Genomic DNA, 144,179 nt, shown 5'->3' on the forward strand with positions numbered 1-144,179 from the left:
GCAGTCAAAAACTCGCAATTTTTTTTTTTTAAATCTCAAGTTTTTTGGGGCAAAACAAAACCGCAGCAAAAAGTAAATTAAAAATATAAACAAATAATTTTTTATGAAGAAATACAAATAAAACACACACATTTTTTAACGATAAATAGCTGATTAAAACATGAATATCAGGTTTAAAACACGATATTTATGTTTCTACGAAAAACTCAGGATATTTTGAAAATATCGCTAAAAATAAAAGGTTAAAACGTTTATGTAATTTCTCGCGATATTTTAGAGATATTTTCATAAATCTCGTTATATTCGTCAGAGCCTGCACAAGTAAGCTGGGTAGGGACTGACGGGATGTGAACTCGATCCGGATTTTTCAAGTTCCGGTTCGTTGATCCGAGTCTCAATAGTTTCAGTTATTTTCCACTCATTGAAACGCCACCAACAAACGGAAGCCAGGCCGGGAACGAGCGTCTCGAAACCATAAAATGGTTCATTCTCGACCCGTCCGTACGTCTCCTCTGCCCTCCGATCGCCTTTCCTGCAATTCGATCTGAATCTTGATGAAATTTTTCGTTCTTCGTTGATCCTTTCTGTTGGTGAGTTCCTGATTTCCTGTGGGTTGTGTTTTGCACATCTCTAGGGTTAGGGTTTGGGAGAAATGGATCCGTCGGAGCTCAGGGACTTAGCCGACGACGAGACGCCGATGATGAAGACGATCAAGGCGGCGACCTCCGGCCTCGTAGCCGGGACCGTCTGGGGCACCGTCGTCGCTAGCTGGTACGACGTGCCCCGGGTGGAGCGGAGCGTCGCCCTCCCCGGCCTGATCCGGACGGCGAAGCTCATGGGGAACTATGGGCTCACGTTCGCTGCGGTCAGCGGGGTCTACATTGGGTTGGAACAGATGGTCCAGAGTTACAGGATGAAGAAGGATTTCATCAACGGCGCGGTCGGGGGCTTCGTCGCCGGCGCCTCCATCTTCGGTTTTAAAGGTTAGGGTTCTTCTCCTTGTCGAACAAGTAAGAAGATTGGAGTCGGATTTTGGTATTGTCGTCTCTTTACACCGAATTTATTGGATAGTGATTTTTTGCGATTTCTGGATCCCTGGTTCTTTTGGAAGCTATGGTCCTTCGTTCGTTGATGCGAAATTGATTGAACAAGGTACAATCTTTTAATTCACAAATGGAAGGGGGAAAAAGTTGGTAAAAGAGTAGGAAGTGATTGCCTTTTTCTTCAATTTTAGTGGACTTTTGGAATTATAGAAATTGTAATTCGGGGAAATAGGTTCCCTAATTTCCGTTGCACACTCCCCCTTCATTACGCACGCATCTTTTTGATGATATCCCAAAATCTATGGTGTAGTGAAATGCGAGATTTTGCATTTTGGTGTTTGTCTTGATTGAGATATTGATGAGGCAATGGCTTGGAGACTCCCTAACCTTTTTGTTTTGGCCGAGTTTGGTTTAGGAATACTATAACAATCAAATTGCTGAGATGAAACTAATCCCCATTTTGATGGTTTGGTTTTTGGTAGTACCACTGTAAAACCTAAAGCTTGGGATACCATCGGGAAACAGACGTTAAAATTTTCTGGATTATACTATGCATACTGGTCCTCCATATCCAACAAGCCGCCGCTCAGGAATCTAAACAAATATACAATTATGTTATATCCTAATCTAGCATAGAAAGATGTTTGGGAACATGGTGACCATTGCAGTCATGGTCAAGATATAAAAGTATTTGGTCCTTTAACTGGAGCAAACTGCTCACTAGCTTCTAGTTCACAATGTATTTTATGTAGCACTGCCTTATGTATATGCTACAATTTATCTGCAAATACACAAAAGATTCTCCAGTGGCATCTGGGCTGAAGGTGATCACGCCTCCTGTGTGGCTACTTTGACCTTGAGCTAAATTAGGATATTTTTGTGGTTTGCGTTTTGATATGCTGCCTGAAGACTGGACCATGAAATCTATCCTTCCTTGGCGACCATGAAATCTATCCTTCCTTGGCGACTTAACATCTGTTCCTAACATCTGTTCTACTTGTGAGTGATAAATAGATAATCATTGAAAATACAGTATCAACTGTATATGGATACATTCATGTTGCCTTTGCCTAGTTTGTCCAAACCCTTGTGTCATAACAGCATGTGTCCATTACTTGTGTTCTACTTGTGTTCTGGCCCTATTGATGCCTTTTTAAGAATTAGATTGCTAAATGTAGTAACATCATAACTTGTATTTAAGAATTAGATGCTAAATGTAGTAGCAGCATGACTTGTGAGCTACATCAAGTGGATACTTGAATGCTTCATACATACTCTGAAGTATATCCAATAATAATTCTTAACAGAGAACTGCACAAAGACAGTCTTATCCTGTATCCTTGCATAGTTCCAAAAAAACTGCGTTTAAAACTTTGAAATAGGGGACAGAGGATGAGGATTTGCATCTTTTAAATGGTGGCTGAAAATGTCCTGTCTCCTTTTTCACATCATCCAACTATGGAATATTAAAGGAGCTTGTGAGTCATAAAATTCTATGTCGTGGAGGTAGATATAGTCCTAGGATTTTATTTTACCGAAAGATGTAAAACATCATATTGAAATCTACAAGAAAAGACAAATAAAACAAATTTCTCAAGCTATTGACTTCTTAACAATATCAAGCTGCAGTACAACGTGCAATAAAATCAAAGATATTTGTTAATTACCCTCTGAATCTGTCACATTAGTTTGTGCATGTTCCCTTATGTTGCCTTCCTTTCACTCACTCTTGGGCCTTCTGTTAGGTACTTTCAAGCCCGTCTCTGCCATGTTCAATCTGCAAATTCTGCTCAAGCAGATATTTTTCAAAGTAGAATGGTCATGATCTTACTCTGTATTAATATACACTTTACCCACTTGGTGGCGTTTTAGTCAAACTTAGAGTTGAAGCTTGGAAGATGAGGTGATCTCTTTTCAGGTAGGGATCCATATACAATCACATGCAGGATTTGAAACTGCTCATCATCTAGTATATCCATGCTGCATGCTTGATTCAGTGAATTGTAGTGAGTGTTTTACATTCTATATATAATCACAGAGGTTCTTATCTTTGACTGTGGTCTCAATCATGGCTGATTGCTTTTGCCTTGGGGTCACTGAATGTAATATGATTAGGAAGAAAGGTTTGGATTTGTAGATTTTGTACTAAAGAGGTTCTTATCGATAAATGTTAGTACATGCTGGTCTGTTGGTGCTAGACTACAAGTTAATAGAAAGGCAATGACTGGTCCAAGCTGGCTAATGATTCATATGGGCACAGCCAGTTCTGGTCAAGATGGAAAATTTTCCACGTGTTTCATTTTTAAGGAAATTATTTATTCTAAACTTTTTTTATTCAGATTTCCTCTAATGCACTCTTTTGCATTATATTGTTAGAAAATGGATGTCATTTACATCGTTTGAACTTGCACACGTGGCATGCACCTTCACAACGATATATATATATATATATATATATATATATATATATATATATATATATATATATATATATATATATATATATATATATATATATATATTAGAGCGTAGGTGCTTGCGATAAGTGCTTGATGGGTTTTTCTGCTCTTCCAGTGTTTTTTTTGCAGTTCCGACCCCATAAATTTGTTGGGCATGGTCGATTTACGAGGAATCCACACCTGGATCATGTGTTTTTGATGAAAAAAATGATATTTGGAGCCTCAAAAATTTACAAAGATTTTGGACCATTGATTTTTTGAACCTTATAAAAACCCACCCATGTGTCGGAATTGAACACTTCAAGAGCTGATCCCTATAAAATCAAGTACATAGATCACATCTGTACGGTCAGAATTTAAAAATAAAACAAAAAAATCTGAAAAACTCATCAAGCACGTATCGCAAGGACAATGCCATCTCGTTGGTGTTGTAGTGTTGTACGTGTATGGACATTGACAAAATGAAGACATTCCTTGAGCCATGTTTGTACAATTTTGTATATCACTTATTTAGTGAGTGCTTATCATCTTCTGTAGATTTTAACTTGTATAATCTTGCAGGTAGGAGCATTTCAACAGCGATCTCAGCTGGAGCTGCTTTGGCCTTTACATCCGCTGTCATCGACATAGGCGGTCAAACAACAAGAGTTGACAATGGGAAAGAATACCTTCCCTATACCACTGAAAAGAGGCCTTCTGCCACCCAACAATAAGATGTCTCCAGTGGGCATTAAGTATTAAGCTTTTGTGAAAGCATACGAGGCTTGGTAGAGCTACTGGATACAAATCTTTTGTTTTACTCTTCAATTTACTTTTCATGCATGTTCAGCTTCTATCTTCTTGATGATTATGTGGGCATCGACATTTTCAGTTTTGATGAAATGGAGATTTGCCTTGTGTTTATGATTTTCACAGTGCTAATTTAGTTAATATAGCATTATCAGGTATTCACTCTGTGTTTGGACATGAAATTTTATAAGTATAGCAAAAATGATGTGTTTCCTGAAATGCTTCACAATTTTCACTATTTTTTCCATTTTCAAAATCACAAATATCTTGTTTTTTGAAGTCCTTTTTACCCTTCGCACATGTGCACTTTCTAAATATATGTGAATTTTCTCTCAAATATGTGATTGTTTTTGGCAGAACAAACTATGTTCTTGGATCCGTATCTTTTCAATTTGACATCAAAAACTTGTATTTTTACTTTCATGGAAAAGTTGAGATACAGGCTTCTAACTTGTTTTGAATTAGAACTGTACCCTCTAGGGTTTTCATTTTTGAGTTTCAAAATCAGAATACAAGCATGCCTATGCAAACTGGAACAACTGAACAGTATATCTTTCAGATGACGTTTTAACCTAAAAAATGAAAGATTCTAGAAAAAAATACAGAAAAAAAAAACCATGTTTTAAAGTTTTGAATAATCCCCAAAATGCCTTTTTTCAAAAACAGCCCCGCACGACACTCGATTTGAGTATTTTCTTATATCTTACCCAATATTCAAGATTTTTTGCAAAACTTTCTGCTTTTATTAATAGAAATTAATAGTAACTTTTTGTTTTTAAAATTCTCCATTTTTCATATTTTTTGAAAACAAGATCTTTTGAAAAAAAACCACAAAATGTGGTAAACACATTGATTTGATTTGGTTTTGGAACCAAATCAAACAAAATTTTGTGGCCAAGTTCATTTTTTTTTAAATTATGGTGAATTTTTCCAAAATTTTATCTATAATAAATTTGGGGTTTTTTTAATAAATCAGAATCTGAAAACCACGCAATTTTTGTAGCAAAATTTCACGTGATATTATCGCGTGATATATGAATTGCTGATATATTGAATATATCACGATATGAGAATATGTTTGGAATTTCGGTGCTGAGATGGGTGTTTATGCATTTGGCGGTCCCGAGGTTTATGCATTTGGTGGTTCCAAGGTAAAATCTTGGTCAAACTACCTTGTGGTCCTGTTTGGAATCCCGCCGCTGGGATGGGCGTTTATGCATTTGGGATGGGAAGTGAGGCCCTTTCTCCTTTGTATTTATACTAAATCATGGATTTGGCAGCTGCCACTTCTTCAAATGTAAACACCCATCCCAGCTACAGATTCCAAACAGGCCCTTAGTTTGGTCAGGAAGCTCAGTGAAATTACCCTCTGTTCTTCTCACCGTTCTCAGACAAAATGAGCCTCTATTCCACTTTAAAAGCTCATGTATGGACAAACCTTGGGCACTTAGTCAACGAGGCAATTTCTTGGAAAATGTTAAGAAAATCTTGGTACTAAAAAATACAGATTTGGGATCAGGTTAGAGGCAGCTCTGACCGTATACCGTCACAGCTGCCTTGGTTGCTGTTCATCCATGTGATGAACGGCATCCAAAACACCATTAGCTTGCTTTGTCTTTAACCGTTCATTCTTTTCACTGTTGATGTCACTCGTCCAAAACATAAATGGCTCCCAAAAAATCTGCGAGACACATCTAAACAGCAAGCTATGTATTCATGGTGCTCTGGTTACGGTTCATCCATGTGATGAATGGCATCCAAGGGCTGCTATGTTAGTATACGGTCAGAGCTGCCTCTGACCAAATCCTTTATCAAAAATATATATACAACAATAACACGAGTTTGAGAAAATTCATACTTCAATAGTTTTTAGCAAAAATGTAAAGAAAAAGGCAATTCAAATTTAAAATATTAAAAAATAAAGATACATGACACTAAAAAGTATAATAATAGCATCAAAATATCATCATATATTTATTTTTCTAAAATTTTGAATGTATTACGATATCTTACTCTTTATATCGGATTCTAGAATATAGCAATAATGCGGCATATAGTCCAACTATCGAAACTATTTCTGACAATTGACAATAACCTCTTGTCTCTTTGATTCATGCAATTGTTACTTGGAGGTTTTTATTATATATTTACATGGAGAAACCAACCCCAGGATCAGAGACCCAATTGCGGTGGCTCTCTGCCGCTCTCTTGGCAGCATGAAACTCTGTGAGCTTATCCCTTACCCCCGGAGAGTTGCCACTCTTCGGCTTGCGCAAGGGGTGATGCCCATGAGACTTGAACCTAAACCACCTGAGCGGCCTAAGTCCCATCCCACTAGGACAAACCCCTTGGGGTCAGCTTACTTGAAAGTTGAAACTGACTTTTGTTTTGTTTTTTGGACCCATCACATGAACCCCATTAAAAAAATATTGATGCGATTGTCCCAAAATCTTTCTCATAATTGCTTGAATTCTTCCAAAGTGGCGATATGCAAACGCCAACAATAATGGCATGTTTAAAAAATATATATCTATAATCACCTGCTTAGGAAGGGAACCCCTCCACTGTACATAGAAATGAAGATGGGTAAGGCCGATTACCCTGGTACAGGTAAGGTCGACAATTCCGAAAAGAATGGCTTGGAGGATTTGGCATTAACCAAGAAGGTCAACCATACAGCTAAATAGATGACCCACATAAACAAAGTAGATCATGCAGGTAAAGGTAATCTGGCTGGGAAGATAAGAGATCAGAATGGTAAGGATGACTTGGCGAAAGTTTGCAAAACCACCCATGGCAAGCAAAAGGTGATGTGGCAGCTAAGGTAAGCATGAATCAAGGTAATATGGCAGCTGTGGCATCTAAGGTAAGCAAGAATCAAGGCAATTCAAATTCTATGATAAGAATCACTCAAAAGAAGGCAAGTGATGAGGATGCCCAGCTTATGGAAAGGAAGAGGAATTGGAAATAAAAGAAGAAGAATCAAGAAAGAAGAGTCGACTTCACTCTTTCAAATTTTTTGCAAAAAAATCTCTTTTTCTTTTTTCCTTTTCATTCTTTTGTAAAGGTGTGGCTTGATCCACTCTCTTTCCCCTCCCCTCTCGCAATGTCTATCTAATATATCTCTTATATATTTCCTCCTTTTTTGAATAAAGAACATAGAAGAGTTCTTTATTTTGCAAGATGTAGGTTCATTCATTGAACCGAACCATGTATATTCTTGTTTTGTCTCTCTTCTTATTTTCTCTTGCATAGATTCTCTTTATGGTATCGAAGCATCACTGGTGATACGCCTGATCCGCTGCCTTTGCCTCGTTTTGAAAGTGTTTCATCATAACATCAATGGACTCTACAAATCGGAGCTATCAGAATGGCGCAGGTAATCCTATGTTATCTTATCCTTACCCTATGACCATGAATGTATCCAACTTCGTCTTCATAAAACTCAAACATTCAAACTTTTTATTATGGAAGACGCAAATGTTGGCCTTGATAAAGAACCAGGATATGCAGGGCATTCTCACCATGCCAGAGATATATCGACACATTGACAACACTGATGCTATGCAAAATCGTGTCATGAATCCCGCTCATGTAGCCTAAAAAAATCAGATAGGCTCTTAAAGTCCTGGTTAATTGGAACTCTATCTGAGAGTGTCCTTAGCCTAGTTGTTGGATTAGAGACGTCTAAAAAAAATTGGATGTCTCTTGTTGAGGCTTTTTCCCAAGATTCACAATAAAGAGAGTTTTATCTCATGTAAGAGTTCACCACAATCAATAGAGGATCAGATAACTTGACTTAATATGTAAGAAAATTTAAGGGAGTGTGTGATGATCTTGCCACTATTAGAAAGCCTGTAGAGGACAAGTCAAAACCTTTTGGCTTATTCAAGGATTAGGCCAAGGTTATGAATCGTTCGTAAAGTCTATGTTAAAACCTCTTGTTCCATCCTATAAAGACATTGTGCCTTTACTTCAAAGTTTTGAGGCAAGAAACAATCTCAACAATACTGACCAACCCCAGGTTGCTTACTTTGGTGGGTGTGAACAATTCAAAAAAGGATGAAATGGTAATCAATGCTTCAACACAAGAGGGCGTGAATTCTATCAAGGAGGAAACTCAAACAAAAGAGAGCAAAATCTCAATCAAGCCCAAAATTCAGGACAAACCCAAAATAGGAAAGACAATTCCAGTCATACCCAAAACAAAGAAAAAATGAGGTTGTCGTGTGTTAGATCTGCAAATCGCAATCACTCGGCCCTTAATTATTATAATCATTTTAATCACTCGTTTCAAGCCAAAGATATCTCTCATGCCCTGGTTGTCATGTCAGTTGCTGACTCACATGATTCAAAATGGTTTCTTGACATAGGAGCCTCTTCTCACATGATTGGAGATCCAGGTAAATTATCTAACTTGAAACCCTATTTTGGTAAAGATTCTGTCATGATTGGTAACAAAGACAGACTTCTCATTTCTTATATTGGTGAAGCCAAAGTTGAGACGAAGCCTATTTCCATTCATTTAAAAAATGCCTTATATGTTTTAGAAATGAAAAAAGACTTGTCATTTGTTAGTTAACTTCTGATTTTTTTTTATATTTTTTAGTTCTCATGTTTGGGTTGTGTGATAAACACCAGAACAACAAGCAAAACCATAATCACAGGAAGTAGAAGGAGAGATTTATATGCCCTGGATCAAGGACCGGTTGCTTTCTCCTCAAATCGATTTAGACAAGCCGATGCAAATAAGTGGCATGCTCGACTGGGGCATCCGCAATAAAAAATCATTGATTTTCTGCATAAGAACAATTTGATTAATGTTGTTAGTGAACATAATGACTTGATTTGTGCTAGCTCCTAGATAGAGAAGGCATGTAGATTGCCTTTCATTTCATTTAGTGAGATTTCAAATGAACCATTTCATAAGATCCATTCTTATTTATGGGGACCCGTCCCAACTTTGTCGTAAGATAATTTTAAGTTTTATGTTATTTTCATAGATGATCATACACACTTTACATGGTTTTATCCTTTAAAAAGAAAATCTGATTTCTTTGAAGCTTTTAAACATTTTTATAACTTTATTAAATGTCAATTTAATCAACAAATAAGTTTTCCAAAGCGATGGAGGGGAAGAATACTCTAGTGAAAAATTTCTAGAGTTTTTGAATGATTGTGGAATAAAATACCAAGTGTCATATCCCTACACCCCATAACAAAATGGGGTCTTCGAAAGACTAGAAACATTACTGAGCTTGGTTTAACGATGATGTTTCATGCTAATGTTCTTAAGAGATTTTGGGTAAATGTCTTTTCAACTACAGTATTCTTAATCAATAGATTACCCTCATCATCTTTGGACATGTGGTATAAGTTTTATGAAATAGATTTTTAAAAGATGTTTTTGATAAAAACAATTTTGTGAAAGTCAGACACTAAATACTAAAAACTGGCTCACACTAGGGTGAGATCCGGGTCGAACTCAGGGACTGGGAGAAAACTTTTATTCCACATAAATTTACTTTTTATTGCCTTGAAAAATAAAAATAATTAATTAACTAATCAATTGAGAGTACGACTCTCTACGGAGGGCTTAAACAAATAATAAATAGTTATAGGCCTTTTACAAGTTTAAATAAAAAAAATAAATAATCCTAATCTAAAAGAAAAGAAAAATAGGGTCTTCAGTGCTTGAGCTTCTAGTTCATCCTTCTTCTATACTTAAGCTGGTTTTCTTTCTTCTGAGGGCTCCCTAAGGGGTTCAAAGGGGTCGTTTGGGGACCTCAGAGAGATCTTTAGGAGCTCGTTTGGGGCTCACTGCACGATCAACCGCTTTCCTACAAAACAAAATCACAAAACACAGAGAAACTAAACAAAAATCTAATCTTAGTTTAGGCAAAAATCACAAAAACAAGAATATAACTACCATATAACAACTAATTATATGTAATAACTACTTCACTAAAACACAAAATAGCAAAACAAACTAACTAACAATCAAGAAACTAATCAACTACTGATCAATTATGAAACTAACAATCAAACTAACTACTTAACAACTAAAAATCAATTTAACTAAATGAAAAATAAACTAAATAAATTAATCCACTAATTAGCAAGAGAGAAAATAACTAATGTAACAAACTAAGAACACATTAACTAAAAGACAAAAAGACTAAATGAATCTAACAAGAACTATATGTGGTCTGAATTTCTAGAATTAATAAATAAAACTGTAAAGTAAAAATTAACCTAAGTTATTCAATACCCAAATGAAATAAGCAAAAATCGGCTATCTATTCATTTAACTAAAAATGCATGATAAATAAAAAATAAATCTAAAGTGGTTAACGTGAATTGACTCTGATCTAAACTAACTAAAATTAATTAAGAATTACTCTAGGCAAAACATGATTAACAAAATATTCTACACTAAAAAAATGATAATTAAGAAAGAACAAAAACTGGCTAAAAAATAAAAAAAACTAATTAAATTAATAATTATGATTAACACCATTTTCTAAATTAAATAAAAGAAATACATGCTGGAATTAAAATAATATGAATAACTGATAAAGAACAACAAATCACACGCTCTCTTAAAATCGATTGAATAGAAAAATCTAATTATTCTAATTTACTTTAACTATCGATTATCTAGATTGACAATAATTTAAGTAAAAACTAATTAACCTAATTAAATTTACTAAACTAATATAAGAACGTGATCTAACTGAATATAAATTCACCTAATGAATGTAAATACATGCATAAAAAAAACAAAATCTAACAATCTAGTATTGAAAAGAATTGAAACTAAGACAAGAAACCCTAATAGGCTAACATGATTAAATCTAAACTAAATTTTAATTACACTAATTTATATCTAATGAAAGTAACTAATCCATTCTGATAAAAACAGCAGTTGACATAAATTTAAAATTATGAATTAACTACATAAAAAATATTACTATCTAACTCAACATGCAAATTGAGAAAATGACTATACTAAACTATTTTATATATTTTTTATTTTTATATTTTTAGATATTAAAAATAAAACTAATTTAATCTATATGATCTAAATATGCAATTATCAAATAAACTATATGTCTGCAGGAACTAAAGCTACAAAAGTACGGAGAGGTGTGGGAGAAGAAATGTACCTTTCGATCCATTTTCGATGGTAGGGTTGAAGAAAAGAACATGATCTTACCTTTGAGCTGCACGTGCCTCCGTCGAGAGGAGGTAAGAAGAACTGGCCCCAGAAAAGGTTAAAAGCAGGACGAAAATGAGAGAGAAAGGAAGAGAACGAGGGAGAATTGATTGGGAACGAGAAGGAGAGGGAATAGAAGAGAGAGAAGAGGCCTATGTTTTCTTAAGAAGGAAAAACATATTTCATGGCTGAAAACATATTATTTATACTAAAAAAATTAGGTTATACATTTTTTCAAAAAACTCTAATTAATTTTCAAAAAAATTAAAATATTATTTCTGGAAAAAAATATGTTTCACAAAAAGGACTCTTCTAAACTAAATAAAATACTAATTAAACACTTCTAAACTAATTAGACTAAGAATTAAAAAGTTCTAAACAAAACTAAACACTGAAAAACGCAGGGAAGAACTTGAAATATGCAATTTTTCTTTATTTTTAATTTAAAGCAGATTCTCAAAAACACTGATAAGAATGAGTTTTTAATATATTTTTTTGATAAATGATGCATAGAATAGTATGAATAAAATGCAAAACACATGCATGATCAAATTCATCTATGCTTATCATTTGCTAGTCCTCAAGCAAACTGACCCTAAATAACAAAAACCAAAAGACAAACTAAACAAAACAAAAACCTAACTCACTTTCGTAGGAATTACGGTTGCATTTAGCATATGTAACAAGCTCTTTAAACCCCTGGGTTACCCCAATAGACGAGTAAAGTTTTGTGAGGGTTTGTAGTAATGCTACCCACAAACATTTGTGTCATGTATACATAAAGATTTAACTTCAAAAAGTATTAGGTAGTTAAAGAGTTTATTTTCATAAATATTTCATGTTATTATATTATCAAAATATAATTAGAGTCTTTTAAAGGCCACCACAGAATAAAAGTCTTTTCTTTTACTTTTTTAAATATCATAATCATTTATGCTTTATTCTCATAAAATCAAATATATACAAGTCATTATTTATTAATCCTCACTCATATATTTTCTACACAGATTTTCTCAATAATTATTCATAAATAGTCAACATAATCTTTATGCTCTTGACTTTTCTTTCTTTTTATTTTTTTCAAATTTTCTATATTTTTTTCTTCTTTTTGTTGAGCACTATATCAAATTTCCAGTTTTCATGACCCGTGTAACGAGCTTGGGTCAGTGACTCTCAAGCGAGACGACCTTAGGGCATCAGATACAAAGTATCCCTCAGACTTAATTGCTCGAGTTACTAGACCTTTCATTTTCATAGTTTTATGTATACATTGCTTCTTGTCATGTACAATGTCAACATCTATTAGTCTCTTTATAAATTTCATATAATGAGCTTTCGGGCCACTGGCTCCCAAACCAGATGTCTTTAGGGCATCAGGTGTAAACACCCCTTAGGCTCTACTTGCTCAAACCAAATAGGTCACAGATATCAACTTAAACAAAAAAGTGATTTCCTTCGTTATCCTTTTCAACATGGAAATCAAACACTTCAACTTGTGTTTGAGCCCAGCTATTAGGGAATATGAAGACATCGCACTACTAAACGTATGCTCTTTTTCACTTTTTGAGCTCTTATTTTTAATGTTATTCATTTGCTTAGTTTTTTCAAAAATAAATTGTGCATATTCATACTTGTTATTCAAAATAAATTCTAACATGCATCTATCATCATTTCTTTGAAATTCACATAAATAACCATGTTTTTTTAGATTAGTGCCTGAAAAAAAATTGGAGCTTAAAAATTCTCTAAAAACATTAGATTATATAAAGCATTCATATAAGGTCAAACTCATTCCTTAAAAACCTAATTTTTATGAGTTTTCATCAGTTTAAATACATAGACAGAAAAAGATTTGGGTGTGCAAACTACACCCTCCCCCATGCTTCAATGACACTGTCATCAGTGGCACTCCTCCATGCTTGCATGAAACTATATGAATCCATACGAGAAACAAAAGAAATAGGAGGAAGGTAGTAGAAGTCACCTGATCCATATTGTAGAATCTTACCTGTTGTTGCCCTGTACTAGCTCTGCAAATATTCTACCTGTCTCAATGGTTAAAACTCATAAAAATGCATAAAATGCAATGCATACATGATCTAACATTCATGCTCATGAATAAGAAAATAAACAGACATATCTTAAGAAAAACTATGAAAGAACAAAAAATTTAATCCTAAAAATATAACATACAAACACTGTGCACTGCCTCACACATCATTGAGGTCAATGACCTCGATGTCTTGACTAACCACAACATTAGAAATATAGGGCTTCAACCGTTGCCTGTTTGCTGGTCCAAAATATCAATAGCATCAAGAGGAAAAACTTTTTGGACTATAAACGAGCCATCCCATCTAGACTTTAGATTTCTTGAAAATATCTAGAGTCGCGAATTATAAAGCCAAACCTTCTGATCGAGCTCAAATTGTTTCCTCAAAAATATGCTTGTCATGAAAATGCTTAGTTTGAGCCTTATAGATATTGGCACTAGATCTCATAAGCCTTATTTTGAAACTCCTCCAGCTCACTCATCTGCAGCTTTCACTCTGCTCCAGCTTGGGCCATATCAAAAATTAAACTTTTTAATTGCCCAATATGCCCTATATTCCAATTTAATAAGGAGATGACATGGATTCCCGAAAACCAATCGCTAAGGAGACATGCCAATCAGGATCTTGAAAGCAGTCTGATATGCCCATAATGCATCGTCAAGGTGCTCAGACCAATCCTTTTGGTCTGGCCGAACTATCTTTTTAAGAATCTGTTTGATCTCCTTGTTTGAGACCTTGACCTGGACACTTGTCTGCGGATGGTATGGTGTAGCAATCCAATGATGTACAAAATACTTCCTGAGTAAGGAAGCAATATGTATATTCTTGAAGTGTGTACCACCATCACTAATCATAGCTCTCGGAACACCAAACCTACTAAAGATGTTGTGCTTGATAAATCTAAGCACCACTTTATAATCATTGGTTCGTTTAGCCACGGCCTCAACCCATTTAGACGCATAATCAGCTGTCACTAAGATATAGACATAACCGAACAAAGATGAGAAGGAACCCATAAAGTTGATGCCCCAAACATCAAAAATCTTTACGACAAGAATAAGGAGAAGGGGCATCATATCACGCTTTGAAATACTCCCTGTCTGCTAACAACGCAAGCATCTCCCACAAAAATTTTGATCATCTCTATGCAGTGTTGGCCACCAAAATCTAGACTGGAGGACCTTCGTAGCGGTCTTTCGACTAGAAAAGTGGCCTCCACAGGCCAAGGAATGACAGAACTCTAGAATGGACTCGTACTCCTCCTCGGAAACGTATCTTTGAATCATCTGATCAGGACATAATCAAAACAAATCTGGATCTTCCCAAAAATAATGTTTCACCTACACCATAAAACGATCTCTCTCATTCTTGTGCGAATGCGTAGGGAACTCTTGAGTCACTAAATAGTTGATGATGTCCACAAACCAGGGCAGATGTTTGACATGAAGAAGTTGCTCATCAATCTGTTCATAATTAGTCTTGATCAGTGGATGCCTCCACCGTCACTCTGGACAGATGGTCTACTATAAGATATAAGATTCTCACATCCACTCTTATCTTGAATCTCGAATTAAATTCTTGTAGCAAGAAGATCCAATGGATGAGTCACGGCTTGGCATTCTTTTTACCCATCAAATACTGTAAAGTAGCATGATTTGAGTAAACGATAACCTTGAAGCCCAACAAGTACAAACAAAACTTCTCTAAAGCAAATACTACAGCTAGTTGTTCATTCTCAGTGGTCGTATAATTCATCTGAGTATCAGAGAGGGTCCTACTAGCGTAGTAGATGATATGAGACTTTCGTTTGATCTTCTGTCTAAGAATGGCTCTGATAGCATAATCAGAAGTGTCACATAATTTTGAAAGGTACTGACCAATCAAGAGAACGAAAAATAGGAGCGGTGGTCATGGCCTCCTTCAAAGATAAGAATGCCTTCAGACAGGTATCATAAAAATGAAACGGTTGTTCCTTTGACAAGAGCTTACATAGCAGTTTGGAGATTTTGTTAAAATCTTTAATGAACCATCTATAAAAACTTGCATGCCCTAAGAATAAATGTGCATGCCGCACACAGGTCAGTGGAGATAATCTGGCAATGGACTCCACTTTGGACTTATCGACCTTAATCCATTTCTCAGACACGATATATCCAAGAACAATCTCCTATCAAACCATGAAATGACTTTTTTCTCAACAGAGCACAAGATTCATCTTCATGCATCGTTTTAGCACTTTCGCTAATTTTTTAAGACAATTGTCAAATAAAGAGCCATACATTGAAAAGTCATCCATAAAAATCTTCAGGACGTCATCTACCATATGGGACAAAATGACCACCATTCACCTCTAAAATGTTGTCGGGGCATTGCAGATCCCAAACAACATTCTCCTAAATGCAAAGGTGCCATAGGGACAAGTGAAGGTAGTCTTCTCCTGGTCCTCCAGGTGAACAACCACCTGATTGTATCCTGAATAGCCATCCAAAAAACAAAAATAGTGTTGACTTGCGAGTCTCTCTAAAATCTGGTTGATGAATGACAATGGAAAGTAATCTTTTCATGTTGCATTATTCAACTTTCTATAATCAATGCACACTCGCCACCCTGTGGTAGTTCGCATAGGAATGCTCTCTTCTTTCTCATTCAATGCAATGGTGAGCCCAGACTTCTTGGGGATAACCTGGGTGGGGCTCACCCACTGACTATCGAAGATGGGATAAATGATCCTTGTGTCCAACCATTTGACTACTTGTAATAAAAAAAATAAAAAATTTAGCTTGGATTCGGGTCGGATCCGAACCCGGACCCAAATAAGGCACCGCCTCTGTTCCACTTTTAAAAGACAAGGCCGAAGGGGAGGGGAGGCTCTCGAAACCCCCTTCCACCCTGACTCTCTCATCTCTTCTGACTCCCATCACTCTCTGTGTTGCCGAGCACCGCCATCGATCGCCGACAACCACCTTCAGTCCGGTGGCCTCAGCTGACAACCTTGTTTCCCTGGCAGCCACTGGCGACCATCGGCGGCAGCCTCGTCGGCTCTCCCCCTCGTCGGCTCTCCCCCTCGTTCACCTGCTCGGTCTCCTCTTGTCCTCCGCAGTGGTCGACGGCCACAGTCACAGACGACTGAAGCCGCCGACCACCACCATCTCCTTCGCTCTCTCTGTTGCGAAGGCGCCGGTGACCCACCACCACTGCCTTTCGCTCCGGTGACTCTCCAGATATGCTCCTCTTCTTTCGTCTTTCTTCTTCTTCGTTTCCCCTTCTCCCCTTCTCCCCTTCTCCTTTTCCTTTCTTTTTGTCGGCAGTGGGCTCCGCCCCCTGTCACTTGTTGTGTCGGCAGAGGGCTCCGCTCCCCCTGTCCCTCTTGTTTTGCTGGCAGAGAGCGGAGCTCCCTGTGTCAGCCCACCTTTTCGACAGGGGCTTCCGCCCCCTTGCCTTTTGTAGATTTCTCGGCAGGGGCAGAGCCCCTGCCTCTTCGTGGTTCTTCCGGCAGGAGAGGGGCACAACCACTCCCTGCTTCCGGTTACGGCAGGGGAGGGGTCGAGCCCCTCCTCCCTGCCTCCTGTTACGGCAGAGGAGGGGCTCGCCCCCGCTCCTCTCTGTTCCCTCTGTCACGGCAGGGGAGGGGGTGAGCCCTCCTTCCTGCCTCCTGTTATGGCAGAGGAGGGGCTCGCCCCCCTCCTCTCTGTTCCCTCTATCACGGCAGGGGAAGGGTCGAGCCCTCCTCCCTGCCTCATGTTACGGCAGAGGAGGGGCTCGCCCCCCTCCTCTCTGTTCCCTCTGTTCAGCATGGGAGGGACATGACCCCTCCATGCTTCTGTTACGTTAGGGGAGGGGTCGAGCCCCTCCTCTCTGCTCCCTGCGTCTCATGACGGCAGGGGAGGGTCGAGCCCTCCCTGCTGCCTCCTTTGGTCAGGGGAGGGGTCGAGCCCCCTCCCCGCACCATCGTCTTCTTCTTCTCTCCTCCTTTTCAGTCGGCAGGCTGGCAGGGGCGACGCCTCCTGCCGCTTGTGTCCGACTGGTTGGCAGGGGGTGATGACCCTCTGTCGCCTGTTGTTGATCGACCCCCTATCGCCTATATATATATATATATATATATATATATATATATATATATATATATATATATATATATATATATATATATATATATATATATATATATATATATTTATACGAGTACACATTTAACTCAAGGATGCGATTTCGCGATCCTTGTCCTTTATTTTGCCGTTGCGCATCACATAAAGGTTTTGCATTGCACTCCTGCTTACAGTCTTTACTTTGCCATCGCGCATCGCGCAAAGGTTCTGCGTTGCACTCTTGCTTACAATCTTGACTTTGTTGTCGCGCTTTGCGCCAGGCTCTTGCTTTTGCATATGTGTTGTTACTGCCTTGCTATTGTAGATGACGCTCAGGTTCTCGCTCACTGCATACGCGTTTGAGGCATCCTTGTGGAGGATGCAAGAGACATCTATCACTCCCTCTTGCGACAAGAGTTCAGTCGGGAGCTGGCGATACACCTTCGTCTAAGGAGAGGGATACCTCGCAAGGATCTTGGCTCTTTGTGTGCGCAGTCCTGCAGAGTCGACTTGAGATTTTAGGGAGCTGTGCAAAAGCATCAAAGACTGCCCCAAATGGAAGCATTTGGAAGGATGTGATTGGTTGGTTCTGCTCGCCTTTTTGGCATATCTCGGGTGATCCCGAATTGGGGGTTCGAGCGAACTTCTTAGAGGGTGTTCTGTTGAGAAACCTGTATCCCGTCTATCGAGGCCGGTATCGAGTGATGCGAGACATGTAGATACCCCAGTAGCGGATGAGATTCGAGATAATCACATGCATAATGTTGGCAGAAGGTACTGCTGTTTCAAAAGATAAAGTAAAGTTGATAAACTTTATATCTTTGTGAAACACTCTTGTTGAGGATTCTATTGAGGAGCTATACCCCCTTCATCCTAGAGTACTTGTAGTCGTGCACGACACATCTAGTACTGCGATGATCGGATGAGACGGTCGTGCGACCTCGAATAGTGCTAAATGTATAATACTGTAATCACATAAATGGCCTCACATTCACCTTCACAGGGAAGATGCTCGAGTGGTTTAAAGACCACAACATATGATGGGTCGTTAGTTAAGCAACCCCTAACGCACCCATTCGCTTCTGGTTGTTCTGTCAAGGGAGAGGATAAAGCGGTACAAAACTCCAATGGACAGGTTGTTAACAACCACCCCACGGGCAATAATCCGACCTCCCCAGTCATTGGAGTTAAGGGGAAAGGGCTACATTAGTTAGCTCAACACTTCTGCAGAAGTTGGATGCATCCGTGACACTGCCTCCTTTGGAGAATTCTCTCTCGGCAAAAGCCGGCCCCTTAGGAGCGGACTCAACTTGCTATTCGGGTTATTGAAAATACATAGAATAACAGACGCCCGAACTAGTCTCAGTTGTTTCTACATTTTGCCTGCGCATACTCGCAAGTCAGTAATATCAAAACATAAAGTCTATTCACACTGGTCAATTGTTTGCTTGCTCGGTAGTTCAGTATGCTACTCGTTGAGCTGTGCACGCCTGTTAAGGCGTTACTCTAGTTGGTTAAACTGCTTACGCAGTTCTTTGCGGAGTAATAAGGAGCTTCTCATACTAGTTAAATGCTTATAATAATAGCATTATGCCAGTTGCTACATATTAGCATATGACTTGCTTTACCCCTTGGTCGAACTGTTTGGTGCTTATTGTAGCATAGCACTTGTTGGCTTGCATCTCTTATGATTGATGTGATTGCATACAACTCGTAATCTACGAACTGGTGGCAACTAGGATTGATGTGACCGCTTGTCTTATAAGTTGCTTACATATTGTGATATAATTGTTGTCGTATGATTGCTTATGAATGACTTGTGATGCAATGGTTTATGCCTTACGATTAATTTAATTACTTCTTGATGGACTGAGTCATTTTATGGTAATTGTATGTTTTACGAGTGCTTATCTTATTCAGTTGTTTTGTTTGGCTGTCAGATAGAGTTAGTTACTCTTCGCCTATAGAATTAACTGGATTGCCACATCTGCGTGTTCTCATGTGTCATTTACGCATGCTTTGAGGTCCTATTTGAGGATTGCAATATTTCTTGTGGCAATAATACAATGTGTAGGATTATATGCTTTTGTGTGGAGTGATACAATGCATATTGCTGAGATACATGCTTGTGCCCATATTGTGGCTACTGACCCCGAGGCGGTCAATGGTTCAGAGCAGTCGATTAATGATGCATGTATCACTGAGTGGGGTGTCTGTCAAGGACTATAGGCCAGTACAATACCGTAAACCAAATAAAGCAAAACCACTTAGTTAGTTGAAAAACCAGCGGTTTCAAGCTCAACTGCCTCAAGTGGTCCCATGCGCACAAGCTCCCATATACTGAATCTGGTCAATTGAAGTGGTGCATAGAAGCCCATACATTGAATCTGCCCAGCTGAGGTGGCACAACTGTTATGCGCATCTGGACAGGCCATTAGACCCTGCTGACAAACCACGCTGAAGTGGCAATGCACTAAAGTGTCTCATGCGTTGGCCGCATGCCCTATACATACAAATCCATGCTGGCAACCAAAGCCTTCAGTTGTGCCCTATGTGGCTGCACTGACTGATACAACTGAATACTTGTATGTTGCTATAGCAACCAAGTGGTCTCACATGGCAGGTGTGGCAGCTAAGATAAACATGAATCAAGGCAATTTAAATTCTATGATAAGAATCACTCAAAAGAAGTCAAGTGTTGAGGATTCCCTTATGGAAAGGAAGAGAAAAAAAAGAAGAATCAAGAAAGAAGGGTCGACTTGCACTCTTTTTAATTTTTTGTATTTTTTTTGTATTTCTTTTTCCTTTTAATTCTTTTGTAATTGTGTGTTTTGATCCATTCTCTTTCTTCTTTCCTCTCTCAACGTCTATCTAATATTCTTGTTTTGTCTCTCTTCTCATTCTCTCCTGCATAGGGGCAATCTTCTTGCAGTTGGCCCGTCTCACCAATTGGTCACTGGTCAGGCAACGTTAGTGAGGGCTGTCAACTGACCCATCAGAGTATTTAAGCCCTCCCAAATAACAAATTGTCAGGTTTAGGTTTTGTCAGGTCACCAAAATAAAATCTTAGACCCGGATCAGTATAATTTCAGAATGTTTACTTTTGCTAAAAACACATATAAAACACTAGAGTCGAGTCGGGTATCCAGCAAAAATAATGGGTCAGGTCAGATATCCTATAAAAATCATAACCCAAACCTAGCCCACATATACAGGAGGTCGGCGCTTTCATGTCGGTGCCTGAAAATTAGGATTCACGTTGGGTCGAATACAGGATACAAACCCAACCCAACCCATTAACAGTCGTAGTTTAGAATATTTTTCATTATCCAATGGATTCGAGCAGTCCACGTGGGGGCATAGGATTGGTGAGTTTAATTACCAAAACTATTTTGATTCGAGCGTCCTTCACAGAGGGAAGAGCTCTCACTCCCTCTGCATGGCGACTCTGAACACACTATAAGCACCAAAGAGACAAGAAGAAGCATAGGAGGATGGCATCCCTTGGCTTCTGTACCACCTTGAGTTCATCTAGGTAATGACTGAAACACTGCCAACCATCTCTCTCTCTCTCTAATGGGCTTGTCTTTTTTCTGTTGTTTTTTCGATTTTTGCCCGCTTCTGTTGTGATGAAGTTCTATCTTGCATCAGAGTTTTCTTTTACCTTGGTTACTGAAAATGGGCTTGTCGTTTTTTTTTTGGTATTTCGATTTTCACCCGCTTCTTCTGTGAAGTTGTATCTTGCTTCTCCAACCAGAATATAGCTTTTTTCAGAATTCGTGTAATCAGTTAGTTTTCACCGTAATTTTTTCCTTTCCTATTGTTGGTTTGTGTTTTTTGGTGTGCTTTCATGAAAATTGGGCTTTTGGGGTTGAAGAAAATTGAATGGATTGATTTGTGGTGTGGAGGTCATGATGGTGGTGGTTATGCTGATGAAGGAAATTATGTTTCAATTTCATGTTGGGATTTAGGCTAATTTAGGTTGTCTGATTAAAGCCCTTTCATAAGGTACTGCGGCCAAACAGATAGTACAGGCTAGATAGCCATGTGTAGAGACTCAGATTAGTAGCATCGCTTGGTGACTATTCCAAAACTAGGGCCGTTCCTAAAAAATGGGGAAAAGGCTGAGGTTGGCTTCTGCATTGGGCTGGTTTTTCTTGTGCTATGAGTTAACACTGTGAAGGCAGCAGAATTGCAAGAACTTCATCTCATTCAATCAACTGGAATTCTTGGAAGAAACAATATCTTGAAAGGATGGTCGGATAGGTAAGGTTCTTCGCGTAGAAGTCTTCTCGGCCATTCCACTTTTGTAATGTTGACTTGGATTAACTGTACACCTAATTTTAAATGCATTATGGCATTGAAAATCTTTTTCTTTTGAAGTATACATGAGTTGTTCACAATCAGAGAAGTGTTTTTATAGCCATAGCTTGCCTTATCTTTCTCATGCATGTGAAATATTAGTTTATAATCCTTTTGGCCTGTCTTATTCAATCTCTTTTCATCACATTCATGGTCCTCCCTTTTGCAATTGTTAGACAATATCTTGGTTCTTCACATATATGGCACTTAAAAGGTTGAGAGGGTGCATATGAGTTTCTTTGTCTTTTTTCCTCTAACCTAATTTACTCCCAGAATCTCTTTTTTGGTAACAGATAATCAAGACGAATCAACTATCCTGTAGTAGGTTGGGCTGGTCCAGAACTAGAATCCCTTTTATTATTTGTCTTCTTGATCATGCATGTTCTCTTCATAAGGCATATGAGAATGATTTGTCTTCCTTAAGTGTACCATACTCGGAGGGTATTTCATGTATTATTCTGGGTTTAAGAAAGTTTAAGAATGGAAAACATAATGGCAGGACCACTTGTGACCAAGAATGAATTAGGATCAATAAATTGAGAAGTAACATGTTTTATGTCTTTGCGGCAAAGAAGGAGGCGGTTATCAATAGAAGACTTCTGTAGTCAAATATCTGGCTACATGCCAATAAGCATTTTAATTATTATAGTTTATGAAACTATTCCTTTCTGTTGTGCAATCCTAATTCCCTTTGTAACAAAGAACCTGTTTGATAAAAGAATAAAAGATAAGGAGAAATCTTGATAAAAATAATATCTCAGGAGCCTTTGTGTTGTTAGCTTTTAGAAAATCAAATTCTTATGATTTTGTCACTTCTTAGTATAGAATCTTTGTCAACAGAAATATCTTATGGGGGAATGCAGGGTATCTCGGGTACCATTCAAGTTTAACTATGCTGAAAGAGCCGCTCAGAAGCCATCTATCAGACGATGCATGGTAATTAGAGCTGAGGTCAATTTTGTGAATAGTGAAGAGGCAAGAAAACTCGTTACAGAAGAAGGTTATACTGTTGTGGATGTACGTGATAAAACTCAATATGACCGGGCCCGCATAAAATCATGTTATCATGTGCCTCTCTTTATTGAGAACACAGACAATGATTTTGGTACAGCACTTCCATGTCTCATTCTTGTTTCATTTGATCACAGTCTCATTCTTGTTTCATTTGATCATACATCCATATCTGCTACGGATGCATTAATTATCCCCAATAATTTTTAGCATGATTCCTTTTAGGCATTTGTTTGGGAGAGCATCTTCCATATATTAAAATGCACATGTATCGTAGTTATGTGTAGAGTATTTGACATTTCTTAACAACATCAGTAATATGTCTATACATACTTCTTGAATGTTTTACATGACAACAAATGCATTTGGAACTCATTTCACTTGGTTCTGAAAAGGAAACATAGAAACAACCATTCTTTGGTCCTGCAGTGTTTCTGGACTTCTCAATTTCATTCTTTTCTCGTTTAATCATCACATTGTTTTTATCACCTATGCATTTGCATTTACTGTTCTCAATAATCATGATCACAATTATCTTCAGGTACTTTTCGTGTGTGAATCTTACATAGATTAGGGAGGAAGTTACAAGATTATATTGCAAAAGGATCGACATTTTTTACCAACACATGTTGAGTGCCTATGCATGTTTTCTGAAATATTTTTCACAATTGCAAATGCATTATTAACTCATTTTTAGTTAGGTTGTTAAAACAGAAGCATGCTCTCTCTCATCTTCCACTTTTTTTTTTTCAAAAAACATGGTTTCTCTTTTTTGCTCGATTATTAACTCTTAGTCCTTGTTTCCATTTTCTATGCCCAGTATCTTTCTATTCTTGTTTGTTACTTGTTCTAACTTCCAATTCTTGTGCTGTTACAATTCACAACACAACTTGTTCTCTATTTTCATCCACATCTTTAACTATGTTTTCATGTATGTAAATTTTGCAGGCACCATTGTCAAGAGAACTGTTCACAACAATTTCTCAGGATTATTTTTTGGTTTGCCATTCACTAAACCCAATCCTGACTTTGTTGAATCTGTGAAGAAGAATTTCACACCTGACAGCAAATTGTTGATAGTCTGTCAGGAAGGATTGAGGTTAGTAATGGTTCTGCCAGCTCCTGAATTTTTCCCATTTGTTCATGATAATAACGGATTGCATTTCACCTGTCAGTTTTCTTTCTCCTCTTCAGAAGTAACAAAGACTAATAGATTATAAATTCAAATTTATAAAATATAAAGAAGCATGGGTATTTAATGTTTTCATTTGTTTGAAGATCAAACCTAAATAAATCTAGGATGCTGAACTTCCCTCAAGTATTGCTTACATGGTCATATTAGAAAAAAACTGGCCTAGTCAGGTTTCATCCATTATGAGATTTCATATTCATGTTATAACTATGTGCATATTTCATGTAATTAATTAATGATATTGATTAATCTCTTTCAAATTTAAACACCTTATAGAGCACCATAGAATGTGGGAATGCCCCTTAGCCTTTTGTATAGCCTTGTATCGTGAATATTTTTGTTACATGTGAAAAAATGTTCTTTGCACCTGCTTAAGTGGCAGCATAAATTAAATAATATAATCTACAGTTCACAAACATTAAATCCCCAGGAGTTGGAACACAGTTATAAGATGAATATGTCAAACCTCACAATAGATGAAATTTTCAAGTGAGATTTGGGTGAGATATGAGAAAATCCCCAAATCGAGTGTCGTGCAGGGTTGTTTCTGAGAAAAGGGCATTTTGGGGATTATTCAAAACTTTAAAACATGGGGCTTTAAAAAGTTTTAAAGTGTAAAATAGGAAATAAAAGTAGAAACATGTTTTATGCATTTTAAAAGCTAACTTATTTGCTCATTTATCAATATATCTTGTCTATTTTAAGGTTTTTATTTTAGTTTTCTTTCATTTTCTATTTTCAGTATTTTTACTTATTTTTTAGGACTTTTATTTAAATTTTTTATATATTGCCGAGATATTCCCGAGATTTATCAACTTTTGAAAATCTCTCTGAGAAATACCCTCGCCGAGAAATTACCTTTAACGATACAGGTGACTATGATATATATATATATATATATATATATATATATATATATATATATATATATATATATATATATACTACCCATATTTTAACACCCCCCCTCAAACTCACAGAATGACAACTGAGAATTTGCCAAGAAGAAAATAGAATCTGGGAGATGGTTGTTAAAATATGTATATATATATACATATACATATACTTATATATATATACATCCGTATATATATAAGTATATATATACATATATGTATATATATACATATTCTTTTTTATTGAAATACCCGATAGGGGTATTCTTGTAAATCAGCCAATGTATTTTTCTTTTTCTTTTTTCCTTTTTCTCCTTTTTTCTTTTTTACTTTTTTACTTTTTTCTTTTTATTTTATTTCTTTTGGATGACCACAAGGGGCCCCACTCTTGTAGTCGTTGGGGCCCCAACGGTCAGATTTCTGACCGTTGGAGCTCCCAACGACTACAAGGGAGCTCCCTTGTAGTCCCCTCTTTAGTGCCCCCCTCCTCTATAAATAGAAGAGGTGTTCTCCTCTTTATGTATGGGTTTTTACACCCTTCTCTTCCTTCAATAATATCCAACTTATGACTTTAAGTCATTTTCATATTTGAGAGTTTTGTGTGTGCACATTTGGTGTTCGTGTTCTTGGCTCTAGTGGTCACTCTTAAAGAGTGACATTTGCTCTATTGGTGCTTCCGCCTCTTTTCATTACATGGTATCAAAGCTCGGTTGGTGATTGGGCTTTTCTTTGGAACGTGTGACTCTCTTTTTTTGAAGAAAGGAAGGACTTGTTGGTGCCGATGGAACGTGACTCTAAAGTGGAGCTTTATTTTAAGCTAAATGGGTCCAACTATCTCATGTGGGCTTCCGCTATGGAAAATCATCTTAGAGGTAAGAAACTTTGGGGCTTTGTTATGGGAACTACTCCCGAACCCTCTCTTGTTCTCACCAAGATCGAAAATGAAGTTGAAAAAGCTTTAGATGGCGATGAGCGCATCAAAGCTATTAATGATCATCAATCCAAAATTGAGGATTGGGAAAGTAACCATGCCAAAATTTTGGCATGGTTTATGAACAATGTTGACCTTAAAAATTGTGCTAATATAGCCAAATTTAGAAGGGCCAATGAGGCTTGGTTTTTCCTTAAGGGTATGTATACCCAAAAGGATCTTGCTCGACAATTTTTTTGTCAAGAAAAAATCCGTTCCACCAAACAAATGGACATGAGTGTCCGGGACTATTTTAGCTCTTTAACTCCTCTTTGGGATGAACTTGCTCTTCTTGAGCCTAAGTGGGTGGCTCCGGAAGATATTGAATTAAGGAGGGAACAAATTGAAAAAGAATATTTTTTTCAATTTCTTCATGGTCTTCGCCCGGAGTTTGAACAAGTAAGGGCATCTCTTCTCCATAGAAGCAAAGCTTTACCTATTGAAGATGCCCTCGTCGAGATATGTCAAGAAGAAACTCGACTTGGCTTAAGCATTAAGAGTGATGAAGTTTTGGCCGTTTCTAGGCCCGGATCGAATGTTAAAGCATATAGACCTCCCCATTTTACCAAAAATAATAATGGGCCTAGAAGGGGAATAATATGCCATTATTGTAATGAACCGGGACACATTAGACCGGTTTGTCCAAAATTCAAAGGAAAGGTAGCCGCGGTTGGGGAAAATTCGCCAAAGAAGGAAGAAAGTACCAAAGAAGGAGATATCAAAGAAACTCTAAATCACATCTCCGAAGTTCTCCAACATCTTCTCAAGACTTCTCCTTCAACATCCGGGGCCGCCATTGCCTACTCTTCATCTCCTCCAGGTATGTGGATACTAGACTCCGGTGCTTCTTTTCATATGACATCTCATAAAAATTCTCTTTCAAATGTTTTTTCCGAACCTATATCTTCTTGTGTTTCAACGGCCGATGGTACATCATTAAAAATTGAAAGTATTGGTTCACTTAATTTTTAAAAACTTTTTTGTTCCTAAAGTAAGAATCGTTCCTAAAATAAATTTAAATCTTTTTTCCGTATCTCAAATCACCGATCATGGATGCCAAGTCTCTTTCTCACCTAAAGATTGCACCGTGCAGGATCTCCAGTCAGGGAAGCTGATTGGGCAAGGCCATAGAAGGGGTGACCTCTACTTTATGGATTTTTTGACTCTTCCATCTAAGTCATCTTGCAATCTTGTAAAAGACAAAAGTATTGGAATATGGCATGAAAGACTTGGCCATCCAAATTTTGTAAAAATGTCTCTTTTTCCGTTTTTGAACAATACTTGTAAAGACAATCACATGACTTGTAAAGATTGCATTTTTGGGAAATCTAAAGCTACTCCATTTCCTCTAAGAAGTTACTTTACCACTCGGCCATTTGAACTTATTCATTCCGATGTGTGGGGACCTTCTCCTATTTTGTCTAAAAGAGGTTTTTCATATTACGTGGTCTTTATTGATGACTTTACTCGATTTACATGGATCTACTTCCTAAGTCGCAAATCCGAAGTTTTCTCCTTCTTTAAAAAATTTCATGCAATGGTCAAAAATCAATTTTTGGGAAATCTATCTATTCTTAGGTCCAATTCGGGAGGCGAATATATGTCCAATGATTTTCAAAACTATTTAAAAGAAAATGGAATTTGTCACCAACGTTCTTGTCCCAACACTCCGCAACAAAATGGTCTTGCGGAAAGAAAGCATAGACACATAATAGAAACTACAAGAACGTTATTAATTTCAAGAAATATTCCAAAATCCTTTTGGGCCGAAGCGGTTCTAACCTCTACATATCTTATCAATAAAACTCCTTCGTCCTCTTTGAAAAATCTTTCTCCATTTGAAAAACTCTACAATATGTCTCCCGATTATAAAAGACTAAGAATTTTTGGATGTAAATGTTTTGTTCTAACTCACAATAATGATAAACTTTCCCCTAGGGCTATTGAATGTATCTTTTTGGGATATGGCGAAAAACAAAAAGGATATTGATGTTTTGACATACTTAAAAACAAGCTTTATATCTCTAAAGATGTCACATTCCTTGAAGAGGAAAATGGTTTTTCGCACCAACCAAATGAAAATATTGATTATTCCTTTTTATTTGACTTGTTGCCTCAAGAAAACATCATAGATGATCATATTGATCCTAGTGAATCCCTTAGTGAAGATCTTGTTGAACATCCAAGTGATGATCAAAACTTAGAAGAAAATGTTTCAAGACAAATTCAAGTCTACTCTAGAAGGAATGAAAGGAATACTCCTTGTGCCCTTGAAAAATTTTCCCAAAATGAGTCCATTGAAGAGACCTCTCAAAGGAGATCAAATCGGATTTCCAAAATACCAAATAGATTTGTTTCTTATGATTCATTTTCTCCTAACTTTCGAGCATGCCTACTTGCTCTTCACTCCTTTCATGAACCATCTCATTATAATGATGCTAAGCAATATGCTCATTGGAATGAAGCTATGCAACTTGAACTTAATGCTCTTAAAAAGGCACAAACTTGGGAAATCATTGATCCTCCCAATGACAAGAAACCCATTGGATGTAGATGGGTTTTTAAAGTAAAAACTAAGAGTGATGGTTCATTGGAAAGATATAAGGCTAGGTTGGTAGCCAAGGGATATGCCCAAGAGTATGGGGTAGATTATGATGAAACTTTTGCCCCAGTTGCTCGAATGACTAGTGTTCGAGCTCTTATTGCTATAGCCTCAGTTAAAAAATGACCAATCTTTCAACTTGATGTCAAAAATGCCTTTTTGAATGGTAATTTAAATGAAGAAGTGTATATGGAACCGCCTTCAGGTATGGATTTAAATGGAAAAATTTTGAAATTAAAAAAGGCTTTATATGGTCTTAAGCAAGCACCTAAAGCTTGGTATGATAGGTTTAGTAACGTATTAATAAATTTAGGTTTTTCTTCTTGTTATACTGACACTGCTCTTTTTGTTAAAAGGACAGGTGACTCCATTATTATGCTTCTGTTGTATGTTGATGATATGATCATTACTGGGAATGATAAAAAGGGAGTAAATGATGTAAAGTCCATGTTAAAAGAAACTTTTGATATGTCTGACCTTGGTTATTTGAGATATTTTTTAGGGATTGAAGTGGCTTATTCCCCGCGAGGATACATCTTATCTCAGATGAAATTAGCTGCAGAAATTTGTGCCAAATCAGGAGTATCTGATGAAAAGAAAGTTGAGACTCCCGAAGTCATTAATGCCAAACTGAGACTTGAAGATGGTGTTCTTCTTGAGGATCCAACCCCCTACCGTCAATTAATCGGATCTCTCACCTGTCTATCCATCACACGTCCAGACATAGCTCATGCGGTTCATGCAGCAAGCCAGTTTCAGCATGCACCTACTTCGGTTCATATGGCAGCCGTATTGAGAATTGTGCGATATATCAAAAATACTATATCCAAGGGACTCTTCTTATCCTCTTCCTCATCTCTTGACTTAACTGCTTTTACTGATGCTGACTGGGGAGGAAATCCCAATGATCGTATCTCAATAACGGGTCTTTGTATTTTTTTAGGTGAATCTCTTATTTCGTGGAGATGCAAGAAGCAGCAGAAGGTTTCACTGTCATCTACTGAAGCTGAATATCGGGCCATGGCAATGACAACTATGGAAATCGTATGGCTCAGAAGTCTCCTTGCTGACATGGACGTCCCCATTTCCACTCCCACCAAGCTCTGCTGTGACAACAAAAGTGCGATATACATTGCTAGCAATCACACCTTTCATGAGCGGACCAAGCATATCGAAATGGATTGCCATTATGTTCGAGACGAATACCTCAGAGGGACTATCTCATTACCATATGTTACTTCAGAGTATCAACTAGCTGACTTCTTCACCAAGGCGCTCCCAACTCCGCGATTCATGTTTCTCCTTAGCAAACTTTCGGTCTTCTCCCCGTAAAGTTTGAGGGGGCGTGTTAAAATATGTATATATATATACATATACTTATATATATATATACATCCGTATATATATAAGTATATATATACATATATGTATATATATACATATTCTTTTTTATTGAAATACCCGATAGGGGTATTCTTGTAAATCAGCCAATGTATTTTTCTTTTTCTTTTTTTCTTTTTTACTTTTTTACTTTTTTCTTTTTATTTTATTTCTTTTGGATGACCACAAGGGGCCCCACTCTTGTAGTCGTTGGGGCCCCTGACCGCCGTTGGAGCTCCCAACGACTACAAGGGAGCTCCCTTGTAGTCCCCTCTTTAGTGCCCCCCTCCTCTATAAATAGAAGAGGTGTTCTCCTCTTTATGTATGGGTTTTTACACCTTTCTCTTCCTTTCTTCAATAATATCCAACTTATGACTTTAAGTCATTTTCATATTTGAGAGTTTTGTGTGTGCACATTTGGTGTTCGTGTTCTTGGCTCTAGTGGTCACTCTTAAAGAGTGACATTTGCTCTATTGGTGCTTCCGCCTCTTTTCATTACAATGGTAGCTTCTTAGTGAAGTCTGATAGTTGATACTCAGATGGCACGCATGGTAAAATGATGATCTTCTTTAGAAATTTTTCACGAACATAATGGCAAACCATTTTGATATGCTTTGTTCGCTCATGAAATGTATGATTTCTTATGATATAGACGTCGTTCTTGTTATCATAGCATAACTTTGAGGGTGCAGATATGAAAACCTTCAAATGTTCGAGTAACTGTCGCAACCACACCAATTCAGAAGTCATAGTGACCATGACACAATATTCGGCTTCTGTGGAGGATAGAAACACCTTCTGTTGCTTCTTGCACCTCCAAGATATCAAGGAATCACTTACAAAAACACAAAAACCAGTGGTTGAGCGACGATCATTTACATCCTCTCCCTAATGAGAGTCAGTATATGCAATAACATCTAATAGAGACGAGGATATCAAAAACAAACCATGATTAAGAGTATTTTTAACATATCTAACTATTTTCATTGTAGCACTCATATGTACTATAGTGGGAGAATGTTCGAATTAACTAACAGTATTAATAATATGAGCAATATCAGGACGAGTAATGGAAAGGTAAGATAAGGTGTTAATCATTTGGTGATATAGAGTTGCATCTTTCAGAGGTTCTCCATCATCTGTCCTCATTTTCACAATGATGACCTCTGGCGTATCCACTCTCTTTTCATCTGTAAGGCCTGACCTTTCAACTATCTCGGCTGCATACTTAGTCTAAGACAAAAATACCCTCGAGGTGAGTAAGCAACTTCTATACCAAGAAAATATCGAAGAAAACCAAGATCTGTCATATCAAAGTTCCTTTTGAGAATAACCTCGTGGTGAGTAAGCAACTTCTATCCCAAGAAAATATCGAAGAAAATCAAGATATGTTATTCAAATTTCTTTTGAGAACATCTTTGATATGACTAACTCCCTGTTTATTACCTCCTGTGATAATCATATCGTCCACATAGAGTAAGATAATTATACCTGCATAAAAGGACTTAACAAACATGGCACTATCGGTATAACAAGATCTAAATCCTAGTTGAACCATCACATCACTAAAATGATCATACCAATCTTTAGGAGTTTGTTTTAAATCATACAAAGCCTTTCGTAATCGAAGAACTTTTTCATGTGCTAAACCTAACCTGAGCGGAGGTTCTATATAGACTTATTCATTAAGGGTTCCATTTAAAAAGACATTTTTAACATTCATTTGAAAGATAGGTTATTTTTTAATAGGTGTTATGGTGATAAGAGCTTGAATTGTGGTCATCCTAGCTACTAGGGAAAAGGTTTCCTTATAATCTATTTCATATTCTTGATTATACTCTTTACCAACCAGCCTAGCTTTGTACCTTTATAGTGTTCCATCATTTTTGTTTTTAACTTTATAGACTTATCTAAATCCTATGGTTTTCTTACCTATGGGTAATGATTGAATCTCCTAAGTTTTGGCTTTTTCTAAGGTTTCTAGTTTATTATTCGTAGCCTCAATCCATTCATGGTGATTTTTTGCCTCATTATAATAAGAGAGCTCGACATAAAAATGTATGGCCATAAGACAAACTCTATAGTAGGGTTCAAAAGACTCACAGGGTACAAACCTACTAGGTGCTTGAGATGTCCTTGTAGATCTTTTAAGACTAGATTTATCTATGTCTTGACTTTGGGTATACCTTTCTAATGCACATCGTGGTTGGCCTTGTGTACGACGAAAATATGTTTGAAGTTCATTATGAGGTTCAACAATAGGCGTATCACCTTCATGAGCACCATGATTGTTACCATTGACACTCTCATGCATATCATGAATATCACTATTTCCATTCACATCAACATCATTGTTTTCATCAATATTATCATTATTATGCCCATTCATTAGATCAAACAAAAATGAGTACTCACATGGTTTCTTAGACTCATTTTTTTCAAAACCATTTTATTTTTCAAGAAAAGTTACATTTCTTGAAACATAAAGTTTGTCCTCAATATCATAATATTGAAATCCTTTTTTATTTTTGACATAGTCTGGAAAAATACAATGAATGACCTTAGCAAAAAATTTATCATTTTTGTTAGAAAGAACAAAACATTTGCAATCAAATATCCTTAATCTTGAATAATCGGGAGGAATTTTAAATAGTTTTTCTGTAGGAAAAGTGTTTTCAAGAATAGTGGAAGGCATTATATTGATTAAGTAAACCGCCGTAAGGGGGTTCGGCCCAAAACTGTTTTGAAACATTTTTGGATATTAGAAGAGTCTTAGTGGTTTCAATAACGTGCCGATGCTTTTTTTTGGCCAACCCATTTTGTTGTAGGACGTAAGGGCAAGATTTTTTATGAGTAAATTCATTGTTGATAAAAAAAGCTTTTAAAATCTTTTGATGAAAATTCTCCTCCAGAATCGGATCTAAATATTTTAATAGATATTTTGAATTGATTTTTAACATAACTATGAGATTTCTGAAAACATTCAAATACTTCATAATTGAATCTAAGAAAGTAGATTCATTTATGCCTACTATAATCATCCACAAATATTAAATAATAAGAAACTCTTCCTTTGGATATAACCGGTGTCGGTCCCCATACATCCGAATGTATTAACTCAAAAGGTTATTTAGATACAAACTATGTCACAGGGATTCGACTAACTAGGTGCCGCACCCGCGTCGATGCGACGCGGGTGCACATGCGGGTGCGGGTGCGGCACCTGATGCGGTCAACCCGACCCTGGGTGCGGTCAACGCACCCAGGGTCATTTATGTAAAAAAAATGAAAATGAGAGGGAGGCTCGCCTGAAGAAGAGGAAGAGAGGCGAGAGGGAGCTCACCTCAAAGGGGGCCATAGGGCGGAAGGACCGGTGTCGGGTGGCTCGCCGGACATGGGGTTTGCCGGCGTCAGGTGGCCGAAAAATGAACAAGAGAGAGGGAGCCTGCGGCGGGAGGAGAAGGCGAGAGAGGAGAGAGAGTGAGCAGAGTGGGGAGGGGAAAGCAGATCAGGTCACGCTGAACATGAGCGTTTTTGCTCTTGGCCATCCGATTTGCATTTTAAAGGGCTAAAAAGTCAACAAACCACGTGGCATTCATCCAAAATGCAAACAGACAGCCACGATGTGTGCATGAGCAAAAACGCTCATGTTCAGCGTGACCTGATCTGCTTCCGCGTGGGGGAGGGTTTCTCTTTGCGTGCTTTAAATAAGCATGGGTTTGGGTCCGGGTCGGATCCGGATCCAATTTTTTTTTGTTGCCGCACCCCCGCACCCATGTTTTTTTTGTTGAAGATAACTAAGGTTTTGCACAGTTCAAAAGAGAGAGAGAGAGTAAAGGAGAGAGAGAGAGAGAGAGTAAGAAAGAATCATTATTTTCTCATTAGGTCTAATCTCACTTAAATAGAGAGATTAGAAACACACATATACAAAAATACCCTTTGCTATAATGAAGAAATACGATATACCCAACCTATTTAAATAAATACAAGACTACCCTGTACCGTGACTGTTTCTCAACACTCCCCCTCAAGCTGGAGCATATATATCAATGATGTTCAGCTTGTCACGACACTTTGAAAAACTTGAACTAGCTAGGGGTTTTGTGAAAACATCAACAATTTGGTCTTCTGAAGATACGTGTGTTAAAATATATATATATATATATATATATATATATATATATATATATATACATATACTTATATATATATACATCCGTATATATATAAGTATATGTATACATATATGTATATATATACATATTATATTTTATTGAAATACCCGATAGGGGTATTCTTGTAATTCAGTCAATGTATCTTTTTATTTTTCTTTTTTAACTTTTTCCTTTTTACTTTTTCCTTTTTTTGTTTTTTATTTTTCTTTCTTTAGGATGACCACAAGGGGCCCCACTCTTGTAGTCATTGGGGCCCCAACGGTCAGATTTCTGACCGTTGGAGCTCCCAACGACTACAAGGGAGCCCCCTTGTAGTCTCTTCTTTAGAGCCTCCCTCCTCTATAAATAGAGGAGGTGTTCTCCTTCTTATGTATGGGTTTTTTACCCCTCTCTCTTCCTTTCTTCAATAATATCCAACTTATGACTTTAAGTCATTTCCATATTTAGAGTTTTTGTGTGTGCACATTTGGTGTTTGTGTTCTTGGCTCTAGTGGTCACTCTTAAAGAGTGACATTTGCTCTATTAGTGCTTCCGTCTCTTTTCATTACATGGTATCAGAGAGCTCGGTTGGTGATTGGGCTTTTCTTTGGAACGTGTGACTCATTTCTTTGAAGAAAGGAAGGACTTGTTGGTGCCGATGGAACGAGACTCTAAAGTGGAGCTTTCTTTTAAGCTAAATGGGTCTAACTATCTCATGTGGGCCTCCACTATGGAAAATCATCTTAGAGGTAAGAAACTTTGGGGTTTTGTTATGGGAACTACTCCCGAACCCCCTCTTGTTCTCACCAAGATTGAAAATGAAGTTGAAAAAACTTTAGATGGCGATGAGCGCATCAAAGCTATTAATGATCATCAATCCAAAATTGAGGATTGGGAAAGTAACCATGCCAAAATCTTGGCATGGTTTATGAACAATGTTGACCTTAAAAATTGTGCTAATATAGCCAAATTTAGAAGGGCCAATGAGGCTTGGTTTTTCCTTAAGGGTATGTATACCCAAAAGGATCTTGCTCGACAATTTTTTTGTCAAGAAAAAATCCGTTCCACCAAACAAATGGACATGAGTGTCCGAGACTATTTTAGCTCTTTAACTCCCCTTTGGGATAAACTTGCTCTTCTTGAGCCTAAGTGGGTGGCTCCGGAAGATATTGAATTAAAGAGGGAACAAATTGAAAAAGAACATTTCTTTCAATTTCTTCATGGTCTTCGCCCGGAGTTTGAACAAGTAAGGGCATCTCTTCTCCATAGAAGCAAAGCCTTACCTATTGAAGATGCCCTCGCCGAGATATGTCAAGAAGAAACTCGACTTGGCTTAAGCATCAAGAGTGATGAAGTTTTGGCCGTTACTAGGCCCGGATCAAATGTTAAAGTGTATAAACCTCCCCATTTTAACAAAAATAATAATGGGCCTAGAAGGGGAATAATATGCCATTATTGTAATGAACCGGGTCACATTAGACCGGCTTGTCCAAAACTCAAAGGAAATGTTGCCGCGGTTGGGGAAACTTCTCCGAAGAAGGAAGAAAGTACCAAAGAAGGAGATATCAAAGAAACTCTAAATCACATCTCCGAAGTTCGCCAACATCTTCTCAAGACTTCTCCTTCAACATCCGGGGCCGCCATTGCCTACTCTTTATCTCCTCCAGGTATGTGGATACTAGACTCCGGTGCTTCTTTTCATATGACATCTCATAAAAATTCTCTTTCAAATATTTTTTCCGAACCTATATCTTCTTGTGTTTCAACGGCCGATGGTACATCACTAAAAATTGAAAGTATTGGATCACTTGATTTTAAAAACTTTTTTGTTCCTAAAGTAAGAATCGTTCCTAAAATAAATTTAAACCTTTTTTCCGTATCTCAAATCACCGATCATGGATGCCAAGTCTCTTTCTCACCTAAGGATTGCACCGTGCAGGATCTCCAGTCAGGGAAGCTGATTGGGCAAGGCCATAGAAGGGGTGACCTCTACTTTATGGATTTTTTGACTCTTCCTTCTAAGCCATCGTGCAATCTTGTAAAAGACAAAAGTATTGGAATATGGCATGAGAGACTTGGCCATCCAAATTTTGTAAAAATGTCTCTTTTTCCGTTTTTGAACAATACTTGTAAAGGCAATCACATGACTTGTAAAGATTGCATTTTTGGGAAATCTAAAGCTATTTCATTTCCACAAAGAAGTTACTTTACCACTCGGCCATTTGAACTTATTCATTCCGATGTGTGGGGACCTTCCCCTATTTTGTCTAAAGGAGGTTTTTCGTATTACGTGGTATTTATTGATGATTTTACTCGATTCACGTGGATTTACTTCCTAAGTCGCAAATCCGAAGTCTTCTCTTTCTTTAAAGAATTTCATGCAATAGTCAAAAAGCAATTTTTGGGAAATCTATCTATTCTTAGATCCGATTCGGGAGGCGAATATATGTCCAATGATTTTCAAAACTATTTGAAAGAAAATGGAATTTTCCACCAACGTTCTTGTCCCAACACTCCGCAACAAAATGGTCTTGCGGAAAGAAAGCATAGGCACATAATAGAGACTACAAGAACGTTATTAATCTCAAGAAACATTCCATAATCCTTTTGGGCCGAAGCGGTTCTAACCTCTACATATCTTATCAATAGAACTCCTTCGTCCTCTTTGAAAAATCTTTCTCCATTTGAAAAACTTTACAATATGTCTCCCGATTATAAAAGAGTAAGAATTTTTGGATGTAAATGTTTTGTTTTAACTCACAAGAATGATAAACTTTCCCCTAGGGCTATTGAATGTATTTTTTGGGGATATGGCGAAAAACAAAAAGGGTATCAATGTTTTGACATACTTAAAAACAATCTTTATATCTCTAAAGATGTCACATTTCTTGAAGAGGAAAGTGGTTTTTCGCACCAACCAAATGAAAATATTGACTATTCATTCTTATTTGACTTATTGCCTAAAGAAAACATCATAGATGATCATATTGATTCTAATGAATCCCTTAGTGAAGATCTTGTTGAACATCCAAGCGATGATCAAAACTTAGAAGAAAATGTTTCAAGACAAATTCAAGTCTACTGTAGAAGGAATGAAAGGAATCCTCCTTGTGCCTTTGAAAAATTTTCCCAAAATGAGTCCATCGAAGAGACTTCTCAAAGAAGATCAAATCGGATTTCCAAAATACCAAATAGATTTGTTTCTTATGATTCTTTTTCGCCTAATTTTCGAGCATGCCTACTTGCTCTTCACTCTTTTCATGAACCATCTCATTACAATGATGCTAAGCAATATGCTCATTGGAATGAAGCTATGCAACTTGAACTTAATGCTCTTAAAAAAGCACAAACTTGGGAAATCATTGATCCTCCCAATGGCAAGAAACCCATTGGATGTAGATGGGTTTTTAAAGTAAAAACTAAAAGTGATGGTTCATTGGAAAGATATAAGGCTAGGTTGGTAGCCAAGGGATATGCCCAAGAGTATGGGGTAGATTATGATGAAACTTTTGCCCCCGTTGCTCGAATGACTAGTGTTCGAGCTCTTATTGCTATAGCCGCAGTTAAAAAATGGCCAATCTTTCAACTTGATGTCAAAAATGCCTTTTTGAATGGTAATTTAAATGAAGAAGTGTATATGGAACCGCCTTCAGGTATGGATTTAAATGAAAAAATTTTGAAATTAAAAAAGGCTTTATATGGTCTTAAGCAAGCACCTAAAGCTTGGTATGATAGGTTTAGTAACGTATTAATAAATTTAGGTTTTTCTTGTTATACTGACACTGATCTTTTTGTTAAAAGGACAGGTGACTCCATTATTATGCTTCTGTTGTATGTTGATGATATGATCATTACTGGGAATGATAAAAAGGGAGTAAATGATGTAAAGTCCATGTTAAAAGAAACTTTTGATATGTCTGACCTTGGTTATTTGAGATATTTTTTAGGGATTGAAGTGGCTTATTCCCCGCGAGGATACATCTTATCTCAGATGAAATTAGCTGCAGAAATTTGTGCCAAATCAGGAGTATCTGATGAAAAGAAAGTTGAGACTCCCGAAGTCATTAATGCCAAACTGAGACTTGAAGATGGTGTTCTTCTTGAGGATCCAACCCCCTACCGTCAATTAATCGGATCTCTCACCTGTCTATCCATCACCCGTCCAGACATAGCTCATGCGGTTCATGCAGTAAGCCAGTTTCAGCATGCACCTACTTCGGTTCATATTGCAGCCGTATTGAGAATTGTCAGATATATCAAAAATACTATATCCAAGGGACTCTTCTTATCCTCTTCCTCCTCTCTTGACTTAACTGCTTTTACTGATGCTGACTGGGGAGGAAATCCCAATGATCGTATCTCAATAACGGGTCTTTGTATTTTTTTAGATGAATCTCTCATTTCGTGGAGATGCAAGAAGCAGCAGAAGGTTTCACTGTCATCCACTGAAGCTGAATATCGGGCCATGGCAATGACAACTATGGAAATCGTATGGCTCAGAAGTCTCCTTGCTGACATGGGTGTCCCCATTTCCACTCCCACCAAGCTCTGCTGTGACATCAAAAGTGCGATATACATTGCTAGTAATCACACCTTTCATGAGCGGACCTAGCATATTGAAATGAACTGCCATTATGTTCGAGACGAATACCTCAGAGGGACTATCTCATTACCATAGGTTACTTCAGAGCATCAACTAGCTGACTTCTTCACCAAGGCGCTCCCTACTCCACGATTCATGTTTCTCCTTAGCAAACTTTCGGTCTTCTCCCCGTAAAGTTTGAGGGGGCGTGTTAAAATATATATATATATACATATACTTATATATATATATACATCCGTATATATATAAGTATATGTATACATATATGTATATATATACATATTATATTTTATTGAAATACCCGATAAGGGGTATTCTTGTAATTCAGTCAATGTATCTTTTTATTTTTCTTTTTTATCTTTTTCCTTTTTCCTTTTTCCTTTTTTTGTTTTTTATTTTTCTTTCTTTAGGATGACCACAAGGGACCCCACTCTTGTAGTCGTTGGGGCCCCAACGGTCAGATTTCTGACCGTTGGAGCTCCCAACGACTACAAGGGAGCCCCCTTGTAGTCTCTTCTTTAGAGCCTCCCTCCTCTATAAATAGAGGAGGTGTTCTTCTTATGTATGGGTTTTTTACCCCTCTCTCTTCCTTTCTTCAATAATATCCTATGTCACACGGACTCGGCTCCAAGGTCGCCGCACCCGCGTCGACACGCACCGACACGGGTGCGGCTCGGACTCGGTCAACCCGACCCTGGGTGCGGTCAACGCACCCAGGGTCATTTTGGTCCATTTTTTGGATTTTTTTTTTTTTGGATTTTTTTTTTAAATTTTCTGGGCTACAGCTGTAAGGAAAAAACCCATCACAACTAAAAAACCTGTACACTTTCAAGTTTTAAGTACAAAATGGGCACAACTCAAGTTTTTGTGGTTTTTTCCTGTATGAAGAAAGTGAATTATTACAGTGTATGAAGAAAGTGCCCAAAAGTGAATTATTCCTGTATGAAGAAAGTGTACAGAATGCCTTCACAACTCATCACCTGTCCCCTAATGGGCACAACTTTGACCGAGTCTTATATATATATATATATATTTTATTTTTTTTTAATATATATATAGCCGAGTCCCCATGTCCAAAATTTTTGAAATTGCGCCGCACCCGTGTCGCACCCGCACCTGCACCCGCACCCGCACCCGCACCCATGTGACATAGATAATATCCAACTTATGACTTTAAGTCATTTCCATATTTGAGAGTTTTTGTGTGTGCACATTTGGTGTTTGTGTTCTTGGCTCTAGTGGTCACTCTTAAAGAGTGACATTTGCTCTATTGGTGCTTCCGCCTCTTTTCATTACAACGTGCTTGGTACAAATGTTCCTAGTTTGTACCAAGTCACGTACATAGTGGCAATCCACTTTAATGTGCTTTGTCCTCTCATAAAACACTGGGTTATTAGCAATATAAGTAGTAGCTCTATTATCACATATCATCTCCATAGGTAATGAGACTTTTACATGAAGATCAGTCAACACAGATTTAACCCACATCATCTCTGCAGCGGTCTGAGCCATAGCCCGATACTCTGGCTCAACACTCTACCTAGCAACAACAGTTTGTTTCTTACTTCTCCAAGTAACCAGATTTCCTCTAACAAACACACAGAATCCTGTTGTTGACTTTTTATCAACAACCGACCCTGCATAATTCGCATCTGAGTAGGCAATAACATCTAGAGAGGGATTTTATCTAAACCATAGTCCTTTTTCAGGGGATAACTTTAGATATTCGAGGATCATCATTGCAGCCTCCTAGTGAGCCTTTGTAGATTTGTCCATAAACTGACTAATCTTGCTCACGGCTAAAGATATATCAGGTCTAGTTTCAGTCACGTATAATAGCTTGCCAACTAAGGAACGATAACTACTATTGTCCACATACTCTGATTTTTCATCAAACAGGTGAGCCTTAGGATCCATAGGAATCCTTGCAGGTTTGGTACCTAACATCCCTGTCTCCTTTAGCAAGTCCAAGACATATTTTCGTTGGGACAAAACCAAGCCTTCTTTACTCCTTGCAACCTCTATGCCCAAGAAATATCTAAGTGGTCCCAGATCCTTAGTTACAAAGTGTTTCTGCAGGTGGGACTTGGTTTCAGAGATGTCTTTTTCACTGCTATCTGTGATTATAATATCATCAACATATACTACCATAACCACAATCTCTGTACAAGTCTTTTTAATAAAAAAAGAGTGGTATGAGGCAGATTGAACAAACCCAAATGCTGACATGACCTCAACCAGCTTGGAGAACCACGCACGAGGACTCTGCTTGAGACCATAGATTGCCTTGTTCAACTTGCAAACCTTTTGACACTCCCCCTGAACTTCGAACCCCAAGGGTTGTTGCATGTAAACTGTCTCCTCCAAGTCTCCATATAGAAAGACATTTTTCACATCGAGTTGACAGAGAGACCAACCATGGTGCACGGCGACTGACAAGACAAGACGAATAGTCCCAAGACGAGCAACAGGAGAAAATGTTTCAAAGAAGTCCACCCCATAAGTCTGAGTATAGCCTTTTGCAACCAGACAGGCTTTAAACCTTTCAATCGGTCTATTTGAGTGATACTTAATAGTATAGACCCATTTACAACCGATAATATCAGCCTCAAGTGGAGGATCAACTAAGTCCCATGTTCTCCGAGAAAGCAATGCATCCATTTCATCATGCATGGCCTTCTCCCATTTGGGATCCAGAAGAGCTTGATGATGATTTAGAGGAATTGATATAGCAGATAGTGCTAATACAAAATTCTTCATATTTCCACTGAGTCTGGCCTCTGAAACAAACTGAGAAATAGGATGAAGTGTATATTGCCTGTCCTTTTCGAAGAGCAATAGATAAATCATCAACAATAGGCTCGTTAGTAGGGTCAGGAACACTTACCTCTGGAGGAGCCGATGGCAAAGGCACAGAGTTGAGTGGAGCTCGATGTGTGTACCCCACAGGAGAATTTTTGTAACATGACGAAACTGGGCTTGGAACGAGAGGCTCAAGACTAACAGACTCCAATGGAAATGGAGGGACGGGAAGAGGAAAGGAATCACCTTGGTTAGCATGTAATCTTGGAGAAGTACTAGAAAAATATGGGATAGACTAAAAAAATGAAACTTCCGCACTGACATACTCTCTTTGGGAAATGGGATCATAACAACGATATCCTTTTTGGTGTTTGGGATACCCAACGAAAACACATTTTATAGATTGGGGTGACAGTTTATCTCGGGTGGGACCAAGTTTATGAACAAAGCACACATAGCCAAACACCTTTGGAGAGATAGGAAACAGTGGAGCTTCAGGATTAAGAATTTGAATGGGAATGTGATCTCCCATAGAGGTTGAAGGCATACGATTTATTAGGTATCCTGCAGTTAGAACCGCATCTCCCCAGTAAGACGCGGGCATATTAGACTAAATCATGAGGCAACGGGCGACATTTAAAATGTGTCTATGCCTGCACTCCGCTACTCCATTTTGTTGAGAGGTATGAGGACATGAAGTTTGAGGTTGGATTCCAAATTTTTTGTAAAATTGTAATAATTCAGAGGATTTGAATTCAAGAGCATTGTCAGTGCGAACAACTTTAACGCAAGAATTAAACTGAGTTTTTATTTCAATAATCAAAGATTTAAGAATAATAGGGGCTTCAGCCCTATCTTTTAACAAGAATGCACAAGACAATTTGAAAAAATCATCTACAACGACTAAATAATAACGACACTTAGAACGACTAGGAGTTCTACTTGGACCCCAAACATCAACATGAAGAAGATCAAACAAATTTTGACTTGAAGGACTCTGACTAGACGAAAATGAACTCCTATGATGCTTCCCAAGCTGACATGCTTTACACAGCAGAGTAGAGGACGACGAGATATGAGGAATGACTCTACGCAATTTAAGCAACGGAAGATGACCAAGACGATGATGCCAAAGCAACAGACTAGAGGATGACTCAACTGCCGAATGAACAGAGCCAACAGGTTGGTGTAGATAATAGACTCCACCTTCCTCATAGCCTCCACCAATCGTCTTCCCCGACAGCAAGTCCTGAAAAGTGCAACAAGTAGGATCAAATATTACTCTACAATTCAATTCTTTTGCAACACGACTAACAAATAGCAAATTTTGAGGGAATGAAGGGGTACGAAGAACATTTGATAACTGTAGAGTAGGGAAAATAGAGATATTTCCCTGGCCAACAATGGGAGAAGAGCTCTCATCGGCAAGAACTACCTTTTTATGGTTAGCAACACTATTCAAAAACGAAAAATCACATTCATTTCCACACAAATGTCTAAATGCCCCTGAATCAATAATCCATCGACTACCTTGGGAAGATAATCCATCACCTGCAGAACATGCAACATCAGTCACGAAGGAATGATGTGCCATCAAATCATCATTCTCAGCACGAGTAAGAGTCATTGAATCACTAGGAGGAACAACGGGAGACTCGGGTTTGGCGACTTGAGCCGTAGGAACAACTTTAGCTAAAGATGCAGGAGGTCTTCCATGGTTGTCAAAGCATCTGTCTTTTAAATGCCCAAATCTCCCGCAGTAGGTACACTGGAGCTTGCCTCGTCCTCCTATACCTCAACCACGTCCTCGAGTATTAGGAATGAAACCTCAGCCTCGACCATAGGAAACAGACAGAGCAGAATTTTGTGATTCCGATTGGGATGAAGGAAGGGACATGGCAAGCCTACTTAGTCGATTATATGCCTCAGCAAGAGTGGGAACATCCGAGCCTGTCAACATCTGAACTTTAGCAACTGAAAATTCAGCTGACAAGCCAGTAAGGAACCGTGCAACCATGGTGTGCTTCTGATGTAGTTTTTGTTTGTCACAGCATAGTGGTCTATGTGCGTTTAGTCTCTCAAAGGCTGCCTTCACAGAGGCATAATACTGGGCTAAATTTTGCTCTCCTTGTTGCAATTTATAGATCTCTTGCTCTACTTGAAGAATCCGACTAACATTAGTCGTTGTAGATGCTGTCAACGATAACCATCTAGTCTGTGTTTCTGCTGGAGAAGGAACGTCAGATCAGATCATGTACATGCTGGCTTCAGATCTACGTTTCTGTTGCACACACGAGACCCTACGAGGAAGACGACAGATTAAATCAGATGCTACGCACGCTGGAACCGATCCCCAGGTGGGTCGATACAGTCAGATGCTCAGAACTGCGTCCGACTTTGATACCATGTTGAAGATAACTAGGGTTTTGCGCAGTTCAGAAAAGAGAGAGAGAGTAAAGGAGAGAGAGAGAAAGTAAGAAAGAATCGTTATTTTCTCATTAGGTCTAATGTCACTTAAATAGAGAGATTAGAAACACTCATGTACAAAAATACCCTTTGCTACAATGAAGAAATATGATATACCCAACCTATTTAAATAAATATAAGAGTACCCTGTACTGTGACTGTTTCTCAACATTTTTAAAGTGCCGCATCCCCGCACCCGGACCTGCACCTGCACCCATGTGACATAGGATACAAATTGGCTATTTTCAAAAGGTAGAGATTTCATTTTTCCAAGTATGCAATCTTTACAAGTCAAATCCTTTTCATTACAATTTTCAAGAAAATGGAATAAATACATTTTTGACATACTTGGATGTCTTAATCTCTTATGCCAATGTTCAGATCATGTACCAAACAATCATTAGATGAAAATGCAACCTCACATCCATGGTCGATAATTTAAGAAACTGGCAAGTTGTTTAGGTTAAGTTTGGGTACTACTATAATGTTTGAAACATAAAAAAATTTATTATTTTTAGAATTTTTTTCTAAAGTACCCAAGCTTTTAATTTTTAAAGATGTTTTATTGGTGGTTGAAACATAAGAACCGTTTGAGTTAATTAAACATTTGAATAGTATGGACTCATTTGGAGTCATATGGAAAGAGGCACCGGATTCAAGAATCCAAGAGTTCTTACTGGAGTTTGTGCATGTTGATACAGCTGCACCGGAGAGAGAGCAAGATTGACCTTTGATTAGTGGTTGAAGGATTTCTATGAGTGGAGCAAATGATACGTTTTTTGAGCCTTCATCTACACCACTCTTTTCGCTTAATGATCCCATAGAAGTCACTTTCTTTTCATTTCTCCTTTTTAGGCAAAATAGCTTGATGCGGCCTGATTCTTTGCAAAATGACATTATCTTACCACTTCTCTTGTATTCATAGTCACTTGAATTTCTTTCATAGTCATTTGAGCTCTTCCCATAATCACTTGAGCTCTTTCCATAGTCATTTTGGGCTCTTCCAAAGTGAGGAGGCCTATATGCTTTTGTATGATTTTTTGGTCTTGATATAGTAAGCACCGATTCCTCTTCTTTAGTAGGGGAGGTTTTTTTCAATCTATTATCTTCCATAATTAGTTCTTCTAAAGTTTCTACTATGGAAGGAACACCGCTATGAAGAATGGTCGATTTTGTTCCTTCAAATTCGGGCTTGAACCCATTTATGAAATGATAAAAATTTTCAAGTTGATTTGCTTTTCTCGGAGTTCTATGTTAAGTGGATAATGTCACTTAGGCTCCAAGAAAGTTAATTCATCTCAAAGGAGAGAGAGAACATTGTAATATTCTCTTATGCTCATCTCAAATAATGTCATCGTTATTTCTTTTTTTTAGAGATTACATATATGAGCTATATCTCTTAAAGAATATATATCTTGGAGATATTTTCAAGCATCACTAGCAAATTCAAACTTTGCTAAGCTAGAACATTTCTTTATTTAAACACTATTAATGAGTCATCCCATAATTTTTGAATGACCCATCTTCCACTCCTTCCATCTCTTTTCATAGTCGTCAATGACTTTATTCATCTCATCTCCTTAAAGTGCAATTTCTTTGCCATTTTCATTCTTGGTGAGTACAAGATTTGGTTCCTTCTTGGATCCATCCACCAAGCCCCATAGACCCTTTTCTCAAATCTTGTGTTTCATTGTGGATGCCCACGTCACATAGTTTGTGTCATTGAGTCTCATGGGTATGGTGACAATCACTTCTCGTTCATCCTCCATAGGTACAAGAAGAGAATGAGAGAGAAAAATAGAGAGATAGAGAGGAAGAAAGAAGAAAATGAAAGCAAAATTCTTTTGGGCACTACGAGTCCACGATCATACGATCCACGGCCTCACGTCCACACAAGCACGCTTTGCCACAATAAAAATATAAATGTCTCTGATACCATGTAATGAAAGCAAGAGCTATCCACACACCTCAAATAAGCGGCCGATACAAATCCCACAAAGAGGGCAAAAGCACAATAGCAACTTAGGGGATTAGAAGAACACACAACAATGTAAAAAATAATATTTATTCACTTCAAAATGCATTGCATTACAAGGGGCTCGAGGCCCATATTTATACACAAAGGGGGGTGTGAGATACTCCAAAAAGTAGTTGTTGGGGGCGCCTAATGGCTAGAAATCTAGTCGTTGGGAGCTCCCAACAACTATAATGTTGTTGTATTATCAAGGACAAAAATGCTCTTGACAATACAACAATGTACAACAAAGTGAAAAAATAAAAATAAAAAATAAAAAGGGTGACACCTAATATAATGGTCAAAAGACCAAAATACCCTTGGACTATGATATGTATATACAACTATATTATATATATATAATAAGAAGGGTGTGGCACCTAATATAATGGTCAAAAGACCAAAATACCCCTAGATTGTGATATGTATATACAACTATATATATATATATAACTATCACTCATATTTTAATAGTTGCTTACCCTTTCCTACTCCAGGTTCACCCAACCAGATCTGCCCCAGCCAGGACTCACCCAACTGGGACTATGCAGAGGGAGTTTCCCTTTCTCCCAGGACTCCTAGAGAAATCTACCTAGCCTGGAGTCCTACACAGGCTGGGACTCTAGTGGGATGCCCCCATAGAATCCTCTCTAGGGTGAGAACTGTGTATTTTTACCCTTTTGCCCTCTTGTAAATCTATAAATAGATGTACCTAGCTTAAGTTGATTTTTAATAAAGTATTTTGACCCATGAGGTATTTTTCATTCACCCTATTTCAGAATTCCTATTCCTTAGAGGGAAAGCCCTTTCTCCCTCTACTCTTCTATATTTTCTCTAAGCAGCAACACACCCAGAGGGATCGATATTCTCCCTTTGCTCTGTTGCTAACCCTATCTGACGTAGCGCCTAGCCATATCGAGAACGGATTTCTCTCTTTCTTGGCTTTTCCCTGTGCTAGAGCCTTCCCGAGGCTGAATTTATACAACTCGTTCATCCATAAGGTCGGGTTTATAACAGTGGTATCAAAGCATCTTCCTCGGGACCTATGCAACATTCTCAGTTTTCGTGTAGTGATCCTTAGAATCACGCAATCCCTCCATTCGCTTTGTATGTTGCAGCAAGGGTCCACGCCCTTTACGGTTTTCGTACATGTTCGATTCGATGCCCGTATTTATTTTCTTAATCATATTTTGTTCAGTTGTGTTGAATTCTTTACCATGTGTGGTGTTTAGATTAGTCCCAACGTTGATCTACATCGAATCTTAAGGATTTGATTTGGTTCACATCCTCCATGATATTTTCTTTGTCTTCTAGAGCTGGAGGACAATCCCGACAGCTTAGTAGTCGTGTGGCTGAATTTTTTCCAGCCCACACCAAGTTTGGATTCGTATTTTGGTGCAGCCTAAACACTTTTGGGAGAGTCTCACTAACTAGGTGCTCAATATTTGTCCTGGGACGTGACTGCCTTGTGTGCAGGAGACCCACACCTACCCAACTGTGTGTGTGCGACGCTACTGCTAACATTTACCAATTTTTACCTCATTAGTTATGTGTCTCTCCAGCGAGGGCCCAAGCCCTTCTTGAATTTGATTCCGATCTGATACTTTCCGGTGTTTGATCCATCACAGTGAGCAATGATCTAGTCGTCATCTGCAACTTTGAGATCAGATTCTATGTTTCTGACTCTTCCAAATCAAACTTGGAATTGTACAAATCCGACCTTTGATGACCTTTATTCGACTTCCGGAAGTCAAGCCAAATTTTTTCCCGTTCTTAGGAAGGATCGATACATGCCTGCATCTAAGTCCGGTTTTCAAAAATTTGTTTCAATGGATTAACAACCCTAAAAATCCTCAAAAAATCACCCTAGTTAACCTTATCAGTCCTAAACCAAACCCAAATTACAGTTCGGAAAAATCAGATCTCGATCTGTAGATATCGTCATTTTACCGAAACCTGTCAGATCTAATATTTTTTCTTGATGACCTAACGTTTTTTAACTTCAAAAAATTCCTTAGGCCTGATCCTAGATATATAAATCCTGAAATTTTTACCCTAGGAACGTACATATGATGCCCAATTTATAGATCCCAAAAATTCATCTGGATCACTGAGATCTGGTCCGTTCTTTGGAACCTGTCAAAACCTAGAAAACTGACTAAACCTGTAACGTCCTAACCTAACCTAGAAATAAATTAATCTCGACCTTAGAAAATCCTGAAAAAATCTAAAAAATTTTATTTTTACATACATGATACTCCAAACCAAATGACCAAACCCAGAGCCCCCCTTAAACCCTAGCCTACCCCTGGGCACCACTCGAACTTCGGACCAACAACATTTTGTCCTGCAAGTAGGCAACACTTGGCTTGGCAAGTGCAGTCAAGATGAATTCATCACGGTGCAAGATAGTTGATGCCTTGCGAGATTTGGTGAAGTGTCTGCACGAACCTGCTAAGCGAAGGAAAATAATGGATCAGGACTGGATCATTTATTTTACAGATCTTTCGTCGTTCTTCATGGGACCATGTGAAGATTGTCAGGAAATTATTTTAGTTCTTTATGATGTGAATCTTGTATCATTTTTGGAAGAAGGCATGGCTGAAGCACAACCCCTCAATGGTCACTGTTGGTGCACCGAAACACAGTAAGAGCTTGACTTAGTTGTAGGCAAAATGAGTGTTGATTTGACCTTGCCGATTGTTGCCTCTACTGAGCAATGAGATCTTTATCAAGACCCAAATCTAAGCAAACTCATGTCTTTAATCCAAGTCTCCTATATTGGGCCCTCTTAAACCCACCGTGAACCCTCATATCCTGATCCCTAAAAACCTTAAAATGGATCTAAACCTGATCTTGTTAAATCCAATCGCAAAACCTCCTCATGTCCAATTTTCTAACCAAATTCAAACCCTTCCCAAAACCATATTATCCAACCAAAATGTGCTCCATACCTTCAACTTATTTGGACCCTATGTCACAGGGATTCACCCAATAGGGTGTCGAACCCGCATCGATGCGACGTGAGTGCAGGTGCAGGTGCGAGTGTGGCACCTGGTGTAGTCAAAATGACCCTGGGTGCAATCAACCGCACCCAAGGTCATATCTTTCCAAAATGGACTCGGTCAACTCCATTTTGGAAAAAAAAAACAAAAAACCTATGAAAGGGGTAATTGAAAAAAATAAGGGGGGGGAGGGGGAGGGGGAGGGATTTACCTCGATCCCCCCACACATTAAAATATAGAGGGCGGGAGTTACCTCAAGCCCCCCCCTTCCTCCCCCTTTCCATCCCCATTAAAAAAAATAAGGGGTAGAGGTACCTCGAGCCCCCCATATATATATATATATATACCCTCTCTCACCCAAGTTTTTTTAAAGTACTGCATTGCCACACCCGCACCTATGCGACATAGACTTGACCAAATCAAGTTCCTTCAAAATGGGTCTATAATTTGTCTCAACCAGCCACTCTATATCCGTTTGACTCATTCCACTTTGGAGGCCTCTCTCATGTCTTTGGTTTGATAGGAAAGAATGTTCCTGGCTTCAGTACGTATGTTGGGGTAGATCTTTCTTGGTTCCTTTAATTTATAAAGTAGCCTCGATATTCGGTTTCATATTGTGGACCCATAACCCACAAGGTGAAACATGATTGGAAAAAGAGGAGGACCAACTAACAACTAAGTGCCTATTGCCTAGAGTTCTTGCCTTGAAGGCAATATATGTTTGAGATGGGTGGTTTGTTACAGACCCTTTCCTGCTCCAGAACCGACTAACCATATCCGCCCCAGCTAGGACCCACCCAACTGAGACTGCGGAGAGGGAGTTTCCCTTTTCTACAACTCTTAGAGAAACATGTCCAGCCTGGGTTGGCTCTGGTGGGACGCCCCTCCTAGAGTCCTCTTTAGGGTGGGAATCGTATGTATTTTTATCCTTTTGCCCTCTTATAAATTTATAGATAGATGTACCTAGCTTAAGTTAATTTTAAATGAAGTATTTTGGCCCATGAGGTATTCTCCATTCACCCTATTTCAAAATTCATGTTCATGAAAGGGAAAGCCCTTTCTCCCTATACTCTTCCATATTTTCTCTTAGCAGCAACTCACCCACTGCTCGCTAACCCTATATGATGCAGAGCCTAGCTAGTTCGAGAATGGATTTCTCTCTTTTTTGACTTTTCCCTATGTCATAGCCTTCCCGAGGCCAGAATTGTAGAAACCGTCCCTCCATAGGGTCGGGTTTCTAACAATAAAGGAGAGTTTAGCCTCTTTTAGTTCATGCCCTGTAGCAATGATCAGTTTGAATGCAAGTGATTTTATATTGTGAATGTGATTTAGTACGAGGTATAGCATGAGGAGAGATCTTTTAACTCTTGAGGAATAGGTAGAAATGCTTCTCATAGCCAGATTCAAGTGGGAGAACTGATTGCACAATGGAAAAAATAGGCTCTAGGACTAATTACTTAATTGTTGATAGAATAGATATGACTAGCTCTCGTATAACATGAAAGCTAACTGAATGCCTATCTGCTGATCGGTATTTCATTTGTTGTGAAAGAACAAGAGCTATGGCACTTCTTCTTTCCTGTTGCGCATAACTTCTGGAGAGTTTTGATATGGATGACATCACTTGTTCTAGAAACAGCTGCTGTTGCTGGTCTTGGAGGACGGGATACTTCTTTTTTTTTTGTTCGAAGCTAACCAACCATGTCATGATACAGAAGCCAAGGTAATCAACAAAGGGCATGAGGGAACGAAACAGCTTCCTCTTTCCCCCTGGTCCCTAGCATTGATTCTCTCAGACCCTCGGCTGAACAATGATTAGTAAATTGGAATTCCTGGCTGCGCTAAAAGCACCTAAGAAAATTCTTAAATTCCAATTCCTTATAACTTTCAGGTTTCACAATAATTAGTAAGTTGACCTTACTGTTAAATTTTCTTCCATTTCTTGAAGATCTGGAAAGCTAGAGGCTTTTCACTTGTGATTCTGAGATTAATGCCCATAATGTGACAAGGCTTGTTGTTGATTATATTGAATTTTTTGAACTAGAATAAACACAAATTACTGAGTTCATGAAAGTTCAAGCTATAAAAGATAAATACTGTTGCATGATGGCCTCTCGATGTTCACATTCATAAGGAATAGTGAGATATTACAAATTAGCATATAAAATGAAATCCTGTTCTCTTTGATGACTTTTTCTTTTTTATGATTGTATTCCCATTCTGGTTGCAAGATAGTTTTAGTAGTCATCTCCTATTGTTGCAAAATCCAGAGTGTCTTGAGAAGTTATTGAATTGACTGTTCCATTTGATGCATCAGGTCAGCTGCAGCTACTAATAAACTTGAGGAAGCGGACTTTCAGAATCTAGCTTGTATTACATCAGGCCTTCAGTCAGTAAAGCCAGGTTTTGTGCCCTTTACAAAAATGGCAAACTGAAGTCTCACTAGGACATAATGTTTGCATTTCCATAAGGATGTGGAGCATTTATATCTTATTGCAGGAACATTTGACTCTATTGGATCCACTGAGCTGCAAAATGCAGGGAAGGCAGGTCTTGTAACAGTTCAGGGAAAGATCTCAGCAGTCCTAGGCACCATACTCATATGTAAGTCATCTCTTTGCCTTACTACAAATGATATCCTTTAATATTGGTCGAAAATTAGAAAGAAGGATAGAGTCCGCTGTTTTAAATGTTTTAATGCACTCCAAAATATAGAAATATCAGAATATATATATATATATATATATATATATATATATATATATAGAGAGAGAGAGAGAGAGAGAGAGAGAGAGAGAGAGAGAGAGAGAGAGAGACCATATTGTCATTAAGAGCAACTTAATTTGGTACCAAAATGGATCATGGCAGTCACATCCTATAGGTCCAGACTCCAATCACATCGTTGGTGGCTGGAAGATCAATTGCATTTAGTTGTGTTTTCATATGTACACTCTGCAATGTACGGAACCAACGTCCTATAGGTTTTCATGGTTTGGAATTGACTGTGAATGTTATCATATCTCAAGATGCTGGGTCCCTCCCAAGGATATATGGAGCACAAGTTTCTCTATCATTATTTGCATACTTTTCATATACAATACTAGAATACATCAAAATTTTAAACTGCTGTTTAGCATATTGCTTTTGGAGCATTCTTCATAAGCTATGTCACATGGGTGCGGGTGCGGGTGCGGCGATGCGGCACTTTAAAAAAACTTGGGTGCGGGAGGGTATATATATAAAATTATATTATATATATATATAATTTTTAAGTTTTAATAGTTAACAACAGTAACGCTAATGAAATAAAAAACAATTATCATAATATCATCAAATCAATTCATCATCATGCATGCAGGCATATTTTTTCACTTAACTTGAACTGCAAATATAATCTTCATAGTCTATTTAGTGGAAAACATGCATTAAATTAGGTATCTTTTATGTTTAAATGGGTTTCTAAAAAGATCCAATTAAAATTAACAGTCTATATTGCAGCAAAACTTTGTGATAAAAAATCAAATGTTTTGGTTGAATTAATTTGATATCAAAGCATATTTTCTAGTAACAAGCCATGATAAATGCATCTACAAGCATGTTCGGATTTAGGAAAAACACCAACAACTATGCTTTCTTTTTTAGCTGGTATGTGTGCGTCACAAATATCACCCATATTTTGAAAATATTGTGATAAATTAGTGATATTTTCAAATGACAATATTATAATAAAAAATACTATTTATTATTTTTTAAGTATTATCTATTTTTTAAATATCACATCTTTAACCTGATATTAAAACAATAAAAATACTTTTGCTTATTGTTTATACGATATGTTTATATATGTTAATATACTGATATTTTCTAAAATATTCATGAGAATGAGACTGGGAGAGAGAGAGGTACACAGTAAGGGGAAAGAGATTGAGTTAAGAGAGAGAGGTACACAGTAACAGAGGAAAAAAGGGAAACTGGAAAGAGATTGAGAGAGAGAGGTAGCCGAAAAGAGAGATTGAGAGACGAGAGGAGAGAGAGAGATTGAAGGAGAGAATGTGTACCTGGGTTGGAGACGGAGAGGAGGCGTCGTCGGACGGTGGTAGCTCGTAGTCATCGCCGGCGTCAGGGTTGGGAGATGGGTAGCAGCGTCGGGGTCGGGAGGAGAGGGCAAATTTTTTTTGCCCTAATTCTCCTCTCAGCCCATTTCATCGGGCTCTTTTTTTTTTTTAAATCCAAAATTTGGACATTTATGACCCTGGGTGCTTTGACCGCACCCATGGTCGGGTTGACCGCAGCGGGTGCCGCACCCGCATTGCATCGCGTCGACGTGGGTGCGGCACCTGGTTGGCCGAATCCCTGTGACATAGTTCATAAGAAAATCAAAAATGAAAAAAAGAAAGGAGAAGGCATTATCAAACTTAGCATCTATTGCTATATGTACGCACAATTGCCGACATTGGTGGATATTTTGAAAATATTGCATTTTAGAGGGCCTTTTCAATAAAAGAACAGGAATTTAGGAAAAATCACACTATTTTTAAAAGAACATTAAATAAAAATATCCAGTAAAAAGTATCACCAAGATGTTGTCAAGACCAATATTAGTGACTGTGTTTTTATCATATCATTGTCATTATCAAACTATACCTTTGGTCTCAAAAAAATCTTTTATATCACCTCTCACTACCTCCCATTAGGTCTTCAATGGACTTATTATTTTCTCAATTTCTTTTACTTACATCATGTAACTCTTTGTTATTGGCTTTGTGATAGATCTCTATACATGTCCAAACCATCTTAAGTGACATTAGAATTTCTCTTATTGGAAGTACTCATAAATGTTTTATTATATATCCATTTCTAGTCTTATCTTTGTTCATAATTCCATGCATCCATCTTACACATGCATTTCTGCTATGTGCACTCTCTCTTTCCATCAACTTTTACTTGCTCAACACTCTGTACCATGTAAGAGTGCTGGCCTTATAGCTAGGGCTCGGAACTGTTTGGCTCATCAGACTCGTTTGTAATCGAGTCATGTAGATGGAAAACTGGGCCACGAGCTTCTCATTAAGTATAAATGAGTTGAGCCCGACTGTGTTCGGCTCAGCTCAACTCCTGTAAGCTCATGAAAACACAATATAATAGAATATAAGTGTAACACATTACAAAAACTGTATTTGTCTAGTTCGTTGGAGTGGATAACAGGTAAGGGAGAGGTTTTCAGTTCAACTCTCACTGTTTCCATGTTATAAGATCCATTTAAAATTTTCTACACAAGCCGGCTCAGGCTCGGCTTGTGTTTGGTTAGGGTAGATCCAAGCCTAAGCTGGGTTTTATGGTAAATGAATCGAGCACGAACACAGGGTGTTCGGTTTATATCAGCTTGTTTACCAGTCCTACTTATAGCTGTCTTTTGGAATCATTTTTCTAATCTTAGAGGTGCTCATTTGTCACATAATACTCACCACTTTGTCACCTCTTTGTCTAGCTGGCACAAGTCCTGCTAGTCATATCCTTCCCAAATTTACTATCTTATATCATAGTTCCTAATAAAAGCTTTTGACATTGTTGAATTTCAAGATCTTATATCTTTATGACATTTCTTTTGCTAGCTTCCTTACTAAACTTGTTGTCAATTATTAGCTTTTTGTTGTACTAATCCTAAAATCATTTCTTCACTAGTGTGTGTATATAGTTCTGGGGAGTTTTGATAGTAATCTTTGTTCCAAGCCTAGATAAAAGATGATAGTTAGTGTAAATAGAAACAGGCTATGAAACTTTAGATACATCCTCTAAGTGAGTCAATAAGAAAAATTCCGTGCGCACTATGTTTCTATGACATGGTTCTTAATTCCAGTTAACTTCTGGTTGTGAACAGGAAATGATGTGTTTTATCATTTCAGAACATGAACAACATTTATGTAATTGCTTTAGGACAATGAGTATGTTCATCAAAATGTCAAGATAACTTACACCTGGAGTCTATGAGACTGCTCTTAATCCACATCAATACAGAAAAAGATCATGCATAATATTGTTCGCTTATAGTGGACAGTGTTAACCACGGGTTGTTGGTGACTGATAGGGAGGCTGTCAAATGTTAAGCACCACCTTGTCCCGTTGCATGTACATTTATCTCTTTATCATTATCATGTACTAGATAGTCGGCCCGCCCATATGGTCGGGCCTTATAAGATAACTAAAATGTTTAGGAAAGGTTTACATCAGACATTTATCAAGATTGAATGTAAAAATAATTTGAATTATAAATACATTGATAATTTTAAAACATTATAAAATGAGGAAACATACTGATCTAATTCAGGTCTGGGTCCAGGTCCAGGTATGGCTATTAGTTATAAACCCATATAAGTTAACAGTGTTTGCGTAAGTGCGGGGTCAGGTATAATCGGGTGGTATCCCCTTTTTTAATCAGAACTAAAACTTAGACCCAGATCGGCCAATTTTGATTCGGGTCCAGGTTCAGGTCCGGGTATGGCTGATAAAAAATGTAGACCCATATGGTTTAACGGGTTGGGATATGATCGGTTCGGGTTTTAACATATTAGGTTTCAGCTCGTGTCTTGATATAATTGGTAGACTTAATTACCTGCCAATCAAAAAATATATAAATTAGTGGAATCGACTGTTCATTACAAAGATTATATGCTAACAAATGAGAAGGATATTAACTATTTTAAATAATGTCAAGATCTAAAATATAAAAAAATATCTTGTTACCAACCAATCATTTGAAGTTGAAAAAAAAAGATATCAATGATATATCATATTCAAAATGTATTAGGTATTTATCAAGTTGGGTCACACGTGAAACAGATTTGGGTACATAATCGGTTCAGGTACAAAGCCAATTTGGGTTCAGGTCAGTTCAAGAATAAAACGGGTTCCGATACATAATCACGTCAGGTTCATGTTGGTCTGGTTTTACTTTTACATTTACATTATGGGGAACCATTTGGGTCTAATATAAAAAGTAGGTCACGTCCAAAGGGATTCAGGTCTTCATTCACAATACCCACGATTATGAGCGTATATTTTGGATCCGCACATATCAACTTGGGTCAGGTTAATCGATTTGAGACATCGAGTCTGGTAACTCAGTTACACCCCTATGAACAACATTTTGGAGAGAGAGAGTCTCTTCATTTTATGGTCATTAAAGAAGGGGTGAGAAAGGCATGGGGGGAGAGAGCAGTTATAAATAGTAACTCATTAAGTTTTGAAAAAATGCAACATGCCATGTAAGATTTTTTTCTTAAGAAAATACTATGCAAATTCCCATACAAAATTTTAACTACATTCTTAACTCACACGACAAGAATGTCAATGAAAAAAGTTATAAAGCATCCAATTTTTTGCACATAATACCGTGCTTCTGCTTTTATAATATTTAGGATAAGTCTGACCATCGATTAATTCAATTTGATGATCATTTTCAGCAAAATTTGTCATTCAACACTACTATAATGATATTTTGTAAAACAATGAAACTATTAATAGGTTGAGCATCTGGTTATTTAATTTTTGACAGATTCGTTGCTAAACTGGTTATGCTTTATTCTTTGCAGGTACATTTCTTTTCATTACATTCTTTCCAGAACAAGCAGAGAAGTTATTTCAATTGGGACCCACGAGTTAGCAGCCTCATGACAGGAACTCAAATTTTGCAATTTGTCGTCAATTCGCAATAGGCTACTGGGCTCAATGTATAACAGTATGTGAGGGTTAGTTTCAACCTTAAAGTCTAATGACACAAAGAACATAATGATGTTTTCACTGCATTTGCTTGTATATAAACTGAATAAGAAATCCAATGTTCACCCTACAGACAACAAGGTCCCAGAATGACCTATTACTAATCTATCTCTTTCAGTTCTTTAATTTGAATGATTTTGGATAACTGAGATTTATATCTTAACAACATTATAAACAGTTGCTGGGTTGTTATCACTTGTCAGTTTGTGTTGAAGGCCAAAATGTTCCTAGAGGTCTGACCATGCCAAGGAAATACATATTCATTTGTACTTCCAACTCTTAAATGTATGTTCTCAAATGTGTTCATATATTTTACTTACAGACATGATTGAAAAGATGCTCATATCTTACTTCATAATACAGTGCAAGATTCTAGGTTGTGTTGTAGGTTGTAGGCAAACACGTGGAGAACGAGTACCAATGACTTGCATAAAATGATAAGATCAATGTGATGTTTACTTAAATATAGAAACAGTTTGATTTCTGTGAAGTGATACCTGAAGTTGCCTTGTGGATCACTTACATGCTACAATTTTCATATGGCACAGATTGCTATCAGTGGATATAATCAATTACTTGATTGTGTTTTTGTGCAGGCTTTCACATACCAATTGCATGTTGGAAAACAAATGCACATGAGAAGATCAGGTTGGTCCGATTGATGATGTGATGCTCTCGCAAAGCCTCTGCAAACATTGGTCCACCCATTTGTAACAACTGTTTGTTGGCTTGTATCATTAGAAAAGAATTTGCTATTGTTTTCTTTCTACTCCAAAATGCAAGATTATGTTGGATAGGCTCATCAAATTCCCAAGCGATCTTTAATTCAAGTTAAACATATTATGTGTCCATTGTGCTTTTGAAGCAACACGGAAAGAAATATTCATGAAATTTGTTGTATGATTGACAGAATTTGGATTGCAAATACCTCGAACCAGCTTCATATTCATAACTTATCTTACAGAATTCAGATTCTGCAACATCTGTGAACTTTCTTGTATTGCTGCATTTTTTCCTTTTTTTCTCCAAACTAAGGACATGTTTCTTTTTGTTGATGCAAATGAGTGGATGCTCCATTGGTGACTATACTTCAAGGAAAACAGAGTAAACTTTTGTGGGCAGAAATCGCAGCCTAATGTGCTAACTTTTTTTCTCAAGGAATCAATTTCTGAAATGACTTTTATTTGAGTTTTTTTTTTCACTTTGAAAGTGAGGCCCAATAAAAACTTTTTAGCATTAAACTCATGCCCTCCAAAACTTGACCACCAAAAACAAAAAAGAAAAATTTGAGTGCGCATTTTAATCGATGTGCTGCTTTCTTCGCAAATCAGAGGCATTTGGCCTCACAGATTGCAGATGTTGACTTTCCAAGAAATATCTCATTCTCCTGATCATGTTTTCAATGATATTGCGTTGTGCTCAAGACAATGCAAAACATGTGGATATTTGACATCATTTTTGGAGGGTTTGGTTCTTAAGAGTAACCATGAGAGCCTTGGAACTTTAGAATGTTCCATCAGTAAAGTAATGATCTAAGCTTGCTACCTCTGAACCATACAGTGTGCTTGTCTGTGTGGAAACCAGTCACAAATATCAGCGGTGTGTTAAAATTATTGTGATATTTTTGGAAGGGGAAAATTCTAAGTATTTTCTAAATATTGGCCATTTTATGTTTTTAATATTTTAGTTTTTACGCCTTTATTTTTTAATGTTTTCTTGAATTTTTAAATATTGTGTAGTTTGATATTCTCTTAAAAAACAATTTATTTCTGTTGAGTTTTTTTCCTTGCCAAAAAAATCCTAGTACCAAAATTTATGACATTAATTAAAATCATATATGTTGTTTCTATGGCCAACCTACTAGGCCTAAGACAACTTCCTTACTCTAAAGAAGGTAGCTACCAAACTCTTATAGTGTGGGCATGAGGATGCTAATACTAGTTCAAGCATTCCATTGACGCTGTGAGTGTAGCCATTGTTGCAAGTATAGCCTAGCAACAAGTGGAGAACTTGCTCTGCAGGGGCTGCACAAGTTAGGCGAAAGTCACTGCCAAAACCTGTCAGTGCCTGTCTCTCAATTGTGGTTCCATTCCATCTCATCTGTATGCGTTGGGTGGGCCCGTTCTATTTTTTTTTTCATTCTACATTGATAAGGCAGACTACTAAAGATTAAAAAAAAAGTGGAGGTCATTCAAGATGAGGAGAGAAGAAGCAAGTAGGCAAACAAGCCAAAGGGAGACGTATGCGAGAAAAGAAGTGTTAAGGAAACTGGTTCTCGTTAGGAAAGAGAGCCCAATGAGTTCAAAGAACCCAAAAATATTCACTCTCTTGAATCAAGTAAATCCAATCCAGCAGGTCTTCACCTATCACAAATTATCCTCAGGAAAAGGAAAGGGTTGTGATCACCTAACAACCACATTTTGTTATCTTTCTTGTTGTCTTGTTATATTTCCAAATGTAGTCTTATCTTACCTCATTTGACGTGTATTGTTAATCTTGTATTGATCCTGTGTTGGACGCCTATCTTGGACTCCACACGTGTAACACCTATTCATATACAATCTAATCCTCTCTCATGGTGGACAAGTGACTATTGAGAGTTTCCATAGTATGTGAATCATTTCATGGTATTAGAGTTCACCAAGCTCTAACGTGTTTCTCAATGGCTTCATCTCTCCCAGTGGCCGAGCCAGGGGTGGGCAGTCGCCCACCCCAGAATTTGAAACCGAAAAAAAAAAATACTGTGCCTCCAGCGATATTTCGTAAAGAAACAAAGAATCTTATTTTAACTCTTGTATGCTAATGCCTACCACTATGTGTGTTTTATATGTTTACTTTTAATGCAGCAATTTGTTCGAGGATCAATAACGCATGCTTGGAATTGAAAAATTGTTAGTGTTGGACCTGACCTGTTCTGGATATTATCGTCCGTAGTGTGTTGTCATTTAGATGCAGTTTGTTTTAGGTGGCGAGCACTCGCCCAGTACAACGATCAGCAAGTGGTGCTGACACGTTTATGTCTTCCCGTGGCAGCGGTATCACATACACCCTAAGCTTCCACCTAATCTGGACCAGCGTCTGTCACTCCCCGAGAATCTGCATTCAACCGGGTTCTGGATTGTGCGTTTTAAGCTTTAGAAACTGCTTTTGGAAAGCAGCGTAATGTTCTGGTTCCTTGCTGTTTATTTGGACTGAATGTATGCAAGACTGATCTCAAATGATTTGAGTATATTGTGATAAATATTGCTGATTTTTTTTACATTGATAACCAATCGATTTCAATATAATTCAAAGGCTTATTTAAGTTTTATCTCTTCACGAACGACTGTGCCTCCAACGAAATTTTGTTGGCTCCGCCATTGATCCGAATAAATGGATCGTCCTTCAAGACCATAGCATTGTCCCCGAGACCCGAAGTCTGCCCACCCAACGAAAAACTCCTGACTCCGCCACTGATCTCTCCCAACTGCATAATGGAACACCATAGCCAGTTTGGTCTCCATCAAGCTAAATCATGAGAACTATCAGCTTGAATTTGTGATGCTTAGCCAAGATCTTTTGAAGTTCGTGGATGGATCACCTTCCTAGCCTATGTTGTTTCTCACTGTAGAAGATGGAACCAAGAAGAAAAATCCTAATTTTCTTACTTGTCATCATTAGAATCAACTGGCGCTCAACTGGATCAAGGCAACCATCTCATGAGCACCAGGACTAACCGTGAAGCTTGAAATGTCTTGGAAAAGGCCTATGGATCATAGTCTACATTGAGACTTATGATCTTGAAGAAAGATCTTACCTTCATCAAAAAGAAAATTGTGAATATATTGTCATACATGGATCGAATCAAGTTCTTGGCAGACTCTTGTTGTCGCCGGTCATCCCGTGAGTGATGGTGATCCGGTTCAAATAGCTCTCAATGGTCTTTCAGTCAAATATGAGAGATTTGTCACATCTATCACAACTAGCCATGTCACTCATTTATTTGTAAATCTATATTATCTTTTTTTATAAATCAGGGAAAACGGGTGTTTGCACTCCACCCTAAGCAATCTGAAGCCCAAGAATCGACCCACGTGCTTTCACTTTCAACGCCTCTAGAGGCTGCAGTTTCTATAGAGTTCGAGGTAGAGGAAGAAATTTCCAAGAGAACCAAAGCCAATCAAATCTCAATCAAGGATCTCCAATTTCTCCAAATCAAAAGGTCTGATTACCTGTCAATATTGTGGAAAGTATGGTCATACAACAAAAAAAAACTGGTATGAAATATCCAAAGCCTTCTTTGCGATGTATCTACAACAACAAAACATAGATAACTATTGGTACCCTAACACCGGTGCCACCAATCATCTTACCATCGATGATCAGCAGCTCACCAACAAATCCCCGTACCAGAGAAATAAATCTATCATGATTGGCAATGGTAAGACCCTACCTATTTCTCACATAGGCGATCTAGTTTTATAATCTAAAGATGCTAAATTTGATTTAAAGAACGTTCATCATGTTTCTCATATTGCTAAACATATCTTATTTATGGGTCAATTTACTGAAGATAATGGTTGTACCTTCAAATTCACCTCATCTAAATTTCTTGTTAAGGATGGTACTCTATGCAAGAAGAAAAGTATCATTTGATTTGTGGCACCAACAACTAGACACACAAATAGAAAGATTGTTTCAATTTTTAACTCAAAAAATGTTATTGCTTTTAGTAGGAATAAACAAATTAAGACATGTGAAAGTTTTTTGGTTGGGAAAGCTCATAAAATTTCATTTGGCAAATCTGAAACATGCATGTCTTGTCCTCTTGAGTTATTGCATGCTAATGTTTGGGGTCCAGTCCCAATAATTTCTAGAGAAAGCTTTTGGTATTATCTTTTATATAGTTGACGACTTCTCAAGATTTTTGTGGCTTTTTCCAATGAAATTTAAGTCTTAAGTATTTGATTGCTTTCAGAGATTTTAACAAGTGGATGAAAATCAACTTGGTTATGTTGTCAAAGTATTTCAATATGATAATAGTGGTGAGTTCACATTTTGAAAAATATCTTCAAGATCATAGCATTTTCACAGATTCTTCTGTCCATATGCACCGAACCAGAATGGTTTAGTTGAGTGAAAACTCATGCATGTAGTGGAAACTCACCTAAGTATATTGAGTGGTGCCTCTCTATCCTATGATTTCTGGGTTGATGCCTTTTGAACAACAACCTATGTCATCAATAGGTTGCCAACCTTGGTTCTAGGAAGAAAATTTCCCTATGAACTGATCTTCTCACATCCTCCAAATTATGAACACCTTCATGTCGTTATGTCTTTGGGTCTCTCTGTTATCCATTAGTCACCCATATAATACCTCCAAGTTTCAACCTAAAACCAAAGCTTATTAGTTTCTTTGGCATGCCTCCAGGCACACAGGATACATTTGCTATGATCCTAGTGTGACCCAAACCTATACATCTAGGTGTGTGTTCTTTGATGAGTCTTCATTCTCTCAAGGCAGGTTCTTGACACCCATGATCAACCTAACCTCTCCCAATGGGGTCATTTGTGTCCTGTTGTTCTAGATCCTTCATGTGTTAGGTATGAAGCCACAACTCAAACCGATGAAACTCACAATCAACCGAGTTGTGTTCCCTCTGAGGCCATTCGTACCGATTTGTCTATCTTCATCCCAAATATCCCTAGTCGGTCTCACCCATTCAAACTGGTCAATGATTCAATTCTTTCTAGAGTGTCTTCACTGTCCCAACCACCTAGCCACCATATTGACTCAGGTTCATCATAGGTTGACCCAAATGATGTCATTAATCCAGTCTCTCCCTATCCTGGTGGATATGTTTGATGCACTGTTGCCACACGATTTTGGACAAAAATTGCACTGGGAATAGTGTTTTCAACAAACATTGGATGCGTGGAACATGTCCGCCGCATCCTTATTTCTATATAATTTTTGTTCCACCACCCTGTTATGGTGAGAACGGGGATGGGCAGAACAAAATTAAAAAAAATTGAAGGGAAAGGGATCCTCTCTCTCTCTCTCTCTTGCAGCCATGCAGAGGCTGGTGAGGCTGAGCCAGCACTGGTCGTCACCAGCGTCAATCGTCACTGTCACTGGGCGAGGCGGCACTGGTCGTTACTAGTGCTCGTGATGAGGGTCCCTAGTGGCCAAGTTCCCCTTCTTCTTCCTATCTCCCCCTTTTTCGTTTTCCATTTTTTTTCTTCTCATTTTCTCTACTTCTTCTTCGTCTCTCCCCCTTCTTTATTTTCCATTTTCCTTCTTCTTCTTCTTCATTCTTCATAGATTAGTTTTTTTTTCCTTCTTCTTCTTCTTTTTCCTTCTACTTTTTCTTTCTTCGTTTTTCATTGTTATTCTTCGTCTTTCATCCCCTTCTTCTTCATTCTTCTTCTTCTTTTTTAGAGCATTATTCATTCTTCTTCTTCTATTTTCATTATTTGATTTTCATAGTTTAGGGATTTGAATCAAATTTCTTAAATTAGGGTTTTGTAGTTAATTTGAATAGGATTTTTTTTCTTTGATTATGGCTTTGAATAAATTTTTTTAAATGAGGGCGTTTTATAGTTAATTTGATTATGATTTTCTTTTATTTGATTAGAGTATTTTTTTTGTTTTTTATTGATTAAGGCTTTGAATCAAAATTCTTAAATTAGTGCTTTTTTAGTTAATTTGATTAGTTTTTTTAATTAGGGCTTTGAATAAAATTTTTAAATGAGGTCCTTTTATAGTTAATTTGATTAGGATTTTCTTTAATTTGTTTAGAGATTTTTTTTGATTGATTAGGGCTTTGAATTAAATTTCTTAAATTATGATTTATTTTCTTGCATTTTAAGGTTTTATGATTTAATAGGGTTTGATAATTTGATTTTTATAGTTAATTTGATTTTAGGCTTTGATATTTTTATGATAAAATTTCATAATTAGATGTAATATGACATTGGTTAAATCATTTATATATTAAAAAATATCAATTCTTATTTTTTCTCAATTTACTCAAATTTCAAACACTTTTTAGTTTTTAGATCCAAACTCAGATTTTAGTCTTTAAACATTTTTTTATGTTATGGTATTTGGATCCAATTTGAGATCCATATTCAGGGAAAAAAGTTCATGGTTTTAGGCATATGTTCATAATTGGATCCATATTTGATACCGATTATAACGTTTTGATTTTGAAAAATTTGTTATTACGTTTATGGTATTTGGATCTAATTTGAGATCAATATTTAGGGCAAAAATCTATGATTTTAGACATACATTTATAATTGGATCCATATTCGAAGCAAAAATTCATAATAAACATGTTAAAACATGTAAAATGGTAGGTGGATCGGGTCATATTATCCAAAACAAAGTAATATGACCCATTATCCATGTATGTCCAAGTTGTTTGCATATTGTCATCAAACAACAAACATTTGGAACACAACATCCGAGTATGGTCCAAACAAACATTGTAGTTGGTACAATTGTTATGGAACAAAGAGAACTAGTGTTATGTCCATTTTTTTTATTTCATCCAATCCTAGACAAGCCATCATACAAGCTTGATTGGTCTATCTCTCATCTTTCTGATCATGTTCACCCTATGGTCACACAATCTATAACTAGCTATCTTAAGCCTAAAACCTTCTCAGCCTCTCTTTACCCTATTTTCCTAACTTGTTTTAACACCATATTACTTGAACGCAAATCATCTTCTTTCAAACAAGCCAACCAAATACCCAAATGGCAGGCAACTATGGAGGATGAATATCGAACATTGATTTAAAATCATACTTGGCACCATGTTCCACCACAATCTCATTTTAATGTATTTGGTTCTAAGTGGATCTACCGTAACAAACATCGAGTTGATGGATTTTTAACCCAATACAAGGCTTGATTAGTTGCAAAAGAATTTCTTCAAGATGAGTGGGTTGACTTCTTTGAGACCTACAGTTCGATCATTAAGCCCAGTACCATCAGAGTAATTCTTGCTCTTGTCATTTCTTTTTAATGGCTTATTCATCAATTGGATTTTAACAATGCCTTTCTCAATGACCTTCTCTCTGAAGATGTTTACATGGCTAAACCTCCAGATTTTGAGGGTCAAAGTATTACAAAACATGTGTGCAAACTCGAACATGCCATCTGTGGTCTCAAACAAGAGTGTTCCTTGAGCCTAGTACCAACGGCTAAGTTGATACCTTATCTCTCATGGTTTTCATATATCTCAATCTAACACTTATTATTTTCAAAGGAATGAACTTATTCTATACCTTTTGGTTTATGTGGATGATATCATCATCGCATGTAGCTAGTCTTTAGTCATTCATCAACTTATTGGTTGCTTGGGATGAGTTTTCAATCAAGGATCTTGGCAAACTTAATTATTTTCTTGGCATTAAGGTCATTCATTCTACTGATGGGCTACTATTGTGCCAACAAAATTATGTTCTGACTCTTCTATGAAAGGCGTGCATGGCTAAAGTCAAGCCTATCCCTAGGCCGATGAGCTCCAACATCAAACTTACCAGAGATGATTCACCTCCCTTTCATGATGCCATATTATACCACAACATTGTTGGGGGTTGTCAATACCTCGCCATCATGAGGCCCGATGTAGCCTTTGCCATCAACAAAGTCGGCCAATACATGCATCAGCCCACAATAGCCCATTGGTTCGTGGTTAAATGCCTCATGTGTTATCTCAAGGCTACTATCCATCATGGACTATGCATCAAATGATCTGCATCTCTACAACTCTATGCTTATTCTGACGTCGATTGGGACAACTGTCTCAATGGTTGTAAATCCAGTTGTGCCTTTGTTTTCTTGGGTCCCAACATAGTTTCTTGGTCTCCTTGCAAACAGAAGATAGTCGCTCAATCCAACACTGAAGCTAAGTACAAATCATTAGCTTGTATTGCATCTAAACTCATGTGGCTCTAATGCTTACTTGGAGAACTTGGGTTCCTAGCCAAAGTACCTCTGATTCTTTGGTGTGACAATATTGGAGCTTTGTACTTAGCTGCCAATCTAGTGTTTCATGCTCGGACCAAGCACGTGGAGATTGACTTTCATTTTGTTCGTGACAATGTCAACAAAGGTCATATTCAGGTTCAGCTAATTTCCACTGCGAATCAAATTGCTAATGGTTTAACTAAGTCAATTTCATTGGTTAAGTTTGCCAATGCCAGAACCAAGCTCAGCGTGCGGGCCCCCATGCTGAGCTTGTTGGGGCATGTTAAGGAAACCGGATCTCGATAAGAAAGAAAACCCAATGAGTTCCAAGAATCCAAAAATATCAACTCCCTTAAGGCAAGTAAATCCAATCCAGCAAGTCTTCACCTATCACAAATTATCCTCAGGAAAAGGAAAGGGTTGTGATCTCCTAGTCGTGGACCATGGGGCCCAACAACCACATTTTGTTATCTTTCCAAATGCAGTCTTATCTTACCTCATTTGATATGTATTGTTAATCTTGTATTGATCATGTGTTGGACGTCTATCTTGAACTCCACACGTTATTCATATATAATATGATCAAAGGTGTAGCTAGGGGGGGCAGCCCAGTCCTGCCTCCCGAAACAGTTAAAAAAAAATATTTTAAAGCCCAGTCCTAGCCCAGCCCTGATTCCATATGAAATAGATTTTTATCCATTTTTGTAGCCCAACCCAGTCTTAGCCCAGCCCTGACTGCAGCAAATAGTTTGATTTGTCCATATGAAATAGATTTTTATTAATAATTGTAGCCATTTTTTATTTTATCTCAAAAAAAAAATTTTTGGGGCCGCTGCCCCCGAACCCCCAACTATTGCACAAATATTTTTTTTTTTGCTACACCCCTGTTTGCCCCCCCCCCCCCCCCACATGAATCCTAGCTACGCCCCTAAATATGATCCTTTCATCTCATGGTGGACAAGTGAGTATTGAGAGTTTCCATAGTGCATGATAATTTTTTCAACAAGTAACGAGGTTCAGGCAAGAAAAGTAAGCAGGGCGAGGAGAAAGGCAGGATTGACCTCCCTTGAGAAAGGGCAGTACAGCCCAAAGGTCATTCTCCTCTTCTTCTCGTTCGTTTGACATTTCAGCACCCCCGGGGTAGAGCCACCCATGCCCAGGCTGCTTTCATCGAATTATTGAGGTTTTGTTCCCAAAAAATTCCCAATAATTGGTGAAATCTAACTATAGAGAAATGGTTCTGACTCCAACTATCCCTATTTTCTTGGTTTTTACTCTTGACCTTATCATATCCAATCTACTTAAGGTAAGTTTGGTTCAATCATATGAGATTTACTTTATAATACACTTTAAAAAGTAATTCTCATATGAAGGGTACTTCAAAGGCAATTAAAAATAAAACTTATTTTAGCACATAACTCCAAAAACAAGCCTCATAAAAAGTAATTTGACATATAACCCAAAAGTATGATTTACAAAATAAATTTTTATGTTAATTTCAGAGATTTTGAAAGTGAATCTCTTTGAACAATATTTTCACTTTTTAAAAAAACAACCAAACAAACCTTTAGTGTAATTATTAAAATGTTCAGCAAAGACCAAAGTGTGAAGTCTTATAAGAGAGATAAGTTTATCTATGAGGTGAGCCTCCTTCCTAGACTCCTAGTCCATGATAGTGCTATGGAGGATGCATTGATCACAAGTTGAGAACATTAAGAATTGAATCCAATTCATGTTATTATAAAAGATTACCAAATTTTCTTTTTTTTTTTAACTTTTTTTTTTTTTAATTGAAGTTCAGGTCCTGGGTTCTAGGAGAGATTGACGCTATCCTGTATGTACGGCTGTCAATGGGTCCTGTTTGTATTGAATATTTGACTTGACCTGAATTCTTGAGTATGGCCATGGAAACTGCTGACCCAAATAATATTTGAGTTGACCTGAGCTATTCTAGGTGGGTTTGGCTCATGATTTTTTATCTAACACAACTCAAGTATTATATATATATATATATATATATATATATATATATATATATATTTATTTCTAAAATTATGCAGGTTCGGGTTTGAAATTCAATTTTCATGACTTGATAAAATCCCGAACCCAATCATTAGTTATAAGAGCGGGTTCAGGACTCCGAATCAACTCTGACCTGGCCCGTCCCCACCCACTGAAAGCTTGTATGACCCACACCCAAGTGCTGAAAACCCCTTCCAACCCGAAATTCGTCCAAGTTCAACCCATCTACCAAAATATCAGGGAAGGGGAAAGGTGGGTTGGGAGGAAGGAACGATTATAAATAACCCATTGTTGGCCCTCTGGTAATTCATCTCTCTCGTTCTCTCTCGTGGTAGAGGAATGGCTGCCCTGAAGATGGTGGACGTGAAGGTGGGGGATCTGGATCGAATCCTGAGGGAGGTTAAGTCCGAGAGGAAGTTCCTCCTCTTCCTAGCAGACGTTGACCCTTTTACCTCTCGCAGTTGGTGCCCTGGTACACACTCTCTCTCTCTATAGATTACCATTCAGCGTTGCTATTCTCTCTGGGTTAGATTGGGTTCGATCTTTTCTTTTCTTTTCTTTTTTTCTTCTTTTCCGGAAACAGATTGTGTGAGGGCAGAGCCTGTGATCTATCGGAAACTGGAGGCCTTCACCGGCGACGTTACCCTGATCAGGGCCTACGTCGGGGACAGGCCGACGTGGCGCAATTCCAGCCATCCGTGGAGGGTCGACCAGCGGTTCAAGCTGAAGGGGGTTCCTACCCTGATCCGTTTGGGCGACGATGACGCCATCGCCGGCCGTCTCGAGGACCATGAGGCTCACCTCGAACGCCGCATCGACGACCTCCTCCGTTGACAGCCGCAACCATCTCTCTCTCATGTAATGGGACCAATCATCAACATATGTTATCAATAATATTCTGCTTCTTGTCTCTCTCTTTCTTACGGTTACCCCAAAATCTGTTGATTGCGAATGTTTTGCTTTCTTTTCTCTTTTCTGATAACCTTCACTATCAACTCTCCCCTATAAACTTTTCTTTTTTCGTGTGTTTTCGAATGATTTGAACCCTGTTTGGTATTCAGGAATTGAGGATTAGAGATATATGCATCTCTAGCTGAACCACTATCTTCCCACCAAGCGAGAGCTGCATATCATTCAGTTTTGTTTTGTTTTTTGGCGGGGGGGGGGGGGGGGGGGTGGATCTGAAGTTGAAGCGCGCTTGTTTACCTTCATCTCTGACATGAATCCCACACCTCTCCAGAACACGGCACACCATCCTAGGCTGATCGTTGATAGGATTTTCAGTACCAATGATACGATCGTTGATAGGATTTTCAATACCAATTATCATAAACTCGTTAATTCCTTGAAAGCTCGCCTCTCCAACAATGAATGCCATCGATCAATCCAAGGCTTGATTTTCCAATTTCCACCATTTCACGATATTAGAAAATGAAAATGGAAAATGGAAAATGCTGCAGGCTCATTAAAGGGGAATTGCATTTCTCTGGCAAAAAAAAAAAACAAGCTCAACAACTGAGTTCCCAGGAAACAAAATGGATGAAGCCCAACAATGTTGATTCCCATCCATAGTCACAAACCTTCTGATTGGGATTTTCTTGAGCATAGTTACCAGGAAACAAAATGGATAAGCGTGAAGTAGAAGCGGGGAAGCGTGTTAAAAAGTAATCTGAAGCTGGAAGCGGGGAAGCCAGTGTTAAAAAGTAATATGAAGCTGGAAGCGGGGATACGGTTGTCAAGCCAAGCCAAGCCAGTATGCATTAATGCAAATGCGTGAAAAAATGAAAAGAAAAAACACATAGAAAGAAATATTAAGCGTAGGTAGAAGCTAATAATAAATAACTTAAGCACAAATATAAATAGATATAAAACCGATATGCAAGCTTGTTATAAAAATTGTTATCTTCTAATAAAAAAACGTAAAAAGTGAGGGGAAGTTAATGGATAGTGAAGAAGCAAGAAGAAAACATTTGAGAAATGAGAAGGAAGCTGAAGAGAATAAACGGGTTTCTCAAAGCTTTTCCTCCTTTTGAGGAAGTGAGAAGTTTCTCGCTTTTGAAGCAAGCTTCTGTGGAAATGATCTTCTCCATGTAGCAAGAAGCTTCCGATTACTATGTTCTTGACAAAGACAATGGAAAAACTGGTGCTAAACTTTTTTTTTTTTTTGAGGAAAGTTGGAGGAAGTATCAATATATTTAAAATTTTAAAATATAAGAAAAAATTAAAAATGCAAAAATACCTAAAATGCGCTAACTGTTGCAATAAAACATAAATTTTCAAATTAAGCACTATTTTGAAATTATTGAGCTTTTTCTTTAAATTACATCAAAATTTCCAAAATGTTGTGATACAATTGAAAGATTTTCAAAAAACGAGTGATATTTTTGCTTGATCAAAATTGATCATAAAAAATAAGCAACCAAGAATACGTTCATATCATGCAATCTGGATACCTGTGCCAGCGGTTGAGATCTTGATGTGTCCACCATTGGAGGGAATTCAAGTGGGGTCAATCCACATCTATTCCTCCGTAGAATTGTGTGCCCACCTGAAGACGAGTGCTCTCCTATTCCTCTTCTCTAAAGCCCCTAGAAGCAATGTGGAGACAGCGACAGATTCTCTATCCCAACACGTCATAAGCTGGGCAATTATTGGCTATGAATTATTGGCTCTGATTCTTGGGGGCGGTTTCTCTGTGCAAATATCAACTGATTACAAAGATCACCAAGGTGCTCAACATGGCCCGCCCTAACTGATGGGTGAACACTATATGACCTACAGAATGATCAACGAAAGACCCAACAGAAAAAAGCAAAATTTCACACAGCAAAGAATATGCACTTTACTGAAGTTAATTTTGAGACACTTAAAATCTTTGGTTGAAAGCAAACCTAAGTTCAAATAAATTACTTCAGCTAACCATGCTATTCCTGGGAACCAAAGATAATCAAATGAGCTTGAATCTGTGAAGTATATGCCATTGTAATCAAGACTAACATTAGCTGCATTTCCTGGAAGTTTTTTTTTTTTTTTGGGGGGTATCCTTTTAGGATTCTGTCGCTACAAGATGGTTTCAGAATTCGTAGGTCATTTTATATGAAATGCTCGCATTAGTTATATGAGTTGGAATCATTGACTGAACAAAGGGGGAACTTTCGCTATTCATGTTCAGATTTGAATCAAAATACCCACACACAAATAGGGATAGTTGAAAAAAAGCATTCATAGGAAAAGAAAATTTTGCCTATGAGAAGTTTTGATATGATAAATTTTCGAAATGAAAAATGTTCACTTGACTGTATAGCGTGAGAAAAAAGAGCTGGAAAAGTATGTGAAAATTTTGTCCCCGTTTGTGTGTAACAAGAAAAATAAGATTGAAAACGTTCTCTCTCCAATAAGAACAAAACATAACACCGATCAGAACAAGACCCAAAAATCCAATGAAAAACTGTAAGAGACAACGGGAGAAAGAGAGAATACCAATCATAGTTAAGTACACAGCATTCCCAACTACATGCATGTTCGTCTAGTTAACAACATTCTCATAAAAAAAAACAAGAATCCCAAGTAAGAATCTACGTACCACCATTTTTTTTTATAAGCAAGCTGGGTTAGGCAGATCCCTACCAGAATAAGAAAACAAAAGCTACAAGAGTAACAAGAAAATCCATATAATGATGCTTGAAGCTTCAAGATGCAAGGAGGAGGACTCCAACGGGCAGCATTAATCTATTTCAAAAGGACTTGGTGATAATTCGTTATGAGTATAGGTAGAATGTGTGCTCTGACTATGTTTCAGGCATAATAGATTTGCTGATAATTAAATAACTGAACCTCATGAAAGTTAGTGTACTTCAGAATCTTTCTTCTTTAAATATACCTTCAACTTTTGGTTCCATTCCCGAACATGTGGAAAGGATGACAAATGTGGAGGTTAAGCCATCTTGTTTCCATCCTAGACCCATTGAGTCTGAGAAAGTGGTTGAATATAGAAGGAGCAAGAGACCTCGGATTACCAAGGATTTGGGAAGTGATTATATCACTTACCTTATCGAGAATGATCCTCCCACTTTCTGAGATGCAATGGCTTCACCTGAAGTAAGGCATTGGAAAGATGCCATAAAGAGTGAAATAGACTCCATTGTCTTTAATGACACTTGGGAATTGGTTGACCTCCCTCATGGTAGTTTCACTATTGGGTGCAAATAAATCTTTAAGAAGAAATTGAAACCAGATGGATCTATTGACAAGTACAAGGCAAGACTGGTTGCCAAAGGGTTCAAACAAAAGGAGGGAATAAATTATTTTAATACCTATTATCCAGTTACCTGTATGATCACTATTAGGGTGCTTATTGCACTGATTTCCATTTATAATCTCTCGGTCCATCAAATGGACGTGAAGATTGCCTTTTTGCATGACGATCTTGAAAAAAAGATCTATATGGATCAACCTGAGGGTTATGTGGCTCCTGGTAATGAAAATAAAGTTTGCAAACTTGTTAAGTCATTATATGGACTAAAACAAGCCCCTAAACAATGACATGAGAAGTTTGACAATGTTATTTTATCATTTGGCTTTGTTGTCAATGAATCTGATAAATGTGTTTATTGCAAAGTTAAAAGTGATGGTTGTATTATTTTATGTCTGTATGTAAATGATATTCTATTGTTTGGTTTCAATATGAGAATTGTGAATGAGACAAAGTTGTTTATTAGTAGTAAATTTGATATGAAGGATATGGGTGTTGCAAATATGATCTTAGGCTTAAAGCTGACTCGTTCAACTAAGGAGATAACCATTTCTCAATCTCACTTTGTTGAGAAAGTATTTGAGAAATTTGACTATAACCAAGGAAGATCTGTAGCAGCTCCATATGACCCTTCTATTCCTCTTCATAAGAATACGACTGGTGTCCTTGTGTCTCAATTAAGGTATTCTCAGATTATTGGAAGTTTGATGTATCTTGCAAATTGCACGAGACTGAATATTTCGTTCTCGGTGACAAAATTAAGTAGATACACAAGTTGTCCAAATCGCACTCATTGAAAGGCATTGGACAAGGTACTTAGATACCTGAAAGAACTATTTCCTTGAGTTTGCATTACAAGAGATTCTCTGCTGTTCTTGAGGGATATAGTGATGTGAGCTGGATAGTCATGAACTCTGTGAGTTATAGTGTGTGGCGGCGCAGTCCCCTAGAGATCAGTAAAGCAAACCATCTTATCTCAGTCTACTTTTGAGGTTGAACTTTGTGCTTTAGATATCATAGGATTGGAAGCTGAATGGTTAAAGGGACTTCTTGAGAAACTTTCTTTAATGAGCAAACCAATTCCTGCAATATCTGTGCATTGTGACAATATGGCAACAATTGCAAAAATCAAAAGCACAAAATATAATCAAAAGCAGAGAAAACACATCCAAGTCAGAATAAAATTTGTAAGGGAACTGGTGTCTCAGTTAGTGGTTGTTGTGGACTATGTTGGATCCAAAGATAACACAGTTGATCCATTAATGAAAGGACTAGATAAATCATTAGTCCTAAAATTCAGAGAAGGGATGAGACTGAAACCCATCAGTAGTTCATCTACAGTAGCAACCCAACCTATCTGAGTGGAGATCCCACAAAGTAGGTTCAATGTGGTAATAAAAAGTTATAGGGTGAACTGGATAGCACCTTATTTATGTGATACTATGTATCTGTGTCTGTTCCCCTGATTACTCTGGAAAGGTGTTGTAACTGCTAATTAAGGAAGAGTTAAAACTCTGAATGGGTTCAAAGCCTTATATGCGAGATGTTAGCAGTGCATCTCTAGAGAAGCCCACCTATGTGAGTGTGACTGTGTGGTCGCAGTTTAAGGAATTGGGTTATTCCTGAAGTCACTCATAAAACAGGATTCGAGCGTATGGCCTTTAACGTGCCGCACCTAAAGATTACAACCAGAACCTTTATCGTGTTGTTGCTAATGGACACTCTTACACCAAAGGTTCAAGTTCAAGACTTCAGTTCACTTTGTTCCTGTGGGGGTAAAGTTAGTCAACTAAGCTAATGGTTCAAACCAGAAGGTACCATTACTGAAAGCATGATATGTCCTGCTGCAGATTATCTCATCTTGGTTTCCTCCTGTTTTTATTCTTTGAATTTGTGGGAGAATGTTGGGTGTGAAAAGAGGAGATGAGGGAATTCAAATAATGGAAAACTTTGGGGACCACTCCTTTTAGAGTGTGTTTGGACTTGATGATGTGGAATAGTCCCATATTGAAGAGTTTCAAGAAATTTATGGGCTTTATAACCTATATGGAGACTCTAACACTTGTTCCAAAGAACAAGGGGTTGGGATGACTACCACACACACACACGAGCGCCCACCCGCCCGCCGTGCCGTGCTGAGCCAAGTCGGGCTGGGATCGGGCTCGTGCTCGGGTTCGGGTAATTGGCTCTTTAGGGTCATATCCTATCAAGACCAATGTACCTTTTTGCCCCAATTTTCTATGCTTATTTGGATTCGATAATGGGTTATGAGAAATGGATAACGGGTCATGACTCCTTGTAGTTCGTGTCTGTTAACGGGTCTCGACTCTTCGGATTCCGTTAACGGGTCTCAACTCCTCGGATTCCGTAACAGATCCCTTCCATATTTTGTAACCGTTCGTGGGTTATAAAAACGTGGTTAAGGCTGGAGTTACGGATACGCTATTCACAGAGGAAGTCTGATCCTGTGGTTTTCTCTCTCCCTAATGTTCTCTCTCTCTCTCTCCCGAGTTATCCCTATATGGGTTTTCTACAACATCGGTTCAGAGAGGTTGTCTTTGAAGGACGATCTGTCGGAGTGCACCGATCCTGATCGTCGAGGCTATTGTATCCTGGGGGAAGGATGCCGGACCATGTTTGCACTGTGTATGTGGGGGTGAATCTTCTCTAAGGGGAGTACTTCCTTAATATATCATTCCAAGAACTCTCACTCAGTATGAAAAGAGGGAAAACTCACAGCACCAGGTGTGTTAAGCAAGTGAACTAATCAGATGGAAAAGTAGAACAACCTATTGGTCGTAGGAAGAAATGAGTGTAGAGCTTACTTTATAGTCACATCGACAAAGAATTTCTTCACAAACCAAAAGTTGAACATCTTCCATAATACGGGAAGAAAAGATAGATATCCTTGAAATATGATATCCAGATTAAGGCAATGCTTTAGATCTCCCTATCCAAAATAAATCTTTTACTTCTGGAGTACAAACTCAACAACCTTAAGAAACACCTCAAGAACAAGTGCCATTAAGTAAATCCACTAGAGAGAGAAGAAGGGCAATTTCAGATGATTATATTGTCTTTCTACAAGAACATGAGGGTGATACAGGCTTAAGGGAAGATAATCTAATCAACTTCTATCAAGCTATACAGATTTCTAACTCTTAAAAGTGGATTAATGTAATGCATGAGGAGATTAAATCCATGGAGGACAATGATGTGTAGGATCTTGTCCCATTACATGAAGGTGTGAAACTCATTTGTTGCAAATGGATATTTAAAACCAAAAGAGATTCAAAGGGTAATGTGAAAAGATATAAGACCCGTCTGGTTGCAAAAGGGCTTACTCAAAGAGAATGCATTAACTACACAACGACTCTCTCCGGTTTCTACGAAAAACTCTTTGAAGATTATGATAGCACTTGTGGCTCATTATGATTTAGAGTTACATCAGATGGATGTTAAAACTGCATTCCTTAATGGTGACATTGATGAGACAATATATATGGTCAAAGCAAAATATTTTGCCTTATTTGATGCAAAGAAAATGGTTTACAAACTAAAGAAATCCATCTATGGTCTTAGGTAGGCTTCCCGTTAGTGGTATCATAACTTTTATCAAATTGTCCGCTCATTTAGTTTTGAGATGAAGGCAGTTGATGCATGCATATACCATAAGTTCAGTGAGAGTAAATAAATTTTCCTGTTTTTATATGTCAATGACATATTGCTTGCTAGAAATGATATATGCATACTGCACGAAACCAAGAGTTTTCTGATAAATAAATTTGAAATGAAAGATGTTGGTGATGCCTCTTTTGTATTAGGGATTCAAATACATCAAGACCGTTCTCAGGGTATTGGATTATCGCAAAAGGGCTATATCGAAAAGATTCTAGATAAATATGGCATGAAGGATTGTAAACTAGATAATGTTCTTGTTGCTAAGGGAGACAAGTTTAGTCTCACTCAGTGCCCCAAACACCAGTCTAAAATTAAGGATATAGAATAGATTCTCTATGCATCTGTTGTGGGGAGTTCTATGTATGCTCAGGTGTGTACGCGTTTGGATATAACATACATTATTGGGATGTTAAGCAGATATCTTAGTAACCCATGTATGGATCATTGGAAAGCAGCCAAACGGGTTATGCGGTATTTGCAGAGAACAAAAGGTTACATGCTCACATACAAGAAGTCAGATTAGTTGGAGATCATTGGGTATTCTGATTCTAACTTTGTTGGATGCCGAGAGAGTCGCAAATTTATGTCAGGTTATGTTTTTCTGTTGGCCGGAGGAGCTATTTTCTGGAGGAGTGTCAAGTAGACACTCATTACTTCTTTCACTATGGTAGCAAAATTCATAGCCTGTTATGAGACATCCAATCATGGAATATAGTTATGTAATTTTGTCACTGGGCTGCAGATTTTGGATAATGTTGAAAAACCGCTAAAGTTATTTTGTGACAATAATTTGTCAGTGCTATATTTTGATAACTATAGGAGCTCATCAAAGTTAAAGCACATTGACATTAAATTCCTTGTTGTTAAAGAAATAGTGCAGAATGGTCAGATATTGATAGAACATATTGGCACAAATTCCATGATTGAGGATCCACTTATCAAAAGTTTGCTACCCAAGGTTTTTCACGAGCATACCGCTCGAATGAATGTTTTATCATTTTATGATATACATGTTTAGTGAGAGTTTGTATTTTGACGTAGTTCCTTTTACCACTTCAGTATAAAGTTAAAGTTTTGGTTTCATTATGTACTCATATGTTGTGGTCTCACTAAAGATTTAGGAAGGACCAATTGAAAATAGGCATGTTTGGATAATATTACATGTAATTTTCATGCTTCACATACATACTTGATCAATGTCATTTGGTTATGTCAATATACGTGATCATTGATGGGTCCAATTATGTCATTTATAATAAAGACTACTTTGGTTCTATGTTGACATGATCAATGAACCAGATTGGTAGAGATATCAATTGATAAGACTGTTTTTGAGCTCATAAGGATATAATGTGTGATTATAAGGTGACATATGTGGCCCAAGTGAGAGATTGTTGGAAAAAATTATGTAGTACATATGTACAATCACACGTTATGTATTGTCTAATGGTTTAGGCCAATATTATATGATCTAATACACTTGGGCCATGTGATTTCTCATATGGTATGGTCTTATTATGTGAGGAGACCTCTTATGCTCTTATCTGTCAATTTCTAATTTTATGATAGGCTAAATTGGAAATAGACCCTACAATGGTTACAATTAGGTTATAGTTTTCAAGCCATATATAATGGCCTTCTCTTCAAGCTCCCCATCAACATCAAAAGAAAATAGTCCCTCTCTCATAGGGTTTAGAGAAAGACAAGGCCACGTATAGAGGTTCTGAAAGATCATACCCGTCAAAGATCTGCCAAAGCACCAATGGATTCAGGTATGCTTCCGCATCAAGACTTGGTTTCTGTTCTTTTCAATAATTTAGCGTAAACAAGATTAACGATTTATTTAGTTTTTCAGTGGATTCAATATCCAACACCAAACACCTCAAAAGAGAAAAAGAAGGTTTACAACCACTCTCAAGTAGTTCTTTTGTTTTTTATGACCAAAGCTGCCAACCGATTAGTTTGGACTCCTTTTGGGCACTGGTGGTGGAGTGGAGATGAAAGGGGGTGATGAGAGTCACGTAAGGCTGGGTGGTCGTATCTTAAATCCAGAGTTTTGCCATGCAAGGTTCTTTGCAAGGGTTTTCCTTAGTCGTAAAAAAAAAGGGGGGGAGGGGGGGCATGAGAGCAATGTTGTTAGTATCGGTGCTTATTGGCCGATATGTAACGTATCGACAGAAAATTGATCTGCTTCATTCTTGAAATGGTTATTTTTTAATAAATATAAAAAATATTTAAAATTATTTTTCAATATTATTTTCATGGTTTTAACGTGTAGTGTTTTAATTGACACGTGCTATTTTTTAATTATTTTTTGGCTGATTCAAAAGGATTCACTTGAGTATAAGTTACTGAATCGTTGGCCAAACTATTGAGGGCCGATACTAACAACATTGGATGGGAGTGGAGAGAAAGAGAGGTGATGAGAGTGGAGTTGTGTCTTGGGAAGATAGGAGGCCATCACCACTCCCATCTCCCAATTTCGGGTTACCAACGGGGAGAGGAGATTCCGTGAATCCCCATCTCAAATATGATTCCCAATGGTCTGGTTGTTTTAAGAGAAGACAATCATTTTCATATGAAAAGGGGTCCTTTTCTCACCGTGGATGCAAAAGCACACTGTAATGGAGAGAGAAGTCCAAGCTGGCAGATGTGAGCTCAACTTTTCCCACGCCCATGCATGTTTCATTTGAAATTTTATTCATATATACCTTCTTCTCTAGAGAAGGTGTTTCATGGAAACATTCATGGAAGTGATTATTTCCAAGTAAAAGAGAACACTCAACAATCACACAAGAAAATATTTTAATGCAAGAAAGATCTATATTCACGATAGAACAAGTTTTCTCTCTCTATCTCTTTTTTCACAACAATTGAGATGAGATACTCTTATTTATAACATAGTTACATGCCCCTCGGGATGAGTCCCACACGCTCCCTGGGTTTCTTGATTTACATTAACAGAGTCTTTACATACTAAGACATCTTTATTAATTATAGGACTCTGGGTTCTCTCCAACTTGCTTGAACTTAATTGGTCTGCAGAGTTTTTATCTTCTTTGAGTGTAGTCTCGATAGTACTCTAAGAGGCTGACTTGTTTACCATACAGAGTTGAACTTTCTTTCTTGCTAGTTGTCCCACGAGTCCTAAACAACCTGTATGACATCTTTGGGTTTGAATTTGCATATGATGGATCTGATTGGAGCCTGATCTATTGATTCCTTAACACAAAAGGTTGTGCCTTTTTAATAGGGATGCATACTTGGTTGGATCTTGCCAAATATGAATCTGAATCCAAAACGTAAACAGTAGATATGAATATGAATTAGATTGAATCTGGATAAAAAATAAATGTGGTAATACTTGATCAGGACAAAATAAAAAAAAAACAAGCTATTTACTTGTAGAAAAATGTAATCGAGGTGGATTTTAAATAGGATCAATAAATTTTATGGGTTTTACATGTACGCTTCACAAATAGAGCCTTCTACTCTTGCTTTATTTTGAACATTTCTTTTTGAGGTCAAACATACATCTATCAACAATATACATCTCAGATTACAATAAATTTCTCAATAGTATTGAAAAGTAAAATTTAAATAAACATATACCTTTCAAATGGGTACATCCACCGATATTGCACATGTCCACCAACCCTAAGTTCATATGGCAAATGTATGACCACATGTTCCATAACATCAAAAAATATTGGTGGAAATATCTTCTCTAGCTGACAAATAATAGTTACGACAGATTTATCGAGAATCTTTACCTCAGATACTACAACTTTTGCTGCGCACAATGTTCTAAAAAATCTACTCAACTCGGACAATACCCCCCATATAGGTTTGTCTAACATATCATGGAATGCTAAGGGTATCAACCATTGCATAATGACATGACAATCATGACTTTTCAGTCCATATAACTGTCCCTCGTCTATCTTCACAACCCGAGCAATATTAGAAACGTAGCCGTCTGAAAATCTCAACTGTCTTAACCATTGACATACCAACTTTACTTGATCTGGACCAAGCACATACCTTGCCTTTGGTTTCAGTACTTTGCCATTGTACACTTTGAGTTCCAATTTTGGTCTTTTACATACCACTTTTAAATTCATACGTGCCTTCGGATTATCCTTCATTTTTCCTTTCACGTTCATTACTGTATTAAACACATTATCAAACACATTTTTCTCCACATGCATAACATCCAAATTATGTCGTAGAAATAAGATTGACCAATATGGTAGTTCCCAAAATATAAATTTTTTTGTCCAATTATGATCCTTTCCAAATCCAATAAAGGGTGTTGCCCTACAGGCATCTGTCAGTCCACATGAAAAGTATCACAATCTTCTTAAAATCTCTATGCCAGACAACCTTGTTGGTGGACCTTCCATTTCAGTTGTGCCTGCTCGAAACACATTCTTTTGTCGTCGAAATGGATGATTGCTGTGTAGAAATCGATGGTGATAATCAAATAAGCACGACTTCCTTCCATGCGTCAATCTAAATGATTTTGTATCCTTCATGCAGTACGAACATGCTAACCTCCCATGTGTGCTCCAACCAGATAACATAACATATGCAGGGAAGTCACTGATTGTTCATAGAACAACAACCTTCATATTGAAGTTTTGTTTTTTGTGGGCATCGTACATGAGAACACCGTCATCCCACAATATTTTCAGTTCATCAATCAATGGCCTCAAATATACATCAAGATTTTGGCTGGGAGACATCGGACCAGAGATCAATAGAGACAAGAAAAGATTTTGACGCTTCATATACAAGCTTAGAGGAAGGTTGTATGGGGTGACAAATACCAGCCAACACGAGTATGGGGTTGATCTACCCCAAAATGGATTAAATCCATCTGTACATAAACCTAGCTTAACATTTCTCACTTACAAAGCAAAGTTCTGATGAGTACGATCAAAGTGCCTCCAAGCTTCTGCGTCAACAGGATGTGTGATCTTGTCTTCATCATGTCGAACTTTATTTATATGTTATATCATTTGTTTAGCTGTCCTCAAAGACATATAAAGACGTTGCAATCTAGGGGTGAGAGGGAGGTAGCAGAGTGACTTATACGACACTTCTTTTGACCGTGTGCTACCATTTCCCTTTGTCTTTAGCTTGAACCGAGGATGTCCACATGATGGACATGATCTGTTTTTTTCTTGATCTTTAAAATACAACATGCAGTGATTGAGACAAGCATCTATCTTTTGATACCCCATACCTAGAGCATTGACCATAACCTTCGCACGGTAGAGATTTTGTGACAATTTCTCATCTTTGGGCAACATACTCTTGACAATAGAGCACAGACGGTCAAAACATGACTGACTCAAATTAAACTCGCACTTCAAATTCAGTAGTTGAAGAACTGCAGACAGGATAGTGTGACTCTCGCAACCATTCTACAGTGGTTCATCAGCATCTCTAAGTAAGTCATAGAATGTACTAGCTGCATCGTTTGTCGCTTTTTCCTCTACCTTAGTTGGTGCATCACTATGTCCCATAGCAGAACCCATTTTTGGTCCTATGGTATCAAATATCTGGTCCACACATGGATTATCGTGCACCACATCCACCCTTGCGTCATAATTATTCCAAAATTTTTCACCATGAAGCATCCAATTTTGATAACCACTAACAGAACCCTTCCTGTATAGGTGATGTCTAACGCCATAAGGTTCTACAAATCGATTGTTCTTACACATCGTGCAGGGGCATCTGATCTGACCGATGGGATCCACTGTAGTGACACTTGCCGTTGCGAATTCAATAAAACCGTCAACACCATCCACATATTCATGCGAAACCTCATTATCAACTATCCTACGATACATCCATTCACGATTTACAGCCATTTTGTCCTATAATATTACATATATTTTCATCACCAGTTAAAAGAAAATCTTAATAATGCTATGATAAAATAAATATCTAATTTATCTATTAATTATCAAGCGAGGTAGGAGGGGCGACCCCTTGTCAACATCACCAAGTTAATGAACATAAATAGACTGATAGAGACACTGAAACAAACAAATATCTAATTCCTACGCCCAAGACGACTTAAAACATTGAAATAGTGTTATTAATTTTGTAAACCTACAAAATGGGCCGGTTGTTAAATTAAACATGCTAATCAATTTTTGATTTTTTTTTTTGAAATTCTGACCCTATAAATGTGTTTAGCATCATCAACACTTGAATAATGCTTTTGGATAAAATAATTGGTATTTAGAGCCTCAAAAATTTATAAAATTTGTATGTCATTGATTTTTGAAACCTTATAAAAATCTATCTATGCATTTAAATCAAATGCTTGAAGAAATGATTTCTAAATAATTGTTTGTGAGCATTTTTTTGTTTAAACTTTCATGTGCAATACACCATTACATCATATTTATACACATCAGGAGGATATTTAAAAATTTGAAATCAAATTACATAGAATGATACATTCATTTGAACAAAAAATTCATGATACAATTTCAAATGGAAGGCACAATCAAATGGAAAATTACTTCATGCAAGCATGGATATAGACACCTCAAACATTGCAATACATTCATATTAAAATAATATCAAACATGTACATGCATCAAATACACTCCAATATCCTGCTAACTACCACCATGCCTAGCATGAAATCCATACTAAAAAAATAAGAACACTTCTATTCTCATACATTAAAATCATGCTCAGCGTGATCTCCAAACTGAATAAAAGCAGTTCTAGATATCAACAACTAAGTGAGTGTGTGAACAGTAAAGTGTTGCATCCAATAAATTAAATAACATGTGATGCGCTTGCATCACTTACTCACCATGGGTATTTACCCGATTTGCATTATTTTGTCACTTACCACAGGTAGCAGGGTACAAGCGGGATCCATTGAGAAATCTGCAAGAGATACTGTGTTAAAATGAAGCTACCCTCTGCCGAAAAGAAAAAAAATCAGTCAACAAGGCACTTAATCGTGCACCAAAAACTTATCTAGAGCTCAAAGCTATAAACTAAATATTGAATAAGATTCACACGCAAACCAACATACTATATCAAGCCCTTGGTTCTTGCAATACTTTATCAAAACAACAACCAATCAACCATTCAATGAAGAATAATTTAAATATCACAAAATTTTGATGTTGTGTGAGGATACTTTCATAAGAATGTCGTTTGAACATCATCATAACATTAAACAAGTCTGAACTTAGTAATACAAAAATTAGTAGCATATTTACCTTTTTACCCATTTAAATTCAAATGTTTTCTTATTTGTGAAAAATCGAAACACTTCACCCCTGAATTGGTTTGGTGCCAACATGAGTCAATTAATTAACTCAAGTCACAAGTTGACTTGCTGAGTTTTCCAACTATGCTTGCAGGTGTGGTCACCATGGTTTGTTTAGTAGGAAAGGACCTTTCAATGATCTAAATACAACATATGAGCAGGTTTTTATAAAGCTTCAAAAATCAATGGTCCAAATTTTTTATAAATTTCAAGACTTATAACAAAATCATATTTTTCTCATAAAAAAATACATAATTCAAGAATCAGTTCCTAGCAAATAGACCAAGTTAAACACATATATTGGGGTCTGATTTAAAAAAACAGAACCTAAAACATAAAGAATTAGCACCTTAAGCACCTTGTGATGCTCTAAATATCATTAGTCATTAAGATAATAAATACGTAAATGGTAAATGATTAACTTTTAATCCTATTTATTTTCAAAAAATACGCTGGTGGCTCGAAGAAAAGAAAGGTAGATTTGAGCTTTAAGGTGGGATTTAGGACAATGTCTGAGGTCAAAATAATGGATGATGGCTACAGATGGAGGAAATATGGAAAGAAGTCTGCAGATATGGAACTTAGTAACACCTACGAAAAATCACAAAACAAAGACGAGAAACCAAAATCTACTAGAAATTCCCATGTAAATAAATCACGATCAAGCTTCTTACCTTATGCAAATCATTAGTAATTCCACCACCACAACCACCTATCAGCCTCAGACTCAGGAACGAACTCTACATCTCTCTTCTCGGCACAACACCCTAACAGGCACCCAATACAGGAGTCAAAATAAAACCCAACCTTAAAACCAAAAAAAGAAAAAAAAACTAAACAGAAGGCGGAGCCATCTTTTGCAACCAATCACTGCTGCCATTGGCCTCGCTGGAGCCATCTTCTGCAACCGAGAAGGCGACGACTCTATTTTTACAACATCAAAAGGGGATTTCTTCCCTTTTGCTTCCACCAGGAGGCTGGTGGTGGCTGACAATGGTCGTCATCGCTATCGACCAACCGTCAGAGCCAACTGCCCAAGTTGGCGACCGAAAACCATGATCGATCACCGGTGGAGGGAGCAACCCCAATGAAAACAAAAAAAAATGTGCTAACCCTTACCTTTGTTGGGGTTTCTGTCGTGGGTCATCCTCCGGACAGGGGGGTGACCTTCATCGGGGGTCATCGATTCACTGGCAGCCTAGCGTTTCAACGAAGAGAGGGAGGGGTGATCGACGGAGAGTGGCGTAGGTGAGAGAGAGAGAGAGAGAGAGAGAGAGAGAGAGAGAGAGAGAGAGAGCGACGCGGGTGAGAGCAAAAAAAAAATGAATTCGTGCCCTAAGGCATTTTACATCGACATTTAGCGACGATTGGGTGACAGATTGTTTCCGTCGTAAACATCGTCGCTAACTAGCGACAAAAAATAATCCGTCGTTATATTCATCGCTAAGTGCGTCAGGTTTTGCGACATAAAACTTCGATCGTGAATCCATTGCTACTTAGCGACAAATTTGGGGCCAAAATGTTTTTCGTCGTTAATTTCATAAATATTTACGCAATTAGCGACGGATGGTTTGCTCTCGCTAATCCGTCGAAATGTTGCGACGAAAAAAATCCGTCGCAAAGTTCCGTCGCTAATTAGCATTTTTCTTGTAGTGACGACGACAAAAAGAAATCCATAACAAACTCAAAATGGTAACCCACTACTACATCACAATATTGAAGGAGAAAAACACAAAAAAGGAGTTTCTGCAACACACCTTCATAGGAGATACTAGTTGGCTGACTCGGTGGGTAGGAGGGGCCACCCGAGAACCTCTAGTAGTATGGTGGCATCTTCCCCTCCTAGCTCTGGCTGAAATTCTCAATTATTTTTTGCCTGCTCGAGCGATCGGGCATGTCCAAAAGACTCCAATGGATCGTAGATCCTATGCAGATACCGTCTCTAGCCTCAAAAGAAACCAGGAAGGTGCTTACGTAAACACCTAGGGGGACCCACCTCAACAAAGAAACCTTAATTTCCTTCATTTAGTATGATCGAAATCCTACGTAACAAAGTCCCATATAAGCAAGAAAACCCTAAAAACACAAAGAAAATACAATACCCCAATTGTAATAGACCTCAATTTGATATACAAAGACATAATTCATCCCCAACCTCATAAAGGATCAAGAAAGCTCCTCAATTACACCCACGAAATTAAAACATAAAAAGAGAACCAAATCAGAAAATCGATTGAGAGAGAAAGGCAAGGAGAAGAAAAAGATACTTCGTTGCCTTTTCATGAGGAGTTAAGGACCCCCTTTTAAGAGGCCAAAAATATCACAATACCCCCAGGTTTCTTGAATATTCCCTATCAGAAGAGAGATACCGAACCCTCCAAAGAGGGTACCAGTATTATAGTTATACCCCCATCTTCTTAAGCAACTCTCAACATAATGTGTATGGGCCAAGTAGGGATCCGAATGCAAGGTCCTATGTGGCTCCAAAGGGACACCAATAGAATCGAAGTCAGGAAGGAACTATCAGGAAAAAGGAACAAAAACAACCATAGAGGCTTTAAGTAGTATCGTAAGAGGACGAGTTCCTCATGCCGAATGGATGTTTTGCGGGTAAGGAAGAAGGGTGGTGAGTTTGGATCAACCCCTACACCATTGGTGAAACATGAGCAATGTGAGGCACACAAAAGTGAAGGTGTAGGGCAGCCATGACAGTGAACAAATTAGCTACTTAGAAGAGGAGGGAAGCTTAGCTGTCTAGGGACCCCATGAAAGATCCTCAAACCTCCAATAATGAAGATACCAGCTTGGAATGTTAGGGATTTGAGGAGAAGTTGGACCCACAGATTTATTATGGGAACCCTAAGAGAATATAAGGTGAATGTTTTATTCATGATAGAGACCAAAATCACAGCTGAAGCTATATCCACCATGTACAAAGAATTTCAAGACTGTGAATTGTTTGGCAATTTTGAGGCATCTGTTCACAACCACATTATCTGTATGTGGAACCTGAACACGATGGCTGTGGAGGCCATGGTATGGCCAAAATGAAGCTTGTAATAGGAGGAGACCATGAAACATGTTAGCACAACATCCAAACAAAGCACCTTGGGTAGTTCTTAGAGACTGGAATACAACCAGATTTATTAGTAAAAGGCAAGGGTCCCTCTCTGGCCATCTGGATTTCAACCAATTCAATGACATGATCAGTCATTGTGAGCTCTTGGAAGCAGAACACTCGGGGACACTCTTCACTTGGCATAATGGCCAACAAGAAAACTATTTTCGGGCAGGCTGGTTAAATAGAGCATTAGTGAATAAACTATGGATAGAGAGCCTTTCGAATACTATGGTTCATATTCTTCCCCGCACTATCTTAGACCACAATGGACTACTTCTAAGCAGCAAGCCTAGATCCCGTGTGGCATTTTCCTATACATTCTTCAAGTTTTAGAATATGAAAAAGGGGTGCAGAGAAGTTGTGCAAAGCTGTTGGGACATGTGTTGGGAAATGATAGGGACATAACCAACGAATCAATGAAAAAAATAAAATAAATAGGAAGAAGCAAAAGAATAAATCAAACCACACGAAGAATAAAGATTTAAGCAGTTCAGCAAGAATTGCCTATGTCCATGGCTGCACTAAAACCCTTTTATTCGATTATAAGAGATGCGTTATAAGGGACAAATGACTCTTTAAATAGAGGAAGCCAAAGAGTGTTACAAAGACTTTACAAGAACTCTTGTAGTCTGACTCTACAACAAGTCTAAGGTAAAATTACAAAACTACCCTTCAAAAAATTCACCCTATAGGATTCATGTCTAATCAGAAAACAGACTTCACACTCTTCCAACAATATGTATGTTAGAGGTAGTCCAATGTACAAACTAGTGGCCAAGTTAGAAACTATTAAGAAAGAGCTCAAGTCATGGAACAACTCCAATATTAGTGCCCTTTCTAATAGAGTCAAATCAAATGAAGAGAGTTGGCAGGATACAAGAAGAAGGGAAAGAGGACAATGTAAAAAAAGAACTTCAACTAAGAGATGAGCTCTAACTCCTTATTCAGATAGAGGAGGATTTATGAAAACAAAAGTCAAGATAAAAATGGTTAAAAGAAGGGGATAAAAACACATGCTACTTTCATGCACTGGTGAACATAAACATAATGAAAACAAAAATATCACTCTTAATTAGGGAAATAGCTAAAAAATAACAGACAAGGAAGATGTCAAGAAGGGGATAACAAATTACGTTAGGGAACTATTCTCAAACGGGGTAGTGCAAGGAGATGTAGAAAAAGTAGAAGGCCCAAAGGTGACTAAGGAGGACAACCTTCTTTTGAGCAAGGAGGTTAGAATGGAGAAAGTATGCTAGAGAGTTTTTGAGCTAGATGCAAAGAGTGCCCCAAGCCCAAATGACTTTTCAGGAGCCTTTTTTCAGATTTATTAGGATCTAGTGGGTGGAGATGTATGTCGAGCTATTATTAATTTCTCCAGCACCAGGAAACTATTGAAAAGAGTCAACTTCGCCAACATAGTTCTTATTCTTAAAGTGGAGGGGGGCAACAAACAAAAGTTGTTTAGACCCCTAAAGTGGAGTGGGGCAACAAACAAAAGTTGTTTAGGCCCATAAGCCTGCAATTTTGTGTATAAAATGATTACTAAGATCATTGTTAACAAAATAAAGGGGTTTTAGAATGAATAATAATCTGTAATTGGTAACCATATGTCTTTTTTGAAGAAAAGATAAATCTAAGATAGTATTCTTCTAGCTCATAAAATGGTTGATATGATGATCACAAGGAAGTAGAAAAGTGTATTATTTAAAACTGATATAGTCAAGGGGTGTGATAAATTAGGGTGGTCCTTCGTGGAGTCCACCCTCATAACTTTTGGTTTCAACAAGAGCTCGATAGAGATAATTATGCAGCTTGTTAAATCCCTCAAGTTTACAATTATCATTAATGGTGAGGTAGGTGAACTATTTCAAAGTGGTAGGGGCATCCGACAAGGAGATCTTATGTCTCCTTACCTATTTCTCATGGTCATGGAAAGATTACATAGGAAGATTAATAAAGAAGAACAATTAGGCAAGATGGTCTCAATCAAGATGAGACTTTAGTTGACACCACAGTTTCTATGCGGATGATGCACTTTTTTCATGCAGAATAGGAGGGACTTTGTTAGGAACTTCCTTCACCTTATAGAGGATTTTGAAAAACTTTTTGTTCTATAAGTGAGTAAGAAAAGGATTGTTTTTATCCTCTTTCACCTTTCTCAAGACTATGCATGTTCAACAGATGAGTGGGTGGCAGTTTAGAGATCTTTCTATTACTTATTTGGGCTTTCCTCTTTTCAAAGGAACCTTGAAGAGGGGGATGGGTATGGATCTTATGGCAAAATTTTAAAGAAAGTTAAAATCATGGCACAATAAGCATCTAGCGATGGCGGCCAAACTTGTTCTCATAAGAGTAGTTTTAGTATCTCCGTTATGTTGTATTAGATAATATGCTTTATACTACTCATTACCACCATTCAAGAGGTAGAAAAAATTATAAGGAGCTTCCTTTAGCAGGATATTGAGCACCACATACATCACCATCTCTTTAGCTGGACCGGATGTGCAAACCCAAGGAGAAGGAGGTTTTGCTATCAAGGAAGAAACCACCAAAGCCACACTTGCAAAAGTTGCATGGAAGATTTGCCAACAAGGACAAAACCCATAGATCGAATTAGTGAAAGTAAAATACCTACAAAAGGAGTTCATGTGGGCTCCAAAGAAGGATCAGTTAATATCACATGGGTGGAAGGGAGTGCAGTGTGGGACCATGGCTCTTATAGAAGGTGTATGCTGGAGGGTAGGGGAGGGGAGGGACACTAAGTTTTGGTTTAACACATGGATGAACACAGGTCCCCTCATTCTACAACTATTTCCTCCCCCCTAGATAGTTCTTTATGATACCTTGTGTCATATCAATTGGGGAGGTAATAGACAACCAATCTTATCCGCATATGAGTTGCCCCCAGCAGTCATGGGAGAAGTGAAAAGCTTAAACATGTTAGTCTGAGGTAAATGATGTGGTCCAATGGCAATCGAGAAAGAAACTCTCCATGAAGGGTGTCAAGGAGTTAATATGAAAAATGATTAAACCATGTAGCATTTAAAGAAAGCTGTGGAGGAAACATGCCTCTCCAAGGACAACACTGACCCTAAGATTGGCCATCGAAGGGAAGCTACTTATGCAGTCCCTTCTGAAAAAGCTTGGCTTTCAGCTGCCAAGCCAGTGTGGGACCATGGCTCTTAAGGAAGGTGTATACTGTAAGGTAGGGAGGGGGGGAGAAGCACTAAGTTTTGATTTAAAACATGGATAAATGTGGGTCCCCTCATTCTACAAATATCTCCTCCCTCCCATACAGTTCTTTATGATACCTTGTGTCATATCAATTGGGGAGGTAATAGACCACCAATCTTACCCGCATATGAGATTAGTCATGGGATAAGTGGAAGCCCAAACCCAGAGTTACCGAAAACATCTGTGGACTAGGGGAAGCACGCTTCCCCGAGATGCTCTTCGAAAGCATAAAATATGGTACTTTCAAAATGCATGGGGAAACACATGAATAATTTAGGAAGCATGTTTTTCTTTAAAGGAAAATGAGCTTCGAGCGATGGACAAGTTTGCCCTTTTTTTAAAGAAAAAATGTAACAATTGAAAAAACAAGTTTACCAAAAAAATTAAAGAAATTTTTTTCTTAATAAGGGAAAAATGGACATTTCCAAAAAACTGTGAAAAAACAAAATCGAAAGGGGCTTAGGGTTTTTTTTTGGACCAAATCTTCATCCGACTCCTCCTCTCTCTCTCTCAAGTTTTCGGCCACCGATGATCAATGACCTCCACCGATGTTCGACAACCTCCACCGACCGATGATGAGGATGTTCAGGTACTTTACTCTCCTCTCACTCTCTATATCTTCATCTCTTCTCTCATGCTCTCTCGCATGAGTACCCACTTGGCCCAACCTAGTGGAAAATCCTTCTGAAGGTTGGTGGTGGGTCAGACGACCTCCCAAGTGTGGCTTATCAACCCAAACCCCCTACGCAAGGCTAGACTCCACATAAATGCTACCTCTAATGCTTTGTACCATTTTTATACCATACTTTCACTTGATATCCTGCTTAATCATTATTGAACAAGTCAAAGCAAGCAACATCTGCTAAAATAAAAAAGAAATTTGTATTATAGTCAAAGTAGGCAGCATCTGCTCAAATAAAAAATTTGTATTTTGTCATGTTAGGGTTCAACCAGAACTAAACGAGATAAAATGCAGAGAGAATACAACTCAAAAGCACAACATTGCAATGTTGGCTTCTTTGAACCAACAAGTTGTAGATTGGCGAATAAAAAAATGTAGGTGGGAGACTATACGACCATTCTTGCAATGCTAAACCATATGATTCCAATTTTTTCTTTGTCTATTAACAAGATATAATCATCATAAAATATCAACATCCTGCCATACTAAAAATACCCCAACTCAAACGGGTGCAACTGTTACATGATCTTAACACTGAAAGGGATTTTTGTATCGGTGGCGTGCATCTCGTGCTCTCAGATACTTCTGTTCTGCTGTAACAGTGCATTAGTCAAGACTCAATATACTTTTGAACTGCCTTCTATTACAAATCAATTTTGGAGATAACTGTCTATGACACTACGTACATAGTTCTGACTTTATAGTTTGTGCATGAAAAACTTTCTAGAAATTAAAAGTTTTGAAAGTCGCTAGAGATGATATACGATTGCACGTTATTACTTTTCCTATCCAACAAATGCCATTTTAGTTTTTTTTCATGAATGCCAATTCAACCTTCATTAGTGTATATATGACGAAACTTAACTGCTAGGTTGTAGTTATCATGGTGTTATGTCAACATTTCTTTGTTTTGTATAGTTGTAGTTATCATTATTTTCTTTGAATTTCTTTAGTTGTAGTTATCATTATTTTCTTTGAATTTCTTTAAGGCTCTTCATTAAGTTAATGTATGCAATGGCTCTTCTATTTATGTTACAACACACAATACAAAAGATTAGTTATATAGAGCAAATTTCTGGCTATTCTCAAGGCGTAGGTTTTTATCTACTCCCTTGAATCAGCACGTCTATGTTTATAAAGTTAGTTTGGAACTTGAAACTTGGAAGTTGGAAGTTGGAACATAGTCTGACTTTGACCAAACATAGTTCTTCATTGTTATGTCTTTTTTCTTTAACATTTTTTCATAAATGCAAACTTTTGAAAGAACTTCCTTTCTTTTTTTTTTCTTTTTAATTTTGTCTACTTCATCATATCATATAGAATCATAGATCTTTCACCTCCTTGAATGATGCTTATTTTTTTGTTTTAGTAATTGGTAAATTATGAGTAATTATTTATATTCTTCACTCTTCATCATTTGTTGTTAGTAATAGCTTTTTTAAAGTGTTTACTTATGCATATACTTTTATGATGCAGGTATATTTGCTTGTTCTTTGCTTCACTAATGACCATCACAAACTATGATCTTGACAATTATAATAACGATGATGATTTTTTTTTGCAATTTAGAGTATGAATAATCTAGTGTTGTTGGGAATGACAATGCCAGAAGGGGTAAGGGGTCTGATTGTTCATATCAGTTTGAGGCAAAAAAAGAAAATTATTTCGATGAGGAAGATAAAGAAGAATACGACTTAGATGAATACTATGATGAAGATGAACCAGAAGTAGAACCACCTAGCATGCATAAAACAATAGTGCTATGATGCTATATATTGAAACAAAAGAATAGTGGATAAGGAAAGCAAGGTAGAACTCATATTTTTATGTGCAGACACTGCAAAAAAATTTATCATGGGTTATATACTCGAGTTTTTATACATCTCATGAGAGCTTCAAAGAGACAAAGTGTTGGGATTGCCTTTTGTCCTATAGTTGCAACAAATACAGAATTGGTAAGAAAAATTAAGAAGTTTGACGAGTAAAAGTTTTATCAAGTGCATTTGAGTTGAAGAGATCAAGAATTAAAAAACTGAAGCCTGATAGTATGACTACATCTTTTTTTGCTTCTAGTGGAAGCTGAAACACAATTGATATTCACAATAACTTTAAAATGGCAGAAAGAGACGATGTAGATCATAAAATTATTAGGTTTTTTTGTGCAAATTACATACCTTTCAATGTGCTTTGATCACCGTATTGAGAAAAGATGATATTTGTAATTAGTAAAGTGCCTGGATATAAACCCCCATCATATGAAAAAGCTCGAACAACGTTGCTTGACAGTGAGAGAAAGAGTGTGTTTATAGGAAATTGGGTGAATTTTGAAAAAAATTTAAGGAGTTTGGAGTTTCTATTGTCTCAGATAGTTGGACAAATATAAAGAATAAACACCTGATAAATATACTTGTATCAAATTATTTTGGCTCGATATTTTTATATGCGAGCAACTTTTCTAATATGCAACAATCAGTTGCTATATTTTTGAGTTTTTAAAGACTGGATTTAAAATTGTGGGGCCTTCTAGTGTAGTGTAAGTGATTACTGGCAATGCAACAAATTGCAAGTTAGCTGGTAAAAAATTGAAACAAACGTATAAGTATATTTTCAGGTCACCTTGTATTGTGCACACACTTAATTTGATCTTCAAAGATTTGGCACATGAGTTTCATTGGTTGAGATAGACATATTTGCAAAATAAAAAAATTGTGAAGTATATCACCAATCATTCGAAAGCATTAACAATCTTTAGAAGTAATGAAAAATTGAAGCTAATAAAGATTGCAAAAATAAGGTTTGATTTACTTTATACTACTTTAAAGTGCTTGCTTGATGTGAGGGAAAGCTTGCGGCTTACAATCATATCAGATAGATAGAGTCAGTAGAAACAATCATGCATTGATGAGACTATGAAAATGAGAGTTGTTACAACATAAATAATTGTTCTTAATGAAGAATATTGAGATTCTGTTAATTTAACATTAATGATTACAAAACCCATCTATAAGATGATCAAATTTTGTGATAAGGAAGGCCCTATAATTGGTGAAGTGTATGAAGGTAAGAACAATATGTTGAAAAAAACCAAAGACAATCTAAAAGAACAACCAGATTTATATGAAAAGATTTATAAGATTGTCTCAAATAGATGGGATAGAATGAATGTGCCCCTCCATAGTCTATCCTACATGCTTACTTCAAAATATTATGAGTCAGAGTATCTCAAGATTCCAATACCAAGAGGGGTCAAACGAGTTTCTTTTGGTAAAAATTTTATTTTATCTATTTAATAAAGTTTAATGATTTAATTATCATATTATTTTATTTGCATTTTCTTGTTATAGTTAAACAATTTTTTTTGCAAAAAAAGACAATGATATCTTAGATGGTGCAATGCTCGCACTTGAAGTCATATCTCCTAGAAATGAAGAACTCTCTATACTTTATAGGTCACAACTTGTGGCTATTGCATCAAGAAGTGAAAGATTTAGCTGAAATGCAATATGAATTGAATCCTACAATGAAGATCCTTAATTGGTGGCATTTTTATGCTGGTGATATACCCAAATTGAGAGCATTAACCATTAAGGTTTTATCTCAACCTATTAACACATCTTCTGCAGAAAGAGTGTGGAGCACCTATAGCTATATTCATAATGTTAAAAGAAATAGACTCAATGAAGATTGTGCTGATACCTTGGTGTATATTCATTTGAATCTTTGATTGATTGACAAATATAATTAAAGTGTTGTACTTTTGTTTTGCTATATTATAAAATATTTATCTATCATTGATTATTTATTAGCATTCATATTTTATATTCTTGTTATAAAAATGTGCAACAATCGCTATAAAAAGGACTTAGTAAAAAACGGGATATCAATTTAGAACTTTCTATTATAGAAGAAAATACTTTGAGATTAGAGGATATGAGTTGGAGAGATTTGGATGATAGTGCACAACAATCAAAAACTATTTTCAAATTCAAAACCAAAGATGCACAACCAAGAGCTCTATTGCCTTCGATAATCATACGTACAAATGTGGTTGAATATGATAAAAATTAATCCAATAGAGCTAGTAGAACTAGTGCAGATATACAAGAGCGACCATCAGTTCCTCAAGCCTAGATTGATCATTTCTTTAGCAGAAGACCTACGCAAGGTATGCATTATGCATCTTGTATTTTTTATTTTTACTTTATTCTATATATGTATTTTTTATATTTTAGATTAAGGTTTTTGAATATTTTAAATTTTTAACATATTCGTTATAGGAAATGAAGAAAGTAACAACAAACATGGTCGTGGAGGGCAAAGAAGACGTGATGATAAATGGAGTTCTTATCGATCTATTGCTGACCTGAAGGTAAAGAGAAAGATGACAAATTATTAATTGCTGACAATGAAATACACTCTTGAACTCTTAATTATTCTTTTGATGATGCAGTTGGAGTAGTCCAATTTAGAAACTTTTATGTCATTTTTTTTGTCATGGTCTTGGAATATTTTGTTGGTTTGATTTCGGTGATATGTATTTTTGTTTGAAGCTTGCATGATGAAGTGAAGTAATGGATTATGTTAATTTTAAGTTTAAACTTTAAAGTTTAGAAATTTATATCTTATAATTTATATTTTAATTCAACTTTGAAATGCATGAAATTAAATTATGTTTTTACCTTTTTAGTGCTTAAATGTATAATTTGCTTTGTGCACTTAAAAATTTAACCATATCTCTATATAATCTTTGAGTTTAATGATTTTTCATTTTCTATGTTGCAGAGATCACAAGATTGACAACATCAGATAACAAGTCATTTGATTCTTTCGTTGAAAAATGTATGTTTTTTAATCAAATTTATTAGTTTTCTTAATGCATTATTTATTAAATGCTTGCATGCATTTGTTAAATGCTTGCAACAAGAATGTGAATTATGATTTTTTCTTGATATATTATACTATTATTTATTAAATGCTTGAAAGTTGCAACATAATTTGTTAGATAATTGCAACCCGGATATAAAATTATGAATTATGGATCTTTTTGATGTATTATTTATTATTTTAGAAGCTCATGTTTCATTTTGTTAATGATAACATAAATCTTATTTTTTGATAAATTAAAAATATATAATTATATTTTTGCTTTCCTTTTGATTCTTATTTGCTTCTTTTTTGCTTTTCACTGGAATCCTAGGTCGTTTTTTTCTTCGCTTCCGGTGTGCTTTCTAGGTCGCTTTCGGTTTGCTTTTTAGGTCACTTCCGAAACAATTCCTGGTTCACTTATAAGTTGTCCCATGCTTCTGGCTTTCAAAAATTTTTAGAAGTGTCTTACTTCCTACTTCCGCTTCCCATATCGCTTCCCGCTCTCGCTTTCTCGATTGACAACTCTATCCAAACCTGTCAGTCAAAGGTAAAGGATGTGGTCCAATGGCAATCAAGAAGGTCACTCTCCATGAAGGGTGTCAAGGAGTTAATACAAAAAAGGGTTCAGCGAGGTAGCATTTACAAAAAGCTGTGGAGGAAACAGGCCCGGCCAAGGAGGGGCAGTGACCCTAAGAGTGGCCATTGAAGGGAAGCTACTTATGCAGTCCCTTCTGAAAAAGCTTAGCTTTCAGCTGCCAAGCCGCTGTGAGTTTTGCCGGAGTGCTGAGACAAAAGGGCACTTGTTTTTAAAAATGCCATGTGGTGGTGCAAGCATGGATGATTATAGCCTCTCTATTCGGTAAGCAATGGAGAACAGGAACCAATATGAAGGATGATTTGGCAGAAAATTTAAAGACAAATTAGTTAAAGCCAGTTGGGACATCTCATTCCATGTCATAATCTGGTTGGTATGAAGGAAGAGGAACAAAATCATTTTTTAAGATCAATCCAAATCCCAACAACAACTAGTGCATGCAGTGAGGGAACAAGTTATGAACATCTTGAAACACTCAGAGGGTGAAGTAGCAAACAGGTGGAGGTATTTGCGGGAATGGAACCCTTCATCAACAACCTATACCAGATGGGTGGCATGTAGGCTACTCGGTACGTGAACATGGTGGGAATAACTTGAAAGCCGGGTGTTTGCACGAAGAAGGGGTGGATGAAGAAAAAGGGATGGGGTGCCTAGCTAGCCTTCTAACATCCCCATTCAGCTTGTAGATACCCTGTACAGTTTTGAGAGGGTTTAAGTCAGATTTAGCTATTCTAAAACAAATTTTTTTGTGTAGAATTTTTGCTAAACTAGCAAGAGGGGGCTATCCCAATCCTAAAAGGATCGGCGCCCTATGACGAATGGGTGATTTTGTATACTGACCACAAATATTTATTAATTTTATGCCTAACCCAGTTTCAGTATCCAAAAAAAAATATAGCAATAAATAAGCTTGGCCACGTGAATATGTGTGACTCGTGGCAATAAATGAGCAAGACAAAAATTTCATGATGGCTGTCTTGAGGTGTAATAATCAGATACATATTTCAATTTGATTGAAATAATTTTACATTCGACTCTGACCTAAAACTCAATCAATTAGATTTAGTCATTTAAATCCGAACTCAATCCGACCTATTCACAACCTTGCTCTATTATTTGAGTGAGGCTCCGGTGAGAGGCACTTTTGATGGTTTACTGTCAGAGAGCTGTATATCTATATGATAAACGACCTACCAAATGCAAGGATTTTGGTTTTCTTTTTTCTTTTTTGTTCAGCTGCCCATTATGTATTCTCTAGATGTCCATCTAAAGCATCAATGGTTGAAAATTTTTGCAGGACCCATTTAAGATACAGAAGATATAGCCATTTAGTGTTGCAGAGGCTGTTCTCAGTATGCATAGTTTTTGGAAGATGAACCACCTGATCGGTTTCCTTCACTTTTTGATATGTAAATTGTGTAGCCTTGTATTATGGTATGATATGCTTAATCCAAACGTGCTTATCAAAAAGAGGGAAAGAAAAAGCTTTGGGGCCACATTTAAACTATGTATCTTCACGAGTTGCTGGTCGTTTACACCAATTTTTTTTGGATTGGAAAGATACAATCCAAGGGTTGATATCTGGGTGTGTCAATGGGTCAGGTTTGGTTCGAACCCAGGTGGAACCAGACTTGGACCCAATTTTCAGGTATGGTATCTAGTTCGAACCCAGGTCTAATGGGGGTCAACTATAAGAAAAACCATACCCGGACCCGATAAGAACTACATGAACCAGACCCGGTAAAATAATATATTTTATCATTTTTACATTAAAAAATTGCGGGTCTTAATCAAAACTCAGGTCGGGCCCGGGACTGGTATAAAATTCACAAACTATACCCGGATTCATGTATTATTCGGACCTTCGTGTCTGAACCCGTGTCTTAATCAGGTCTTCTTATTTATCACCATACCCAGACGCTATAAGGTTTGGTCCGGGTCAGGTCTGGGAAAACAAGACCCATTGACGCCCCTATTGATATCTAGAAAGTAGGCTCTATTGAATACATTTACTGTTATGTGACATTCAAGCTACATCTTCTCGCACAATTGACACCTCTCTGATTATTGGAGGTTGGGTCACCTAAGGCTGATTATTAGAAGTTTTTTCTTTTGTTTTGAAAGGCAAGCAGGGGTTAGGCAGACTCCAACCAGTTATTAGTCAATCTTACCACTGGGGTTTTGAACCTGCAACGTCCCACAAAAGGGAGACGGGCACTGACAGCTCCTACCAAAAACGCGGAAAGGAGGGCCCATTAAGTTACCCAGGTTCTTGGTGAGGGTTTTTCTTCGTGGTAAACAAAGAAAAAAAAAGGATAAAAGACACCTCTATTATTAAGCTAAAGATCACAGTCTGACTTGGAATACAGGTGCACGTGGTTTTCTCGAGAACATGGGTTGCTTTCCATAGGAAAGTAACTTTTTTGTTTTGAAAGGCAAGCTAACCAGATATTATTCAATGTACCATATGGTTTTGAACCTGCAATGCTCCCGCCATAAGGAGACTAGCACTGACAGCTCCTACCGCCCACATTGGTAGGAAAGTGACTAGGGATGGCAGTGGACAGGGGAAAGCGGGCCCCCGCCCCCCCTCGCCCCGTTTGGACGGGGGATGAAGGGTATGAAACCGGGCTGGAGGCGGGGACGAAGGTTAAAATCCATCGGCCCCGTTCGGGGATGGATGTACACTTTTCCCCACCCCATCCCCGCCATGATCCCTGCCTCATCCCCGCCCCGCCTCGCCTCATTCCTGTTTGAATCGGGGATGGAGGACATGAAACGGGGATGAAGGCAGGGGTGGAGGTTCAAATCCATCCCGGCCGGGGATGAAGGTTCCCGCCCCGCCCTGCCCCGTCCCACTGCCATCCCTAAAAGTGACCCTCTTTTTTGCATTGCTGTAGTGAGGCCCACAAAAGCTGAAGCAGATTTGGTCATGCTGAACATGAGCATTTTTTCTCATGCCGACATCGTGGCAGTCTGTTTGCATTTTGGATGAATGCCACGTGGTTTTGTTGACTTTTTAGCTTTTCAAAATGCAAATCTGATGGCCACTATGTCGGCATGGGCAAAAACACTCATGTTCAGCATGACCTGATCTAAAAGTTGCACGGAGTTCCTCGTCATAAAAAAAAAAGAAAAGAAAAGAAAAGAAAAGAAATCCTAAAGTTTTTAGCACCACAAGGGCTCCTCATGAAAGGTAAATCTGGACTGGGGTATCTCAAGAAAGTCATGAAGCATCTTATATAACAAAGTTTTGTAGCTTCTGTAATCAAATTCCCCCAATCATAAACTACCGTTAGTTTGTTTTAAAATTATAAAATTACCATTTTACCCTTATAAACTAGAACAGTACGACAAGATTTTGTTTTTCATTGTTAAAATTATTAGTTTTATCATTTAAAAGCCTAAGGTCCAGATTCTTAAAAGTTAAAAAGTCCAAGGTTCAGATTCGTAAAAGTTCCTAGTTTTTTTTTTTTTTAAATGTGTTTGTGAGACTCGAGCACAAAACTTTACAAACATGAAACATTTTCTAAGATTGACAATTAACCATCAGACCACCATCATAATTTATATTAATTAGTGAAGAGATCGTATACAAAAATTCTAAACTGTGGATCCAACCCAATTTCATTTAATGGGATTTTGGATCAGATTTGCTTTTTTTAAACTCTCAATTAGTCTTAGATTAGGTTTTCATTTTCTCTTATATATCCCAGCCAGTTCGGACTAGTATATATCTGCCGGTTTCGAATGGCTTAGATCAAGGCTGTAAACAGGTGGGGGTATCCAACCCATGAAGGTGTATTTGAACCCACCAAAAGAACAAATTGTCAGATTCCAGATCAGGTATGGGTTTTGTCAGGACAAAATGAAATCCTATATAAACCCAGATCGGGCCGAATGTTTGGTCAAAAAACCGAGTCGAGTCAGATGTCCAGCAAAAATCATAACGCAAAACCTGTCCACATATTACTCTGGCTGAGTTCATGCAACCTCAGTAATATTTGGATCGGCTATTTTATGCCTGTACTTGAAAATTCAAGTTTGGTTTGGGTTGGGTTGGGTTGGGTATCGGTTACAAACCCGACTACCCTAGATGGAGTTGGAGAGAAGAGAGAGAGAGAGAGAGATGATTAGGAAGATAAAAAGTTACACTAATGAGGGTATGACAAGTTCTAAAAAGCTAAGCTTTTTTATTTGGGAAACATGTATGGGTAGAATGGTAATTATAATGGGTAATCAATAGAGGTTATTGAAGGTAATTAACATGGGTTTAACTCAAGCAAAAGCTTTGGTGAAAAGTTGATTAGTACAAACTTTTGGCATGCACGTGAATTACACAAAAAAGTTCGATGGTTATTTGCAATTTTTTTTTAAAGGCAAGCCGTGTTAGGCAGACCCACCACCAGGTATTATTGAACGTACCACTGGGTTTTGAACATGCAACTGTCTTAACAAGGAGACGTGCACGCACTGACAACTTCTACCAACCACGCGGGGCCCGTTGGTGGTTATTTGCAAATTTTGAAAAAAAACAAAAAACATCATTATCATTATTGAGCGTTATCCCAACTACATGAGGTCAGCTTTACGAAACCCATCGCCTCCGAACATTGCAGCCAGGGCGGTAGCTAGGATTCATGTGAAAGGGGAAGAGGACAACCTATTTCATATGGACAAATCAAACTATTTGCTGCAGTCAGGGCTGGGCTACAAAATTGGATAAAAATCTATTTCATATGGAATCAGGGCTGGGCTAGGACTGGGCTTTTAAATTATTATTATTATTTTTTAACTGAGCCGGGAGGCAGGACTGGGCTACAGCCAAGTTCTGTCCCCCCCCCCCCCCCTCCGCTTACGATTGTAACTGTCTTCGATGATGAACCGTACAAATCACATTCAAACTTCATAGAAGAGTAGCCTATTCCAAAAAAATGAAAAGGAAAGGGAAAAGAGGACAACCTGCCAAAGGAGAAAGGCTGATAAATCCCATCTTCCTATATGAAAAAATTTCACAGCATAAAATCTCTTTGTAAATTGTGTCGAACAGCTCTCAGAATCTAGTTTTCTTTATTTAATGATCAAGCTGGGGGATTAAGGCCACCCTTGTGTAGTAGAGAACCCTTACTCTTTGGCAACAAAAAATCTTGGGAAATGCATTTCAAAGTTAAACAAACAGTTGTGGGCTTTTGCCATTTTTTTTATTTTTTATTTCTTTTGAAAGGGAGATAAAAAATTTATTAAAACATAATAGGAGTACACGGTTTGAGGATGAGGTATCGGTACCGGATACTGACCAAAAAAGCAGCACACAGATGTTTGGTGTATCATTTCGAGGAATGTCTTTGGCAAGGATGTGCCTACCGGATTAATCAATGTTGTATGTATCGGTATCGACCCTGAATCGTTTGGCCACGAATTCAGTTGTATCGGATATTGATATTGAAGTTAATCATTCTGTATCGGTCTAAAATAATAATAAAAATACTACATGTCAATCATAACATGATACCATTAAAAAAGTATTTTTTAGTATTTTTATATTTATTAAAAAATAACCCATTTAAGGGTGAAGGGTATCCATTTTACTGATAACATTGGAATTAATGACTTAAAGTAAGCACTATGTCATAGCTCACATACTTTTTTGAGTAATTAGCCCAACAAGTATGATCTACGTGGTCTGTTTGGGGTAGATAATGGAATATTGTGTGTTTTTACACTAAATCAAATTTTGGATTTTTTGAAATTTTGGTTGTGTTGTGCAAACATTCATAAAATACTCAATATTAGGTAACACCAATTGAATTTGGGCTTGGCCTAGGTCTCATCAATAAGACCAAAATGAGCTAATTGAAATGTGATAAAAACTTTTATTTTTGACATTTAAAATCAAGCAAAATTGAGCAAAATTTGTGTTAAATTTAGGTAAAATTCAGAGGCGAAATTAAAGTTATACATCATTAGATACTCCTCAAAATGCTGAATGCAATGGTATTTTATTTTCCTGAATTTGGACAATGGTTGGCCCAAAAATCATATTTTTTAAAAAAAAAACCGTCTCGATGGGACTGGGTCCAGGTTGGATCAGACCGAATCCAATCCATATGATTCAAGTTAATATGAATTTGGACTCAGTCGAAGACCTATATTAATTAGGATATGATCTAGTTCAACATCCATATGAATATTGGATATAAATTTGGATCTTAGATATAGATCTAGATTCAAAATTCAGGTCCAACAAAATTAAAGCTTTAAATTTAAAATACAGGTTTAAATTAAGAAAATTTGAAGTTAAAAAGACTCCCATAGGGGTAAGGTAACTTTTAAATTTTTTGAATATTTATTAATTAATAATTAATTAATTAAATTAATATTAAAAACAATTAAATTAATATTAAAAATAATTAAATTTTGAATTTCAGTTGGATATGGTAGTTACCAAATAACGGGGTTTTTAAAAGAGCCAAATTTGGTTGAGTAAAAGAGAAAAAGTAAAAAGTGAAAAAAGTCAACAAACTGATTAAGAAAGGACGGTTGGAGATGGAGTCCCATATTTGAAAACTCCATCTCCCAGCCCATATAGGAATCTAAGCGGGGGGGGGGGGGGCATCACCCTCTAGAGGGCCCATCTATTATAAAAACTCAAAGAGAGAGAGAGAGAGAGAGAGGAAAGGAAAAAAAGAGAAGAAAAAGGAGGAAGAAAGCCTTCTTCATCTTTGGCCATCCAATATTTTTTAGTATTTTTTAAACTTCAACAAAGGTATAGGTTTCTCTCTACTAGAAGGAATAACATAAGTAAATGTCATGTAATGTTTTTGGTGAAAAAGAAAAAGAAAGAAAAGGGAAAAACAAAAGTTCAACATGTATATATATATATATATATATATATGCCTACGTGAGTATATACACAGGTAATGTTAAATCAGCCAATAAACTTTACTTTGGGGTTGTATATGATGTTTTAATTTATGTGCATCAGTCCCACTATTCACAAAGATAAATCTGTACCACCGTATGTATAGACAGATCTGCCCACTGCGATGGTGGACAAATCTGGATAGATCTGTAGAGCCCCATAGACGTGCAAATCTGATCTGGATCTGTGAAATTGAATGACTGATTTTTGGCATGTTATATGACAAAATTTTAGCCTGTTACGTAACTAAATTTTGGCTTGTCTTATAGCTTATTAATGGCCTGTTATATAACTAAATTTTTGTCCTATCATGTAGCTAATTTATGGCCTGTTAAGTAACTAATTTTTCGGCATGTCATATAGCTAATTTATGGCTTGTTACATAACTAAAATTTTGGCTTGTCATATAATTGATTTTTGGCCTTCTACATAACTAAACTTTTGGCCTGTACATGATTGAATTTTTTGCCTGTTATATGGCTGATTTTTGGCCTGTACATGACTCAATTTTTGGCCTAATATATCACAGTTTTTTAGCCTGTTAAATAACCAGATTTTTGACTTGTTACATGAGTAAGATCTCGGCCTGTTATATGGCTGATTCTTGGCCTATAAATGGCTAAAATTTTGGCTTGTTATATGACTGATTTTCGGTCTGTGACATGATAAATTTTAGGACTGTTCATGTTTCATATAGTAACATCAAAATACATATTCATGTAACTGTTTATGTTTGCTATTATAAGACTGTTCGTGTTTCATATAGAGTTATTGAAATACATATTCATGTGACTGTTTATGCATGCTGCTATGTCCATGCTTTATAAGTATAACAAATACATGTTTTATATGATTATTTATGCATGCCGTTATGTGATTGTTCATGCTTTATAAGTGTCACAAGTACATGCTTTTATATGACTGTTTATGCATGTTGTTATTTGATTGTTTATGCTTTATAAGTGTCATCAAAATACATGTCTTTATGTGATTGTTCAAGTTTTATATAGTCTTACCGAAAGGCGTGTTCATCTAAATGTTCATATGACCATTTGCTAGATTGTTCATATGGCTGTATCTGTGTCACTACTGATGTCACATAACATGTTATTCCATACATGTATAGTTGGGAAGAAATGTAATTGTTTAGTGTTGTAAAGAGTTATTTCATGAACCATTACTTGGTGCAAAAATTTTGGGGTTGTTAGCCAACTATTCTTTAAACTATTTAAGATTGTATATGGGTGTCGACTGGATTGCGATTATTTTTGTCTAAGCCCAGCCGGTTGCCATTGTTGAGTTGTGTTTAGCTTTGCTTTTAAGTCCAACCGATTGTCAATAGTTGGGGTTCATAGTTGTTACTATGTACCTCAATGACTTGACTCATGGTTTGGTGTTTAAGAAAAGAAATTTGCCTACTGCTCAACATTATTTGGCTGCATGTTTATACATGAGAAACATGTTGTCAATAGTATTTTAGAGTTGTCCTGTGTACAAGGTAGCATAACGTAAGCTTGATGATTATGTTTTTGTTACCCGAGCATACTCGAATTTGGTAAGGATGTTGTTGGCCATGTATGCTCATGAAATTGAATATCTTGTTAGCATAAATGTGCATATTATGAATATAGGAATTTTGAAGTTAGTTTGATGTTGCATCAACTTAATCATGTGCATGCTTGAATGATATGCATGAGATAAAACATGAAAACAAATTGTATGCTCCAAGCATGTACATGTTCATATGTATATGTAATTTGTTTTATGTGTATTTATGATTGTGTGTGAATGAATGTGTTTGTATTATTGTATAGTTACATGTTCACTAAGGATTTTTGCATAAGATGCATCAATGGTCTGATGTGATCCACTGTAGGCCATGTGGGACACGAGCAGGTGTTGCTCTAAGTTTTTTTTTATGCATTGCAAAATCCATTTGAAACTATTGATTTCTAAATTAATTGCACTGTTAAATTTTGTAACGAGTAAAGGTCTCATGTTGTGTGTTGCATGTTGATTTGCAAAACTAATATTTTAAAAATAATTTGTCTTTTGATAAAAAGATAAAAGAGATAAAACAATGTAATTAATGTTTTTTTTATGTCCTTTCCACAGTGTAGGAATCCTAGATGACGCTTTTGAGAAACCATGATGATACTAAAACTTCATATATGATTGTGCCTCTAAACCTGATATGGTAGTTTACCTTCCGGCTACAGTTTTAGGTAGTTTTTGTCACTTTGCCTCGGGGTGGTGTGTAAACATAATTGTTATTTTGGTATACCAAGAAAGTGACATCAATGAATGTTGATTTTCCTAGTGTCTTGACATTAAATGTTGATTTCTAATGTTCTTATGGATGATCTTGATTTCTGATATCAATCGAGGGCTAAGTGTGAAACGTAGTAATAAAATATAAATTTGTGTGTTAAGCTACAACTGAGAACCTATCTTGAACTTCGAGAATTATTGTACCCATTTTGAGTATCCGCGAGTTCTAATGAAAAGTGAAACTAAATTTATATGCATTTAATAAGGACATGCATGTAAAAGAAATCTCTAATAAGAATTTAATAAGTTACTCATGCATGTTTACTGTTCTACATTAGTTCATGCAATTTTACTTATTTTATTCTCTGTTGGCTGTTGTTAATGCATGATATCTGATTTTAAATGCTTGAATGCCAAGTGAATTATGAAATTGTTGTAGTTATGCTTCTCTAAAAATGTTACATGAATTTGATTTATGCTTTTTTGTCTATTTGAATTGTTAGAGAAATTCGTACGCAAGATCTTTGATTATGATCGTGTGCCCTTTATGTTTTTCATAAGACCTGAAGCCCAGTGGTAAGAACATATGCTATATGGGGCTTACGAGGCTTCATAACTACTTTCTGATATTTTATTTGGAACAATGTAGCTCCATTATTATTGATATTTATTTGATTATGTTCTTAAACTTTAATTGTTGATGAATAAAGTTAATTAGTTGATTGTTGGGTTAATGTAAGATTCCTTGTGGTTTGGATTGCATTATATTTGTAAAGCCTTTGATCTCTAGGTATGGTTTTCACAATTGTTCTAAAAAAAATAAAACTTTAACTTTTCAACGGGGATGAGTTGGAGTCATTACAAATAACCTTTTTAAGGGACTAATTTTTGATTTATGTATCAGATTATTTTTTCTTTTTGACAGAGAAAGTTGGGGTTAGGTAGACCCCCTACAAGTTATACAACTATATCATTGGAATTCGAACTTGCAATGTCCCAACAAGGTGACGCACACTAACTACTCCTGCCAGACAAGTGGCACCCCCGCTGGTGTGTATTAGGCTGTTTTGTGATTAAAAAATGGTCAACCGTAAAGCAACAATGAATATCTTGTTGTTAAGAAAGGAGTCTAAGCAAATACATCTTGTACATATGAGAGTCTATTTCATTTTTACGATATGCATGCATTTGGGTCCACTAAGTGACATGGTTCTCCGTCATCTCTCTCTCTCTTTCTCTCTCTCTCTCTCTATATATATATATAAAGAGAGAGAGAGAAAGAGTAATGTGTTCCTTAGACCCCCTTTTTCGTTAGGTCCTTTTAGGTCCTTCAAATATCATAGTTTAAGATTTTTTTCTCACTTCTAACACCGTAGATGTGATCTATATGTTTTGTTTAGTGAAAACCGACTTTTGGATCGCTGAAATCTGACTTGTATACAGATTTTTTCAGTGATCCAAAATCAATAGCTATGAAGGTATTAGTTTTTTTCCAAAAAAGCATGTTTTTTCTTTGAAAAAACATGATACAAGAGTCGATACTCACTAAATCAAGCATACTAAACACATCTAACGATTCAGATCTATTATAAAACGGTTAAAACCTATGGGCAAAATGAGAAATAGGGCTTAACGTGTTCATTTCTCATATATATATATATATATATATATATATATATGAAAATTAAAACCTTCCCAATGAAAGACTATGGATAGCATTAGACCGGGGGGTAACGGGGTCCCACCCTGCCTCGTCTTGTTTGGACCGGGGATGGAGGACATGAAACGGGGATGAAGGTTAAAATCAAAACCCATGCGTGGATAAACTTATGCTTCCCCCCGCCCTGCCCCATTCCCAATCCTTCTTTAGGGATGGCAATGGACCGAAGGAAAATGGGCCCTGCCCGGCCTCACTCCGATTGAACTAGGGATGGAGGTTAAAATCAAAACACGTGGGAGGATGAAGGGAAGGATTTTGAGATGGGTTAAGGGTGGGAACCTTGTCCCCCACCTCGCCCCGCCCCGGTCTACTGCCATCCCTATGAAAGGTCTGGAGTCAATGAAGATGAGAATGAGTTGTCACGCACCAACAACTAACAACCAACAACCAAGAACCAGGAGTCAAGTCAATGATTTACTTTAAAGCATATATATTTGGAATGGTCGGTGAGCCGATGTTTCACGAGCAATTTTCCTTCAAATGCATATGCACGAATTAGGGTTTGTGCTAGTAAATTGAAACACGTCCAAATTCAGCCACGCTGATTTTTTCAGGCAAGGACAAGGAAAAGTAGTTTTGACCAACGCAACTAATTTTTCTAGTGACAAAAGGGCAAGCCCATAAATAAAAAAATCAATTGCCCATATTTGTCATTTTTTAGGAGGCCAATCTTGATATTGTGCTCAAAAGCTAATGCCATCTACGTCTGTCTCTCTATCCACATTACTCTCTTGCGTATATATATATATATATATAAAAAGTAATGGGCAGGTGCTAAATGAAATATACTAAATAAACATGCTAAATGAGTTTTTCCGTTTTTTTTTAGTTTTACTTTTAAATGTTGCCATTATAAATGCGATCTATGCACTTTGATTTTATAGGGACCAGCTCTTAGAAGTGTTGGATTCTGACTAGGGGTGACACGACCAGCCAACCCGACCCACCAACCCGCTTCTTAGCCGGGTTCGGGTTTGGATTAAATGGGTTCGTGTTGTAAACGGGTCGACCTGCCTGACCCGTTTATTAAACGGGTTGGGTTCGTGTTAGGGGTATGCCAACCTGCCCGTTTAATAAACATGTTAGGCAGGCGGGTCAACCCGTTTACCAGAACCTGACCCGCCAACCCGCCCGCTAACCTACAAACCCGTAAACTTTTCAATGTAAAACACTGAACCCGACCCGCCAACCCGCCCGCTAACCTGCCAACCCGTTTACCCGACCCGACCCGTTTATTAAACGGGTTAACCGTGATGTGTCGGGTTACCCGTTTAATAAATGGGTCGGGTTCGTGTTTGCCACAACCGACCCATTTAATAAACGAGGCGGGTTCGTGTTGAGGTATGCTGACCCGCTAACCAGCCAACCCGCTGACCCGACCCGATTGCCACCCCTAATTCTGACACATGGGGAGTTTTAATAACGTTCTAAAAATCAATGATCCAAAATCTTTATAGATTTTTGAGGCTCCACATATCATTTTTTTCATGAAAAACGCATGATCCTGGTGTGGATTTCTGGTAAATAGACCATGCCCAACACATTTATGGGGTTGAAATTGAAAAAAAAAAAACAAAAGAGCATAAAAACCCACTTAACATGTTTCATTACCTATATATATATATATATATATATATATATATATATATATATATATATATATATATATATATATATATATATATATATATTGAGAGAGAGAGAGAGATGGGTAGATGCAAAATTGATGTGTGCTAAACGATACGTTCTAAATGGATTTTTCTGCACTTTCTATATTTTTTTTTTGCAGTTCCAACTCCATAAATGTGTTGGATGAAAAAAATGATATTTGAAGCCTCAAAAATTTATAAAGATTTTGGACCATTAATTTTTTGAACCTTATTAAAACCCACTCGTGTCGGAATTGAACATTTCAAGAGCTAATCGCTATAAAATCAATAACATAGATTACATATGTACGGTCAGAGTTTAAAAGAAACAAAAACCCCTGAAAAACTCATTTATTATCTATCATTTTACACCTACCCATATATATATATATATATATGTGTGTGTGTGTGTGTGTGTGTGTGAGCACTAAAGACTATGAGAACCGGTTAAGAACTATTATTCATCAAATCCGATGGTAAAGACCAATTATGACTGGTCCCCATTTTCCAAAACTTTTGCAGAATTCACTCTCATTTTTCTTCTGTGTGTCCCTCTCTCATGTCACCTCTTCTCTTGCAGGATCTTCGGCCATTGCACAAAAACTATCCTAAGCCCCACCAGGCCTCTGTTGGCGAGTGTCTGCCCCACTGTCTCACCTGTGAAATCTTTACCTCCATCGTCGTCATCTTCTGCCACCTCACAGGGCTTCACCCAGTGGCGCTTGCCCTTACCCAAGATGCCCCTACCCAACCGCCCGACAGACCACGAACTACTCCCTCTGCTGCTACCACCACCTTCGATGCTGGAACCAACCCACCACCATCTTTGCCAGCGCCCGGCCTGGCAAAAACTTTTAGTTTTAGAGTTTTTTTTTGCAAGGTTTTTTTACAAACAGTGTTAATTCGGTACGGTTGCTTTTATTTTGGGTTTATGGTTCTTGAATAAGCTGTTTGGATGATTATGAAATTAAGAGTTTACCAATATCACGATAATGTTGGCAGTGATTTTAATTAGAGGGGGATAATTTAAGAACTAAATGTTGTCTTACATAGTTTTTAAAAAACGATAAAAAGAGTTTAAATTTGAAAAGTTTTAAATTCCAACTTGCATTTCTCGCTTTGTTTCAGTTGTACTCTTTTTTCAGTTATCGAGATCTTTTCATGTTTTTCGGTTTTTAAGTGAAGTGTTTTAAGAATACAATAAATTTGAAGTTTATGAAGATGGGTACTGTTTCACGAACCAAGTTATGATTCACTTGACCTAAAACTAAGATTTTGTAGGTTTGAGATCAACCATTTGACAAGCAGAAGAACAAAGTGACCTAAAACAAGATTTTATATGTTTGAGATCAAGCACTTAGGCATCTTCTTATGAAGATGACCTTTAGAACTTCAATCATAGAGCCACGATGTCATAATTAATTTTAATAGTTCATTTTGCCTTCTGTGCTTTCTAAATGACCCTTGTATCATACCAATGCAAAAGAACATAATTCTGAGCAAAGCCGTTTTGCGCTGTTAGGCTGCCACTTTATTGAGAAGTTTCCCTTATGGTGCCTCACATCACATGTACCATAACAAAAAAGTGACATAGGAAAGAAACTAATGTAAATCAAGAGGGCATGATTTACGATAAAACTAAGCAACTATGAATAAATGGTGCTATTTGTAAATAAAGAAACAAAAAAGCAACTTGAAATTCAATAATATAAATAATTCAAAAAAAATGAGAAAAATAATAAGATAGGAAATCATACTCAATTTTCATCAACAAGTGTCCCTCTCTCTCTCAAACCATCTATTTATAAATAAAACCTAAATCCAATGGATCTAACATGAATCTCCATGTGAGCTTATAGATCTGATCCAATTAAACCACTATCTTGGCCTCAAGAAACATAGGCAGGATATAGGAGAGCCTCCATTGTCCCTTCAATGTAATGCTCTAAAATTTTAACCCGAAAATTTGGCCATTTTTTTAGTGCACAATTTAATATGAGGTCTCATTTATGACATTGTCTTAATCAATTTAAGTTCTAAAGAGTCAGCTTGTGCATAAACGCTAGCATTTAATAGCCCTTTAAAACCCTGTTCAAGAAAAGGACAACCAAGGACAAGTCTAGATAAATAATTGCTCTACTAATTAGGTTTTAGGGAGTCATCTTGTGCATAAACGCTAGCATTTAATAGCCCTTTAAAACCCTGTTCAAGAAAAGGACAACCAAGGACAAGTCTAGATAAATAATTGCTCTACTGATTAAGTTTTAGGGAGTCAACTTATGCACAAGCGCTAGCATTTAATTGCTTTATAGAAGTTAGTTCAAAAAATAGATTACTCAATACAATACATCAAAACACAACAAAATATTTTTATTTGGCATTTGGTTACCAATCTTGGGCGGTTAGAGTTATTTTATCACATTGTGGGACTGGATCCTAATCTCTTGAACTTGGGTCCACATCCACTTTTGTAATTTGGATCTAATAAAAGAATCTGAATTCGAAACATATTATACGATCCATAATATTAATTCCAAACCATTCGTTTAATCAAACATATTGTCTAACTTCAAATTAAAATGACATAATCCTATTACATCAAATTAAAATAGATAGTGTTAAGGACTTAATTAAAAATTAAGTCGAGTTCTCAAGCTCCTAAAAGAAGGTATGGTTTTTGGCACTGCCATCGCATCCCGCCATTGATCGTACAACAACTATTAATCACCTGAATGATTTATAGGGTTTGACTAATTGACATAGATAAGTTCAATAATGTTGCATATTGCACATAACTAACCATATATAAAATCCTCATTCATACATGACATATACAATTTATCATGCCAAACATAATACATCAACTTGCATAACCATGATATACAAATATCAATTATATGCTTTCAACTTTTAAATTCAAACATAAGCATAATACAATAGTTTTAACTAAAACTAATCCATAATCCTACCAATGACATTCTTATCATTTTATATTGCCATTCCATATCCTGCAACCTTATGCAAAATTTTAATATTGAATGTTTGCATAACTTGGGCATATCTTCAGTTTAAAATGTGATTAAATATAAGGTATTTGTTTCTTTTGCTTAACAACCCCATCAAGTACAATGAGACACCCTAAGACAAAAGAGACCACAATGGATATTTCTTATGATGTATTTTTATTTTTCGCTCGATAAACCAAGCAAGCAATCTGTGACCAGGAGGAATCTCGCAATACATTCAACAATTAGGATGCACCCTGAGGTATAAATCTACAACTTAGGACACATTGTTAGCCTGGTCACCTATATCTCAAAGGACTGGAGACCAGGTGAGATGCCTTGCTCTCACAAAAATATCAAAAAGTTGTCACACTAGGGGTTGTACCACCCACCTTCACTAAGATAAGCTTGAAAATGAATGGGTCCTTGGGTTTTGTTCATTACTAGGGGTTAAATTTATTTTATTATATATGCTTTATCTTATTAGGCAATTCAGATAGCCCAAGTACCCCTATATAATAATGTTTAGTCACATATTTTCTTAGGTTTAATTTGACCTACGTATTCAACCCAAGTGGGCATTGGCTTTTGAAGGCGATAACCAAATTATGTGTGCATGTATATCTATTTTTCATCGCTTGATATATTTATCATACCCTTTGGGTCCACATCAACCCCTTATTCATTCTAGGGCAAAACAACTTACATGCATGCTTTTCCCATGTCTTACAGTACGATATAATCATATGCCACGCACATATGTGCAAATCTGTACCACATTGGTTTCTTAGAATCCAAGTTCATTCGCGAGCATAGTAAATGTATGCTTTTCTATGTCTGACAATACAATAAAGTTATATGTCATAAATACATATGTGTAATCCTGTATCACATTGGTTCCTTTGAACTCTAGCTTATTTATGAGCACACTGGGAGGAGGAATCAAGGGATGTAGAAGAGGCCTTAAATCTAAAAATTGAAATACAAAACCTTGTTAACCGTATTGGAGAGTGGAGGGTGAATGAATGTATATGGTGGAAGCAAAGAGCTAAGGTCCATTGGCTCAAATCAAAATATATGAATACTCATTTTTTTTTCACATATGTGCCTCTATTAGGCAAAGGGTGAATAGCATCTCATCTTTGATGATTGATGGGATTAGAAGAGAGGGTCATCATATCTTGTCTAATGCCACTGAGTTCTTCAAATCACGTTTTTTCAAGGTAGTGGTCATGGAATATGACATCTCTAACATGGCCTTTAAATCCATAAGCAGAGATGGAAGTAGAGGCCTCACTTGCACGTACACCATAGAGGAGATAAAAAATGTTATATGGTCTCTTTCTAATGGTAAGACCTTGGGTATTGACGAGTTTTCAATTGAATTCTTCAAGCATACTTGGGACTTTGTTAAGGCCGACCTCCTATAAATGTTGATAGACTTTCACTTCAATGCCAAAATCTTTGGGTGTCTCTTCCCTCTTGGCTTTCGAGAAAAGCATTGTTGGGGGGAGGGGGTGGTTCCTGCTTTGGGGCTCTCTTGTAGGATGGTTGATTCTCTATGATGTGACAACACCGAATCTAAGCTCAAGCATTAGGGTTTTCATCTTGCTAGCTGATGCTCACTTTGCTTTTGTGAGGAGGAGTCAACATCTCACCTATTTTGGACTTGGATATTCTTTCGCACCTTGATACACCGAGCACGGAGTGACGTTTTCATGGATTGGGACAACATCTCCTTCCCAAGAGAGGTGTTGATTGCATTGCACATGAACTCAAAGGGTTACCGGTAAAATTTGTGTGGTATGTTTGGATCTTGACAGCTTGGCGGCTTATTTGGCTTGAAAGAAGTCAAAGTATCTTCGAGGGTAAGGCCGGTGATTTGGAAGGATTTCTATTCCAATTGAGGTGGGAGGTAAATGACCGAGTCCGCCGCAAATGGCCAAACTCTAGCATTGATTGGCTAGGGAACAAGAGGGCGGTGACATGAACTATGTCACGGAACTTGTTGGACCAGCACCTTGTAGGGCTTGGTTGCTATCGAGGGTCGACATGTTCTCTTTATGTAATCTAATTCACACAGATTTGGAATTTCTGTTTCTAACGGGGGCGTTATATCTCATCACACCCCATCTACCTGATATGAGCTGTACTCCTAACTTATTATGCTAATAATATTGTTTCTCTTCTCTCAAAATAAGTCAGGATGAAGAAAGTTGTCCAATATTTCTTTAGCTTCATGTAAGGCCAAAGAAAGTTCCCATCCTCTCACATCATATGTTAGAGGATCTACGTTGATCCTAACCATCCAACTGATGCACTTGATCAGTCAGGATTACTCTACATCCAGGTGAGAATGAGGACTAATTGTATGCAATGGTTGGATGTCTAGGATTGAATGTTGGATGTATCCGATTATATGTGAGATGATGGGATCTGTTCGCTGTGTAAAGGCAGTGGTAATTTTATAGAAGCTGCTAAACATTTCACTACTGGATTTCACCAACCCCTTGCACTCTACTCAAAAGATGATATTTGGTGAGCCTTGTGGACCTCATTGTGACAAGTCACCTACAAAGCTCTCTTGACCCCAATGACAGCAGGTTTGGGGAGAAGGTTCTCAGCGCTTCGTCTCAGGTTCGACTCTTACTGGATGTGCAGGTGCCTTTAACTGGTGGGCTCCATAAGATATTGGGTGAGGCAAGGGGCAGGCCCATTAAGTGACCCGGTTGTCCGCAAGGGTTCCTCATCATCAAAGCTCAATTGAAAATTTCCTATATATATGATGCTTTGTATGTGCCTTGCATTCACATTCTCTTCGTGTTTCCATTAATCCACTTTAGAGTGAGAGGGTGCTCTATCTCTCTCTCTCTCTCTAACAGTTTCAAGTCATAGTGGTGATCACTTTCGTGGAGAAGGTGAATTATAATCATCTCTCTCTCGCACGCGCGCACAGTCGCATGTCAAAATGACATATTTCATGTTTTTAAGTTGCAGAAATGTTGAAGAAGCGCCAACTCCAAGCCATCCACCAAGCACCTCTGCTGTTGACTGCCACCATATCTGTGCAACTGAGTGTGGAGGGGCTTCTCCCCAATCTTTACAGCTGTGGGCTTGATGTCACAGGAGATTTGCTTGGCAAGTCCATCCAAATTGAGCTTGTTAGCACCCAACTGGACCCTGGTGAGTGCTTAGCTCAACATACGCAGAGAGAGGGAGTTTTTCTTTCTTTCCTTTCTTGACCTTTAATAACAGGCTATCAGCAATTACAGCACCATCACCATTATGATAATACTGTGAAGGTACTAGATGAGATCAGATCAGGTGATATGTCAAAACACAGTTATTATTATTTTTTTTGTGTTTTGAAATCACCCCGGTCCAGTCACTGTGTAAACCGTGAGGCCCACTGAAATATGCTGATTTCATCGTTATACCAGGCTGCTCATAAGGGCTCCGCTCATCTGGTAGGGGTGACTTGTGAATATCACAGAGTTAACCGAACGTCACAAGTTCGAAACCCATGGGTGGCATCCTTTGCCGCACGATCGAAGCTGGGTGAAATCCCCAATGGAAAAGGGGGACCTCAAGGGTTTCACCAAGCGGTCGTGAAGAGGGGGGTTGGGGGGAGGAGGTTTCCCTTGGATTATCCATAAAAGAAAGGTGGATCGCTATGGACCGTGTTGATTCCAAAACAGGTTCCTACCAAAAAATTTATTAATATACAAGATTAGAAGCACTGTTGATAAAAATTACTCATAACTAAAAATTTAAGCAGCTCCGCAAGGAACTTGTACATCAAGGTGATTGGGATCCAGTCATCTCTAAACGCATACCTTATATCCTCGCACCAACCTTAAGATCTCGTTGTTGCAAGTTGTGTTGATCAAATCTGACCTGACAAATTCAATATGGTTTGTTTGATGAAAGCCGGCCGGCCCATGAATCATGCTCTTTGATAAGACAACATGAGCTTTTCAATCATAAATTTTAGTGTTTTTACAACCATATATTTATGAAATCTCTGTAGATTCGAGTGCACATAGATTGGTCCAGTCAATTTGCACACCAATCTTTCCTAAATAAATGGACCATGCAGATCACATCCAAGAGGTCAGATTTGATCAAAACAAACGATATCTAAAGGTGATGTGATGATAAGATGCGAGTTTAGGCAAGAATGAATCCCAATGGCAAGGGACCACACATCATCAGGAGCAGAGATCACCATTGCCACGGCCTTTTGGTTCTTGTCGTCATCGCCATTGTCATCGTTATCAAAGATTTACTGTTTGCGTGCTAATTGGCTAAATTATTTTTGTGATTACTTGGTGTTTATTGGAAGGAAATTGTACAAATGATTACTTGATGTTTTGGTGATAAAGGTGACGTTTCTTTAATGTACATATCAGGCACTGGGAAGGAGAAAGAAACCATAAAGGCATGGGCTCACCTAGGCCACAAAGAAGAAAACATACAAAAATATGAAGCAAAGTTGAAGGTGGATCCAGGTTTTGGTGAGGTGGGTGCAGTTTTGGTCACAAATGCCCACCAAAAGGAGATGTATTTCAAGGACATAGTGCTCAGTGGGTTCCCCAATGGAGACATACTTATAACGTGCAACGCCTGGGTTCATGCCCCAAAGGATAACCCTGAAAAGCGGGCCTTCTTCACCGACAAGGTAAAGAATATGTTTCCTCCAGCACATATATACTACCACCAACAAGCTGATATACTGCGTTTATCTTCTTTATTAATTGTCCTGCTTGCACATGCACTTTCATTATTGCAGTAAGTTTTGCAAAAATAACTATGTCAGGTTGTAGTTTATTTCACAGTCATACGCCATTTTGAGGGTGTGACATTAGGTAACAAAAAATTTGGCACACACTGATACTCTGACATGTATGATTTTTTTTTTTTTGAATTTTAAATATTATTTTGATCTTTTAATAATATTTTAATAAAAAGTCACTTTTTATTTATTAAAATATCAAAAATAGTTTTTATTAGTTAAAATAAAAAAATACCTTTTTACTGTGTCCTCTTAATTAAGCCCGAGTCATTAAAAACCATGAAAATTTAAAGATTTGAGAAATTTTCTTCCTCGATATTTCTTTTCAATCAACAAATGGCTTTTCTTTTGACAATTCTACCGCATAGTACATTTAGATTCCGTACACACCATCGCTATAGACACTAAAACTTATAAAATGATATTTTAATAGTTTTAATGTTTTATTTTAATAAAAAAATATTCTTTAACATTAAAGTATCAAAATTTTAATTTTTTATTAATTAAAAAAAAATCGTGCTCTCGTGTCCTATTCTCGAAAACAAAATTCGAACTTGCCAGTCGAACCCCCATGTCTTTGTGACATAGCATCCCTAATCACAAATCTTGCGGTTATTTTGAATTTCTCGCAACACGCACACAAGAAAATCATTAAAACGAGATATTAACGATAAAAACACGAGATATTCAATCTATTGCTTAGACTGAATATCATGCAATTTTTATTGCGTACTTAAGAGAAAAAAAAGCGCGAGAAATAACGCTTATCAATGACCATCGACTTTTGTGTGTACCGTTCCTTTTCTTTCCAAAAAAAAGTAAAAGATGCTGACTGAGTAAGAGCATGTGATTTGGCATCTCATAGCTTGGGACCTTCCAAAACATATATGAATGGGATACACATTACTTGCATGGGTCCCACTTTTTTCCCCATGATCCGGATGGATGATAATGAGTGGCTCATAATAAACCTCTCCACTCTCTTTGATAGATGCCGTTCATTTTTAAGATGAACGACATCCAAAGGCGATTATGACGGTAATATCGTCTGAGCTGGCCTCAGACTTTATCCCTTCTCCTTATGTATGCTGAATCGACAACATTTAATGCAGCCGGTCAAGCCCACAGGCTTTTTAACGTTTTGCGAAGGGAGAGAACAGCCTTTCTTTTATAACATGCTGTCCAGTCTACCAGATATTGGACTATTTTTGCCAAAACGGGTCCATCATGCTTGGACAAGTCAGGAGAGTGGATAATCTTTATCATAAATAACACTGGACCAAGCCATCAGCAACTTTTGGGTGTATAGCAGAAGAAGAATTATCATGGACAAGGACAACCCAGTTGGGTGGTTGCATTGCCAAGTTTGACACAGTCAAACAGTTGGTAACCCGCCAAGGACTCATAAATGAAAGTTGTTGGCCCATGCCAACTTCAGCTTGTTAGTGTACAGTTGGAGCATTAATTTCTCAAGCTTTTAGACCAAAAGGGTTTGGCCTGGTGGCAGGGGCGGAGTTACATGCTGGTGCCCACCCTCACCTGAAAATCTCCAGTAAAGGGGTTTGGGTCTGGGTGGGTATAGTGACCACCCTACCTGGATATTGTGTCCTTCCCTCTCTCTCTCTCTCTCTCTCTCTCTCTCTCTCTCTCTCTCTCTCTCTCTATATATATATATATATATATATATATATATATATATATATATATATATATATATATATAACTGAACATATTCTTTTCTTGTTCTGCCCTATTAGACCTCATAGTTTGAAGTGTTTTATTATAGATTTGAACTGTTAAATGTGTTTAGCATGTTCGATTTAGTGAGAATAGACTCTTTGATCACATTTTTTTCAATGAAAAAATGTATTTTTATGAGCTAAAAAACTTTGATGCTTTCGTAGCCATTGATTTTGGATCACCAGCTATACAGGTGTTTCACTAAACAAAACCAATAGATCACAACTATGGTCTTAGATGTGAGAAAAAATACCAAAAATTATGATTTTTGAAAGGGCCTAATGGTGCAAACCGAGAAAATGGGGCAAAACGAGCACACGTAGAGGGATGGTACCTAAACCGTGACGGGCACTCTAGGTTCAAATCCCATGAGCGCCACCCCCTGAGTAAGCCTAAGCTTTTGTAGAATATAATATTTTTAACACATTTTCTTTACACCTTGTGTGTAGTCAATTGAATATATACCACTTGTAGCGATCAAGAAGGAAATTGTTCAAACAATTGTGCATCTTGTTTATCCATCCATCTACTGTTGTCCTTTGTCTGAAAATTATTTCAACCTTGCTTTTTGAGTTATCAACCACCTTTTTTCTTTGGATTAACTTTTGAAAATTAGTTTTTGAAAACTTTCATAGGGTTTATATTGTGTAGGGGCACCTTAGAGGGCAACACTCTTCAACTTTGAAATTTTGATTTGTATTTGAATTTGGATTTTACTTTGGCTTTGACTTCCGTTGGTTTCGATCTGACGGTTTGGCTCATTGTGTTGGGATGTTGCAAGCTCGAATCCCGTTGGTATCATTGTATAACCGGTAGGGTCTGCCTAACCCAGCTTGCCTTTCAAACAAATAAAAATCATCGGTTTGACCCTTCACATTCCAACATCCTTTTGCACATTGAGCTGGCGGATTAGCTGCTAACCATTTGATCGAGGTCTGTGTACCCCAAAGTGACAAAACAGGTTTCAAACAGTAAACATTGGTTGACAAAATATCATGCAATATTGAACATTTTTAAATTTATCATGTTTTTATCTGTAAAATACTGGAAATAATAAAAAAATTAGATTTTCAATAACGAAAATATAAAAAATACATACAATTAAAATCACATTCTTTTTTTTTATGACAATAAATCACAATTCAGAACATAAATATCATGATAGAAACGTGATATTTTGCAATTATAACGAGAAATTGCTGTTTAAAATGTTTTGACAATTTATCTTATTTTCTCATGCTTTTTGGAAAAAAGAGTGATATCTATCACAATAATATACCTTGGTCGACCCTGCTCTCTCTCTCTCTCTCTCTCTCTCTCTCTCTCTATATATATATATATATATATATATATATATATATATATATATATGTTTTTTTAAGAAATTGTTCCTCCTCTTTTCTTTTCTATTGTTTTTCTCTGCTAGAAGTTGATCAAGGTGTTCTGTGTTGGACATTTTGGGTTACGGGTCCAACCCACAGTCTGACCCGGTTTGACACCTAATAGTGGGTCACGTAAGTGGCCAAGTAAGTAGGGTTAGTGGGTGGGAGTTACATGAATGTGAAAATACCACATTCACGTAACTGCCTTATTTCCCCATTATATAAGGGGTTAGGGGCTACGAAAATGATGAGTATTTGTAACATTTCCCTCCCAAAATACTGTTCTGCATTCAGACTTTGCGGAAAGGGTCCTGCTCACCATCGACATAAGGCCTGGGCTCATTGTGGGCGTCGACCGGCTGAGGAGAACGCCGAACTACCTACACGGACAATGGCGAATCCAGGTACGCTCCCTGTCATGTTGTTTTTACAGGGTTTCGCCCAACATTGGGTTATGGGCCCACTGCTACCACGCATTTCCGCTATGTATGGCTGTGTAGGCCGTTTCAGAGTTTAAGGCATCAGTGGAGTCGTCGTGGGGCGACAACCACCAGTAAGCGGCTGATCATATCCTTATAAAAGAAAAAGAAAGGATGATCAGAATATACCTGTGGCCGTCGGGCTGCAGGGATGATCCGCTGTTGCCGGGATGGTCGCTGGAACCATCGCCTGAAAAATCCCCCGTAGCTGTCGGCTGACAGATGGCAAAAGGGTTTCTCTGTTTTTCCATTTCTGCCGTTGGGCAAGAGGCTTTTGCCGGAAAGCTGCAGAGGTGACAACGACGGTCTTGCCGGCGCCACTGGTTTTCCCACCTCATCGCCAGAGTTACCTGTAAACCGGCGGCGACAATAAATTTTTTTTTTATTTAAACCCTTACCTGTCGCCGAGGAGAAGGTGGGTTTGCCAGGGTTTTTCGCCGTGGGGCATTTTGCCGACAAGAGCAGCCATTGGTCGACGACATCCTTGCTGATGTCGCCGGGGCTGCCGCCGGACTGGCAGGCGCTGCCATGCCCTTCAGCCATCGGACGACGAAACCACCATCGTCGTCGTGGGGCGACGTCTTCTGACGAGGAGGCTGTCGCCGGACCGGCGTCACTGTGGGGTGACGCAGGTCGCCAACCATCGTGCCGGTGGCCGTTACAGCGACGTGGGTCGCCGTGGAACCGAAAAGGGAGGAAACCCCCTTTTCGGTTTCCCTAAAAATGAAACAGAAACCATCGGGTTTCTGTTTATTTTTTAAAGGGATCGGATTGGGTCCAGCGAGGAGACCCAATCCAAACCCTTTTGGGTGGATCGGGTCAGCTTTTTTACTTTTTGGATCTGACCCGGACCCATAAAGGTACCGGGTCTGGGTCTGATCCAGAAAGTATTGGGTTTTTTTTCTCTTGGATCAGGTTTGACCCGGGTCTGCTTTTGGATCGGGTTCGATCCAGACCCATTAAGGAACGGGTCAAACCCGGGTCGAACCCGGGTCCATGAAGGACCGGGTCGAACCTGGGTTCATGAAGGATCGGGTCGAACCCGGGTCCATGAAGGACCGGGTCGTACCCGGGTCCGGTTTGGACCGGGTCGTACCCGAGTCTGTTTTGGACCGGGTCCGACCCAGGTCTGTTTTGGACCGGGTCCGACCCGGGCCTGTTTCGGACCGAGTCTAACCCGGGTTCTGTTCGGGTCGGGTCAAACCCGGGTCCCATTTAAACTGGATCAGATCCATGTAATGCAGGATCCAAACACTATTAAGACTGAATCGGATCAGGAACCTAATCCGACCCCTTCCGGAACCGGTTCAGAGCCGTTTTTGACCGGTTCTTTTCAGTTTCTCACCGGTTCCGATATGTTGAGACCCTGTTTTCATAAATATAAAGAAATATAGGGATTTTGGAATACAATTATAGGGTTTTATAAACTTTTATTCATATTAAGTATGAGCTTATAAGGTTAACAACCTGTTCGGACCCTTAGTTGACCGATTCGGGGCGGTTTCAGACCAGTTCAGAGTGTTTTTAGACCGGTTCCTATTTGTGGACCCTCGGTTTCACCCAAATGAGCATGCTTTTGTTATGTTTCTTGCTTTATAAAGTATTTATTTTGAATAATGCATGACTTATGCATGTTAATTCATGTATTTATTGTTGGTTAAGTTGTGCATGATAATTTTAAGTATGAATTGTAACTGAATTCATGAAAATTAGTTTATGCATATTTGTTGAAGTATGAACTGATATTATGTCATGAATATACATGCATTAAAATGTGTGCATGGACGTGCTCCATAATACAAATAGTTTTTTCGGTAAAAGATTTTGATTAACCGATTCATGTAATCACCAAAGTGATCTGAGTCGTGTTAATTAAGGATTCTTTGGATCGTATTAAGATTCGTAATTATGATTATGTGTGAATTTATGAAACATCGATTCTACCCAAAGGTAGGTCGTTGTGTTGCAAATTTACACAAGGTGTGATAGTAGATGTGCATTCCAGCCCATGAAGCATGTTCGTACCCAAAGGTACAATGCTGAATTGCCTCTGGATTCATGATCTACTAGTTTCACTAACTGAAGTCAATTCCTTGAGAATTGAAGAGACGGAACAATTATGAGTATTGTCGTTTTCATCAAAGTGAAACGATAATGGCTCAACTATGCTTGTCTCAGAAAATGTGAAAATAAAGGGTCTCACTTTTATCTTTTCAACACGAGTATCATCTGAGCAATAATAGTAATATCTTTTCGTTTTCGTTTCTTGATTTATCAGGTTCCTTCCATATCGACGGTTCAAGTAGTATCCCCATCTTAGACGAATCAATTTTTTCTGATTGGAAAGAAATCGTGTTATTCACTTTGGGCTATATGGATTTAGATATGGCCCTTAGAATTGACGAACCTCCCGCTCTTACAGAACAGAGCACAACCGATCAGAAGGCTGCCTCTAAGAAGTGGGAGCGCTCAAACAGACTTAGCCTGTTGCTTTTGCAATCTCGGGTGGCTAAGAATATTCGAGGCGTAATTCCTCATTGTAGGACTGTTAATGAATTTCTGGGAGCCATTGAGGCTCAATTCGTCACTTCTAATAAGGCAAGGACCAGTACCCTCATGTCCAAATTAGTATCTATGAAATATGCTGGTGACAGTCACATCCGACAGCACATTTTGGAAATGAGGAATATTGCGACTCAACTGAATGACATGAAGTTTGCCATCTCTGACTCCTTTTTAGTCCATCTGATCTTAACCTCGTTACCTACTGAGTATGAACCCTTTAAAATCTCATACAACACACATAATGATGAGTGGTCTTTTAATGACCTCTTGAGTAAGTGTGTTGAGGAAGATGAGAGATTGAAGGGTGAGAGGGTGCCAAGTGCACATATGGCCTCTCATAAGGATAAACAGAGATCGAGGCCAAAAAAAAGCTCCTTAAAAAAGAAGAATCAGAAGAGATCCACTGGGGAGAGTTCAAACTCTCAGGGGAAAGCCAAATCCCAGTTAGATAGCCCTTCTATAAAGTGTTTCTTCTGCAAAAAGAAGGGGCATAAGAAGGTGGACTGTTTGAAGTTCAAGAAATGGCTCGAAAATAAAGGTAATAAGTTATTCGTTTCTCATGAGTGCAATCTAATTCATGTTCTATTGCATAGATGGTGGATTGATTCTGGTGCCACGGTGCACATTGCCAACTCTTTGCAGGCATTTCTGAACAAAAGGGAACCAACGAAGCATGAAAGAAGCATCTTCTCAAGAAATAAGATGCGTTCGCATGTCAAGAGCGTTGAGACCTGCAAAATTGTGTTGGAGTTGGGATTTATATTGGATTTGGTCGATACTTTTTATGTTCCATCTTATAGTCGGAACCTAATTTCAATTTCAAAACTTGATAAGTTTGACTTTGCTTTTAAATTTGAAAAATCTGAACTTATTGTTATGAAAAATTCAATGAATGTAGGTTCTGCATATATGTGTGATGGTTTGTATCGATTAAGAACCAAATTCCAAATTCAGGAATCTCACTCCATTGAGAGCACAATGATTGGCAATAAACGTGGCCTAAAGGATGATCAATCCTATTTGCTTTGGCATCGAAGGTTAGGACATATCTCGAAAGAGAGAGTCCAAAGACTCGTGAAAGAGGGAATCCTTGGATCCTTTGATTTTACGAATATAGAGCCATGTGTTGACTGCATAAAGGCTAAGCAGTCTAACACATATAAGAAAGATGCCAAACGCAGCAATGAAAAGTTAGAAATAGTGCATACGGATGTCTGCGACCCTTTTTCACCGTGTTATACGGGTGAAAAGTATTTTGTCACCTTTATAGACGATTACTCATGGTATATGTATCTCTACTTATTATCTGAAAAATCTGAAGTCTTTGAGGTTTTTAAGGACTTCAAGAAAGAAGTAAAAAAACAAACCAGTGAAGTTATTAAGGTTGTCAGGTCTGATAAAGGTGGCGAATATTATAGTCGTTTCACTGAAATGTGACAAAAGGAAGGTCCATTAGCGCGATTTCTAAAAGAGAAAGACAATGTACCTTAGTATACCATGCTTGGTAGTGCTTACCAGAATGGTGTAGCTGAAAGGAGAAACCGTACGCTTAAAGAAATAGTTTGAGCGATGTTGAATCACTCAAACCTCCCTTTGACCTTGTGGGGTGAAGCTCTTAGGAAAACAATGCATATTTTGAATAAGGTTCCTATGAAGGCTGTTCAAAAGACTCCTTACGAGTTATGGACAAGTAGAAAACCTTCTTTGTCATATATGCACATATGGGGATGTCCAACAGAAGCTAAATTGTATAACCCACATATAAAAGCTTTTGATCCTAAAATAACTAGTGGTTTCTTTATTGGTTATCCAGAAAGATCAAAATGCTTTAGGTTTTATTGTCTATCTCATACACCACAGATAGTGGAAACAGATAAAGCAAGATTTATTGAAAATGGTTCTGTTGGGATAGATGCATCTCAAAATATTGATTTTGAGAAAATGCAAGATTCAGGTTCTACACCTGCTGAGGATAATGACCCGATTTTCTCTATCATTGTTCATTCGAGTAATATAAGAAAAAGTCCAGTCAATGAACATCAATCCCAACTAGATCCGGTTGTTGATGAGGATATACAACAACAACAGGATACAGAGGCTCATTTTGAACCACCTGTAGCACATGTATGGAGGTCCACTAGAATTAAGAAATCTGCTATCCATCCGGACTATGTGGTGTATTTACAAGAGTCAAATGATTTCATAGACATTGATGAAGATCTCTTCACATTTGCAGAAGCCATTGAAAGTGAAAGATCAACACATTGGATCAATGCCATGAAAGAAGAGCTTGACTCTATGGCAAAGAACCAAGTATGGGATCTTGTACCTCGACCTGATTGAGTTAGACCTGTTGGTTGTAAATGAGTTTACAAAACCAAAACAGACTCTAAAGGTCATGTGGAGAGGTACAAGGCTAGGCTTGTTGCAAAAGGTTTCACATAGATAGAAGGCATTGATTATAATGAAACTTTTTCTCCTGTCTCAACTAAAGAATCATTGAGAATAATCATGGCCCTTGTAGCTCATTTTGATTTAGAGTTGCATCATATGGATGTGAAAACTGTCTTCCTGAATGGGGATCTGGATGAGGAGGTATACATGTGACAACCTCCTGGTTTCAGTATAGATGACTCGAATAACTTAGTTTGCAAATTGAATAAGTCAATTTATGGACTTAAACAGGCCTCCCGCCAGTGGTATAAGAAGTTCAATCAGGTAATAATGAACTTTGGATTCACCGAAAACATTGTTGATCAGTGTATTTACATTAAGACTAGTGGGAGTAAGTTCATAATTTTGGTTTTATATGTTGACGATATTCTTCTTGCAACTAATGATTTGAGTCTTTTACATGAAACAAAAGACTTTCTTTCCTCTCTTTTCGATATGAAAAACATGGGTGAGGCCACTTATGTCCTTGGAATCGAGATCCGTCGTAACAGAACTAAGGGTGTCCTTGGCCTATCTCAGAAATCCTATATCCTTAAGGTTCTTAAAAGATATGGGATGGAGAATTGTTCTCCTAGTTCGGCACCTATAGTGAAAGGGGATAAATTGAGCTTAAAGGACTGTCCTAAGGATGATATTGCGAAGGCTCAGATGGATGATGTCCCATATGCCTCGGCAGTTGAGAGTTTACAGTACGCGCAGACTTGCACTCGACTTGATATAGCATTTGTTGTGGGAATGCTTGGTAGATATCAGTCAAATCTAGGCATTGCGCACTGGAAGGCAGCAAAGAAGATCATGCGCTATTTACAAGGAACGAAAGACTATATGTTGACCTACAAGAAAGTGAACCACTTAGAGGTCGTTGGATACTCTGATGCGGACTTAGGAGGGTGTGTTGACAGTAGAAAATCCACTACTGGATACATTTTCCTTCTAGCGGTTGGTGGTGTCTCATGGAGAAGTGGAAAACAGTCTACCACTGCTGCTCATACCATGGAGGCAGAATTTATTGCTCTATACGAGACTACGTCACAGGCCATTTAGATAAGAAACTTCATTATGAGTCTTGGTATAGTGGACTCTATTGAGAGACCACTAAAGATCTTTTGTGATAATGAAGCAGCCGTATCCTTTTCAAATAACAACAAGAGCTCAACATCGTGTCGACACATGGAGTTAAAATATTTTGTTGTTAGAGAAAGGACTGAGAATCATCTGGTGCGTATTGATACAATTGGGACGAAGGAAATGACTGCGGATCCCCTTACTAAAGGGCTAGCACCAGGATTGTATTCCCAACATGTAAAGGGGATGAGTCTTCTTTATTCCTTCTGATGTATGACAATACATTATGTAATCACATTTGTGTTTATGTTTTGATTCTCTAAGGTTTTGAGTTATTGTTGATTTTGCATAAAGAATCTCTCATATGGGTTAGAGAGAATAGCATAATAACAATATTAAAGGACCAATAGAATAGATGTGAGACCAACCTATTCATAAAGGTAATTTCTTTACATGCCTAAGCACTGAAGGTGAATTGTAATGTAGTACAAGGAAATATGACATTTCATAAAGGGGTGTTCATATCCTTGACTCATACGATTCATCCTTGTGATAAAGGGTGGCATGTAAACCCACATGAAGAATTAAATCGAGATAACGATATATACCTCGATGAAGTACACTTTTGGTGTCAATGGGTCAAGTGGAAGAATGTTGGACATTTTGGGTTACGGGTCCAACCCACAGTCTGACCTGGTTTGACACCTAATAGTGAGTCACGTAAGTGGCCAAGTAAGTGGGGTTAGTGGGTGGGAGTTATGTGAATGTGGAAAGACCACATTCACGTAACTGCCTTATTTCCCCATTATATAAGGGGTTAGGGGCTACGAAAATGATGAGTATTCGTAACATTTCATTGCCAAAATATTGTTCTGCATTCAGACTCTGCGGAAAGGGTCCTGCTCACCATCGACATAAGGCCTGGGCTCATTGTGGGCGTCGACCGACTAAGGAGAACGCCGAACTACCTACATGGACAATGGTGAATCCATGTACGCTCCCTGTCATATTGTTTTTACAGGGTTTCGCCCAACATTCTGTACCATGGTGAACAGTTTTCGGCCCATAGGATGAGTTTTGCTACCATGCCAATTAAATTAGATAATAGCTTCTCAATTCTAGCATCACATAGTGAAGAATGAACATAAGAATTTGTTTCACTTATTATTTGTTGGCTATCCCAACATAAGAAATACTATTGCGAACATCATCATAGTTGTAACTGCTTAGTTTTAAGCATTTCACAGTTATTAAAGTAAGTCTCGACTTTTCGAATTCAAGCATTGCATCTTGTTTGTTGATCATCATTATTTGATTGTTCATAAGCTTGCCAATCAATTATGTTTGTTATTTTATCAAATAACATAACTCTCACGGCTGACAGTTGTGTACTAACTTTCAGAGGTGGGCATGGTGGTTGTGGGGTCTCACCGGGGGTTTTCTTCGCTTTGGCAGGGGTTCTTAGTCATAAAAACTCTCTCTCTAGATTACGTCTTTGGAGGAGTCGCTAAGAGCAGGCATTGGAAAAAACCACTGTACAGAACAACATTTTCAAACACTTAACATTTTTTTATTCGGATGTCCAATTAGGACACTTTCCTATATTTTTTGAAGGCTTGAAAATCAATGGTCTACAATTTTCATCAATATTCAAACCTCAAAAGTTATATTTATTCATCAAAAAATATGATTCAAATGTCAATTCCTAGCATACCAACCATGCCAAACACATTTGAATGGTTGGATTTGTGAAGAAACCTACACGAAATGCTTAATTAGTGACAAAGTTCGTACCGAGGTGGCCTGTACCAATTCTCCTACTCAATAGAAGTACTTTAATACCAAGAAGTACCACCTGAATTCTCTATAATCTGTTTTCTTTTCTTTTTCTGAATTTCTCAAAAAAGTTATAAATTGTATAGTGTAATGCCTAAAATGAAAATGCTACATGCAAAAACAGAGTTACTTGCCATCAATGACACCTGAAGGCCTTCGGAATATAAGGGCGAAGGAATTGGAAACACTTCGTGGAAATGGTGAAGGTGACAGAAAGACCTTTGAGAGGATCTATGACTATGACACATACAATGACTTGGGCAATCCAGATGAGAGTGATGACTTTAAGAGGCCAGTTCTAGGTGGCAAAGAACACCCGTACCCCAGGCGCTGTAGGACTGGCCGACCTCCATCAAAGAAAGGTACTTATATATACAAGGAGTTTTATTTTTTCAAGAAATTCATTGTTTTGGAATCTGACCTTATAGATGTGATCTACATGGTTTGATCAGTAAGAATCAGATATTCGACCATTCAATTACAGCATCTGAGCAAGTTTTTATAACACTTAAAAAATCAATGGCTCAAAATTTTTGTAATTTTCTTTTTTCTTTTTAAAGAAAGGCAATCACATGCATTATTACTAAGTAGAAAAAATTAGCACAATACAATCAGTGAAATTGTAAGTGGTGAGATGTCACCGAAAATCAGCAAGAAGCCAACCAAGTCAATAAGACCATCCCCATGTAAGTTGCTGATATCTAGATCAGACAACCAGCTGCATCCAAAGTAACTGCGGTACAAAATGTCGTCTCTCTCTCTCTCTCTCTCTCTATATATATATATATATATATATATATAGAGAGAGAGAGAGAGAGAGAGACTACTCACTAAAAAACATGTCAAACCTATCCACCACAGGTTTTATTGGATTTTTGGTATTTTTTCAGAATTTTGACCATACAAATGTGATCTATATGCTTGTTTTTATAGGAATCAGTTCTTGGAGCATTTGATTTCGATGCATGGATAGGTTATTATAAGTTTTAAAAATCAACCACATACAATTTTTATAAATTTTTGAGGCTCCAACTATCATTTTTTCTATCCAAAATTCATGATCCAAGTGTCGATTTCTAGTAAATCAATCATGCTGTTTAAAAAAAACACCTAAAATTTCCATTAGGTAGGTGTGACATATTTTTTAGTGGGTAGGTTTTCATTCCTCTCTCTCTCTATATATAAAGAGAGATAAATAGAGAGAAAGAGGAATGTGTTCATTAGAACCCATTTCCAGTGTGACCTTGCAACAGTTATACTTTGAAAAATTTTCCTTTTAGTACTCTGTAGAAAACTTGTATGAGATTAATAATTTTTCATACTCATGTGTGTTTCTTAAGGAGATAAAAAGATCTATGGCTTGTATGGCATTAAACTTGATAATAAAATATTCAACTCTTTTAGTTAAATCAATTCTATCCAAAGCATATTCCTTAGTAAATATACAATAATATACTGATTAAGTAGAGAACACCTGCACCTATGATTCTTTTTTCAGGGTTCTAGCTAGTGGAGGGTCATAATGAACGCATTCCTAAGATATATATACGTATGGAGCATAACGATGTAAAAACATATTATTGTTTTTTTTAAAGTCAATATCATAATAAAAAACATGAAACTTTGTAGAAAGAAAATATTTTAAAAGTATTGTGTTTATTGAGAATGTTTCGAACTATCACTGATATTTGTTGAAGTAGGTAATAACCCAAATGTTAGGCAGCTTCGTGTAAATAGCTGACAAGTTAGGTAGCCTTTTGCAAATTACTCTTTATTTGATATAGGGAAACAATTGTGGTGCTATTTTGTATATCAATCACAATTTTTTTTTTTTTTTGAAAGGCAAGCTGGGGTTAGGCAGACCCTTACCAGATATCTCTTAAGCCCCATGTGGCGGAGGGATTCGAACCTTAGGGATTCGAACCTGGGCCTTCAGCTTGGCACAGGACCCCGCTTACCATATGGGATACCACCTCGGTATATATCAATCACAATTTACAAGAAGTAATGTTTCAACTTTAATGCTAATCCTATTCTCATGATCCAGACCCACTGTCAGAGAGCAGACTTGGTGGTCTAGAGTCACCATATGTCCCAAGAGATGAGGCTTTCTCAGAAATCAAAGGGACGAGCTTCTCAGTGAAGACTCTCAAGTCTGTCCTCCACGGTTTGGTGCCAAATTTGTGCTCTCTTCTGCAGGAGGATGCATCAAGGTTCCCTTTCTTCACTGCCATTGATACCCTCTTCAACGAAGGGCTCAAGTTGAAGGAACCATGTGACCCAAATACCATGTTGCCAAGGCTAGTGAAGCCGGGTGATAAGAAGGGGGAAGAGCTGTTGCTCTTTGAAACACCAGAATTGCTAGAGAGTAAAGCTTCTTTTTTAATTTGTAGTTTGGTTTTTTACTTTCTTGCATCTCTTGCATAATCTCCATTTATGTTGGGACTTATCATGTTTGTTTCAGGGGACAAATTTTCTTGGTTTAGAGATGAAGAGTTTGCTCGCCAGACACTGGCAGGGCTCAACCCACTTAACATTGAATTGCTCAAGGTGCTGTTTGTTTTGAAATATTGGTCCTTAATTATATTGGCAGTATAAGTACTCTCTTTAGTTTTCTTTATTTTTTGAATTGTTTTCTTTTTGAGATTGCTAATTGATAAGGCTATTTTGCTCCTCATTTCTCTAAGCAAAACTAACAAGAACGTTGCCTTGAGGTGAGGGGAGCTAATCTTGTACCATAAGTTCACCTTGGACCCAGATTCTAATCATGTTAAGCAATGTTGTCAGTATCGGTATCGGCCCTGAATCGATTTTCAAAATGATTCTGGGAGTCGGCCGATTCTGATTCTGAACTGAATCGGCCGGTTCTCAACCAAGGGATGACACATGTCAGTAAAATATTAAAAGATAATTTTAATGATTTTTAAGCATTTTTGAAGAATCAGCCCTGTTTTGTAGGCCGATACGATACGAATCAGCCGTCGAATCGCAAGAGGCCACTCAATCTTTAAGATATGATTGTCTTTACAAGCTAAGCTGGCCATATCTCCCAATTCATCCTGGTCATTGCATATAATCTGCTTATTTAGAAGTGTCTAATCTAAACTGATGCATTTTGCAATGAGAAAAGAGACCATTGCAAAATGCCAAAAGCTAGTTCTTTTCATTATCTTCATCCAACATATTTTTTTCTTTGGTTCTTAATATTTCCTTGGTCCTTTTATATTCACGTTCTTACAAAATTTTATTTGGACTAACAAAATTTTCTTTGGTTAAGCAAGTCTAGTCACTTCACCCCACTTTTAAAAGATTAATTCTAACAATTAGGGGGGCGTCAACCGGTCGGGTTTGGTTCAGACCCAGGTTGAACCAGACCTGTCACTGATTTTCGGGTATGATATCGAGTCCGGACCCGAGTCTAATTGGGCCCACCATGAAAACCATACTCGGACCCGACAAGAACTTCACAAATCAGAACCAGATCATACCTGGTAAAACAAATTTTTTTTTTTTTATCATTTTTACATTGAAAATTTGTGGGTCTTAATCAGAACTCTGGTTGGGCCTGGGTCTGGTATAAAATTTCACAAACTATACCCGTGTCCATGTATTAATCAGACCTTCTAGTCCAGACTCAGGTCTTAATGGGGTCTTCTTATTTATCACCATACCAGGACCCTATAGGGTTTGGTTCCGGCTGAGTCCAGTGCGGTCAGGGTAAACCCGACCGGTTGACACTAACAATCATCACCTACAAAATTTTGAAAATTTTCCAAAAGAAAAAGCAACTTTTGTAAAAATCATCCAAGGTGTTCCAGAATCCCGAAGCCCTGCAAACACACCTTAATAGCATACTTTTACGTTTGTTCTTTGGGTGCATGAGGTTAGCCCTTTAGGATCATTCATGTAATATGGTTTTCAATCCCTAAGATGGCTAATTCTCAACTTGATATCTGCAGGAGTTTCCTATTGTCAGCAAACTTGATCCCAAGATCTATGGCCCTCCTGAATCAGCCATCACCAAAGAACACATTGATCAAGAAATCGGAGCTTTCATGACTGTTGAAGAGGTCCTCTCTCTCTCTCTCTCTCTCTCTCTCTAACGACCAATCTTGCTTTACTGTACCATGTATGCTAGGGCATCCCATCCAGAATCAACCATGTTGAAGACTCAACCAGGAGTGTCTGGGCTCTACCTACTTCACTAATTCAACCATACCTAAGGCTCCAATATAGATCAAGTCTCCAGTCCTTGACCCAACTCCCAATACATAATTAATATGATTTTTCAGTCTTAGATCTGATCTATGTTTCTATCTGTTTAATTTAATGGTCCATGTGCAAGACTTTTAAAGACACTTGACCAAAGTAGGTTGATAGTCATGAGTTAGTCTAGGCAAAATAAATTCGTCGCCATGAGTCGAGTCTAGGCAAAATAAGTTCATAGTCATGAGTCAAGTCTAGGCAAAATAAGTTCGTATAGTCACGAGTCTTCTTCTTTCTTGCTCTGATGAAATATGTGTGTGCTTGCATGCATGGTTGGCATCTGAGAGAAGGCTGTAGAGAAGAAGAGGCTGTTCATACTTGACTACCATGACTTGTTGCTTCCCTACGTGAACAAGGTGAGAGAGCTCCCCAACACAACATTGTATGGGTCCCGGACCCTGTTCTTCCTCACAGATGTGGGAACATTGTTCCCTGTTGCTATCGAGCTCACGCGCCCGCCTTCGTCGACCAAACCGCAATGGAAGCAAGTGTTCTCGCCCAGTTGCTATGACGCCACTGATGTATGGCTATGGAGGCTTGCCAAGGCACATGTGCTAGCCCATGACTCAGGCATTCACCAGCTAGTAAGCCACTGGTAAGAAACTAAACATGGGTTTGGGGAATAACTAGGTGGGAGAATGGCTCATGCAAATGTGCATCCAAGCATGCCACTCTTGATCAAGGATTCAACTATTCTGGGTTTAGGTTGAACTAAGCTCTTCTTGGTCCAACTGGATGACCACCATGGCCCTGTTACTGGATCCATGTCCTGACAGGCCTAGACTGATGTATCAATCAGATCCAATCGAGGCGGAACATTTTAGCATCTATAGGTTGGATCCATCTAACCTCCTAACTTGTGCCACAGTTGTAATGAAAAGATGAGTCAGATAGGGGTTCAGAAGTGGATCAAACTCGTGCTTCACTGAATTCAAAATGGACTCAATTGACCAGGTCCAGATCCAATGGTTTCTTTAATCAGGTCTATGATATTATCTCATATCCTTGGATATGGCTCTGGTCACTGTGGGTTAAGTCAGGTCGAAGTCTATATTTATGAGAGCAGATCAGGTCATATTGTATATAACCCATTCTTCAGTTATATTCTATCTCCACCAGACACGTCATTTGATGGAGATGTGTGGGCTCCAGTCTAGCAGTTCCCAAGAGAGAGATGCAATGGGGATTGAATATAACAATTGGTCCTGATCTCCTCTCCATACTTACAGTCTCACCAGATGGCACAGTCCAGTGTGGGTAATTCTTCATATATACAGGAGACTTTAGTGCTTTGCCTTGTATTTAGGGTGGTTTTAGCAAGCAAGACAAGCTTGATTAGGCCTTTTTTCTGGCCCAAACATGACTCACTTGCACCTTATATCTGAATGCCCAACTGGATGAGGACACAGATCAATATCATAGGAACAATTATCAAATCTTCACAAAAGATTCTGCACAAACTTAGTGCACAAAAATGCTAAACAAAAATGGATTGGATACGGATGCCTCTAGAAGGATCCAAGGACTATTCTATTATTGGTCTTAATTATACATGGATCCGTATCCATATCCGTGCATACCAAACTGAAGAGATCCATGTCCCACATCTTTTAAGCCTTTATGTTGATTGATTAATTTTACATCATTAGTCATGAACATTTCAGCTTTTGGTCCGTGCCATATATGCAGGCTAAGAACACACTGCTGCGCTGAGCCTTACATAATAGCTGCCAACAGGCAGCTGAGTGCCATGCACCCAATCTACAGGCTGCTGCACCCACACTTCCGCTACACAATGGAGATCAACGCGCTCGCGAGACAGTCCTTGATCAATGCTGATGGCATCATTGAGAAATGCTTCGCTCCCATGAAGTACTCGATCGAGATCAGCTCGGTCGCCTATACCCAGTTGTGGAGATTCGACCATGAGGCGCTGCCTGCAGATCTCATCCATAGGTAAGCCCAGCTTGGCCATATTCATTGAGTTCAATGCAGCTAACAACTATCATATTTGAAGAAGAAACATTTAAACAAGTAGGTATCAACCATTTGGGTTCCGACTCAACATAAGCTTGGCCTAGCAGCCAAGCAAGCCTCCGGATACTCTTGTAAAAACCGAACCAAGTTTTAGGAGCCTGATCTTTGACCAAATTGCTGAACCAGGTAAGGCTTGCGGTAGTCGATCAATGTTTTCATCTAAATGCCATAGTAGACATTGATAGACCTCTCAAAAAAACACACTTAATAGTTCTTTGGAGTTTCACAAAGTGGCACCTAAAAAACAAGCCTGATTTTAAGGTCATGCCACTTGTGAATTAGATAGACATCTCAATAGTTACTAGGGGTGTCAATGGGTCGGGTTTGGTTCAAACCTATTTAGAACCAAACCCAGACCTGATTTGAGATGATGGTACCAGGTTCAGACTCGGGTTCAATCAGACCCATCATAAGAGAAACCATACCTGGATTCTATAAGGATTACATGAACCAGACTCGCACCATACCCGATAAAATAATAAATTTTTTTTATCTTTTTTACATTGAAAAATTAGGGATCTTAGTCGGAAATTGGGTCGGGCTCAGGTCTTGTATCAAGCTAACTACATTTTTTGAAGAAACATTCACCTTGTCACTGCCGGGCATTTTCATTAACTGTGATAACTAAGTATGAATTATGTAAAACATCATCAAGAGTTTCATTGGTAATCTTTGTAACTTCATGATTTCCGATCTTGTAGGGGGATGGCCATAGAGGATCCAACGGCGGAGCATGGCCTAAGGCTTGCGATCAATGACTACCCTTTCGCAAATGATGGCCTCCTCATCTGGTCAGCGACCAAGCAGTGGGTCGACGACTATGTCGCACACTTTTATGCTGACTCTGAAACCGTGGTTTCGGACCCTGAGCTGCAGTCATGGTGGTCCGAGGTCCGAAACAAGGGCCATGCAGATAAGAAGGATGAACCATGGTGGCCAGTCTTGGATTCAAGGGAAAGCCTAGCACATGTGCTAACCACAATCATCTGGGTAGTTTCAGGCCACCATGCAGCTGTCAACTTTGGCCAGTACCCGTATGCTGGGTACTTTCCGAACCGGCCAACAATAGCCCGATCCAACCTTCCAACAGAGGATGAGTCCGAGGACAACTTCAATGACTTCCTCAAGAAGCCAGAAGCTTCATTGTTAGCCTGTTTCCCATCTCAACTGCAAGCAACACTGGTGATGTCAATACTTGATGTGTTGTCGACGCATTCGGTGGATGAGGAGTATCTGGGTTCGGAGCCTGAGCCAGCATGGAGTTCCGACCCGGCGATCAATGCAGCATTTGGGAGGTTCAGTGGCAGGTTGAAGCAGATTGAGGGCATCATAGATGCGAGGAACGCTAACCTTGAGCTTAGGAACAGGACAGGTGCAGGGGTAGTCCCATATCAGCTACTCAAGCCCTTCTCTCAACCTGGTGTGACAGGGCACGGAATCCCAAATAGTATTTCCATTTGAAATGGGAGCAAAAATGAAGGGATAGCACAAGGAAATCTTCATGTAGTTGCTACATCATGACATGCACAAGCTTTGCTGTGGGAGTGGTTATCAAGTTCCTGCCCTTTGGGATTAGGATTCAGTTTTAGCTTTTTCCATCCAAATCCAAACTTATGCAAAATCTGATTTTGCTGGGTTCAATAATTCATGGTTTTCAATCTAATCATTTGCATCACTACATAAAATATCATGGTTATATATATATATATAGCTATAGCTATGGTGGTACACTTGATTTACATAGATCTAAGCTCCGAATGTGGAATCTAACCTTTGAATAATGTTTAGCATATCCTATTTACTATTTTCATGTGTTAAAGTTGACTCAAATAGGAAGTTTTATATCACTTTTAAGCCGCCCCTATTTTCATGAATTGTGAGCCATTGATTTTTCACCATCTTAAAAATGAATCTGATGGTGTAGTAGGCACGATAAAACCATATTAAACACATTTGTACTGCTAGATTTATCATTTCCATACAATCAAGATTGTGTACCACCATAAGATATCGTGCTACACAACCACTATATATATATACTCCCACCAAATGGTCCACCCCTTCGTTTTAACCTTCAAAAATTATATTTGAAAGTGTTTTACAACAAATTTGATTGTACAGTTATGACCTTCTGGTCAAAAACCTACAGACTAACTCATTGATCAAACTTTTTTGATACACAGGTAGGATTATATAATATAAGATAATTTCAGAAATTTCAGGATACATTATTTTTTAGATCCTTACAAAATTCTATCCATACATCAAAAGGATTTGATTCAAGAGTTGATTTATGGGTTTTCAACCATGGAGATTGTTAATTGTTGCTGGATTCATTCCACTTATCATGGATGTTATCCCACTTACCGTGCAAATGTGATTCATCGTGGAGCAAATGTGATTCATTCTACTTATCGTGGATGGTTATCCCTATTATCATGCTAATGGCCCACTACAACAAAGCAGTGGATTAACGACAACCTCATTCCGTCGCTAACCGGCTTAGCGACGGATAGTTTACGTCGCAATTTTTTCGACGCTAACTGGTGACAGAATAAATCCGTCGTCAGTTCCGTCGCTAATTGCGACAGAATAACGAACGACGAATTCCATCGCAAATCCGTCGTTACTAAACGACGACCTAGGCTTGGCGATGGATTTACAGCGGTCGCTAAATTATATGTATAGCGACGGATATATCCGTCACTAATCCGTCGCAAACAAGAAAAAATAAAAAAAAAATTATTTGAAAATTAAATATCGAGAACACTATAATTTATATTTCCTGTAAACAAAAAACAAAGTACACATAAAATTTCATATAAAAAGAAACTAAAACAATTAATCGTTCCACTTTAAAATTAACAAGTTTAATTATTTACAATTCAACAATTCTATTTTCAAAACAAAAAAAAAAATAGAACAAATTCAACACATTAATCTAATCATCGCCAAGATTTTGGGCGTCGTCTTGTTCATTGCCTTGATCTGTCTCTTTAGCTCCACTACGCTGATTATCGCTAGCAACCCACACAAGAAAAGAACAGTCAGTATTGATAAACAAAATATATTGAAATAAATTATACACTATATGTGATTCTATCATGTGCTCATATGTGCTCTAAGGTAGGCAAAAAACTTTATATGTGATTCTATCATGCTCATATGTACTCTAAGGCAGACAAAAAACTCTATATGTGATTCTATCATGAATGATATGTGTTCTAAGGCAGTAAAAAAACTTTATATGTGATTATATCATGCTCATATGTATTCTAAGGCAGCCAGAAAAACTCTCTATAGGATTCTACCATGCTTATATGTGCTCTAAGGCAGACAAAAACTATATATGTGATTCGATCATGCTCATATGTGTTCTAAGGTAGTAAAAAAATTGAATATGTGATTATAGCATGCTCATATGTGTTCTAAGGCAGTCAGAAAAACTTTATATGTGATTCTATCATGCTCATATGTGCTCTAAGGCAGACAAAGCAAAAAACTTTATATGTGATTCTATCATGAATGATATGTGTTCTAAGGCGGTAAAAAATCTCTATATGTGATTCTAGCATGCTCATATGTGTTTTAAGGCAGTCAAAAAACTGAATATGTGATTATATCATGCTCATATGTGTTCTAAGGCAGTCAAAAAACTGAATATGTGATTATAGCATGCTCATATGTGTTCTAAGGCAGTTAAAAAAACTTTATATATGATTCTATCATGCTCATATGTGCTGTAAGGCATGCAAAAAACTTTATATGTGATTATAGTATGCTTATATGTGCTCTAAGGCAAGCAAAAAACTCTATATGTGATTCTACTATGCTCACATGTGCTCTAAGGCAGGCAAAAAGCTATATATGTGATTCGATCATGCTCATATGTGTTCTAAGGCAGTCAAAAAACTGAATATGTGATTATATCATGCTCGTATGTGTTCTAAGGCAGTCAGAAAAACTCTATATGTGATTCTACCATGCTCAGATGTGCTCTAAGGCAGGCAAAAAGCTGTATATGTGATTCTAGCATGCTCATATGTGTTCTAAGAAAGTCAGAAAAACTCTATATGTGATTCTAACATGCTCATATGTGCTCTAAGACAGTAAAAAAAACTGAATATGTTAAGGCAATCAAAGTTACATGAAATCTAACGACATGCAATATATTGCATGAAACTTTCATACCTGAGAGGGACCTGCAATCGAAGTTTCCCTATTCAGCAAAGAACTGTTGAACTCAGCTCAGAGAACGTCGACGACAGTTTCATGGAAGTAGTCACGCATTATGTCCTTAACGATCTGGCGTACATCATCACCAGAAAGAATAAGATGCTGCTTGGAGCTTATGTCGACGGAAGAAGTCTGTGAGCCGTAACTGGAAGAAACAATAACAGGTGAAGTATTCATATTACTCCCAAACCCGAACACACGACCCTTTTTGGGTTCACCTGCTATAGTTACTCATGCTGCAGGATCAAATGATGGATGCTGAGTAGCGTCATCGCCATATCGCTCTACCATTTGTTGCTCATATGCCTCCTACAAAATAATGTTTAAAGTATACATTAATAATTAATGATAACATTATGATAACTTGCATATTGCAATGATTATTAATAGAATAAATACATACCGTTGTCATTCTCGCCTTCTCTGATACAAAGTCTCTCGTGGTCTTCCGTTTATGTGTTTCAACAAACACATCCTTATATGGTACAATGCCTCCTTTTTCTGCTTCCTGCAAAGTTAAATGATAAAAGATTTAGTAAACAAGTTTGCAACAATAATTATAAAATTAATATTATATATTGATGAGTTACCATTTTCTTCAGGTGGCTCCCAAAAGTCTTAGATCCTCCTGTGTGTAGATGGGCTTCGGGCATTTTCGCTCGATTTTGTGCAGCCTTTGCAAAGCGATTTCGAAATGCATCCCTCGTCCACTTGTCACACATTCCATCCCAATAATCTCTCCTGATAGTAATAGGGTCATGTCCCTTCCACTGTAGTGGATCATCTATTCCGCCAGATGCTTTTTGTGATGCAGTCTTTATATTGTGCAGCATGTCTGCAAATCGATTGGCAGCCACCCTCTGCCACACCTTCCTTGCATTATGTTCCTCCACCGTAGTCGTGAAGCGATTCAAAGCCTATATATATTTTAAAAAAGTTAGTATACATGATTATAAAAAAAAATTAAATATGAAAAAATTAACTATGACAAACAACTGTATACCACGAATGAGGACCACAATCTGTCTATCACATCTTTTAGATACTCTTTCTATTGAGCGACTGGTCTTGGTAGATGTTGAAGAAGTGAATTCCTAATCTCACTTACTACTTCTTGAGGCTCAAACCTCATGCTGTATATGAATTGGTATACAGTAAATATCAATATAAAATATTTATAAGATATGCAATAATTGAAAACGAAATACTTACGGTCGATTATCGATATACACTATTCGAATTAGTCTTCTTGTGCCAGATTGAAAAGACCCTGCATCCTGTGTTGGCTTCTGACTTGTGTGATCAACTGGTGTAGGTGGGTCGTGTACAGGCGAAACATTATCTATAAAAAAATACATTAGAAATTCTTAGAATGCGCATTTCAACTAATCAAGCATCCAATTAGTTAAATGATATACCTATCACAGGAGTCCGTGAAGATGAAGGTTGGGTCTGACTACTACTGGATGAAAGACCACTGTAACCTCCACGAACCATATTCTAACAAATAACAAATGTCATACAATACATTCAAATAATTCGCATCAAGTATTACAATACATTCAAATCATTCACATCAAGTACAATACAACCCATTCATTCGCATCAAGTATTATAATACATTCAAGTCATTCACATCAAGTATTACAATACATTCAAGTCATTCACATCAAGTATTACAAAACATTCAAGTCATTCACATCAAGTATTGCAATGCATTCAAATCATTCACATCAAGTATTGCAATGCATTCAAATCATTCGCATCAAGTATTACAATACATTCAAATAATTCAAATCATTCACATCAAGTATTACAATACATTTAAGTCATTAACATCAAGTATTACAATACATTCAAGTCATTCACATCAAGTATTGCAATGCATTCAAATCATTCGTATCAAGTATTACAATACATTCAAATAATTAAAATCATTCACATCAAGTATTGCAATACAACTCATTCATTCACATCAAGTATTACAATATATTCAAATAATTCAAATCATTCACATCAAGTATTATAATACATTCAAGTCATTCACATCAAGTATTACAATATATTGAAGTGATTCACTTCAAGTATTGCAATGCATTCAAATCATTCGTATCAAGTATTATAATACATTCAAACAATTCAAATCATTCACATCAAATATTGCAATACAACTAATTCATTTGCATCAAGTATTACAATACATTCAAATAATTCAAATCATTCACATCAAGTATTACAATGCATTTAAATGGAGGTTTGTATTACAAGATTTTGCTCACTAGCTTGAGAATTCTTTCTTGTCACTTGTTTGACTTTCATATTCTTTTTCTTCTTCTTTATTGTTTACCCATCTACTTGGTATATCATTTGGATCACATTCTTCTATGCATGTGTCATCGAATAATTGAGATATGACATGCATATCATGCGCAACATCGTGACCATAAGAGAAGTCATATATATCATCTGATTGATAGTAATCACTGTCTTCAACTAACTTGTTTTCCTGTAACTGATCATACTCATGGTATAGTTTGGACTTCACCTTGCAAACTGCCCACCATTCATTTCTATCTGACTTTTTTATACTCGAATATGAAGTATAATAAACCTGTTGAGCTTGCGAGGCTAATATGAATGGTTCATATGTTCCAAACCTTGATTTATGATTCACCTCCACAATGCATGCAACTTTGTCGAGTCTTGTTGCAGTTGGATCAAACCAATGACACTTGAATAAAGTTACCCTATTATTTATGCCTAAGTAAGTCAACTCCATTATTTCCTCTATAATACCATAGTAATCATGTTCATTTTCACCGTAGCTGCTACCCTTGACACACACGCCACTATTCATCGTTGATTTGTTTATACCGTAATCTTTTGTATGGAATCGATAACCATTTACGCTGAACCCGTTGTAGCATTGCACAACTTTGGTCAGACCATTTTCTAAATCACATTTCTTGATCTTTAACATCACCATGGTGGACCTACGCACAAACATAAACAATGATTGTGATCACGACCAATTAAGTAACTTAGTGTTGTTTACAAGTACAAAATTTATGTTAGCGTCCTTACCAACTGTTTCAACCACTCCACAAAGTTAGTTTCACGTTCTTTTTGTACTTCTGCATCAATGAAATGTGAAACTTCTCTTCGCAACTCCAGATCAAATCGTCTGCAAACCACAAATACTTATATTATTGAACCATGTATGCACGTATAGAACATAAAAGGATTTATAATTGTGTTGCGTTTACATATACTTACTCGATGTATGGGTCCATCGCTGAGCTATTAAAAAGAATATAGATGTGTGTTGCGTCTTGCTCTCGATCTGTCAAGAGCCTTGATCGACAACTACAAAATGCATGGCCAAGTGGTTGAAATATCGACAGCTTGTTAGCTATAGTTACTTGTTCTCCATCATCGTTACGAGGCGAGCATGTGTAACGTGTTGGAATGTGAGGTTCAAAGTACATAAATGAGAAATTTGAAATCTCTTCTAAAGTGTACGCCTCACAAATAGAGCCTTCTACTCTTGCTTTATTACGGACCTTTTTTTTGAGGTCAAACATGCATCTGGCAAAAATATACATTTCAAATTTGAAATATCTGTCATTAAAGAGACAAATATAAAAAACATATACCTTTCAAATGAGTACATCCATCGATATTTCATAGGGCCACCAACCTTTAGTTCATATGGCAAATGTATAATCAAATGTTCCATAACATCGAAAAATGATGGCGGAAAAATCTTTTCTAGTAGACAAACAGTGGTGATGACAGAGTCCTCGAGATTATTTACATCAGATACTATGACTTCCGATGCGCACAATGTTCTAAAAAATCCACTCAACTCAGTTAATACCCCTCATATAGGTTTGTCTAATATATCATGGAATGCTAGGGGTATCAATCGTTGCATAATGACATGACAATCATGGCTCTTCAACCCATATAACTGTCCATCGTCAATCTTCACAGCCCGAGCAATGTTAGATACATATCCATCTGAAAATCTCAACTGTCTCAACCATTGACATACATGTTTTATTTGATCAGGTCCAAGCACGTACTTTGCCTTAGGTTTCAGTACTTTGCCATTATACTCTTTGAGTTCCAATTTTGGTCTTTTACATATTACTTTTAAATCCATACGGGCCTTCGGATTATCCTTCATTTTCCCTTTAACATTCATTATTGTATTGAACACATTATCAAACACATTTTTCTCCATATGCATCACATCCAAATTATGTCGTATCAATAGGGTCGGCCAATATGGTAGTTCCCAAAAAATAGATTTCTTTGTCCAATTGTGATCCTTCTCAAATCCACGGAAGGGTGTTGGACTACGGGCATCTGTTAATACATCTGGAAAGTATCATAATCTTTTTAGAATCTCTACGTCAGACAATCTTGTGGATGAACCTTCCATTTCAGTTGTGCCTGCTCTAAACACATTCTTTTGTCGTCAGAATGGATGGTCGCTGAGTAGAAATCAATGATGGCACTCAAACCATCAAGGCTTCCTTCCATGCATCAATCTAAAAGCTTTGGAATCCTCCATGCAGTACGGACATGCCAACCTCTCATGTGTGCTTTAACTAGATAGCATACCATATGTAGAAAAGTCAATGATTGTCCATAGAACAACGACCTTTATATTAAAATTTGGTTTTTTGTGGGCATCATACGTGGTAACACCGTCATCTCACAGTACTTTTAGTTCATCAATCAATGACCTTAAATATACATCAAGATTTTGACCAGGTGAGGTCGGACCAGGGATCAACAAAGACAAGAAAAGATTTCAACGTTTCATACACAAGATTGGTGGAAGGTTGTATGGAGTTACAAATACTGGCCAGCATGAGTATGGAGTTGATCTACCCCCAAATGGATAATATCCATCTGTACATAGACCGAGTCTAACATTTCGCACTTCCATTGCAAAGTTCTGATGAGTATGATCAAAGTGCTTCCAAGCTTTAGCGTCAACAGGATGCGTGATCTTGTTTTCATCGTGTTGAACTTTATTTGCATGCCATCTCATGTGTTTAGCTGTCCTTGAAGACATATACAATCGTTGCAATCTAGGAGTGATAGGAAGGTAGCGGAGCGACTTGTATGAAACTTTCTTTGATCTCGTGCTACCATTTCCTTATGTTTTTGGCTTGAACCGAGGATGCCTACATGACGAGCATGATATGTTATTTTCCTGATCCTTGAAATACAACATGCAGTTTTTTGGACAAGCATCAATCTTTTTATACCCCATACCTAGAGCGTTGACCATAACTTTCATACGATAGAAATTTTGTGGCAATTTTTCATCTTTGGGCAACATACTCTTCACAATCATGCATAAACGGTCAAAACATGATTGACTCAAATTATACTCGGACTTCAAATTCATTAATTGAAGATCTACAAACAAGATAGTGACTCTCGCAACCGTTCCAAAGTGGCTCATCAGCATCTCTAAGTAAATCATAAAATCTACTAGCTGCATCGTTTGGTGATTCTTCATCTACGACAGTTCTTATATCACTAGGGACTCATAGCAGAACCCAGTTCTGTTCCTTCAGCATAAAATATCAAATCCATATATAGATTATCGTGCACCACATTCACCCGTGCATCAAAATTGTTTCTAAATTCTTCTCTATGAAACGTCCAATTCTGATAATCACTCACAAAACCCTTTCTGTATAGGTGATGTCTAACGCCATGAGGTTCTACAAATCGATTATTCTTACAAATCTTGTAGAGACACCTAATCTGACCCGTGAGATCCACTGTACTGACACTTGCCGTTGCAAATTCAATAAAACTTTCAACACCATCCATATATTCATGCGATAACTCATTGTCCACTATCCTTCGGTACATCCATTCACAGTTTGTAGTCATTTTCATATGATGTTACGAATAATAACCTAACCAATTAAAAGAGAACCATCAGAATGCTATGATGAAGAAAATATCAAATTTATCATGCAATATATGATGTCATACAATAACAAGAATTATGATGCATGCATTGATAACTTAATATTTTCATGTGCAAACTATTAATGACACAATACATTCATTTGAAATATGCTTTCATTATACAATTTCA

The 144,179-nt window shown here is 37.5% G+C and overlaps 4 protein-coding genes across 7 annotated transcripts; all 4 read left to right on the forward strand.

The window, feature by feature from the left end:
- Nucleotides 1–464: 464 nt before the first annotated feature.
- LOC149830374 (outer envelope pore protein 16-3, chloroplastic/mitochondrial-like) lies at nt 465–4,401 on the forward strand. Its single transcript, XM_090015798.1, has 2 exons — nt 465–983; nt 4,064–4,401. The coding sequence occupies exons 1-2, from the start codon at nt 653–655 to the stop codon at nt 4,213–4,215; spliced, it is 483 nt and encodes a 160-aa protein (XP_089871924.1). The 5' UTR covers nt 465–652; the 3' UTR covers nt 4,216–4,401.
- A 16,647-nt stretch (nt 4,402–21,048) lies between these two features.
- On the forward strand, nt 21,049–57,773 carry LOC149830375 (rhodanese-like domain-containing protein 9, chloroplastic). Of its 3 annotated transcripts, none has more exons than XR_016433865.1 (7): nt 21,049–21,184; nt 22,875–23,116; nt 23,971–24,121; nt 51,424–51,509; nt 51,606–51,710; nt 56,696–56,851; nt 57,479–57,773. XR_016433865.1 is itself a non-coding variant. In XM_090016481.1 (6 exons), the coding sequence occupies exons 1-6, from the start codon at nt 21,144–21,146 to the stop codon at nt 56,764–56,766; spliced, it is 696 nt and encodes a 231-aa protein (XP_089872607.1). In that variant the 5' UTR covers nt 21,049–21,143; the 3' UTR covers nt 56,767–57,190. The 3 variants fall into 3 exon arrangements, 1 of the variants encoding a protein (XP_089872607.1); XR_016433866.1 differs by having other exon boundaries at nt 21,092–21,184; nt 22,852–23,116; XM_090016481.1 differs by lacking the exon at nt 57,479–57,773 and having other exon boundaries at nt 56,696–57,190.
- A 10,397-nt stretch (nt 57,774–68,170) lies between these two features.
- LOC149830376 (thioredoxin-like protein Clot) lies at nt 68,171–68,779 on the forward strand. The gene is made up of 2 exons (XM_090015799.1): nt 68,171–68,341; nt 68,453–68,779. Exons 1-2 carry the CDS (start codon nt 68,209–68,211, stop codon nt 68,701–68,703), a joined length of 384 nt encoding a protein of 127 aa, XP_089871925.1. The 5' UTR covers nt 68,171–68,208; the 3' UTR covers nt 68,704–68,779.
- A 45,210-nt stretch (nt 68,780–113,989) lies between these two features.
- LOC149830377 (linoleate 13S-lipoxygenase 2-1, chloroplastic-like) lies at nt 113,990–135,467 on the forward strand. Of its 2 annotated transcripts, none has more exons than XM_090016482.1 (10): nt 113,990–114,103; nt 114,177–114,368; nt 115,598–115,866; nt 127,626–127,863; nt 129,549–129,869; nt 129,966–130,051; nt 131,461–131,571; nt 132,058–132,362; nt 133,457–133,723; nt 134,506–135,467. In XM_090016482.1, exons 2-10 carry the CDS (start codon nt 114,185–114,187, stop codon nt 135,263–135,265), a joined length of 2,541 nt encoding a protein of 846 aa, XP_089872608.1. In that variant the 5' UTR covers nt 113,990–114,103; nt 114,177–114,184; the 3' UTR covers nt 135,266–135,467. The 2 variants fall into 2 exon arrangements, with proteins under 2 accessions (XP_089872608.1, XP_089872609.1); XM_090016483.1 differs by having other exon boundaries at nt 113,991–114,103; nt 114,183–114,368.
- The last annotated feature ends 8,712 nt before the right edge of the window (nt 135,468–144,179 follow it).

This window comes from Nuphar pumila, chromosome 8 (genome assembly GCF_984573655.1).
Source record: "Nuphar pumila chromosome 8, dmNupPumi1.hap1.1, whole genome shotgun sequence".
Classification (NCBI taxonomy): Eukaryota; Viridiplantae; Streptophyta; class Magnoliopsida; order Nymphaeales; family Nymphaeaceae; genus Nuphar; species Nuphar pumila.

What these genes read in the sequence shown, in the direction of transcription:
- LOC149830374 (XM_090015798.1), top strand. Translation starts at nt 653, where the DNA reads ATGGATCCGTCGGAGCTCAGGGACTTAGCCGACGACGAGACGCCGATG. An exon ending in CTCCATCTTCGGTTTTAAAG is followed by an intron (nt 984 to 4,063) that starts GTTAGGGTTCTT and finishes ATAATCTTGCAG; the next exon opens with GTAGGAGCATTTCAACAGCG.
- LOC149830375 (XM_090016481.1), top strand. Translation starts at nt 21,144, where the DNA reads ATGGCATCCCTTGGCTTCTGTACCACCTTGAGTTCATCTAG. An exon ending in GTCTGTCAGGAAGGATTGAG is followed by an intron (nt 24,122 to 51,423) that starts GTTAGTAATGGT and finishes TTGATGCATCAG; the next exon opens with GTCAGCTGCAGCTACTAATA. An exon ending in CCTAGGCACCATACTCATAT is followed by an intron (nt 51,711 to 56,695) that starts GTAAGTCATCTC and finishes TATTCTTTGCAG; the next exon opens with GTACATTTCTTTTCATTACA.
- LOC149830376 (XM_090015799.1), top strand. Translation starts at nt 68,209, where the DNA reads ATGGCTGCCCTGAAGATGGTGGACGTGAAGGTGGGGGATCTGGATCGA. An exon ending in CTCTCGCAGTTGGTGCCCTG is followed by an intron (nt 68,342 to 68,452) that starts GTACACACTCTC and finishes TTCCGGAAACAG; the next exon opens with ATTGTGTGAGGGCAGAGCCT.
- LOC149830377 (XM_090016482.1), top strand. Translation starts at nt 114,185, where the DNA reads ATGTTGAAGAAGCGCCAACTCCAAGCCATCCACCAAGCACCTCTGCTG. An exon ending in TAGCACCCAACTGGACCCTG is followed by an intron (nt 114,369 to 115,597) that starts GTGAGTGCTTAG and finishes TGTACATATCAG; the next exon opens with GCACTGGGAAGGAGAAAGAA. An exon ending in CCGACCTCCATCAAAGAAAG is followed by an intron (nt 127,864 to 129,548) that starts GTACTTATATAT and finishes CTCATGATCCAG; the next exon opens with ACCCACTGTCAGAGAGCAGA.